The following is a 144,179-nucleotide window of genomic DNA, read 5'->3' on the forward strand; positions in this document are numbered from 1 at the left end:
AAACACATTAATCCTAAACAAAAATTAACATTACCTGCTAAATTTGGCCATTTAACGCTTGGTGATTAATTAAAATGTGATATTGTTTGAATTAGCTGCTAAATTTGGCCAAACATATTAATCCTAAACAAAAATAAAGATTAGCTGCTAAATTTGGCCATTTAACGCTTGGTGATTAATTAAAATAAGATATTGATAGAATTAGCTGCTAAATTTGGCCAAACACATTAATCCTAAACAAAAGTTGGCATTAGCTGCTAAATTTGGCCATTCAACACTTGATGTCTACTCAAACTATTCATAATTACTAAATTAAGATAAATCAATTGTACCAACTTGGGAGCATTGGTGAACTGTAAGAACCAGACTTCACATCACAAGGAGAAAGTCAACTGTGAGAGAAAGAATGATAATAACAAGTAGATAAATGTCTGCATCCTGTTACACAATTTAAAAAAGAGAAATATAGAGTGGGATTAGCTGCTAAATTTGGCCAAACACATTAATCCTAAACAAAATTAACATTAGCTGCTAAATTTGGCCATTCAACGCTTGATGTCTAATTAAATGAGATATTGTTAGAATTAGCAGCTAAATGTGGCCAAACATAATAATCCTAAACAAAATTAACATTAGCTGCTAAATTTTGCCAAACACTTTAATCCTAATCAAAAATTAACATTAGCTGCTAAATACCAAAATGTATTGTTCAGAAAATCCACGTTAACACATGTTCTAATAAAAAAGGTCAACATCAGTAACATTAGCTGCTAAATGTGGCCATTCAACGCTTGATGTCTAATTAAAATAAGATATTGTTACAATTAGCTGCTAAATTTGGCCAAACATATTAATCCTAAACAAAAATAAACATTAGCTGCTAAATTTGGCCATTTAACGCTTGATGTCTAATTAAATGAGATATTGTTAGCATTAGCTGCTAAATGTGGCCAAACATAATAATCCTAATCAAAAATTAACATTAGCTCCTAAATACCAAATTGTATTGTTCAGAAAATCAGCGTTAACACATGTTCTAATAAAAAAGGTCAACATCAGTAACATTAGCTGCTGAATTTGGCCATTTAACGCTTGATGTCTAATTAAATGAGATAATCTTAGCATTAGCTGCTAAATGTGGCCAAACATATTAATCCTAAACAAAAAATTAACATTAGCTGCTAAATTTGGCCATTTAACGCTTGATGTCTAATTAAATGAGATATTGTTAGCATTAGCTGCTAAATGTGGCCAATTAATGCTTAATGTCTAATTAAAATGTGATATTGTTTGAATTAGCTGCTAAATTTGGCCAAACATAATAATCCTAATCAAAAATTAACATTAGCTCCTACATACCAAATTGTATTGTTCAGAAAATCAGCGTTAACACATGTTCTAATAAATAAGGTCAACATCAGTAACATTAGCTGCTGAATTTGGCCATTTAACGCTTGATGTATAATTAAATGAGATAATCTTAGCATTAGCTGCTAAATGTGGCCAAACATAATAATCCTAAACAAAATTAACATTAGCTGCTAAATTTGGCCAAACACATTAATCCTAAACAAAAGTTGGCATTAGCTGCTAAATTTGGCCATTCAACACTTGATGTCTACTCAAACTATTCATAATTACTAAATTAAGATAAATCAATTATACCAACTTGGGAGCAATTGGTGAACTGTAAGAACCGGACTTCACATCACAAGGAGAAAGTCAACTGTGAGAGAAAGAATGATAATAACAAGTAGATAAATGTCTGCATCCTGTTACACAATTTAAAAAAGAGAAATATAGAGTGAGATTAGCTGCTAAATTTGGCCAAACACATTAATCCTAAACAAAATTAACATTAGCTGCTAAATGTGGCCATTTAACGCTTGATGTCTAATTAAATGAGATATTGTAAGAATTAGCTGCTAAATGTCGCCAAACAAAATAATCCTAAACAAAATTAACATTAGCTGCTAAATTTGGCCATTCAACGCTTGATGTCTAATTAAATGAGATATTGTTAGAATTAGCAGCTAAATGTGGCCAAACATAATAATCCTAAACAAAATTAACATTAGCTGCTAAATTTTGTCAAACACTTTAATCCTAATAAAAAATTAACATTATCTGCTAAATACCAAAATGTATTGTTCAGAAAATCAGCGTTAACACATGTTCTAATAAAAAAGGTCAACATCAGTAACATTAGCTGCTGAATTTGGCCATTTAACGCTTGATGTCTAATTAAATGAGATAATCTTAGCATTAGCTGCTAAATGTGGCCAAACACAGTAATCCTAAACAAAAATTTAGAAGTTTTTTGATGTGCTTTACCGTTGGGTGGTTTGTTGTAGGTGGAGTGTTTAGTGCTGCTACCTAACAGCTAGAGATGGTTGCGGGTTGATGCCCCAGCCGACCATGAACTCTGCATGGAGTTTTCATGTTCTTCCCGTGGTTGCCTGGGTTTCCTCCCAGAGTCCAAGGAAATGCATTTTAAATTAATTGGTGACTGAAGTTGCCTTTAGGTCTGAATGGTTGTCTGTCTTAAGGTCAGGACAGACATGTAGGGGAGACTGACTGGGCACCTGTCCAGGGTGGATCCCACCTCAGGCACTGTAACAACTGGAATAGACTGCGACACTACACAAGACAAGCAGTTACGCATAATGGTTTGTTGTATGCATTTGGTTAGATTTTTGTTATTGGTTTTAGTTTTGTTGTTAGTCATGTGCTTTTTGGTGTAGTCAAGTTGTTTTGGTCGGTTTAGAAAAAAAAAAATGTTTTTTTACATTTGTTCATATGTTGTTTCTTTTTGGTTAATTGGCTGTGCTGCTTTTGTTTTGGTAGTATTTTAGTTGGTCATTTTACTGTTTTTGGTGACGACATGAGTTTGTTTAGGTTGGTTTGTTGTTAGTTACCATTTTTGCTTTGGTTGGCTGTTTGTTTTAATCTTCATTTTGTTTGGTTTGTCATATTTAGATTGTTTATTAGTTTGTTATGATTTATTGTTTCTGGTTTATTTGTTTTTGGATCTATTGTTACCATTTTCACTTTTGTTTGGTAATTTCTTTGGTTTAACATATTGTGGCCTATGAGTTTCATGATGACCAATACTGAATAGGATGAGAAAACAAACAAACAAAAAAAAAAAAAGAAGAAAAAGAAAAAGATGAATATTGAATTAGCTGTAACTATAACTGTTATCACCCCCCTCCAAAAAAAAAAGTAATAGTAGCTACTAACCGTGGCCATTCAGTGCTTGATGTCTAACTAAATGAGATATTGTTAGCATTAGCTGCTAAATGTGGCCAAACATAATAATCCTAAACAAAAGTTGGTATTAGCTGCTAAATTTGGCCATTCAACTCTTGATGTCTACTCAAACTATTCATAATTACTAAATTAAGATAAATCAATTGTACCAACTTGGGAGCATTGGTGAACTGTAAGAACCAGACTTCACATCACAAGGAGAAAGTCAACTGTGAAAGAAAGAATGATAATAACAAGTAGATAAATGTCTGCATCCTGTTACACAATTTAAAAAAGAGAAATATAGAGTGAGATTAGCTGCTAAATTTGGCCAAACGCAATAATCCTAAACAAAAATTAACATTAGCTGCTAAATCTGGCCATTCAACGCTTGATGTCTAATTAAAATGAGATATTGTAAGAATTAGCTTCTAAATTTGGCAAAACATATTAATGCTAAACAAAATTAACATTAGCTGCTAAATTTTGCCAAACACTTTAATCCTAATCAAAAATTAATATTAGCTGCTAAATACCAAAATGTATTGTTCAGAAAATCAACGTTAACACATGTTCTAATAAAAAAGGTCAACATCAGTAACATTAGCTGCTAAATGTGGCCGTTTAACGCTTGATGTCTAATTCATTGAGATATTGTTAGCATTAGCTGCTAAATGTCGCCAAACAAAATAATCCTAAACAAAATTAACATTAGCTGCTAAATTTGGCCATTCAACGCTTGATGTCTAATTAAAATGTGATATTGTTTGAATTAGCTGCTAAATTTGGCCATTTAACGCTTGGTGATTAATTAAAATAAGATATTGATAGAATTAGCTGCTAAATTTGGCCATTCAACGCCTGATGTCTAATTAAATGAGATATTGTTAGAATTAGCAGCTAAATGTGGCCAAACATAATAATCCTAAACAAAATTAACATTAGCTGCTAAATTTTGCCAAACACTTTAATCCTAATCAAAAATTAACATTAGCTGCTAAATACCAAAATGTATTGTTCAGAAAATCAACATTAACACATGTTCTAATAAAAAAGGTCAACATCAGTAACATTAGCTGCTAAATTTGGCCATTTAACGCTTGATGTCTAATTAAACGAGATATTGTTAGCATTAGCTGCTAAATGTGGCCAAACATATTAATGCTCAACAAAATTAACATTAGCTGCTAAATGTGGCCAATTAATGCTTAATGTCTAATTAAAATGTGATATTGTTTGAATTAGCTGCTAAATTTGGCCAAACATAATAATCCTAATCAAAAATTAACATTAGCTCCTAAATACCAAATTGTATTGTTCAGAAAATCAGCGTTAACACATGTTCTAATAAAAAAGGTCAACATCAGTAACATTAGCTGCTGAATTTGGCCATTTAACGCTTGATGTCTAATTAAATGAGATAATCTTAGCATTAGCTGCTAAATGTGGCTAAACACATTAATCCTAAACAAAAATTTAAATAAAATACAAAGATTAGAAGTTTTTTGATGTGCTTTACCGTTGGGTGGTTTGTTGTAGGTGGAGTGTTTAGTGCTGCTACCTCACAGCTAGAGATGGTTGCGGGTTGATGCCCCAGCCGACCATGAACTCTGCATGGAGTTTTCATGTTCTTCCCGTGGTTGCCTGGGTTTCCTCCCAGAGTCCAAGGAAATGCATTTTAAATTAATTGGTGACTGAAGTTGCCTTTAGGTCTGAATGGTTGTCTGTCTTAAGGTCAGGACAGACATGTAGGGGAGACTGACTGGGCACCTGTCCAGGGTGGATCCCACCTCAGGCACTGTAACAACTGGAATAGACTGCGACACTACACAAGACAAGCAGTTACGCATAATGGTTTGTTGTATGCATTTGGTTAGATTTTTGTTATTGGTTTTAGTTTTGTTGTTAGTCATGTGCTTTTTGGTGTAGTCAAGTTGTTTTGGTCGGTTTAGAAAAAAAAAATGTTTTTTTACATTTGTTCATATGTTGTTTCTTTTTGGTTAATTGGCTGTGCTGCTTTTGTTTTGGTAGTATTTTAGTTGGTCATTTTACTGTTTTTGGTGATGACATGAGTTTGTTTTAACCTTCATTTTGTTTGGTCTGTCATATTTAGATTGTTTATTAGTTTGTTTTGATTTATTGTTCGTGGTTTATTTGTTTTTGATCTATTGTTACCATTTTCACTTGCGTTTACTGTTTGGTAATTTCTTTGGTTTAACATATTGTGGCCTATGAGTTTCATGATGACCAATATTGAATAGGATGAGAAAACAAACATGTAATAATTAAAAAAATGAATAGTGAATTAGCTGTAACTATGACTGCTTGAAGTTCTTGAAGTGTGTCAAAACAGCTCAGCCGTCCATCCTTCCATGCACTGCTGAGGAATGAACACGACATTAGTAATAATACATGGCAAATATTTTCATTTGCTGCCAGCTTTAGTCATCAAATGTTTAATTACACCTAAAAACAACAAATTGTGATAATGAGAAAATAACATATTCAACAATGTCAATACTTCTCAGTTTGGAAATTTCACATAAACTTTTAAAGTAAAATGTCCAAAAAAAAAAAAAAGTATGTGTTAGTGTTGCCTACTGAAGGGCTTGTGGTAGCAAGGTGAAAAAAAACATGGCAGCAACATAAATTCCATATCAAATGGTAATAGTGAATTTAATAATCTCACTAACATAAGCTGTTAAATATTTTTCATTAACACTCAAACAAACATTAACATAGAGTGACACAATTTCATTAGGTGTTAATTAAAAAAAAATTAAATATACATTTTTATTACCCTGTATAAACAAAAACACACATACGTATTTAAAGAAATAAAAGAATTTTTATGTTGGCATAGTACAATGAAAGTCAACTAACAGTTAAATTTGACCATTCAACATCTTATATGTACTTACAATAAAATCCGTAATACTAGCTTTTGTTTGAAAGTTGAACACTTTTAATAAGTTGAGTAAAATTGAAAGCACTACACAAACCTTTCCCAGTCTGAACCATCAACAAGCTCTCCACAAACAGCCTGTAGCCTGAACCATCCAGGAACAACTGCTTATATAGCCCCTTCAGTCCACTGACTAATCAGCCTGAGCTGAACCAAGCTTTGTGCAGGGGGACGGGCCTGTCTCACGTAAATAGATTAAGTGACCAGATGTACTTGTATCAGTAAACATTAATATTGCAAACATGAAAACAGCATAATTTTGCAAACAGATCCAAAAAATCACTATAAAGCAATCAAATATTTACTAACACAGAATATTAAACTCATGACAACCTCCCCACAGACATGGTATAACCGTGACATCATCAATGACATCGGCAGGAACAATAAAGGGGGATATGATTGGCTGCCTCCCTCTTTTTGAATTTCCCGGACAAATGGTGAGTATGAAGGACCATTTAACTTAATGATTATGAAATGTTGATGGCAAATGTAACTAATCTAACCACAAATAAAGTCTTTTCAGTGCTAAATATTAAGATGATTGGTATAAACCATGACATTTGCTGTGTAATTATACTGTATGTATATGACAGGTAGGCAATAAGATATTATTCAGAGTAGCTGGGGTTTTTGCTTTTTTGCACTAAAGGTAAATTCTACAGGAACACTACAAACTTTGGATTCTAACTTTTGGGCATCACATGGTCCTCACCTGGCTTGAACCTCTAGACTTTATTGTCAAGCTAGCATTAGCTGCATTCCAGTAGCTAAAGCCAGTAGCGTTGGCTAATATGTTTGATTTTCACAAAATGAATTGTAAAATGAAATAAAACTGTTGGTGTCATTAGCTGCTACAATGTGGAGCTAATACAAGGCAAAAGCCAAGTAATACAACTTAGAGTAACATTACTGGGGTGTTACAAACTATTTCTTTAACATAACATAAGCTAACACCAAACATTACAAGACTAGCATTATCTTCTGGCTTTCAGACTTCAGGATTAGCATGAAGCTTAGCTACAAGTCAGTGCTAGTTTCCAACATTAAAAGTGTAGCATTAGCTATTTCATTGAACTATAACATTAAATACATCAGCCGATATAAAACAAGATATTTTCTATTTCATTGTCCTTGTTTTGTTTGATTTTATTCAGTCATTGCACATTTTTCATCAACAGGGACTCAAACCACAGAAAGCAACCCCCCACAACATATTTCTGGCATTTCACATATTTAACTTTTTTGTTGAACATCCGTTTGTTTTTATGAATTGACAACCAAGAAATGTTTTTAAAATGATAGGTTTCATTTGTATTAACCTGTAGATAAGTGGTTTGTAAACAAGAAGTGATGTGGTTATAATTTAATGCTGCTTTTATTTGCCAACATTAAATGGCGATTGTTAATTTAATGTTAGTTGGCAGTTGGTTATCAAGCTAATCAATTTATAGAGTTGTCTCACTGCTAATACACAGAAATACTTTTCGTTTCCTGTGGGACTCAACCAGGAGGATGAGCGTCTCATGTTGTAACAGGTAAAGATCCTGATGACAAGGTTTGTTTGATTTTACTGCTACAAACCATTTTCCATCACATACAGTACTGTCAAACAGCATATCACATCCTTTCTCTGGTCTTTGGGACATTAATGCTAAGAATAGTAACCATACAGAATTACACTTAATATATCCTAATTTATAATCTATATATCAATGTAAATGACTGTCAGCGCCAACTACAGTATTTCAATAATTTTGACAAAAACGTGTAAAAATAGAACTTTGAAAATTGCTGGTTTTCTGAATTAGTTGGCAATAAATGTGATCTTATTTTTTGTGTCTTTAAAAACACAGCGATAATAAATGAGGCTGGTAATTGAGATTGAAATTGTTACTTCAGATAGATTAGATAGATTACACTACATTTCAGAGGGAAATATTGTATTTAGCATTTATTTTAAAGCTTTACTCACTAGTTACATTGTTTGCAGATTATTCTGGATGAAGCAGCTGTCAGTACATAAAAATATTATTAAATGAATTAACTCATTTGCTTGACGGAAAGCAAGTTGAAGTGCAGTAAAGTACCATCTCTGTTTGTGATGATCAAACAACCCAAACATGAATTGTGTCCAATCATTTTATCTGATTTAGTTTATTTCCATGTGCTGTAGAGCTTCCGTTGTTGCTAATGATAATTAAAATGTAAAAAAAATGTGATCTGTAATTTATTTACAAACCTTGGTGTTTTCTTCATCCTAATCTGGATGATGTAGGACAATCTAAATTCTCTAGAAGAAGATAGAAAAAGCTTTGTTGTAAACTGAGCTGGTGTGTGTGAGGAGTCGATGGTGTGATGCAATGTTGATATTGTAATGAGCTAGAAATACCAGGAGGTGGCGCTCGAGTTGGGTTTGTTTGGGGTGGTGGGAGTGCAGATCACAAACTCAGCATTCACCAGCCTAAAAATACACATTGCACTTATAATTCTGAAGTAAATGCTGTAAAATAGAGGAGGAGCTGTATCAGTTTGTGGGTCTGGAACATTTCTAAAGATGTCTACAGAGAGCTGGGAGTAGCTGAGGTGGTAATTAACGAAGTAGCCTACTTTTACTTACTGTACTTAATCAACTAAAAATGCTGATGTATTGTGGATGAAGCAACAAAAATGTTGAGGGGGGGGGCCAGAGGGTTTCTCTTCCATCAGAGCTTAGGACTGTGCTGGCTGCACCTGACCACTGGATGTCAGTGTGACGCTGTGGTTCATGTCTCTTATTTTCAAATATTAAGTACATTACTTCAGTATTTCTGTAGCCCAAGACACATTTTAGGTGTTGAATTTTGAAAAACCCTATTCAATAAATGTGTGATGTGGTGGAAATCATGACCTGCTCCACGGGTCTCCAGGCCATTCTAACTGATTTATATTGTCCGGTGGTTACGAGCATAGGAGTTGAAGCGCTCCAATGGGTCACCAGGTAAATGGGAGGGGTCATCACATCAATAATGAGGAAGGAGACAGAAGAAAAACATGTATTTTTCATATGTTTCTCTCACCTCTGCTTGCTGGGTGGTATAGTTCTTCTCTTTAACATAAGTACTATGTTTGAATGCAGAACTTTTACTTGTGTCAAACTGCTCTTGCATTGTAGTTATGGTACTTATGGTGCATTTCAGGCTTTAATGTCATTTAAATGTGGTTTGGATATCAAAAGTGAATTTTGTTAACATTTATGACTGAGGATATTAAAATAATTAAATATCAGAATGTACATTCACATGCTTCCTGTTTACAGCAGGTCTTTAATTTCTGCTTCAAACTGCACTGCTTTCATTTCCTAATGTGGACCTTTTATTGTATCCACATTCCGACCACCAGGTGACACTGCAGGGCAGTAAATGCAGGCCAATCTGAAAAAAAAAACATGTCAATCAATAATGAATTCATAAATCCTCCGGGGCCACTGTGCTCAGCGTAGTAACACCAACACCTTGCTGTGGGAGGCGGGCGAGGCGAACTTCAAGTTCAGGAAACGTTTGGAACCCTCGTCGTTGTTTAGACTGATGGACTTTGTAAAACGTAGCTCTGAATGATGATGAAAACCAAATTCACTTTGCTACGTCAATGACTTCTGTGGACCTTATGTCCACCCTATAGTCCGGGGGGAGGGGGCGGGGGCGTCGCAATCTCTGCAGGTCAACCTCAGCACGACATTGTGTGAGAGGAGCGGGTTGATGAGAAAGACCGCATGTTTGCCATAAGTGGCCATAATGAAATCACGTACAGGTGCGTGTACAATGCATTTTAGTACAGTAATCCAGTACTTGTACTTCATTACTCTCCACCACTTTTTGAAAATACTGTCCAGCCTGAAAGAAACCAGCGAATTCAGCGAGAAGACGCTGTTTAACCAGTTTCTGTTTCATTTGAAATATGAATCCCCCCGCCCCCCCCCCCCCACCACCACAAATGTCATAAATTAAGGTTATTTTGACTTAATTTTCTCTCTACCTCTTTTTTTCCCCCACTGTCTCTACCTGTGTCTTTCTCCTCCCCCCCTTTCTCTCTCGCTCTCTTTGCCCCCTCGCCCCCCCCCCCCCTCCCTCTCCTCAGCTCAGTCTCGCCGCTGCTGCTCAGACGGCAACAGCTCCGTCCGTATCAGCGTCTTTCAACGTGTCTCTGACGGTGTCTACCTGTCTCTCGGTCTCGGACTCTTCTACCGGTCTTCCCCCCCTCCCTCCATCCCTCCCTCCTCCCCCCTCTCGGTGCGGACATGCTCCCGGGGCTCCGGAGATGAGGCTCCGAAATGTCTCCTTCCTGACGGTCTTGTTGTTCGGGCTGTGCGGGCTGGTCTCCCTGTCCTGGTACACCGCCTTCAGCAGCTCCAGAGGTAAGAGCCGATCCCGCTGCGTCCCGGTGTGTCTGGATGTGTGCGTTCGCAAGGGGAGGCGCTCGGTTTGTCATGCTCTACACGCCGGGGTGAGGAGGGGGGCTCGTTTTGTTTTTGTTGCAGCCCCGCTTTGTGTTTTGGATGTTGCAGAAAAAAGACACATGACTGTGTAGACGTGCGGCTGCGGGCTTCGGATGCGCTGGAGGTCAAGGGAGCGTTCGGTTTGTGATGCATCACATGCCAACTACAATAAGAAGAGCAGGTACAAATGGTGGAAGGAAGAGGACTGGGTGTTGTTGCAGCTTCACTTTGTGTTGCAGAAAAAAACATGTGATGGGGGGGCGGGGGGTGCTTGGTTTGTGAACTGAGCGGGCAGGAGAATGAGGTAGAGGGTGGTGGGCTGATTCAGTTGCAAAGAAAATGTGTGAATGTAGAGGGAAAGCTTTGGTTCTGAGGTAATGAAGGGGGCACTTGATTTACGATGGCTTTACATGCCAGTCGAGGGGAGAGCGTCTATGGAGAAGTGAGAATAGGGGTTGACTGGATTTTTACTATAATACTCTAGCGTTGAGGTGTACAGGGGAGCACTTGTTTGGGATGGAACTCATTCCAGGAAAGAGCATAGAGGGTCTAGATGGAGAAGGTGTTGGAGGGCTGGCTGAGTTTGAAAACACAAGGATGGTGCAGGTGAGGGGAAGGTCGACTCTGAGGTAATGAAGGGAGAACTTCATTTGTGATGTATTGCCTAGATTTGTGCTGCTCAACTTGTGCTAGTTAAAAGAGAGACGCAAAAAATGTTTTTGCACAAAGAGACGATCCATTTAATCATGTAATGAAGGTGCGCTCGGTTGACGATGCATAAAAATCTAGATGGGGCAGGTGATGAAGTAAAAATTGAGCTGCATGGTGCTTAGAGGCTGCAGGCTTCAACTGCTCTAGAGGTAAAGGTTTGTTTCTTTACATGTTGAGAATGAATGGAAGTGGGGAGTAGAGGTGTCGGAAGCTCCAGTTGTGAGTGTGAGAGGAAGCAGCTAAGGTAGTGCAGGGTGGGGACGGGTAAACATGAGCTTTGCTAAAGCTACAAAAAGGAGCGCTTAGTTCGTGAGGTCATGTGGGGAATGCAGTAGTGCTAAGGAAGAGTGTGGACATCTCAAAATTCCCTTTTGAAAGTCTGAAGCTGCCCCAGAGGCAAATGGAGTCCTTGGTTTGTAGTGTCAAAGCAGAGGGGTGGTGTGGATGGGAGAGCAGAGTTAGTGCAACTTCCTCAGGGCAGGGCAGCACTTGGGTGGAGGGTGGGAAAGATTTGTGATTGAAAAGGAGTGCTTCATTTATGGTCCAATACAAACCAAGAGGGTGGATGCAGGTTTTTTCTTTTTTTAAACTTTGTTTTTAATTTACTTGTTTTTAATTAACTGTCAACTGTAAGGGAGCACTTGATTTATGGTGGTCTGGTTGGGAGTTTCGTCAGAATTGAGATGTTTACATGAAACTGTGATGCAGAAACTGTGTTGGGGTGTTTACACACAGGAGTGCTGCAGGCTCAGCTGTCAGCTGGCCCGGGAGCGCTTGGTTTGTGATTTCTAACAGCCTGGAGAGGAGGTGCGATTTAGTGGGCTAGATGAACAGGAGGTTTTTGACTTTAGTGGGGTTTTCTGGAGAATTTTTTTCCAGCTGCTTTTTCTCATAGGTTTGTGTTGCAGAAACAAATCAGTTAAAGGAGCGTTTGGTTTGTGATTTATCACACAGTGGGGGAGCGGGTTGCAGCAGCTGCTGTGGGACAGATGACGTCTGGAGCTTCACAGTGCTGTGCGTGGTGTGCTTGGGGCAGGCAGGTGGAGACTGAGCTGCTCCAGAGGAAAGGGAGTGCTTGCTTTGTGATATGTCGTGCCCGGCGAGAGGGGTGATGCAGCATGCGGCCAATTTTTGTTTTGCATATGCAGCAGAGAAATCAAATGCAGTGGTTTGGAGGCTCAGCAGGTTTTAATGGGAGATGCTTGGTCTTAAATACAATTCACGCCATTGGGGAGGAGTCATGTAAGAAGGCAATACTGTTTGATCTCCTTCTATGGACTCTTTCCTCTCCTCGATGTCCCGTCTCATGTAGAACATCTTTAGCGTGTTGTGCCGAGGATCATCTGTCGATCAGAGCATTTCAGACTGATTCAGGTTCAGTTTCTGCTGGAGTGGTGCATTTGAGTACAGTGTGATATACAGGAGAAAGTGCTTCTGTAATTGAAAGTTATTTTGGTGTTTTCACAGTGACTGTTTCACACGTTATGACCCTTTTGTGTGCAATCGGCACTAAACTCTGAACTGCTGAAGACACGGGGAGACAGATTTTATCTTTTGCTTCAATCTTTCATCACTTTCCCCTCACAGTTTATCCCCGTTCCAAGTTAAACCTTCAGAGGAAGTCAGTGATGTGTGTTTGTTCCATTTTTCAGTCTAAAGAGCAAATGATCAGCCCTCTTCATGAAACGAAAGGACTGTGGTCATGTTTAGCAGATCTCCAGAGAAGTCCTAACCTGTTTGAACATGCAGCTATGCAGCAGTGGGTACAGCTGGGACTTCATTTACACAAGTCTTCTAGTAATGCACAGATTTGCCTACAGCAGCTGTAGAAAATAATCACACCCCTCACAAGTTTTCAACTTTTATCTAAAATAAGCCAAAAATATAAAATGGGTAATTGCATGACAATTCACCCCCTTTAATTCAACTTGACTACATGTGTGACTTTAGAAAGTTAAATGGAGATCTGAGTGCAGCGTATGTGTTTAAAGGACAATAGTGTAAATACACCTGTAGTTTGTAGTTCAGTTACTGGTGAGTTTGTAACCTGGATGAAATCGAAATGTAAAGGTAACTGGCAAACGTATAAATCTTCATCAAGCAGGTCATCCTCAAAAACCGAGTGAATGGCCTCCCTCACTAGATGTCCTCTTGTACAAAGACACCTCTGACTCCTCTGGAGGAGTTAGAAGTTCCAGCAGCTGGTGTGGGAGACAGGAGACATAAGCTCCTCGTTGTCTTCAGTCAAACTTTGTGGGGAAGTGGCAATTAGAAAAAGGTTTGTCAGAAGGCATGTGGTGAGACTCTGAAGTCAAGTGGAAGAAGATTCTGAGGTCTGATGAGATGAATTGACCATCAGACTAGATGCTATAGCTGTTAGAGAAGCTGGGTGACAGTTGTATCTGTACGTAAACGTAAAAACAAAGACTCTCAGTACGTTCTGCAGCCTCTTCCCTGTTTATGGTGGTTTCACCTGGATGGACAGTGGAAATCACACTAAATCACATTTCTGTGTTTTATGTCTTGATGCTCACAGATGACTGACTGATGACTGTGAGAAGGAGACGATGGTGTTTTACCTTTAGCTTCCCTTCAGCTCACTGAAGCTCTGTTACAGACCACATTCTTTAATTTTACACCTCAATCTACTGTCTGCATACACATAAAACCTCTATATGGTTTTGCTGTTTTCTACATTTTAAATACAATAATCTTGTGCTACAACAGCAACACTTAGCAGCTGAGACTAGGAGCTGTCTTGTTCTTGGTGAAAGTCGGTGTCAAACGATAGAACTGGTTTTTAGTCCAACAGGTTTTCAGAGAGGAGCTTTGATCTAGTTCCTTTCCCAGAAACCTTTCGTTTGTGTGTTTGTTTGCTGAACGTTGGAGATGTAACGTTCTCCGAGAAGCATTTAGGCGATGTTGTCTTGCATTTCCACTTGAATGTGCTCTGTGATCAGTCAGACAGCAGAAAGGGAGGCGTGTTAACTGGGGTCTCAGTGTGTCAGTCAGGCAGGTTCAGACTCTCCCACTCACCCTGTATGTTCTTTTTTTTAATGTCTATTTAAGAAATAATACAATTTCTTTTATCAGAATAAACTTTAGGTTTTCTTCATTTTATCCCCTTTCTGATTCTTAAATGATCATAATTATATCATAATAATTTTGGACATGGGTGTTAATGTTAAGTAGGTTTTAACTGAGTTTTGTTTTTGTTGTTCATTTGGTAAATACTGTGAAACAGGTGATATTTTGGACCTATTGCTTTCTTGTATTCCTGAATAAGTAAAATGTTTCTCATTATGCATAAATTAATATGTATTTAATTTTTATTGCAAACGTCAGTTGTAGCAAAATTTCTAACTGACATTTGGTGATTACGGCTGCTTTAGCAGAAATCTTTAACTATCTGCAAAAATTACAGAAGCCAAATACATTTATCAACTGCAAAATACAAAGAGTACATTTATTGATTAGTAAATTGAGGCAAGTCAATTGACAGCTATTTTGACCAAAAAGTATTTTGGAGAGTTTGAATTGAGACACATAAAACAAGCTGTTCCTGTGTGTGAAAAGCAATGTCAGTTATAAGTGAATTAAGATTAAAATGAGAGGGTTGTTTACAGCACACTGCACCATATTTAAAATCAAACCCCAGGAGCTGTGTTCTGGAGGTTTCCTGAGTCATTTCACATTTTCCCAAACACCAGTTGCCTTACACATTCTCATAAAAATCTATTTCCTTCCTCGAAGCCAACATTCTCAATCCCCAGCGTCTCAACGTGAGAAAACGACATGCTAAGGTGCACGTAAAGCACCTTTTGAATAGTTGCAGCAGTTCGCTGTGAAATATGAATTGGTTGGATCACGATGCAGAGCTGCAGTTTGTGGTTTGACTCAAATAGTTTAACTGAACACAGGAAAGACTGGGGAACCACATCCTGCTCTGGACAACAGCGACAGTGTTCTGGTGCTGTATGTTTCTGAAGCTGTGACCTTAACAAAGCAGAAACAGGCAGAACATACAGATTCTAATCTTTGAAGCAAATAAAAAGAGAAAATACTTTCTCAGCAAGTTTACTGAAAGGAATGTGTGTGAGAAACTTCTATCAGAGGAGTCAAAACACTGTCTTCTACTTTTATCCATTTGGAAGAAAGCAACAGACTGATGGAATCAAAGAACTTTTTTCTTTATCAGGAATGTGAGCAATAAGCACAGCACAGGTTTAGCTGGATGGTGACACTGTTGTATAAGAAAATCTCATGTTCGTATAGCTGTCGCAGCTCTTCATAAACATGTGGTTAATTGTTTGATGAAAACTTCCCTGGAAGGGAAGTTAAAGAGTTGCCCTTAAATGCTGCGTCATGTCAAAAAATAAAATTCAGTTTTCTAATACAACCAGATGTTATCGTGATCAAATATCTATATTGTGGAAACTAGTTGATTTAGGATTAATAATTTACTGATGAGATACAGTAGTTGTTGAACTATAACAGACTCTTTGTGTTAATTTATTGAACTGGTAGTTTGATAAACTTAAATGTCTCATTTTGAAGAGTTAAAGCTGCATTGATCTTGCTAAATAGACGACATCACTTAATTTATTATATATTAAAGATTTATAACTCTAAAGCCTCCTGGAAAGAATATGCTGCTTTTATTTTTTTAAAACTATAAAACGTTGTGTGACTCAGAAATTCATGCATTTCAAGTTAAAATAACTTGTATTTAGAAGTTCTCACAATTAAAAACTAGAAAATGTAAGTTGAGACTAAAATGCAAAACTTATATTTATGTTGAATAAAATATATTAGTGGATTTCACAAACTTGTAGTATAATCTCTGGTGACTTAACAGAACTTGACAAGCTGATGCTTCCAATGCAGACAGGAAGAGAAAACAGTGTGAACCTGGTGGATCCTCCAGGAAGCACTGTAGCAGAATAAAACAACAGGAGAGAACAAACTAATAATAACAGCTTTTAAATGTATCATTCATTGTAATTGAGAGTAGACTCATCTAAAGAGTTATCATGATGATGACAAATCATACAAAAAAATACATTTGGATTCAGATTCTAGACAACAATTGTGTCTCCTAATAATAAGACTACATAGTTCTGTTTTTTTTTTTTTGTGAAAATCATGGGAATATGATCAGAGGCAATGTGTTTTTTAATGAGCAAAGCAATTTACAGTTGGGTGCAAACATTTGCATCCCGTTATTTTGAAATGCCAAAAAGAGAAAAACAAAGATTTTATTGAAATCAACATAATATTGAAAGTACATTCAGTTAGTACAAACGTTATTTCATCAGAAATTAAAGTTCTTTTTTTTTGTTTGTTTAATCAAGGTGGATGCAAACGTTCGTAACAGCGACAGAGTTAATGGAGGTTGTCTGAGTAGATGGTTTCTGCTTCCAGGGGGAAATGTTGTCTTATTGGTGGAGCTAGAGAGGAAGGTTCAGCAACGGCAACATCAGGAAACATTAACAGCTTTACATTTTCATGTAGTACTTAATGAGTACAATAGAATATGAGAAAGTACTACAAAGTAGCACAGAGAACTACACACCAGCTGCTCTCTCCACTGTGTTTAGACCCCAAACCAAAGGTTCAGATGAATCAAATGTGGCTGTGACTCATCCATCTTCCTGACATCACACACACACACACACACACACACACACACACACACACTGTCCCTGTGTTTCTTATGTTTGCCCATCATGCTCCTTTCCATCCTTTCCGGACGAAGGGGTATTTCTGCTGCAGAGCAGAGATTGATTTACACACCGATGGTTAACCAGCGTGTGTTTGTGTGTTGTAGCACTCAGGGTAAATTAGTTCAGTCAGTGGAGCTGCAGAAAGAAGGTGCGTTGATTTATTCATTCCTCTGTGACTGCGGTGGTGATGTCATGTCAACTGCAGTGAAGTCAGAGGTCAACACCTTTTAATCCAGCCCTGTGATTGGCTGTAGGTGAAATGGTTCTTTTGTGGTGGCCATGTTGGGCATCCTGGGGTCTGGGAAAACCACGATGAAAGCCCCGTTCAGCCTGTAGGCGAGTGACTTTAATCCCATTTGAAGCCACATCCTTGAATTGTAAAGTGGATCTCTGATGTTTTCCTCCTTGTGTTTTTATCAGCTCTGTGTGACAGTGGAGTAAAGAGGCCAAGAGCTGATCAAATGTGCTGCTGCACTGTCAGCTCCAGCACTGCTATTCTGTGTCGAGCCCTGTGTTTGTCTACACTGTCAGATTGTTCCTGTTAGAAGGAGCTGAATGAGCTGTTAGCAGCTCCTGTTTGCAGTGATACTGAAGCAAACTCAAAAATGTAGAGATGCTCAGACAATTTCTACAGCCTCTGTTTGTTTACGATGGACATCAGAGATATGAAGTACTCGGGAAGTGGAAACACTGAATCATAGCAGCTTGTTTCTAAGTTCAGATCTCGCTGATTGTGAGAGTTTTTAACTCTAATTCCCTTCAAACCTGAAGGGAATATTACCTTCCTGTCTGCTGAATGTCCGTCACAGATCCCATTGTGTGATGTCATGACTGAGGTTTCCGACCTCCCAGTGCAAAGTTTATCCTGAATGAACAGGCCTGAAAGGACTATTCTGCTGTTTTTCATCCAGTGTTTACGATGCAGTCGTAAAATTTAAAGTTACTATCTTAAATCTTACTCTGACTGTGTGTGTGTGTGTGTGTGTGTGTGTTTGTGTGTGTGCATCCACGAAGCTGCAGAGGCTCCCAAACACACACACGGATTGATTTACTACATGCCAACAGCAGACGGCTCATAGTGATTAGATGACGCATCGGCCTCTTTTAGGCTGGAAGTGAACATGCTTGGCCTTGTCCTCCTGTCACTCACTCACTCTCTCACACACTCACACACACACTCACACACACACACACACATCCTGCCTGGCATTGTTTAACTGTGATAACCTTGGTTTTACTTTCCTCTGTGCTGCTTTGCTTCTGTTGCACAGAACGGATCCATGAGGTCTGTTCTGTGGTTCTGTAACACTCTGTTGTAAACAGAGCTGTGTGTGTGTGTGTGTGTGTGTGTGCATGGCCTTCTGTCTGTTCTTTTGTTCAAATCATCATGATGAGGACAGTTTTGCTGGTCCGTGGAACTTTAATGTACAGTGTTAAAGCTTTGCTTTCCGGTCTTTCAAAGTGAGGTGCCTAAACGCAGAAGACAGTAGATCTTGGTCACTTGGCCGTGTTTTGTTTCTGCCAGAATATGACAAAGCTGTAAGAAATCGAGGATGTGCTGCCCTTGTTTTAACAATGTTCAGCTGAGACCCATATAAAACTTAAGCAGCTCAATCAAGTTTGTATTTAGAACAGATTCATGTTCTTCAGTATTGTTTTAAAACCTGCTAAAAATCCAAAACTAATCCGACTTAATTTTACAACCTTGTTTTGTTTAGACACTGTGTAAATTGTATATGAGAATACAATGCACTGACTTACAAATCAAATGTAAAACTTATACAAATCCAGCACTGATTGACTGATCCTCCACATACAACCACTGCACAACTCTGTAGTAAACTGACCTACAGTCCAGACCTGTCACCCACTAAAAACATTGGTGCACAGCTGCAAACCTCCAGAATATCAAGCACAAATGGGGAAAAACATTTCACTTTCAAAACTTAAGCAGTTGGTCATAGTTTCCAAACACTTGGACTGTAGCGTCCCAGCTTTTCTGACAGTTGGGTTGCAGCAATAATGTTAATGTTGGCGGTGAGGTTCAGATTAGAGATAAAACGACTGGTCCAGTCTTCAGCTGTGAATAGAACCAGGACTGTGGGCTCAGAAAGAGTCACGACACCTGATGAAACACTGTGTTGATGAGCAGTAAATACATTTATGTGTAAATGTGACAGAACTGATGCCTTTCTCCAAGTCTGAACGGTGCCCTGGCTGCAGGTTCAGTAGTATTTGGGTGTAATGCAGTACACACTGTAGTACTATTGGATTGTTGATGGTTTGGGAAACCAGAGATGAGAGAGGTGGAGAAGAGTATCGATCGGCATCTCTCGGTTTTCACTCATCTCTCTTTTCTCATTCTTTCCTTCACCTTCACTGACATTTGCTGTTGGTCAAGAAACAACCATCTTCTTTCCTGTCCTCTCCCTGTCCTTGTTGTGGCCTTTCTGTCTTTACTTTTGTCACCGCTCTCTCTTCCTTCCTCCTCAGTTTTACCGCTTTCTTTTATCTCTTGCTTCAAGTTTCTCCTCTTCCTCTTCTCTTGCCTTCATATTCTTTGTCACTGCAACTCCACCCAAATCTTTCGTTCATATTCCCTCTTGTGCTTTATTGTCTTGCGGGTTTTCTGACTTTTTAATTTTTCTCTTCCATCTTCATCCTTTTCTCATTGAGCTGCAATTGCCGATTAGCAGAAAATGAACTGACAGCTACTTCATGTAACTGAATAATAGTTGAGCAAACAGGCCAAACATGCTGTGCTTCTTTTAAACTTTGAATAGAACAAACTGAATATCTCTTTACTCTATTGTGTTAATTGATAAAAATACTGTTTAGTTGCAGTCTGTCTTCTGCGTTTTCTCTGATCTTGCCTGCTCCCCCCTTTCACCCTGTCTCCTCTCATTAACTTGCTCTTAGTCTTTTCTTTTCCTGGGCTCTGGGGTTTGTGCAGTAACAGGAGAGGATCTTTGTCAGTTTGGTCAATGTGAGGGGAAACTGAGAGCTCAGTTTGTGTTTCTGTGTGTGAGTGTGTAATGTGAGCTTCAGATTAACTGTGATCTGTGTTACAGAAGCTGCTGTTTGAGGTGTCACTCACACTGGTAATAGCTGTGGCCGACTGCGTGTTTGGTTTTGCATTTAATTCCTTCAGCTGTTGGCTGTGATCTAAATCAACATTTAACATTTGAATAACGTCCTGATCGAATGCTTTTGGCTCTGATCCAATCAGAGTCCTGTCGATGCTTAAAATTGACCCAAGTAATTCCACTCATACAACAGCTGAGCAAACTCCTCCATGAGCGTTACTGTACATCTGCTATAAGGCAGTTTCAGAGATGCTGTCTGGATCATTTCCAGCCCAGAGATGGACTGGTGATAAATGAAGTCAGCTTCTGCTTTGTCATCTTTGGCCTTGTCGGTGTCTGCCAAACGTTGGCTGCTTTGGTACATTCACACCAGTCAGCCATGAGAAGTCCTAATATGCTGCTTTAAGTACTGGTTGTGAGCAGGAGCTAAACTGAACGGGTCTGAACTCCATCTCCTTCACTTTTGGTTTCAAACATTGCAGCTTCAAGACTTTGTCTCACTATGATGAAACTAATTGTAGATTGTTACCTGCTCACACAGCAGCACAATCCATATGTGAGTCCCCAAAATGAGAGGTGCAATTTATGCCCCTGTAACAGCAGCCATAACTTCATTAACTCTTTAAATTCTCTGCAGTGACATTGTACATAGATTTAAAGCGACTGCGTTTAGTAGATTCCATTGTGTTGACTGGTTTATTACTAGTTTTTGCTTTTCTTGCTTAAATGTAGGGGTTGGGGAGATGTGCTGATGTAATTTATTACACAAATACTTCGATTTGGGTAACATGCACCACAAGTAGGAAGTAAGATGTCTAATGAGTCCACTGACGAGTGAGCACAAAACCTCAGCCATGATCATCTAAAGTATGGGAGTATTTGAAGCAGGGTTTTATTAGTTTTGCTGGTGAATTGCTGAATGTAAATTTCACCACATTCCTTTAAATTAAACAGAACAGTGCTTTAATCCTCATATCATTTTTATCCTGTAAAACACAAATCATACTTTGTCATATTTGTTTGCTTAAAGAGAAGATGATTGAATACAATATAGAAAATAAATGATTGATGAATTTAAATTCTTTTCAGTACATTAATTGTTATATTAATTGAAAAAAAAATCCATAGATTAAACAACCAAAAATGATCATTTGGTGCAGTCCTACCTAAATACAATTATAATAAGTAAAAGTTTAGGCACCATATCTGTACTCTACTAGCTTTAGTTATTTTTGGCTAAACAGCATCTGGTCTCTTAACAAACCTTCAGTTTGGATGAAGTATTTACATTGTCGATGTTGCATATAGCTGCTGTTTAACAGTAGCTCCTCTTCTCTTGATACTGCAAATCGTAAAACGTAACATCTGTCTTAAAGAACACAGCACGACCACATGAACAGAGTAGAAGCAAATAAGAATTTATATTTGATTCACTTTATTTTAGTCAATACTGTCTGTAGTCGGAAGAGTTTAAGTGACTGAAGCAGGTGGACACCAAAAGACAAAACATCTTAGCTCAAAATATGACCATTTAGTTTATCTGGCAGATTGTCGGTTTCACATTCACGTTCCCAAATTCCTGAAACACAGTTTTTGGGCATCACATGGGGAAAAAAAAAAAAAAGAAAACCAAAGTATCAGGCAGATTGTCTTTACTTTAACAACAGAACTTCTTTATCTCTGTTGTCTTGGACTGTGTAGACAGCACGAGGTTAAATCACCAGACCAAAACAGTGTGTGTGTGTGTGTGTGTGTGTGTGTGTGTGTGTGTGTGTGTCTCTGACATTGACTGCTCCCCTTGCATTAGGTTGGATAGCTTTAAACCCCCTAACTCCCCCTATTTATACCCCAAACCACACACTCTGCTGCAGGCTGTTGTCATGGTACGAGCTGTCACTGCTGTGGGTGGTTTTCAGCATCAAGCCAGCTCTTCCTGTGGGCGTGTGTGTGTTGTACTAAATCCATCTACAAACAAGTAAAGTAAATTTTTATCAAAGCCTCCTTCTCCTCCTCCAGGCGTAATTTATTCAGCTTTGCTCAAAACCCAGCAACAGTTTAAACATAGTCAGGTCTTTATCATTACCCTCAGGTCGAAAAAGGTTGATCGGGTTTTACAGGTAACATCAGTTTTAAAAGTTATCCCATGGAAGCAAAAGACAACACAACATAAAATATGAGTGCAGCAAAGTGCGTCTAAATGCGTAAACGATTTTCTTACAATTTCACTGTAAATTTGCACTTCAGCCAGCCATAAGGACCATCTGTTATCACTTACGTTCCCCTTTATAGGGTGAGATATGAACCATTTATATTATTTTACTTAATCAAAAATACTGCTCAGAGCCAGATCATCGTCTGTTTGCCCTGATCTCAGCAGCTCCTCGGTTCTTAACTTGTGGATTTAATGTCACAAATCTGCCATCGACAGCAGTCGGTATAGACATACTCTGATCAGTCATGACCTTATAACCACATGTGCAATTTAACACAATCAATACAGTGGCTCTGCCACAAATTCTACTTTTACAATGTTATAATTTCTTCCCAGACTGATGTGGCCAAAACCTTAGAACCAGCTCTTCTTATAATGCTCTCCAGTACGACTTCACCACAATCTTTGACCTCAATGAAAAACACAAATGGAGGAGCATTTGACAACAGGTTGGTAACATGACTGAGTCAGGTCATGTTACGTTCACCAATATTTGACAAACTGCGCCAAAAAATTGTTTGTGTGAAAAATTTCAGAAAAATGTTGCTCAACATAAAGTTATGAAGACTTTGAAGATTTCACCATCTACAGTATATAATATCGAAAGATTCAGAGAATCAGGAGGAATGAAAGGGACAAAACTGTATGAAAAACAGGCCTGAAATCACTGTATGGGTCTGTGAACACAGTTCACTGTGCAAATCACAAATGTAAGTTAAAGCTGTATCATGTAAAGAAAAAGCCACATGTGAACACGATTCAGAAACACTGCCGTGTTTTTTGGGCCAAAGCTCATTTAAAATGGTCTGAGGCAAAATGGAACTATTCTGTGTTCAGATGAATCAAAATTAGAAATTCTTTTTGGAAACTATGGACGCTGTGTCCTGTGGACTAAAGAGGACAGGGACCATCCAGCTTGTTGTCAGTGGAAAGTTGAAAAGCCTGAATCTCTGATGGTATGAGGTGCATTACTGTACCAATAAAATGGGACTTTAAACGTAACAGGAACATTATAGTTTTATCACTAGTTATGGGTTATGTTTTAAAGATGCCAAAGAATTTTAGTTTGGGTGACATCCCACGGTTACTGTTGCAGACGCACACACACTATTTTGTGTGTGTGTGTGTGCGTTTCCTGGAGAGTCCAAGATGTTGTGAAAGAAACTGATGAATATTTGATGTGAGCTCTGGGAGGTCGGGTTGCACTCAGACACACAAACAGGCTGAGGGAAACCATCTGAAGGACTTGCTTCAGTTTGTGTCCTTGTGTGTTTCCACATGGCTGTAGATGGTTTAAAGCTCAGGATGCCATCTCCTCACACTTTTTAGTCGAATCCAGCTCCATTTCTCCAGACTTACAAATGTAAATGACATCAGAGGTTTGCATTTACCAAACCTACTGTATTTATTTTATATTTTAACAGAAGTAACAGAGATTTCTTGATGGCCAGTGGCCAAAATTGTGGGCTGTCATGGAGGCGGAGACTGAACTTGGGACATCAGACTTCTGTTTAAAGTACAAGTGTGACCCCAACATTTGTTGCTCCGTTTTAACAAGTGGTGGTGTCGCCATAAGAGGGTAGGGACAAACCACCAACCAACCAATATCAGCGTTACGGTTGGATGATTTGTTGGAACATGATGAAAACCTTTTCCAATCCTAAATATTTTCAGTGTTTTTTTAAGCAGCAGAAAGCTTCACAAAGCTGAGAGCTCATCCTGGAGACAAAGCATCAAGTCAGGGATCAGTCCTGAAGTGGTTTGTCTGATGTCATACTGGTCATTTGAGCACCAAACTTGATCCAAGGGACACAGAACTTTTAATAAAACTGCAGCCCAAGTGGAGAGTGTTTGAAAAAGGACCACGATTCCAGAAACAAGCCTTAACAAAGAACCTGACAAAGGAGTCAGAGTTTCTCATCTCCTGAAGCCACTGTTTTGACAAATGGATACACAGATTGCAAAAATGCACTGAGGCTGGTGGTGACTCTTTAGAAAGTAGAAGATCAAAATGGTTTCTGAAGAAGAAAATGATTTCTGTTAAAACTAATGGAACTTTGGAACTGCCCTGATTAACATCCAGGTGTTGGCATGCAGACAACAGCACCACTCCGTTAGCTTGACTTTACAATCTACACCTGCTCAGACACAATCACAATATGTTAACTAATGTCACAGACCATACGAGAGAGAGAGACCCACACTGAGTTCTTGTGAGCAAACTGGGTCAGAGCTGTGATTGCAAAAGCAGCATTTGATCTTTGCACATAAGTGTCACAGACAATGTGAAGCAGCTCTTTAGAGATGAACGCACAGGACAACAAACCTCCCTGCAGATGTTTCCCTGATGTGCGAGGGTGTGATGGACTGTCAGCGCTGTGTTTTAGCGTGTTGATTTTGCAATCTTTTATTTCCAGCTGCTCTGTTCACCTGACAGAGTGTGTGTGTGTGTGTGTGTATGTGAGAGAGAGACCCTGAACTACAGATTAACTCTGTCACACACACACACACACACACACACACACACACACACACACACACACACACACACACACACACACACACACACACACACACACACACACACACACAGTGCTGTAACAGTCCGGATGAAAGTTTGTTTTGAGAAAATGTGCTGACACTTGGATATGTTGACTAAGCAGTGTGTGTGTGCGTGTGTGTGTGTGTGTGTGTACCAGTGGTATCAGGAGGACCACATGTGACCCACTGCCTTCAGCATGTGACTGTGTGATTTTATGTTTCTGGACATGACCTTTGACATCCTGTTTTTCACCCAGTTGGAGCTTTGCTGATTCACACACCTGATGAACACGAGACCAATTATCTTCATTTCCTTTTTCAGCAATGATTTCTCAAGTTATTATTTAACACTTTGGGCAGTAGCAGCTCTTTAAATTAGAGGATTTGGGATTTTTGAATGGGGTCAAATAAGGGTCAATGAGACTCTGAGTTTGTGGTGTATTTTAGCTTTATTTCAAAGTAAACCTTTTGGACCTGAAATTGAAGCATGGAAGGCCTTTCTAAAATTGATGTTCCTAAAATTGATGTTCTTAAAATCGATACTTAGTTGTTTTTGTTTTTTTTTCTTCCCCATCTGTAGAGAACATGGGATAGGAAGACTTGACCTGAGCAGGCCCACGCAAACAGTAAACCCAAATGATTATGATGATGTGTTCTTGACAGGATCTTCAGAACGAAGCTCCTTTAAACTGTTAAGTACAGGTCTCGCTCGGTCTCACGTTTAAAAAAAACAAACATACTAGATACACTTGGATTCGCTTGGGTTTTAGAAATATTGACACACACTTCTGGCTCTGGCACAGGAAAACTGCGGAGATAAGGAACCAGGCAAAATGCTGTAGAACAACATTTAAACCAAGCTTGAACTCCAATAACATGCTGAAATATCTAATAGCATCATTGAAAAATGTCATTTCCACATAAACAGAATCCTCCAGCAGCATTTATCGAAACTACAAAGAGGAGAGAAATAAGTGAAGACAGATGGAGAGAAAATCTAGCTCGACTATAAAAGGGGGAAACAGAAACAAGATAAGAACAGAAGAAACAAACTGGATCATATTCAGAGAGAGGAGGTGAAGAGGAGGAGGTGACGGGGAGTCTCTGCTACAGAATCCGATCAGCTTCCTCACACAGAGCGAACCATCTGTCGACCAGAAACCCTGTGTGTGTGTTGGAGATTCTCTTTCATTAGATTCGTTTTTTGTTTCCATCCAAATTTCAAGAACAGCAAAAAAAAAAAAACATTTATCATTTAGGTTTATTTAATTAAATTTTCCAGCTGAGGGAGCAATAAGGTGTAGTTTAAAAAAATAAAGAAACAAGTGGATAATAAAATGCAGAAAGCCTGATGAAAATCTGACATTTCTGTTCATGTGTTAATTTGAGTATAAATTTAAGTTAATGACTCCTCATGGCAACATTTGATTCACTGCCTGTTGTTTAATTCTTTGATCATTTTCCATCCTACTTTTCAGTATTTAGCTTTCGCTGAGTCATCAGCTTCTGCACCTGAAAAGTGTTAAGATATGTCAAGGTTTTTTTTTTTAAAGTCATATGACCACCACAAACATGGCAGCCTGTTAACACGCATGCCATGTCCAGCCAGACCCCCCCCACCCCCCAGTTCCACCTGTTTACTGTAGCTGCCCTAAAGAGCAACATGCCCACGATGCCAGTGTTACTGCTAATAGCCATTTGCAAACACACTTTTAAATGAATTAGTTTACAATCAGTTTCACGACTTCCAGCAGCTGCATGTGATAACAGTGACATTTCTTTATATAGGAAATCAATGAGCAATGCTGTATAACTTAATGCAGAATAAAATGACTTAGTTCACATTTGTAGTTCACAATTTAGAATTTAAATTTAAAGATTCAGTTTCAAACAATGAATCTTACAAGTTAATGAGTGTGAATGGAGACAATACACAGACATGAGTGAAATGGATTAAAAAAAAAACCTAAAGCTACAGTTTGGTAAATTGAAACCTTCAGACTCTCCTGTTTCATATTGTCACTTTTTTTTTTTTAGTCCATGTGAATTTTCTTTACTATGTGAAACATGAAAAATTTGGAGCATCACAGTTAAGTGTCTGAATACTTGAAAATTAGAGATTTGACCTTATTAACAGTCCTTTTACTTTTTGCACCCTGTCATTGTAGGTTATTAAGGATGGACACATGCCAGTTTTATACATCCAAATTAAAGTGTGTAAAAAGTGAAGAAAAATGAATCTAGTATTGTGTTCGATACCACATTAATCTCCACAGGTGGTTTAGACCTAAGACAATTGAGGACAGTATTAAAGCTGGAAAAAAAAACTCTGTTATTATCGTTATTAACAGTCATTCTCATGTCGGCAACAACCAGGGTTATATACAGTAATTAGAAAAGTACATGAAGTTCTATGTTTTCCAAAGTTTTTTTTACCTTCTTATTCCTGTGAAGACTCTACAGTGCATCTTGTCCACACTTTTCCATCCAGGATCTCATCCATCTTTTTTTTCTTTTCAGGAAACGTTGCTTCCTTAATTTAACACCGTTCACTGCCATATTTGTTTTGGCAGAACGTCTGAGAATTTTTCTTCCCACTGCATTAGTTTAACTGTAATGAGGATTTTACTGTCCAGCAACTCTTTCTAGAAGTATCACAGTTTAGTACTTGTATCTGTACCCGGTGGACTTCACTCGTAGATAACTGCCTAAAACATGTTGTCTCTCTTTGGCTGTTTTTAGTAAGATACTGCTTTTAGGACTAGACCTTCTTCTTCCAGCTTCCTCTTGGGAAGAAGAAGCTAAAGTGAGACAATGTGCAGATCTTCTTGTTCTTGTCAGCTGTCTTCTTCTTGGATGCAGCTGTTGCACATTCAGGTTTGCAGAGACTTTGTCTGTGATTGTGGTAAAGACAACGCAACAACATTAGCGGTCCAGGTTCCTTTAACTAAAACCTCCCTGCACAAAACAAGTAGACTGTCGCCCCCAGAAACATGCTTCAATGTGAGAGCAGGGAGAGAAGTGTTGCTCAATGAACGAAATTATTTTTGTCTCCTGTGCTGAAACAGCTTGGCTCAAAATAAATTAAAGAACATTTCCTGAGAATTTGGGTGTGCGACCTTCTACATGTTTTGTGCTTGAAATATGAGGTCACGGAAAATGGACTAACAAAGCAAAGCTGTTGTTAATAATTTCTGACTAAAATGAAAACATGATATTAAAATTATCCAGGTGGCTCCATAATAACACACACAATTGTCTTTCTATAGTTGTGAGGACACTTGATGACATAATCCATTTCAGCAAAATGCACAAACCCAATTGTAACTTCAACATCAAATCCCAAGTCTTAACCTTCAACCAGCTCTCTGAAGTTGGACCAGATGTCCTCACAAAGCTAGTATTGGACTAAAATATGTCCACACAGCTGAGAGGGCACATGTTGAACAGGCTCAGTAATGTCAGGTGTGTGTGTGTGTGTGTGTGTGTGTGAGAAATGTAAAGCCCGAGTAAAAAGCTCAGACTCAAAATGGACTTCCTTCCCCCTGTGCCATCTTTAATTTGTCCTTCCATCAGATAACTCTTCCTCTTTTTATTCTCTGTCCTTCTCCATAACCTCATCCCTCCATTTTTGTCTGCAATTACCCATCCCCTCTCAATCCCCCCCTCCTTTTTTATGCTGTTTCTATGGCAGCAGGGCCATAGGGGTAGAACAGCAGTTATTATTACTTAAATTATGTCACAGCAGTAGTGGGGGGTGGCATGGGGGGGGTAGCTGCTACTGCTGATGGAGATCATGATAAGTATGTGTGTCGAGGACAAACATCTTCTGTTGGTATGTGTGGGGGGGGGGGGGGCAATAATGTGTGCGCACACACTGCCTCTGAGCTCTGTGTGTTTTTCTGCATGGTCTCTATTTATAGCCAACATAGCGGAGACCCCAGAGGACTGTGCTGATGTTACACACACTCAGTCACAGTGAATGTCGGCTTTCTTCTGGCCTCAGGTTCAAACCAACCAAACTCTTCTTCCTGCTAAAATACAATTTTGTCAGTGCTCAGAGCCAAACGCACAGTCAATGTAATCATGTTCAAAAGTCGGATAAAAAATTACAATAAAACTTAATTTCAAATATAAGTTTTTGGGAATGACACTATTTGAGGGACCATTTCCTGAGAGACACCTCATCACGTAAGTTTCCATGCATTTAAAACTTGTTGGAGCAATCTGCGTTCTCTGGTAATCGGGAACCGATGTATACTGGCCCAAAAGGGGAGAACGTGCAGCTTCTAAATGTAAAAAAATCAGCGACTTATTTAGACCTCTAAATTTAAGACTTTGTTTTAAAAATGAGACGGCTAAAAACCAAATAAATGTTCCCTCCATCCTGTTGTGTCCTTTTTTAAATGTATTCGCATTAGTTTGGACTTTTTTACTGGTAACTTAAGCCTATGTAAAGACACTTGCTGAAGTCTTTTTTTTCCCATACAAGTGGAAACTCAATATGACCAGTGTTCCAGCAGGATAACACACCATGTCAAGCTAACAAGTTTCAAACTAGTTTCTTGAATGTGACCATGACATTTTATGGCCTAAACAGGTTAATACAGCTAGTTCAATTTAAATCACCTAACAGGTTAAGTGTAATAATAAGAGTGACGATGCTTATTTTTGTATCATAATTTCTAATGTATCGATACTCAAACAGACAAGAGGAGACATTTTCCAGCTTAAACTGAAAGGTGAAACATGTTAAACACAAATGCAGCGTGCAGCAGTAAAACCTGAAAAACACACACACACACACACACACACACACACACAGAGGATAAGGTGCTGCGGTTAATTGGTTGGTATTTCACTCTCCCTCCAGATGTGGCCCCTCGCTCTCTTAATGCTCTCTTTGTGTTGGAAAGCTGCTCAAGTCTTTTTCCACAAACGCTCATTCACAAGCTGCTACCTGACTCCACTCACCTCCGCCTCCCAGACGAGCAGAGGGTAGAGGTGGGGCGATGGCGTCTGGGCCACTGATTCAGTGTGGATACAGGATACTGAACGAAGCTCCAACCTGCCGTGCCAGCAGGTCTCAAACCATTATATCCTCCATCATCTCCACCGTCCTTTAAAGTTGCACATTTTCCAGTTTTAGTCCTATTACTTTATTATTATTTATTACTAGTTCATATTTTTAAATGTGTATTTTCACAGGAAACAAAAATTGACCCTGAAGACCTCAAGTTTCCATCCAGACGACTTCGCAGCTTCAAAAAATGTCTCATCCTCAGTAAAGCAAAAACACAAAATAAGCGTTTACTTTCCCAACAGTCACAATAGATAATTACAGGAACACACATTCTGTAAAACCCTGCACTGTGAGAAAATCTGTTTTCTTTCGATTAACTGTTCAACTCGTGGATAAAAGCAACAATAATTCAAACAAAGTTACTTTCTATAACTATAAAACATCTAACTAATTAATTATTTTTATTGTTAACTAATCAATTGATTGTTTGAGCTGCAGTAAACTGATCCTTTTGACAAGCAGGTCTCAGGATTTGAACCCAGCACTTCAGCTAAATCAAGCTCAGTCTGACTGCAATAAAACCTGTTGACAGGTGTCTGAATTAGTGTTTTTGTGACAGGACTGACCTGAAACACAGACTGTGGCAGCAAAATAATAATGAGCTTCATAAAAACCAAATGAACAGTAAACAAAAGTGATGTGACTAAAGGTGATGTGAGTAAAGGTGTCCTGACACCACAGGCTCATAGCACAAACCTGAACATGATTCACCAAAATATTAAAACAACTTGATGAACATGATAAAACCACACAAAAGAAAATCAGGTCAAACATTTATAGACCATAATCTTAACTGAGGCAGTCAAATAAATAAATAAAGGAAAAATAGAAGAAAACAATTTACATCGATCTGCAGACAAATAATGTCCAACCGTGTGTGTGTGTGTGTGTGTGTGTGTGTGTGTGTGTGTGTGTGTGTGTGTGTGTGTGTTTTCATTATGTGGTTCTGCTGCTCTGTCATTGAGGAAATGAAGTCATAGCGTGGCTCTGTCATTACATTCACTTTAAACACAGTTAAATCTGATTGGATTTGGGGAGGGGCTTGCGGCCAACATGGCTGCTTGGTACTAATTATAATTACAGTGCTGGCAGTGAGGTGGGTTCATCTTCATCCTCATCAGCTGATTCACTCTGACAGCGAAATCATCAGCAGCCAGATGAAACGAGTGCCCCGCTGAAGCTGATGAGATCACATTAGCAGAGGTTTATTGATCTCTGGGGTGAATCGGGTCCACCTGACCCCCTCCTCTGTTCATTGTGGGTTGATGCACTGTATTTGGTTCTTTGGTTCTGAGGTTTCCAACCTTTTAATGTCACTTCCAATAAAGTACAATAGCAAAATGTTCCTGCTGTATTCAGGTGTGCAGTGATAAAACTGTGCCTAAGTCCCAGATCCTGGAATCTCCTCAAACCTGTCTGAAAATCAAGGACTTCCAGTTCCTACTGGCATTTTTCTAAACTGTACTGACATCACACGCACACACACACACAGACACACACACACACAGGAGGATAATGTCTGGAAGCTCCTCTGGGACACCTGCAACACACTGACAATCCTATCAAACCTCTTGAAGTACTCTATAAATACCTGTACTTAAGGATCCCTAAAAGCCTCCTGTGACTCCAAGGGTTTTAAACATCCATTGAAAATCCTGAAACTTGCAGGTGAGCTGTCAGATTCCCTCTCTGACATGCTCACACTGAAGTCTGTAACCTCCCGTAGAACAGGTGGAACCTCCAGAACAAAATCTTAAACTTTTTCAACAACCTTAGAGATTTCTGGGAAAATCCAGAAACATAATTAAGGATCAGTGACGCCTCAGAGGAATCCAAGGACAGAGAAATCCCCTGAAAGACATTTGAAACTCGTACCTCCAAACTTAGACCTCCTAAAGAACCTTTTTTAAGATGCAGTAATGTCCACTATCCTCAAGGATTGATGGGAACTTTTTAAGGACGCCTGGAAACTTTTGGTGGGACACCAGTTCCAGAAGAATCTGTGGAGATTACTAAGAAAACAAATACTGTAAACATTTTTAAAAAGTGTAGTAAAGTACTGGCTCCCACAGATTTCTGTGGGAAGAGACTGATTGGCTGACAAAGATAACAATCTCCCGTTACCATGTCAACAGTCCAATGCCCTGTCCGTCAAGCGTCTGTTCCCACGGTAGCAAAAGCTCCTGTTTCCCCACAATGCAACCCCTCCCCACACCCCTAACCCCTCAACACACGCGCACACACACACACACTTTAAAGACCTGGTAAGTGTGTTTGTGTGTATGCGTGCAAACTCTTGTATTTCTTTGAGGACACCTTTCAGGTTTTAGATGTAAAGTGAGGACATTGTACTTCAAAGGTTTTTATACTCAGACGAACCAGCTGTATTGTTAGTTTTTGTTAGTTTAGAAGTACCTGTGTGTGTGTGTGTGTGTGTGTGTGTGTGTGTGTGTGTGTGTGTGTGTGTCGAATTGTGCGGTCAGTGGAAATGTTTTTGTTCCAAGGACGCGAAGAGTAAAAAAGACCAAACTAATGCTAATACCTTTAAAAAGGACACAACAGGATGGAAGGTGTTGAATGAACATTTATTTGGTTTTTAGCCATTTTTAGCTTTCAGCAACACTCAGAAATCTCTTTTAAAGTCGGACCACACACTGTTAAATTTGCCAAAAATTACATGAGCATTAAAATGGAAGCTCAGTTTCTGGGCCACAGAGGGGTGAGACCATAATTAGACAGTGTGGTGTTAAAGGATCTGACTGTCTGACATGTCCCGATCTAAAAAGACATCTGTCCCTTTTTGTAAGTTAAGACAGAAAATTCACTTATTTTAATGTGAAATTTGGTCAAACTATCTCAGACTGAGCTGTTGCTGCTGTTTGCTTATAACATCTGGATAGATCAGGCTGTTTGAGTGAGAGATATATGTACACACACACACACACACACACACACACACACAGCTCCAGGGGAGGGAAGAGACACACTGCAGCCTTGTTAAAGAGAAGTGATACTTAAGCTGAATAAGTGTGTGTGTGTGTGTGTGTGTGTGTGTGTGTGAGAGAGGGAACAGAGCACTCAGTGTAAAGTCCACTCACTCAGCCTGAAGGCCGCCAGCTTGTGTGCGCACACACACACACACACATGCGCATGCACAGTACAACATCTGTTTACCTTTTTTTCTGGAAAAGACCATGAGCAGAAATTCCAGGAAGAGCACTTCAGAGAATTTCCACGCAAAACTTGAATCAATGAAATCTATGTTGTCTCCAGTAAACAGAAAATACTGAGATGACTCAGTAAAATAAAAAGATCAAAATCATTTCCATCTGAATGCTTTACTGTATATGCACATTTTCTATGCACAAACCCTTGAAGGATTTTCCGCCTAATTTTCACCTGATTTAACACACCTGCATTTAATGCTTAAAGAAATAATGAAAGGCATTAAGTAATAAAAGCAGTGAGACTAAACATCACTGAACCTGAACCCACTGAACAGCTCAATCACTCATTTTATTTGCATCTATGTTAACACAGGACAGTGAGTACATTTATTGAAAAGAAAATCCTACTCAAATATACTTTTGTGCAGTGAAGCTTATAAAATACACATTGAAAACACTTTAATTTAAAGAACTAAGGTTTTACACATAATCAATAAATTGTGTCCTAGTTTTATGCTTATAACGGCTAAATATGAAGGTTAAAGGAAAGTGGCATTTCACAAACCTTCTACTTTACTACAAAGTCCAAACACAGACTCATTCATGTGCATATCAACAATAATTCAGTTTTTATTACTTAAAGATCCAGTTTAGATTTACAGGGATGTTTATATTTCTGCCTGGAAATAAGAATCACTGTGTTTTCTTTACCTTAGAATGAGCCTTTTATACCTAAACAGGAAGTGGAAGCCCAGAACAGCCGAACCAGAGCCGGTTTAATGTTTTCATGTAGAAGTAGTAGCTGATACAGAGACTGTTGCTCTGGTAGCTCGTCTCCACCGGCCTGCCCCCACTGCTCCACCTACTCAGCCCGTTCCCCCAGTTAAACACGTGTGTGTGCAATCAGTCAGAATAAAATAATGTAATAAAACAACTCCTAACCGCTTGTATTGGCATCAAAGCAGCCAGGGAATGTTGGCAAAGTGTTGGAAGCTGCTCTGATAATTATTGGTAGGTAAAGTAAATGTAGCCTGTGATAAATAGGAATCTAATGTGACCTCAGCATATTGTGGCAACAATATTTCACGCAATGGACACTGTTGTCTCTCACTGCCACTAAATAATGTTGTGTCACTTTATGTTTTATGAAAGTTACTGACTGTGATTTAATGTCAAGTTAAAGATTTACTGTGATGAAGCTCTTAAATGTAGGAAAACACGACCTTGGTTTCACACTGCTGCGCTGATCCACAGGTGGAGGTAACGACAATGCTACAAAGGTAAAACAGAAAAAAACAGCAGCTTGGAAACACAGGGGCAAAACTAATGGATTGAATAGCTTTAAAATTCAGCCATGCAAATGTATTAATAAGGAAAAAACCCATTTAATGTTTGTCAGAGCTCACTGAGACTCACTGTGGGCTTTTGTTCACTTACAAGTAAACTGCACAGGGAAACGTTTAAGTGTTCAGGCAGCTCGGACCTACATAATTCAAGCCCCTCAGAAGACAAGTCTCCTAGTGTCATTTTTTAAATTTAGTTTTTATTTAAGCAAAGCCTTCTACTATTTGAAGTGCTTCTGGGTTTCTGCTGCATCTTGCAAACCAAAGTAATGAACAACTATTGTGTGTCAGGGGCAACCACGCAAGTTGGGACTATGTTGGAAATAAGCGTTATTATGTCTCCATCTATATATCAGTGCTACATATGATACCGTACGCTCCATTCAGACAGCATTAACATCACAGTGGGAGGCGGGAGATAAAATCCTCCCTGTGGTCTGGTCAGCTGTAATTTAACCCACTCTTCAGGAGAGGATATGAAAGGGTCACCACACCCACAAATTCAGCAAGAAGCCAGATTTCTGGGATTTGTTTTTAATACCAACGATGATCTAAATGAGATTTGAATTGGAGCAGAAATTACTGAGGGAGGGTGGAAAAAAATGATCCACAGATACAGTGAAGATGGGGTTAAAGTCAGAGACTGGAGCAGGTGATAATAAAATCACATCCATACTCTTCATTTGTCCACAGACCTTAACAACACTCACTTTGATCAATAATCTTCTCAGTTTTTTTTTTTTTTTCAAAGACACAGTTTAAAAGTAGAAATTTGTGGTGTGTTTGTGTGTGTGTGTGTGTGGAATATTTTTACTGACAGGAAGTCGTGTTCTGTATCTGAGTGAAAATCCAATTACTGCCCTATCTTGGTAAAATATAACTCCAGTAATTAGACTATACCCAGTAATTAATAACACATGCAGTAATTACAATATGTCCAGTTACTGATGTGGCACTGGGAATCTGTTTCATTAGACTTTCTACAGTAATTAGATCATGTGTTTCTAATTAGAAGATGTTCATCTCTATTAGCATCAAAATATACTTAATGTATGAAGTCATTCCGCAGACCTGAATATGATAATTACCTTTTTAGAGAATAATTATTAGTGCGCTGATCTGTCTGAAAGTTGCAGTTGGTAAAGATTGTTTAACTGACTGTACATAGTGACAACATTAATTTAAATAATTTGAGAACAAAACAATATTTTTAAAAAATATTTTCTAGTAAAGCGCAAATAGCTGAAACTTCAAGTTCAGCACCTGAGAAAATACTTTTTACTATTCACATCATGACAGGAGAGTGGGGGGAGCATCACCGCAGCACATCGACCGCCTGGGTGCAGGGTCAAGAACAGGTCGATTGGTTTAGAGCCTCGACAAAACCACAAGATGTGACCTTTGACCACAGCTCTTTCTCTGCGTTTCCACTGTCGCTCTCTCCACCACAGAAAGACAAATGTGCGGATGCTTCTCCGACATGCTTTATTATCCTTCCCGAATGTCTGACTTGACATATATCGTGATTTGGTTTCTCCTGAGGTACTTTTGTTTCATGTCATGTTCTGCTTTAAGAGCTGCAGTCACTTTATATCCCAGCTTTTATCAGCATCAGCAGTATTTTACAGCAAATTGTAGAAGATATTTTCAAGCCTGGTTTCCAGAAAAGTTGAGACGCTGTGTAAAATGTAAATGAAGAGAATGATCTAAACATCTTTTTTTTATTATTATTATTCTACAGAGACAACATATTAAATATTTAAGCTAAAAGAACTTTGAATTTATAGCCGTAGCGCAGTGGGTATAGCAGTCGTCCACAGGCCACAGGGTCAGTAGTTCGACTCCCGGTCCCTCCTACATGTCAAGACATTAGTGGGTCAGGTGAGCACCTTGCTTGGCAGCTGCCGGTGTAATTGTGTGTTTGTGTGAATGAGAAGCAGCATTGTGATATGCTTTGGATAAATACAAAACTCAATGAATACACCATTTTTCTTTTTCATATTTGCTCATTTTGAATTTGCTGCCACCAATACAGCTTGAAAAAGTGGGGCAGGTGCACATTTACCGCTGAGGTTCTAACAACACTGCATATCACTCGGTGTCCCAACCTTTCTGGAAATAGAATTTGGAGTATTGGGAAGCCAAAACAATGGAATTCTGCTTGTATACTTATGCAATATGTCACTGTTACCCTGAGCAGAGCCCAGAGGTCTGTCTGTCTGTCTGTGCACACACCAGATTTGATATTTTGCCTGTGGCTTTGGAAAATGGACGCTCTCATTCACTCATCACCGTTCATTGTTTTCACCTGTTCCTCTGCCTATTTAGACCCAGCTGTCCCCACAGTTTCCTGCCAGATCCTCGTCGTCTTCCCCCTGATGAAACTCCCGGCCTCCTGGCTCTGCCTGATTCTTGTTTTTTGGACTCTGTGTCTATTTGGTCTGAGCTGGGGTCTGTTGTGTTCCCTATCTTGCTCTCTAACACACTCTGCTTGATTAATTGTTTAATCCTATGCACCTTCCCTTGTAGTGAGTCCCTTTTCCCATTGTCTCTCTGCCTGTTTTTTTTGTTAATGGTTAACATTTGCTGTTTTATTAGTTTTTTTTTTCATTATTTTTATCACCTTATTACTGGTCCCAGCTCACATTTAATTCCCATCTCATCTATTATTTTTCGTGCTTTAGTTATTTCGTATCTCTAGGGGCGACTGTAGCTCAGTTGGTAAAGGCAGTCGTCCACAGACCACAGGGTGAGGGGTTCGATCCCCGGCCCTTGGCTATATATGTCAAAGTGCCCCAGGGCAAGACACTGAACCCCCAACAGCCCATTCCCCTCCCCAGCTGTGCAGTGCCGGTCCAAGCCCGCTAGAATTTGGGGAGGGTTGTGTCATGAAGGGCATCCGGTGTAAAAACTGTGCCAAATCAACATGCGGACAATGATCCAATGTGGCGACACTGAACTCACGGGATAAGCTGAAAGGTTATTTCGTATCTCTAATCTCTGGTACCGTATTCTAGTCCTGTTTATTCACAATTTCTAGTCCCAGTTCACTAATGACACTAATTGTGTCACCAGTCCAGTTAGCTCATACCCAGTTGCCCCCAACCCCGTTCACCTAACTCCCACTAGTTATTGTACACGTGTCATATTTACCTGCTTAGTTCATCACCTGTGTCTGCGTTCACCTACCCTTTATAGTAGAGCAGTGTGCAGTGATGGTGTCTCCTGTTAAGTCTCGAGTCTCTTGGCCTCTGGTCTGTATTGGTGAATTTCTCATGTTTATTCTTGTATTCATATTAAAGGTACTTTCACTTTCACACTCTGTCTGTGGCAGCATTTTCTGTCTTAAAACAAAACTTGCACCGCTACTTCAAGTTCTTGACATTTGAATACTCATCAACTACAAATAACTAAAAGATGTGTGAGTAGGTGCTGTACATACAGAGATCCCACAGTAAGTACAGTAGACCTCTGGGGGAGCAAGAATTAGATTTGTATTTACTTGGTTATTTATTCCTGCGATTGCTGTTGTGCCTCTGCTCTACAAATATTAAATCAACACGAGTGAATGCATCAATTAAAACAGACATTACCATAAAGTAGCTGACTTTGAGTTTTTAAATGCATCCCACAGACAGCAGCTGAGTGCATCTGCTGACATGAATTATTTATTGAGTGTGTTAACATCAGTATTCACAGCAGCACATTTTGCAGAGTCTGCATTTTGCCTGCAGGTAACAAAAGAGGTCACATCAGTTTATATGTGTACATTACACAGGTGTTTCTTATTACAGGCATTATGAAAGTGTGTGCAGTAAGTTATGTTACAAGTTATAGCTGCAGCTTGGAAATTACAACATTTGAAAGTTGGGCTTAAATCTGCATGTGATTATTGAGGACTAAATGATCAACAGTGTGTGGGAGGTTATGGGATCTGTTAGAACCACAGCAGCAAACGAAACCAAACCTATTTACATAAAGATATGATCTGCTTCAAAATGTGATGTAGGTTCTTTATTTGTATTGTGTGGTCAGTTATTCATCTGATAACATCATTTCACACCTTCATGTGTGGTAGAGCGCTAACACTGTAGGTCTTTCATATATTAATCTCATATTTATTTTCTAAGAAAATCTAAGTGAGGAAGCAGAATATGGTTATAAATACTGTGTGGCAGTGTGGGGGAATATGGAAATATGCTGAAAACATGATCACTAAAAACAAAAGCGGTGACTCTAGTCACATTTGCATTTATGTGTTTATCACACGTTCACAGTGTATGTGATGCTGCTATAATTTGATATTCAAGCCACAGACACATCTGAGTCAGACTCAGCGTTCATATAAAGTAACATTTGATCATTCACTGATCAACCAAAACATTAATGAAGGGTGATAAGTCTACTCTCTATTATCATTGAGGCCATAGTGGGTAGTGGAGTTGCACTGGAGTTTCTTATAAGATCAGGTGGCTCTAATGTTTTGGCCACTATATTTAAAAGTAATGAGGATCGTACACTGATCAGCCACAACATTACACCAGCTGCCTAACATTGGATAAATCTACTGCCGAAATGGACCCTCTCAAGCGAGGGGCTCCACCAGACCTCTGAAGGTGTCTTCTATTAGCAGCAAATTGTTGTGAGCTGGAGCCTCCACGGTCCAGTACGGACGCTCACATGCTCGTTGTTGTATCTGTCAGTAGCTGGCAGGAGTCAGCATGGACACTCTGGTCTACAGTGTCACTGGCCCACACATGACCCTGTCCCTGGTTCTCCAGTTGACCAAGTTTCCTTGGACCCCTGGAGACCCACACACTTTGTCAAAGTTGCTCTGATCTTCACGCTGCCTATTGCATGTTGTGTTCTTCTTGTGACTTCTGGTGGTTTTAATGTTTGTGTGTGTGTGTGTGTGTGTGTGTGTGTGTGTGTGTCACTGTGGCTCACAGTGTCAACCCGGAGTAGTTTCTGTGCTGTGTGACTGAAAACAGGCCAGAGTCAAAGCTTAAAGCAGCTACTTTGTCAGCACTGTTAATGTCTGAGTGTGTCTGAATGTTAATGGCCATTAGTTTGCTTCAGGAGTAAATCCATCAGAACAGTTGATGCTCTGCTGTTTGCTCTACTGACGCTTTATCCATGATAACATTGTCTACACAGTTACAGATAAATGCTTGGATCAGCACAGCATTAAAATTCACAATAATACTTTGCAATGTAAATGTGAGGAAAATACGTGAAAATACATTTTAGCACAAAGAATAAGTCGAACATTAACATTTCAAACACTTCCCAAATCCTCCAATTTGAGTGTGAGCGAGCAACTAAATGGCCATTGTCGTCCCCTAAACCTACGAGCAGGCAAACACGTATGATATGATATGTGTAGGACAAAATTAGTCATTGTTCCAACTTCATTTAACCCAAACCACGACAGGCATCACACTCAAGCTGACTCCTTAGTTGCAGTGTGAAATTCTCCTTTAATCTGTTGGAAGTCATGTGGTCAGGTCTGCTCTGTAGCTCAGATACCATGAGCTCCGTAAACAGGAAGTATCCAGGCCTAATCATCAACCCCATGATGGCTCCCTTTGGCATTGTGGGTGGTGTAGTTGACCTCCATTCTGCAGCAGAGGCGGATGTTGCAGCCTGCAGGGCAGCAGGTGTTGGTAATGGCTAGCGAGCAGTCGGCCTTATAATGACGGGGAGAAACGCATAAACACAGACAGGACGTTTTGTTTTTTCTTCCAGATGGAACAGGGTGGAGGGTGGATGTGTGGGAACAGAGCGGTGGAGGAAATGTTGATGTGTGTGACCCATGGATGACTGAGGAGCTTCAGAACTCTTATAGACAGGAAACTATTATCATACAGACGGGAAGCTGCTCTCACAGGAAACTTATCAGCTGTCTGTAGCTTCACGTAGACTCTGCCGTCACTACCTATTTCTACTACTCTACTAAATATTACCTTTCTACTCTCCCACGATGTTTGGTTATAGTTGAAACAATGTACAGAATTAAATCTTTAATCATTAGTTAATTAACTGTGGCAGAAAATGTATTGAGACAATTGTAATTATTATTCTTTCTGATGTAGCAGCAAGTAAAATTTGTTTGACACTAAAGAATGTAGCTTTTTTTTTTTATCCCCAAATACTGTTGACATGACCTCAGTGTTTCGCACAGCGTGTCTTTCACTACTGTTACTACAACTGCTGCCACTGGCTTTTTAGAGCCTGCCAGCACATCTGCCATATTAGCATGTGTGCTAAAAACCAGAGCAGCGGTCTGAGCAGCTGAGAGGCAGCGAGGCGTTTAGGATCAGACAGGAAAACACAGAGCGACTCCCAGCTTCTGCCATTTGAAAAGATGAAACGTGCTGTGCACCGAGATTAAGGGCGGCAGACTGCAGGATCATGACTGACAGCGAGGCCAACCGCCTGTTAGCAAGCAGTGTGTCTGTCTGTCAGTGTGTCGGCCTCCTGCTGTCACGTGGGTACCACAGCAAGTGTGTGCATGTGTGTGTGAGAGAGAATGAATCAGCTTGACGGCAACCCCAAAAACTTGGCGATAATACACACACACACACACACACACACACACACACACACACACAGACAGACAAGGTGAGATGTCCTCCAGATCTGTGAAGTGTGTCCTTCTGCTGCTGCAGCCCTCGATAACACGCAAACACACACACACACACACACACACACCTCAGCTCTTTTATAACCTCACACCTTCAGTGTGTTCAGTGTGTGTGTGAGAATACAGACCCAGTGCTGGAGGACATGCTCTTATCTTCACCTGGGAGGTTTGACCTGTGAAGTTATGTATCCAAGGTTGATTTGACATGATGGTGGAAGTGGCTGCATGTGTATGAGCCAGATGTTGTCAGGCACGTATCTATTAATAAGGACCAGTAGGTGTTGGCTCCACATGCTCCACAGTGTTTTTAGGTTTAGCTACAAACAAAAGAAGGTTACAGTCATTTTTATCTTGAATTACAATAATAACGCTGACTAAAGTCAGTGAGCAGCAGTTTGAAACCGGAAACAAACTGGCTTCCATCCATCCTTCCATCCTAAGCAGTAACGTTCACTGATAATACCAACACTGGGAGGTGGTATAGTGACCTACCGGACCACACATGAGCACCACAATCGCCGATAACTCAACATTTGAAGGCATAACACTGGATTCCCCTGACCCAAAAAATCAGCATCAGACGCAATGGTTTTGCCTCACACAGCAAGTCAACAGCTGCAACCCCTCACCACATCCAAACCCAGTGTCGCATGGATGGAGAAGCAACGATGATACTGTTGCTCATTCTGGGAGTCGGAGCTGTGGAAACAACACTGCGTAGCAGTTGCAAGCTCATCTCTTATTATAATGTGATGTTAATAAGGGGAAACACTGAACAAACACAAAGGCGAAATGCACAATGATAATCCTCTAATTATAAACCGTCCTTGTCCTGTCACACAAAATGTTGTGTATTGTGGTTCTGAAGACACCACAGAATTATACTGAATTCTGATTTGACATATTGAAGAAGGGCATGTGTCTTTGTTTAAAAACTATCAGAAAGGAAGGAATCAGGAACCAGTGAACCCAATGAGTTCATGTGGTCTGACAGGAGGGTAGGAACAAAACTCTGCCAGAGTTTTGTTCCTACTGTCTCATTGTCTGTGTTCGTATCGAATGTGACAGCTGATATTGAGAGGAAGCAGCATGTGAAAATCCGTGAGCGCTGCCAAGCTGACCAGCTCACACTCTGTGTGTGTGTCTGGGTTTGGTCACGCACACACACACACACACACACTCAGACACTCAGACATCCAGCAGTATTGACTAAAGGCTCAAATAAACACAAATCCACTCCACATATTGACTGAAACAAGATCTCAGATGTTATGTGGACAGTTCTCTCACTCACTCTCACACACACACACACACACACACACGTACGGTGAAATCATGGTGTTAGATGATATTGTTTAGGTTTGGACCTTGGAGACTGTGTGTATATTGGACATATAGCGAGTGATATTATATACAATAACAGCAAACATGTAGCTACTACAGCTCATTTATCTTCTTCAAGGTAACAGATCACTGTTGTTTAGTCTGATAAATAAGGAGGATGAACTGGCTTTTAGTTTCACCTCGTTTATTTTTCTCTTTATTAGCCAAAAAATGCATATATTCATCTGTCGACCTCGGATGTTAAGGATTAAGTTCACACACTGGGACAGAGACGCCACTTTATTCTGGATGCAGAGAAAAAGGTGTTAGACTAAATGTAAATATACTTTTTTGTATTTTCTACTGTGCTGAACATTTATTTTGGAAAGGAAAAAAATTGCATTGCTGATCAATTCACACAAATAATTATAATTTTTTTCTTTCAAATTGAAACCAAACATATTCAGAGCTTTTGCTTGTGGCTCCAGATTGTGGTCAGGTTCTTCCTGTTTGCTGCCAGTCCATTAGTAGCAGATTGAACTGATGGGACACACACACACACACACACACACGTGTTCATAAAATAAACAGTGGTCTCAATAATTGTAAAAACTAAGAAGTGTGGGAGCACAAGGGCTCTGAGTTTACCGTCCCGTCAATCTGAGTAATTAGACAAGTAAGATCCTTGGTCAGAGAGGAAACAGCTTCCCCACAGAGATGGAAGAACCTGACAGAACCATGACCTGACGATGACGTGGAGCAAACCGGCAACAGTCTGACCTTCACTGGTCCAACCAAAGTCACAGAACATCTGTGGAGAGAGCTGAGGGTTTTCACAGACGCTTCCTGTGCAGTCAGATGGAGACTGACGGGATCAGTCAGGAAAAATGAGATGAAGTGCAGGTGGGAAACTAAACCAAGGAGACTAACAGCTGGATATCTATAAAAGGTCTCCCACAGAACTGAATTAAGGCTCTGATATTTTAGGTTTTTATTAATTTGCTAAATATTTTAGAAATAAGTTTTCACTTTGTCATTATGTCTTTTTTTCTATTTCAAAACAACAACACAGTAAAATGTAAAAATGAAAGTGAAGTCTTACACAATACGTCATTATTCAATGTGACCCTGGGTTCATGTTAGAATAATGGGGTCATGGATGCTTTCATTAGTGGCTAACACACGTTTTATAGATGAGTTTTTCTAATTTCACTCTTTAATTCATTGGTGAGATTCTTCAATCAGCTGTTTAACCACTTATCTACTGCAGCTGTGCTTCAGGGGACTTGGACCTAAATCCATTTACAGTATAACTCTTTATAAGATCTGCTGACGGCTGATGACTGATACGGGGCGGCTGTGGCTCAGTTGGTAAGGCAGTTCACAGGGTCAGTGGTTCGATCCCTGGTCCTGGCTACATGTCGATGTGTCCTTGGGCGAGACACTGAACCCCAAGCTGCTCCCGGTGGGTCAGGTGTGTGTGAATGGGTGAATGGGAATCAACATAACATAGTCAACATAAAATCTGGGCCGAATTTGACTTTGACGGTCCCCATGTCTCTGCTTTAGTCTGAGAGTGATGTCCTTCACCTTCACCTGCTGTGATTTGGCAGCTGTCCCTTCAGGTTTATCGACAGACGGTTCTTCCAACCACATGGCCAACATGAAGACGGAAAGTGTCACCTGCCTGCTGACTGGAAACATGTATTTTCCATAGCTGTGGTATGAAACTGGCCCTTCAGCAGTGTTTGTGACAGACACACCTGGCTGTAATCAGACGGAGACTTTTTCTTCCATCCTTCATCCTCCAGCTGTCTGTCTCTGTGATGAGGAGGAAAAGCAGAAAAGCTCTTTGTTTTTTCGTTCATTCAGCCTTGTTGGCTGACATGCTAATGCTCCTAACAGCTTTCTGCCCCATGTGTCTGCTTTTGTGTCTTTCTCTTGAGATTTTTTTTTTCTCAGTTTTCTTTCTGTTGTTTTGCAGTCGAGTTTCTTGGCCATCCTGCAGCTTCAGCCTGCTCTGTGTTTCAGTCCGTCTGGCTTGAATGCTAATGTTCCTACCAGTCCTTTGCTCTCATCTGTGTGAATTAATGGAGGAAAAGAATAGCGCTTTGTTTTGCTCTGTTCTTCTGTTCAAGCCTGAGCTCCAGTCTCACTGCTGTTTCTTTTCTCCTCCTGTTCTGCATCATTGTCGATGGGTTTTAGCTCTTATCTCACCGGCAGATATTTGCTGCTTTTCAGAACTGAAGATGAGATGCAGGATGTTGGCATCGGGTTGTATTTGCAGAAGGTTAACTAAGGACGGAGAGAGGGAGAGAGGGAGCATCTTCTCACTTCTTAAATCAGTGTGAACAGCAGAGGAGGAGTGTGGGAGTCATATGAGAAATCACAGGCGAGGTGTGAACCCTCACGGTTAAGTTTTAAACTTCTCTTTGCTAAAACTTCCCTCCATCAGAATCTCTTCATTAAGAGACGTCTAAAGACGTTTTGTTGCTGTTGGTGTTTTTTTTTTTATCCTCTGCCCCCAGACTCACCATCATTGGGTGCTGGCCCAGCTTTAGAATCCATATGTCTAACTGTCCTGTAACACACTAGTCTGCAGAGAACCTCGTAGCTTCCTGGCTAAGAAATTCTGCAAGTGTTGCATCGCTTTCAAAGCATTTCTGCTGTTTTATTTACGGTATCATCCCTTGGTTTTATCCACTCACACAGCTCTTCCTATACTGTTTCCGTGCATTCCTTTGTAGTCTCTCTAAGACAGAACTTCTGGTCTTCCCAGCCAGACTTTCCATATAACACAGCATCAACATCAACTTGGATCTTCAGTGATTCAGCTTTTCTCGATATGCCTTCTCATCTCGATTGCTGAAATGAAAATTGTACAGCAGAAAACAATTGAGATAGTATTGTCTTTCTGATCCAATGATGCCATAATGATTATATTTCATCTTGTTTCTCTAGTAGTGAGCTCATGTTGGATTCAGTCCTCATTCTCACAGTGCAGAGCTGATGAACATGTGCAACACATGGTGCTTGCTCCAGATTCCTTCCGATTTTGCCTGTTTGATTTTCTGGTTTGTTACTTTTTCCTATGAGAAACTCGATCAGTTAAGGCTACAGGACTTTCAGAGAGGCTAGTGTTTCTCTATATAAATGAACCTGGATGTGCACAGGCAGATGGATTTCAAACAGGTGACATTCATCATTGTTCATCATGTCAAGCTGTGCGTACGCAACTTTGATAAGAACCACGGTTTTTGTTCCGACACACACATTTCGTACACGTTCTACAAGCGGTTTGATGAATGAAGCCTCAGATGAAGCCAGTGACAGTTATTCTTCTCTTCACCACAGATTCTGATACTAGCAGCAGGATGATGTCATTATTTTGAGCCTCTGGTCTTGACTTGTCAAGTGTGTTCACACTTCTTACATGCTGTACCTGCCTGCCTCTGAGTGTGTGTGTGTGTGTGTGTGTGTGTGTGTGTGTGTGTGTGTGTGTGTGTGTGTGTGGGGAAGGAGATAATTGACTTTCTTTGACACGACCAGATTGAAAACCACACATTGTCCCTGCTGTATGCTCTCTCTCTCTCTCTCTCTCTCTCTCACACACACACACACACACACACACACACACACACTCAGTCTATCCAGAAGGCAGAAATCTTTTAGAAAAGCTGGTCTGAAGCTGCTGGGGAGGACTGCATACAAATTATAACAAATCAGCTGATGAAGCAAATGAACCTGTGGCAAAGATTCAGAAAATCTGTCTTTAATTTCAATTAAGGTGCAGTTTCAGTAAATGTGAGCTGCAGCTGCATTAGAGTCATGTTGACTCCCCTGATCACTGAAGTGGTGCCAGTCTTATAACAGACATTCCAACAGGATGACACTGATCCGCTCTCAGTTTTAAATGGAAGCGATGTAAACGAAGCAAAAGAGGCACAGAAATGTCTTAAAGCTTGTGTGAGACTCTTTGCTGCTCTACAACGACAACAGCACTGGGAGTCAGCAGCTCTGCCAGAGTTCAACCATCTCACCAAATGATTACACTCTGACAGGAGCAGCAGAAAATGATGCCTGGCCTCCACAGTCTGCCTGAGTCCACCTTTACAAACTAGAAATGTGAAATCAGGAATGTGTCCTGTCTTCAGGCTGAGCAGCTTCTGGAGCTGGTCGTTGATGCTGCTGCTGAAGATGTATTTCAGGCTAACTCACATTTTGTGTTGATGTTTTTGCGCATTTTCATTTCTTTTCCGTCAGATTTTGTCACTTCGTGGCCATTTTTGGCAGTTTTCACATGTCTTTACAGTAACTGGTCCTTTGGTTTTCTTAACTTCAAAAACCATCACACCCAGTAAATATAACTTCCATGTGAGATCAACTGTGAGAACTGTGGCGCAGGAAGGTAGAGTGGTCGTCCACCAATCTCACGGTTGTTGGTTTGATCCCCAGCTCCTTCGGTCATACGTTGAAGTGTCCTTGAGCGAGACACTGAACCCCAACTTAGTTGCTCCTGGTGAGTGTTGGCCAGCTGCATAGCAGCTCCCCCATTGTTGTGTGAGTGTGAATGTGGAGCAGTGTAAAGTGCTATATAAGTGCAGACCACTCACCATGTATGAATAAAGTGGATTGAATCTTGAAAACCTTTAGTTTCTGTGTTCTATTCCCTTTAACTTTATCATCTTAGAATATCTGAAATGAGCACCGTTAAGAATTTGTCTAATCTTGTGGTTCAAACCACATTTTTCTCCATATTTTTCTGCTCTGTAACATTTAGTCTGTACGTTTAGGAATCTGCAGCCCTTCTTACCTGTGTCTTGTTGTAATGCTGCACTGATTCGTGGCTCTTGAGTAGCTGTACTTTTTCACTGTGCATCCAGCAGTTACCTTCACTCCCTCTAACCACTGACAGTCTGACTCAGGTAGAACATCGTCCTTCATGTCCTCTTGTTGCACATTTTTACAGTTGTAGGCGTCACAGTGAGATTTAGAGGTTGTAGCTTCTCTATTTGGTTTTTGTCAGGAATGCAGATGTTAAACTTTCTCAATGAATGGCTGATAATGTGTGTGAGCTCCTGTAATCAGGTCTGTACAAACTGCTTTAATATCTTCTGAGAGCTGAAGTGCCGAAGACGATTATTGTCCATTTATCTCACTCTTTTTCTCTGATTAAATGCAGTCAGCCAGGGTGGGATGCTCATTAAGGCCTATCTTAGGGACTTTATTGGACAGTGCCACGTTGGTTAATCCATGAAGCTCAACTTCTTTGCATCTTTTTTCCTGCATTTGTTTGGTAAAACATTGAGAAATTGTTGTTAGCTGAACATACAGGGGGCTCAGTATCTTATCCAAGGACACTTAGAACTAAACCACCAGAAGCTCATGAACAATTGCTCTGATAACTGAGTGTGATTACAACATAGATTCATAGAGTGTTGGTCCAAACATCCATAACTACAGATGATAGCTGTGTGTCTGGGTTTAGTGTCAGTGACTGAACAGTTTATAAAGTGATTAATTGTAGTGTTACTGTGATGGTTGTGTTCGTCTCCTAACAGCACAAACTGTAAATCTTTGGTTTACACATGTGAGGATGCTTCTCTGCCGAGTTTGAAGTGGTTCATGATACTGTGAACTTTGCTGGCTGTTTATCATTTACTATGAACCTCTGCTGTGACACATCATGTGACTGATTGGCTGTTTCCATTTCACTTAATACATCTTCTCTGTTCTGTACAATTTCCACTTTCTAGTTGTAAAAAAGAAGTGATATTTCAGCTTTTCTCCCAGACTTCAAATTCTTTTTCATTCCACAAATTTAGATAAAGACAGGGAGGTGGACACTCTCTTTCTCAGTATCTTTTCCATTTTAGTCTGATGTGAGCCGCTCTGAAGCTCAGTATCACTCAAAGAGAAACTTTCAATCCAATTCAACTTTATTTATACAGACTTTATGTAGAATTCACAACAAAGTCATCTCAACGTACTTTACATAATAAAGACTATAAAGATTTATAGAGAGAACAATAGGCACCATAGGCAACAGTGGAGAGGAAAATCTCCCTTTAACGGAAGAAACCTCCAGCAGAACCAGGCTCAGGGTGGACAGACATCTGCCTTGACCGATTGGGTTGAGTGGAAAGTGAAGAGAGAAAAGAAAAAGAGCAACAAGACATCGTCCAGCTCGGTAGGACCAGTAGCTGCACACTGGAAAACACACAGCTCCAAAGCCGGGGACACCTGCAGAAAGGGACAGAGAGAGGGGGACAGAGAGACTCACCTGTTGGACAGCCATTTGCATCACTTTGGAAAAGCATCTGATGTTAGTTGTCACCTCACAAACTGTAGTTGTAGCAGCACGGTACAGTACAACATTTAAACATGTAGGACACAGATATGGTTGTTGTCATGACACAGATGTGCTGCAGAGCCTCTTTAATCACATCATCTTTATTTACGATTTCATTCACTTGATTTAAAGACACAATATTTAGTAATTATAATTATACAAATGTTGACATTTAAAAATGGCTCAGTTTGTTTGTATCAAATGGTAAAATTTTATTGATCTGTGATGATCTTCAGCTTCAACTCATTTACGTCCCAAAAACCACCTCCTTCCTTCTGTTAGCTGCAAAACCACAAGGCCATTAACTGTGAGTCATGCTGTGTGTGTGCGTGTGTGGATACTGGGTAATCTCATTACCTGCGTGGTCTCCACCCTCTGATTGGCAGCCATTATATTATTATACGGATACTCAGAGTGAGACATTACTGCAGTATGACTCAACCTGACTGGCCTCTCAGCTCTGCTCTGTGTCACAAACGTGTGTTAATGTGTGTGTAGTGGTATTAAATTGATGCAGGATTACAGTGAGTAAGTGCTGTTTATCCATACAGATATTGATCCGGGCCTGTGTGTGTGTCTGCACATGTTTACGTGTCTTTGCGTGGACACACTTTAGTTCAGAACAATGGGAGGACGCATTCTTGGCTTTTCAGGCTTTTTGAATGGATCTTTGCTTTGTGGGGACATTTTCTCATTGTTGGGATATTTTGGTATTGATATTTTCCCATCATCACAACTTCAGACATCTGTGTGCAAATTACTAGATAATACTAAAATAGCAGTTTCACCATTTCTTTGTGTTTTCAGATGATAGTTCAAATAGGGTCAGTTGTGATGCCACACACCGTGAAGTGAATCGTACCTTTCCAAAGCCCCTCAGCAGACCTCACCTGCTGTCATGATGTCTGTAACATGTGAAGCTTTATAGCTTATGATCTGCTGCTTGTGTTAATTTAAACCAGCTGTTCTTGGACAGACCAGGTCCTGACTCCTGCTGTGCACATCTCAGAAAGAGAATGTTGGCTGATTTGGGATGACAGAAACAGTCTCATCCTCCAGAAAGTGAGTTCAGTGTTTAACAGACTGACTGCAGCAGGAAGGAGATTATTTCATTAGAGCAGATAAATAACTGGGCAGGAACATCATTAAAAACTCATCAGTGAGCACAGTGTGTGTGTGTGTGTGTGTGTGTGTGTGTGTTTGCAGATGTGACTATTGTGCTGCATTAATGAAGGTTCACAGGAATAGTTGTTAGTGTTTTTGTGTTTGGCCATCAGGAAAATGTAGAAGCTTTTCCACCAGTTACCAAATTTCAGGAAAAAAACAACCAAGGAGCAATTACACTGAAGTTAACCTACATGTTTGATTCTGTTCACCAACATGACCGTTTGCTGCAGTAACACATAATATTATAAACTAATATAACAATAATATATTATAAACAATAAATGTAGTTTAAAATTTACATTTATTCTTTAAGATAATGTTATTTCAAGCCACTTGTCTGTGTGTTCTGAGCCACTAATATTTACAGGTGTGGGATGATGCATCATGCGTTGATGCCAAGCAGGGCTCCAATTTAACGTCCTACTGTAAAAACTGTACCTGGGAGACAAAGACAATTCACAGACACATTTAGCTGTTAAAGGTTAACTAGAGTAGGAAGACATCAATGTTTGTGTTCTGACATCATTGGATCATCATGAATTCTTCAAGACCCCACTGAGACTAGTGAATAAGAAAATAAACTTGTGGAGCAGCTTCTTCTGTCTGCTGCAGACAGATGCTCCCGGCTGAGCTCCGTCATCACTCAGAGACGGAGCAGACAGCACAGGTAAAGTCAAAGTTCCTCCTCAACACGACCGGACAACATCAGTTAAACGATCAGAAACATGCAGAAATTCACTCATGTCAGCTGTGGCCACACTTCCTCATCCAACTGAACTCCTGAGGGGATAATACAAAGGTTATTAGTTTAGTATGTAAATCGTTCACTCTACACTCTAGTTTAGAATTAATGAGTGGAACAAATAGACAAGAGATTTTTAATGTTTTAATGTTTCTATTGAATTTTGAAATATTGTGAATATTAACAAGGTGGTGTAGTGGTTTGAAGCTTGAAAGTCCCCAGTTCAAATCCACCAACCAACTGCGGCCTTTCTGTGTGGAGTTTGCATGTTCTGTCTGCGGTTGTGTTTGTTTCCTCCGGTTCCTCCCACAGTCCAAACACATGCATCTACATTAGATGTAGGTTTGAACGTGACTGTGTGTGTCTCTGGCCCTGTGACAGACTGGAGACCTGTCCAGGCTGGGCCCCACCTCTCGGCCTAAGACAGCTGAGACAGGGTCCAGCCCCCCGCAACCTTAATAAAGGACAAGTGTTTACAGACAATGGATGGATCTTATTAAATTATAAACTCCAACATACAAGCTGCATGTCTTGTATGTGCTACATGTGATCATTTGGACACTTTTTACTAAAATCCAACAGCACGCTGTTAAAGCCCTGCAGGATTCTACAGTCAGGCTGTGTGTGAACAGGGCTCTTTAATGATTAAATACTGCACGATAATGGCTGGACCCTATCAAAGTCTGAGTGAAGACCCTGTTTAAGGAAGGGTAGAATGGTTTACACAGGGAATTCAATACTGAAAACTGACAAAAACACTGAGCATGTGCTTGGAGCTACTTTTAATTTGAAATGTGAATTTCACTTTAAGAAAATGTTAAAACTGATTTTATAAAATACCCAAGAGGAAATAAGTGGAATCAGTTAATGAGACATTTTACTGCAAGTTTGACATGACATCAGTTTGGAAAACAGGAAGGACTCTTACTTAAATGCTTGGAATTACGTCTCAAGTATAAACATATTTCAAAATAAAAGCATGTTCTCTCTAAAGTTGCAGTAAATAAACATCATTGAGAATTTTCTGTATGTCGCAGCATCTAAATACTATTAATTTAAATAATTTAAACCTGCTCTGACTGATGACGCCGCAGAAAAGCCTCTTATTTTCTAAAATCTTACACTCGGTCAGATAAGCCGTCCTCGTGTTTTAGACCGAATGAAGAGAATGGAAATGGCTGCATGCGAATCTCTGACATTACTGCAGATTTATCTTCTCATTGCATTAACTCAGAGAGGGATGAGCGATGGCCGGATGATGTTTGCTGCAGCAGATGAAGGATTTGGCCTTTTTATGTTTTACTCAGATTATGTCTTTTTTTTTCTACCTGTTGATGACGACAAGCTGGTACAGTCCCAGATACACTCTGTGTGTGAGTTTGCCCTTAGAGTAATCCCGTCATCCCAAATCTGTCTGATAAATATTACGGCATTAACATGTGGTAGAAATGTTCTATAAAACTAATACTAAGTTTCAGTGAATCAGAGCAATGATCGTGTCCAACACTAACACTAGAGGAGATTTCTGTGCCTGTAACATGAAGTCACTGAATCACTGTAGCCAGAAGGTGAAACATGGTAAATAACATTTAATGTTTATAAAATCTCAACAATAATGAAATAAACATCAATAAATAAAAAGTATTAGTAGATATGTTTGCTGTAAGACAGACTCTCAAGCTGAACCGTATTAGCTGCAGCAGATCAATGATTCTTCACTAATGGAACTGCAGAGGTACGTGTTATGATGGACCCATGCTGAAAGATAACTGGGGCTACTTGGTGCCATCGTACGCTGGCATTTTTTTCCATTTGGGAACAATAAAGTTGTGAAGTCTTGTTAGGAACATTCTTAACCCCACGTTGTGGCTGTAAATCCCCACACAAGGCATCGTTGGTCTGGCTGGATCCAACTAGGATCAAGCAAATAGCAGTCACCACCTGACTCAGTGAGGAAAGTTAAGCTCTCCTCTTCATCTCCTCCTCTGCAGGAGATGTGGTGGACATCTACCAGAGGGAGTTCCTGGCATTGAGGGAGCGCCTCCACTCAGCAGAGCAGGAGAACCTGCGGCGCTCCAAAGAGCTGAACCTGGTCCTGGAGGAGATCAAGAGGGCCATCGCAGAGAAACAGGCACTGAGAGACATCAACCGCACCTGGAGCAGCCTCTCAGGTCAGACATGTGCTAAGGCTCTGCTTTAGAGCGCTGATGTCCACAATGTTTCTTCTCACTCACCTATTCACACACACTCCCACACCGTTTTGCCCTTAGACACTTTGACACAGGGAGGTGGGGGGACCAGGAGTCGAACCAACTACCCTGTGGTCCATAGATGACAGCATCCCTATATGTAATGAATACAGACTTACTCACGGTCAGGCTAAAATAATCCTATGCTCTCTAAGTCTTATTTAAAATCAAAGCAGAACAAGAAGCATGAGTTTCCTTGAGTTTGGCTGAATATTAAATAAGCTTTTTGTTCCACATTGTTTTTCAGATTTCCATTTGAAAAAGTGAAAATGAGCCAAAATCAATACAGAGCTTATGAGGGCATCAACAAAAAAGTTGTTTTTGTGCCTAAAACTGCAGAAATCACAAAGGTAATGAGAGGGAAATGTTGATCTCAAGCGGAAGAAGAGTTGTACATCATACTGTTCATCAGAGCAGCGACACTGATTAAATCCTGTACTGACACAGTTTAAGTTAGTGAAGCTCTGCCTGTTTACACTGCAGTCATCTCTAATAACTTGCTGCATAAATAATGTCCGTGTTAAAGAACCAAGAAACTCCTGCCTCCTCATCACCAGTCTAATCTAGATAACTCAAGTATCCTTGTATGAAGAATGAGATCCTAGTTTCTTCTGGTCTGACCTGGATTCGTTTTCTCTTTTCAGAGGAGACGAGGCTGAAGTTGTGGAATGTGAGCAGCAGTAAAAACATCCTGCAGCTTCCCTCCATCTTCCATCATCTTCCTCACTTGCTGAGCAGAGAGGACAGTCTGCAGCCTGCCGTGCACCTGGGACAGGGACGCACCGGAGGTAAAAAGTGGAAAATAATGTTTGACTATTCACGAACTGCAGTGTATAAATAAGAAAAAGGCCCATCGAGGCCCCAACCCACACACACACACACACACACACACACACACACACACACACACACACCCCTCCTGGCTCAGGATTCCTACCTGAAGCAGGAGCTCAGGCAAACTCACCGACTCTGGGCTTACAGCTCGCTGCAGCTCCCTGATACAACCGACATCCACTGGAGAATAAACAGCTATAATCAAGGTCACTGTGTGTGTGTGTGTGTGTGTGTGGGTTGAGTCTAATTTATTTATAAAGCATTTTATTCTACTCAGTAAAAAATTTTTTGACAGGCCTCCTTTGCACAGAGATAAATACACATAAACCACGTAGAACAAACACATCAGAAAACATTAGATATTTGTGTGTGTGAGTTCAGTCAAATGTATTTATGATGCACTTTGAGTAAAACAGGTTAGTGGGCCGGATGGAAAGTGCTTTATGTTGCTGCAGAGGACAGAGAGATAACAAGGAACCAAGGAAAAACACTGTGAGTGTGTGTGTGTGTGTGTGTGGCTGTGTCAAATCTGATGTGTATGTAAAACCTCTAAAACAAAAAAGCAGCAAATAGACTTTTTTCTTTCTGCAGTTTCAAAGAAAGGAAAAACGAGTTAAAGCAAGACAGATGCTTGTAAATGTACAGCTGTAACCCCACTGTGTGTGTGTCTTTGTATTTATGCTGCTTTTATCTTTCATCTCTTCCTGGTATTTTTATTCCTGGCTTGGTTTAGCCTCATTTGTGGAAGAAGTACAAGTATCAGTACTACAGTAGAAAATAACCGTTACAAGTAAAGGTCCAGTATTCAAAATGTTAATCAGGTACAAACATATAACTTATAAAATAAACTTACCAAAAGTAGTCAAAATACTTCCACGCAGAATAATGTGTTATTGATGCATTAATGTGTTGATCAGTGTATTTCTGCAGCTGGTAAAGTTGGATTTTAATTACTTTACTTTACCATTTATGACTTTAGCCATTGTGCAGTGTGAGCATCGTAATGTACTGGACAACAGATCAGCACCTAAATCTGCTGCACCTTAATATTCACACTCGCTGGTCTTCTTGTGTAGAGGTGCTGCTGCTTCGACATGCTTTGAACAGCACTGCAGAGATTTTCACTTTGAAATGGGTTTGAGTGAGACTCGCCCTACTGACCAATCAGAGAAGAGCAACAATTACTTCTTGATTAAAATAATTATTAGCTTCTTATTTGTTGCAATGTGCCTATTTGAACGGCGTGTGAAGAGAGAAGTTGGGCTGTTGCAGAGCAGGGAGATGAGCCACTGATTCAGAGCCTCACGTTAGCACAAGCTTAAGCTTAAGTTCCAAGTTTTAAATTGGCTGAATCAGTGGTCCATCTCCCTGCTCTGATTGGTCGAACACAGTTGATCAGATCACAGCCTCTGAAGGGAATAGCTCATAATATAATTTGTTAATAATTGTGTGTTATGTTTCCATTATTTTACAAAGCATCGTGCTTATTTATAATAACACAGCACTACAGTAAGACTTTCTCATTCATGGGGACTTTTCCCCGAGTGACCACAACAGAGGATGAGCATCCTGACAGCAAACCGTGTTCAGATAACTCCAGACAAGCCCGTACTTCAGTAGAGAAGAATCTCTCTTCTGTCATTGCATCAATCATTATTTTTAACTTCATCACTCGTGCACCTTTCTGCCGATTCTGCCTTCACTGAACGAGTCGCCACGCAGCTCCTGTTTCCGTGTGTGGTGTTTGTATCCACCACTGCTGCTGAAAACATACGACTGCTCACTTCCTGGAGCAGAACCTCTGCTTCACATCTGCTGAAGGTTCAGTGCTTCACTGTCTTTAGAGGCTCTGCGCTTTCTAAACCTTGTAATTTGTGTGAACAGCATTAACATGATTTCATCTTTTTTCTCATTATAAGAACAAAACTGCAGTCACCTTGTGAATCTGCTGTAGACTTTCTCAGGAACAAAGAGCAGTTTGAACGTGGTTCATCAAATTTGTCTCTTAGACGTTCACATTTGCATTTTTAATTTATCCTGTTGTCAGTCACTTCCACCCATCTACTGTATGGCCGTTTTATTTTTATGAATTTGTTTATGACCTACTTTGCAGATGAGAAAGTAAACATTTAGATTTAGAATATGTGGGAGATTTATCCAAACATTGGCTACTTTGTTCCAAAGTTTCCATTGACTCGAGAACCGGCTGTCATCTCAGCCACTGTCAGCCTGAGACCTGAGACGACCAGGTCAACAAGGTGCATGTAAATTTGCTGACCTTGCTGTAGGATGCATTTTGATATATGTTACAATTCCTTTTACGAGCGAAAATCTGGCATCAATGAAATATAAAGGGATCATGGTGCCAGAATGATGGTGCCAACCGCTGCTCCTTCACTGCTGGAAGGTCCCCTTTTGTTCCCCTGGTACTGCTTTGCTCCCGTATTCAGTTAGCTTAAGTGATGACTAAAGTGTTTATAGGTGTAATGCAAATTTGAGTATGAAACCATATTTGCAGTGTAAGGAATTTCAAGACTCAAACCTGAACAGTGAAGAAAATGTTAAAAAACATCTGGGTCACGTCCAGATATGAGCTGTGGAAACCTGATATTTCCCAAAACAGGGAGAATATCAAGTTGACAACGAGTCAGATGTAGAGATGTGTTTAAAATTGTGTGATAGTGTATCATCATTTATGGTTGTGTGTAAGTGAACTGCATTGTGACGCACACTCCCTGCTGCTTACAGGACAGATTTTTCAAAGAGAAAAGGCAAATTCAAGGTCAAGAAGCATTTGTAGCAAACCAATACCAGCACAGGGGGAACATGCAAACTCCCCACCGGCCATCGGGGACAACAGGGGACCTTCCAGCTGTGAAGCAGCAGCGCTTGGAGCTGTAATCATTCCGGCACCATGATCCCGTTATTTAGGCTACTTCTGTTATTCGATGTTTTAGGCTTGTTGTAATGCTGCAGATATTATTGCATTTAAGCACATTCTAATAAACCACTCATCATCACAATAATCCTCCAGATGAAAAAACATTGTAGGATTTGATGACTAGATCGATTTAATGAGGTCATTTGTTTGAATGTGAGACGTGGAGGTGGGACTTCATCAAGGATCAGCTCTGAGCCCCTTCTTTTTGCTCTGGTGATGGACAGACTGACAGATGAGGTTAGACAAGAATCTCCATGAACTATGATGTTTGCAGATGACATTGTGATTTGTAGTGAGAGCAGGGAGCAGGTGGAGGAAAATCTAGAGAGGTGGAGGTCTGCTCTGGAAAACAGAGGAATGAAGCCGCAGTAAGACAGAATACATGTGTGTCAACGAGAGGGACCCAGGTGGAACAGTGAGGTTACAGGGAGCAGAGGTGAAGAAGGTGCAGGACTTTAAGTACTTAGGGTCAACGGTTCAGAGCAATGGAGAGTGTGGAAAAGAGGTGAATGCAGGCAGGTTGGAACAGGTGGAGAAAAGTGTCAGGTGTGTTGTGTGATAAAAGAGTATCAGCAAGAATGAAAGGAAAGATGTTCAAGACGGTGGTGAGACCATAGATGTTGTTCGGCTTAGAGACAGTGGCACTGAAGAAAAGACAGGAGGCAGAGCTGGAGGTAGCAGAGCTTAAGATGTTGAGGTTCTCTTTGGGAGTCACGAGGATGGAAAGGATCAGGAATGAGGACATCAGAGGGACAGCTCATGTTAGATGTTTTAGATAAAGTCAGAGAGGCCAGATTGAGGTGGTTTGGACATGTTCAGAGGAGAAACTGTGAATATATCGGTAGAAGGATGCTGAGGTTGGAGCTGCCAGGCAGGAGGTCTAGAGGAAGAATGCATTCTACAGCAAAGCCAGCTGTACATTTAGACGCAGCTTGTGGACTGTGTCGTCTCAGGTCTCGGGCTGCCAGTAGCTGAGATGACCGTCGGTTGTCGAGTCAATAGAAACTTTGGAACAAAGTAGCCAATGTTTGGATTAATCGCCCACATATTCTAAAGTTAAATGTTTGTCATTGAAGATAAGAAAACAAAGGGAGTTTATAAATGTAATTGCAGTTCTAGGGTGACATTTTAGCAGCTTTAAGTCTGGCTTGAACTTCCTGCCTCATTAGGCCCAAACTCATCACTGCCCCTAGTGACAAACTTCCATTTTCTGCATTTGATTTGCAGTGTGTTTCATATTTGTTTGCGCTTCTGTATTTGTACGTGTTTTATCCTCCTCCACTCAAAGTGTGGAAAGACAACAGCGTTATGTTAAGTTACGTTTATACATTTTGTGGTGTTGCTTTAATTCCTTGATTCATCACATAAAAAGTCACATGACTTGTTACAACAAACAGGTTAGAAACAGGACTCGAATTCTGGTCCCTGTGAGAGACACGTGTCCATCCAAACCTCCTCCTGGGAAACTTTCCTGCGTCTAAATTCCAGGTTACAGTCACTACTGTCATTCATTTATGTTGGTTATCTGTGCATGTTGACGAACGACATTAACGCTTCTCGAATCCTGAATCTGTTCTTCAGTTGTTCTGTTTCTGACAAGTTAGTTTGTGACAGTTACAGCAGCAGCAGCTGTGTCCACACAGGATGTGAACAGTTGGAGGATCTGCTGGTTTTTGTAGGGAGCAGTGAGGTATAAACAACGTGTCAAATCAAGTCTCCTTATGTTTGCAGTATCTGCAAACTGGTAGTGTGAGCGAACGTGACTGGACCAACACAGTAACCGAATGTATGGATCAGGGGAAAGAAAGGATTTTTATGAATTTGCTATAAAACTTTACGATTTGGGATGTTTCCCTCCTGTTTCTCTGAACACAAACACATCTTCCTCTGTTATCTTTGGACTCTTTCTTCTGCAGCGTCTCCATCTGGACAGGTCTGGTTCTTTTAAAACACTGTTCCAGCTAAAGATGTAAATTCTTGATTTGTGTGTGTGTGTGTGTGTGTGTGTGTGTGTGTCTGCAGTGTCCATAGTTATGGGGGTTCCCAGTGTGAAGAGGGAGGTCCACTCCTACCTCACTGACACGCTCACATCCCTGATGTCGGAGCTCAGCGCCGCCGAGAAGGACGACTGCGTCATCGTCGTCCTAATCGCTGAGGTAAGTGTGTGTGGATAATTGCCTGTCAGTGTGTGTGTGTGTGTGTGTGTGTGTGTGTGTGTGTGTGTGTGTTGATGTGTGCTTACTTGCATGCTTTGTAAAAGGTCAACGGTTTAGCTAATGGGCCCAAACACACGCAGCGTTAATGTCACTGGCTCTGAGTTTAGCATGCGTGCTAATGCTGCACAGAGGTAACACAGTAATGTGTGTGTGTGTGTGTGTGTGTGTGAGCAGAAACTGTGGTGAAGGTCACATTTTGAACATCATTCTTGTGTCAGTTGTGCAGCTTTTCACCCAATAACTCTCTGAACCTTAATTTCAAACTGAGAACTCAAATTATATCTTCTAAGCTGTTTTTAAAAAGGCAGTTGATTCGTCCACTTTTATTTTTAGAGCTTCACTGTTTTGCTGTAACTAATTAACACACATCCACATCTGCTAGGAACTGGGTTTATTTACTAAAATGAAATCTAAGAATAAAATCTTCATTGTCATCATTGTGAATGGAGAACAAAGGGAGATAATAGTGAGTTGGTTAAGAACAGACTGGGAATTACTATATTCCTAAATTAGTGAGTAATGATAACTTCAGATGCTCGTGGAAAATGTGTTAACAGTCACTTTCTTCACGAGTCCATCTTTATTTTTGCCAAATGTGGATGTTTGTAAATGGTGTTCTCATTGATTATAATTTTTGATTTATTTTTTTCTGTGCATTGGTTTCACTGTTCTATAGTCTCATGCTTTTGTGTTATTGCCCTCAGTTGGTTTTCCTTTTTAAAAAATATTATTTATCATCGTCACTGTTTTGACTGTTTTTTTAAAGGTTATTGTCTCTGTTTTTTTCACCTTTCTTCAACTTTCAGGCGTCTGTAAAGCACTTTGAAAAGCATTAGTCTGTAGGAAAGGTGCTATAACAAAGTTCTGATTACTACGTTGTGCTACTGTGCAGCACAACTTAGTTACAACTCAATTAATATTCCTTACTGCATTTCCACATCCAAATTCTTTTCTTAATGTGCTATTTTTGGTGTGTTTAGTTTTTCCACATTTAGGCTGTACATCAGTTTCTGTTTTGTGATGAAACAGGGATGGCCTACACTTTGTTCTGTCCATAAACACATCTCACTTGCAGGGTGCAGCGGACCTGCAGCTTGCAGTGTAAGAGAATCCAAAATATCCATCATCTATCCCAAACTCGATTTCAGTCCAGAGAATGATCTAATCAGACCTCCTTCCAAACACTGACCTTTCACCTTGAGATTAAGATTAAAAGGTTTATTCCTGTGTTGTTGAGGATGGTACATCATGCTGAGTAGATACAAGCTGATGAATACAGCACAAAAAAACTAATTAACAAATAATCATGGGGCAGTGAGCAACAACACAGTAACTACTCTTAATATATAAAGTGAGAATAAGTAATGATAAGTAATGTGCCAGTTTCTGTGAAGCCACATTGGTAGTTACTACACAATGGTTATAACACAGTAATGAACCATGAAGTAATAAGGAAGTGGATCAAAACTGCATCTTGTCTGCGTTTCCTAGCAACTGAGGACGAAGAGTTAGATTATTTATCTTCTTACATTTTTGTATGTCATTTTGGAAAATGATATCACAACATCCACCATTTTCCAGAACCTTAACCAAAGAGCTTTTGTGGCTTAAACCACAGGAGTCTGTACGTAGGCCCACTGCCCACCCAGTCCACTTCAGCTTATCTCTGCTGTTGTTACTAAATGTGCAGGTTTATTCATTTAAATAGTCTCTGAATTTACTGCAAACCAGTCAGTGACTATATTTCCTCCTAACACCTGATTGCAGTTTAATTGTATGTATGTACATGTTCAAACACACAGCAATGAACTTCACTGAGTGACATGTTTGTTCATTGTCATTAACTCACTGTAGTTTATATCAAATCATTGTTGGAGACTACATGATTCTGGAGGAGCTGGAGTCAAAGTCATAGATTCTCCGCCAGGTCTTTAATTTTAATGACTTATCCAAAATGTCCCAGCTTGTAAAATTGAGCATAAACACATAAAACTGTTTATTTTATGGGTTATTAACTTCAGAAAGTGGTGAACTGAAAATGTTCTGCTGCCATTCTTGTGCAGCCAGTCACTTGTGATGAGGTTCTGATGATGTCATGTATCCTGTGTTAAAGTGTTAAACTAATTCTCCTTTGGGGATGATGAGGTTAAACGTTGGAGTTGAAGGTGCAGAAGTCTGTTTCACACGCGTCTGGACTGAGGAGTTTGCAGATCAACTCAGAGATCGAAAACCTGACCAAGGATTCAGAGTTGGACCAGTCAAGGTTTTGTGGACTACAGAAGTGCAGATCAGTCCAGCAGTGTTTCTGCCAAAGTCATTTCCATTCCTCCCGTTTTTCGGCTTCCTTGCTCTCCCGCTCTGTTTTGCTGTTTGTTTTCATTTGTATTTCCATTTGTCATGTTGATATCTGTTTTTCCTTTTCCTCCAGGCTCATATTCGGCAATATTTCCAACCCCCTAAGGGACTTTAGTTTTTATCTCACAGACACAGTTTTCAATTTCCTCTCTGTTGTTGTTTTTCTTGCTGCTAGATTCACACCGAACCTCAGCTCGGTTCCTCTGTCACTGAATGTCCTGATGTGTTTGTGGACTGAACAGCAACATCGTCACGTGGCTTCTCAGCAGGGTTTGTTTTTGCCCATGAACAACAGAGCAGCAAAGGCCTGTAAAGCTTGTAAAGTGGAGAGATGTGTAGCATGAATACTACATGACTGAAGTGTGTTGTGCAGAAAGACTGGTGACATCAAACAGCATGAGAACGGAGCCCCCTGCAGCTCCACACGTGCCCCTTATTCACATTAATCCGTATCTGATTTATAGGCCAAGTGTGTGTTAATACTCACAAGGAATTTGCTTGGACCTTTTAGTTACAGGCCAGTGATCAGTTTAGTTTGTTACCTGAATATGAGCTGTGTCACTCTTTTCTGTGAAAAATACAAAAAGTTCTGAGATGCTAAAAAACAGAGACCTTGTATAGTTGTGCTGCAGCTTCTTTTTGAATCTCTGCTGTGGTTTGGAGTTCAGAGCTTTATTTCAGCTGTGTTAAAGCAGCTTTTAGGTAGAACACGTTAGAACGGTGGTAAATGTTCAGTGCTCTCTGATGAGTGAATGATCAGCTGAATCTGCCTCCTCCTTTACAGAGCTTCAATCGTGAGGCCACAACTTTACTGTTTTCACTCGCTCTTGCAGCAAAGCCTGCAGCTGTTTCCAGAAAAACAACTGTCCACTGCCACCTGACAGTCACAGCTAAAAATTCTGCTGTAAAAAAGTGTAGAAAAGACTAAAGTGTAAATGTGACTGAGAGGCAGTTGCAGGCTCTTCGCAGTTACAGAAGATTTACTCCACACAAGCACAAGGTCATTTTTTTATTTTTTATGAAAAATAATTCTGTGAACCGGGAAACTAGACGCTTTTTACCATTTTTCCAGCAGTGTGGGTCCAGGTGCTTTGTCTCACAGGAGCTGAATGTAGATGAGACATGTTCATTCATACACAATTTAGAAATGGCAATAAAGTGGATCCAGTCAGAGTTAATCATTGCGTCAAAGCTGCTTCTTTTCTGATTGAAGAGCTTGGGAACATTTCTTTGTGGACCCACATGACCTGCAGCTCAAACATGCATGTTGGCACTGGTTGTGGAGAATCAGAAAATCCTTGTGGATTGAGTGTTTTGGAGGTTTCAGTTCTGCCAGACGCCACAAGATCATCATCATCCTGCAGCTTTTTACTCAAAGAGCCACTTCAGTGCGAGGCAGAGACGACTTCTTTAAATGTTGAGTGCTGCTTCAGAGGCTTTTCCACTCCACAGAACTCACTTGGGAATAATTGAAAATGATTTTGTTTTTATTTGGTATTAAAATGTAAAGATGTGTGTGACATCAGCAGCTTTCTCGGTAAATACCGTCCTCCTCAGCCGAGAGTCTCTGAGCTGCGTCTGCTCCTCATTAACACTGAGCTCTGTGGTAAAGCTCCACCCGGCTGGCACCTCCAGGATGCAAAAACAAACCACAGACTGCAGCGCCGCCCAGCTGCTCGAGGCATGTGACCTCACAGCGACCCCAGGGCCAGATGATTGCCTCCCACGGGGAGCCCATCTACACCCCGATTGGTCAAATGGAGGGAGGCTGAACTTCCCGATTGCACAAGTTGTTGATGCTAGTGTGTGTGTGTGTGTCTGTGTGTGTGTGTGGGGGGGGGAAATCCTAAAAACATTCAGATGATCTCAGTTGATCACATGTGCAGTGATTTATAATAATTGTGTGTGTGTCTTCAGGCTGACCAGCAGTATGCCAGCAGTGTAGCAGACAACCTGAAGCGCCTGTAAGTCCACTTGCACGATGGGATGCTGTTTCTATGGGAACAGACACTTCCCGTGTGTGTGTGTGTGTCAAATGTTAATGCATGATTCATTTATCTCACACACACTCCCTTCGTACCCTCCTAGCCTCACACCTTATTACCTTCCCTTTTCCTTCCTTATACCTACGTCCTTTTCTTTCCTAACTCCTAAGTCTTTTTTACTTCCTTACAGCTCTTGTGTTTCCTTCCCTTCCTTAGTTTCCTTAGTTTTCCCTTATCCTGCTCTGCAACTCACTTTTCCATCTCCCTCCCTTCCTTACTTCCTCTACATTTCTTCTCTCTGTTATCCTGCTTTGCTTTCCTTTCTCCTTCTCCTTTTCTTTACGTCTATTGATTTCATCCAATTCACTTCCTTGTCTACATCCTTTCTCTCTTAGATTTTATTCTTCCTGTTCCCTTCTTCATCTTTCCTTCACTTTGATGTTAATGTTCTCTTTGTTTTTGTCTTTCTTGTTTCCTTTTCTTTATTCCTTATTCTTGGTTACTTCTCTTTGCTCCCTTTCTCCTCCTTCCTTGTCAGTTCTTCTTTTTCGTCTTAGTTTTCTTTTTCTGTACATGATGATGATTGTGATTCACACGATTTTACCTTTTTCTCTCTCATTCAGTTTTCCTGCAGAGATTCAGTCGGGCCTGTTGGAGGTCGTCTCCCCGTCTGTCCACTTCTACCCCGACTTCTCCCGACTCCGAGAGTCCTTTGGAGATCCAAAAGAGAGAGTCAGGTCTGTGTGTGTGAGTGTGTTTACACAAGATTTAACACTCAGTCTGGAATTGTGTATTAATACCAACACAAAGTCAGTAAAGTGCAGTCGTCTCCGCTGCTGGATGTAACATGAGCTTCAGTTACACAGAACCAGTTTACATCCACTTCTATTTACACCATTATTTTCACTGATGTTTGCGTAAAAGCCTGTTTGCAGCTACTTTTCTGACAGTTGCTGAGTCTATATGTCTGTAAAATTGAATCTTTATAATGTCCCATTGTCTGCTGGTGCTGCAGGTCCCCTACATCCATCAGACACACAATCAGAGGTATTAAACAGCTCCGGTGTTTAATTTTTATGTCCTGACTTTCAACAGAGACCAAATTGAAACAGTTTTGAAATGGTCCATATGGTCGTGATACCAAAGATGGGCACACGAGGAGGTGAAATATACTGAAGGACCATATGAGCAGGCCTGAGACTCACAGCGTGTGAATACTGGCTCGTGATGGTTGAGGCTCAGAGTAATATTACACCAACCAGTACATACCAGCTACAATCAATCAAGCAATTAAAACCACTTTACAAGCTGAATAATGTAATTCAGAGTGTTTTAGTTAAAAGTTGATTAAAAAGATGAACCAGCGCAGACAATTAAAGTTCAAAACAGTCAAAACAGTGATAATAGCGGCCACTAAACTAGAGTATTTAAAATAAAATAATTAAAATACTATTGATAATAATGATGATGGTAAACTAATGCAAACAAAAGACTAAAGATAACATTTATTAAAAACAATAATTAATGAAAAATGACACAATAAAACAAATTAAGTTTCGATACAAATCTCAGTGAAACAAATAAAAGCAGTGATGAATAAAATATAAAAGTGCCAGGAGAATGAAATAAGGTAAATAAAAGTAAATGAATGGCTTAATACAAATCCAGTCTTAAAAGGTTTGAAGTTTGCTTATAAAAACCTAAAGATTTTCCGTCGTTCTGAGACCCTCGGACTGCTCCTGCGGTTCAGAGCATAAACACTGAAAGCTGCCTCACAGAAGGTTTTTATCCTCCACTAAAGGATCAAATGGCATCAACTGGCCTGTGTTCTGTGATGCCCAAACAAAATACACAAGAAGCTTTGTTGGTGACGGGATTGACGTAAATGTTAATGCATTTGTTTAGTGACTGCGATTAAAACTGTTTCTGAGTCTAAAATTCGGTTCTTTCTCCCCAGTTTAATAAGCTGCAGCATTGACTTCACTGTCAGCCGGAACCTAAACTCAGGCTTTGTTTGTTATTTTACTGCCAAGTTTGCAAGAGAGAAATAATTACAATTGATTTGATTTTTAAACGAGAGAAAAAAGTGATTTTGGTGCTTCATAACAAAGCTTTAGCTCGCTAGTTAGCAAGTGTGCTGACATAAGTATTTTACACTGACACACTGTATGTTGCGAAAAGTAAGATGTAACGTGGAGAACAATGGAGGTTTTGAAGTTGAGGGCACCATCTTGTGAGGTGGTTACAACAGAGCTTTTCAGAATTTGACACAAAACCACAACACAGTAACTCACCAACAGAAAAGTGGAGCATCCTCACAAGATGGAGCATTGACCAAGAAACAACTTGGACACATACTGAACACAGCAGACTGATATTGTAATAGTCTTCTTAGTGTCTGTCAGCCATTATAGCTGTCGTTAAACATCCATGATAGAGGCTCTGAGGGAGCTGGACCTGTTACACTGGCCTGTGCAAAGCCTGTGACCTTCAAGTTCATTTTTCTGGGGTTTGTTTCCAGGTGTGTTATGCTCATTATCTTTGTCTGGGGTAGTATTTGTGCTGCACTTGGTGTCTGACCTCAGTCTTATGGTTGTATGCTAAACGGAAAACCAGTTTTTGTGAGCTGCAAAAAGCAGAGTGCTGTACTCTCTGCTCCCGGTTTGTTGCGGAAGAAAGCAATATGTGTACTTGGATGATGTTTCCATATTTATCTGCAGGTTGACAAAACTGAGCAGATGGTCCATGGAAGCTCAGAGGGACACAGTATTAACCCACCAAAGTCTTATTATTTAATACACTGGATACAATTCAGAAGGAGACAAAGGAGTAAACTAATCTGTGTGTGATACTGTGTCCCAGACTTTTTTGGAGCTTTCAAACACATGTCAGTTGAAAACTAGCTTGGTGATACAGTAATACACCTCATAACATGGGAACATGTTAAGAACAGAACACGCAGTCAGACTCTAAAGAATCGGTCCCATCAACAGCTTTTTAAGCTGCAGGGGACATTTTCTGAGGGTCTCTCTCAGTGACTCAGACTCAGCTGATGTGTCCTTATTTAAACTCAAATCTGGTGGCACGCTGCCCTTTATTCACAATAAACTATAAAAATTGACTCGTAGCGTTTTTGTTGCATCTCTATCTGCAGCTCATCACAATTACAAACTGAGGACAAACACTGGCACAATGCTTTCCTGATTCTACCTGCAACCACAAAACCAAGTCTTAATCCTCCAGCAGGCCTTTGATCGAGTGTGTCCCAGACCAAATTTCTAATGAGTTTTTTCTTAAATTACAATTTGTCCACACAACCTTACAAAGAGACACACACACAAACACACACCAGTTTGACATGAAGAGACTGTGTGCACATATTGCTACGGAGTCCTGTGAAAAGAACAAGAAAAGGTGAGACATTAATTCTCGTTATCCTCTCAGACCCCTGCCTCCCTCTCGTCTTCCACCTGCTTCCTGACGCACCATCTGTATTTCAACAACAGTTCCTATAAAAGCTCCAGAGTCTCAGCAGAGCATGAAGACACAGCGTCTGAAAGAGAGTGTGCACAAGCCACAGAATGACGCAGCTGCACAGCAGGTTTCCGGGGAAAGGTTTTCAACTGGTTTTGTGGTTCTTTGGAGGATGAAAATAACTGCACAGATAAAGACGAGGAGACGGAGGTGTTGCTTCACTTTAGCACTGTGACAAAAAAATCTGAAATGAACTTTAGTGAACACAACACACAGTGTCGGTGCTTAAACAAAACCAAGAATGTGCATCATGAAGCAGGTGAAAACCAGTTTGATGTTTTCTACGGTCTAACAATCCAATTGTGAATTGGCCTTTGGCACAAATGTGACTACTACAAATTCAAAGTGAAATGGAAAAGAGACCAGATTATGGAAGAATTAATCGTTATGAGATTATTGCTCACAATGAGCACTGTCTCCACCTTTGTGGAATCTCATCTGTAGCACGACCTGAACTGCCAAATGCATCTGACCGAGCATTGATTGTGAGGGGTTTTCTCTCTGCTGCAGGTTAAAGTTCATTTCCTGTCGACTTCGATGAAGACAAACTAAAAGCAGCGGCTGCCTGCATGGAAAGAAATCAATCTTAAATCACTTTACAGAAATGTCAAGCGCGTGTGATTTGTGGTAAAAGATGCTTAAATATGCAGAACGTGTCTTCTCCTTAAACCCTTCAGTGCCATCAGACGTTCGGAGAACAGAGCGCTGGCAGATGTTAGCAGTGATTTGTCCTTTTTAACACTGTTTGTATGCAAACGGGAGCATCCATCAGCACCACCCACCCCTCAGCTCTCTGTGGAAAACCCCATTTAAGATTTTCTCTCTGGACTCCATTTTCCTCCAGAAGCTCTGATGTTCTCCCGATGGCAGGTGGAGGACAGGAAAATTAGTCTCGAGGTTGTGGGCTCGCATACTTACTGAATCAGTCAGACCGAGCAGCTCAACACTGTGCAGCTGTGCATCAGGAGGCAGGGCAGTTCTCCATCAATCCCATGGTCAGCGGTTTGATTCCCAGCTTTGCCTGACACATTTGCTCTCATCTCAGCGCGACTTGTCAGCCCAAACGTAGCAGTTGGTCCTCGTCTGAGCAGGGTTCTTTGGTGTGTCATGGCCCTGAGAGCTGATGTCGTTTGTGTCTCTGAGATAAGTGAGATAACGACCAAACTGACGATAACTGAGAAAAGGACGTGTGCCTCTGGGAACATACTGTGTTTTTGGTCATTTTCAGCCTATTTGTGGTCATTTTTACATTTTCTTTGTGGTCATTTGATGTTTGGGGACATGTTTGTGAGGGTTTGTGCTCGTTTTAGACTTCTAACACCTGTTGCCCCACACGCCCATTTTAAACAGCGTTTTTTTTTTTATATTTACTGTTTGTTTACCTTCCGTCTTTAGCCAAGACGGGCAGCAACACAATACACTAGTTCCCAACATACAATAACAAAAACTTTCAAACATCAAGTACATAACTTTAAAACAAGTAAACCAGCAGTTGATAATTAGACTCAAATCATAAAACCATAACCATAGCTTTGTTTTCAACTGATTCCACGAAGAAGGTGCAGCAAAGCTGAAAGCTTTCTTTTCTGTTTGGTTCTAACTCTCGGGACAAACGACAAAAACACTGAGACCTGAGACCACGAACTCCTGAACTCTTCTGTACTGAGGGAGTAGACCTACAATGGCCTAGTAGATCAAAATATGCCAGTGGTTCAATCTGTGTGGAGACAGATCATCCAACTCCTTCATACAACAGACAATGACGTGTGAGAACGTTTGAACTTTTTAGTCAAAAAACAGTATCCAGCACATGTAGGCTCTGGGATATAGGACGTATTTACATCACCATAGTCTAACACAGACAGAAATGTAGCAGCAACTAGTCTCTTTTTAGCTTTAAAAGAAAGACCAGACTTAATTTTAAAATAAAAACTTTGTTTGATTTTTTACTTTTTCCGAGCTTCATACATTTAAATTCCAAGGTATTTATATTTAAAAACACATCCAATCTTTGTTTCCTCCAAAGTGATATTAGAAGGCACATTCTCTGATTTTGATTTTGTGATTGTGATTTTTGTGAAGTTTTAAATCATAAACCTTTTTTCTGAACAGAGTTAAAAGCCTGTTGTAGTTGAGAAAGTCCCTGGTCTGCTGTTGTTCCAATGCAGTATATAACAGCGTCATCAGCATAGAAATGAATTGTTGCCTTCGACACTGTCTGTTGATGTTGCTGCTGTAAATAATGAACAAAAGTGGACCTAGAACTGATCAATAACAATAATAATAATATACTGAGAAAACATGACTAAACAAAACAAACCAAGAAAGTGACATAAAATGAATACTGACATTTGCAAAATCAACAAAGATAGAGGCATGAAGAGAAGACACATAATAATACACTTAATTTTGTAGCTGTTTTGAGATCAGTTTGATAAAATCACCACAAAGAGGCAAAACAACAACCAAAAAGAGACAAAGAATGACCAAAATTCATACATTTACATTTGTTGTAATATAATTTGTTGTAATATAATTTTAGAATTGATATTAAATGTTTTTAAATGTATCTTCATTTATGTTTTGTCTTTGTTTAGTTTTGGTTTTGCAGTAAAATAGTTGTCGTGGGTGTGAACACGTCCTTTACAGACTGTGGATTGTGAAGTGATTTAGAGGTTGTAGTGACCTGACAGTCACACAGAGTTCTACTCCTGCTGCCTAATGTTTCTTTGATGTAAACAGCTGTTGGGTGGAGAAGCAGCTGATTTCTCCACCTTAAACCGTTGTGAGGAGAAAGTGTTTGTGAGACAAAGCTGCTGCTGTGTGAATTTTACTATTTGCTGTGAAAAAAAATCCCCTGGATTTTCTCCTGGATTGTGTTTACACTTCAGAAGGTTTGTATAGTTGTTCACTGACTTTGGTAAAAAGGAAAAGCTTTAAGCTGTATGAGTGTTTAGCACCGTTTTCTCTTTTAAGGGACAAAGAAATGAAAGAAACCATTAAGAGGGGGCTTGTCTGCAGGGCTCAAGTAGTCAGACCTCATGTGTTCATCACATGCTACATAAAGCTCTGAAAAAAGCTTTTTCTGCTTCTTCCTTTGGGGTCAAAGGTCATGATGGAGGTTTAGCTACCATGTCTCACCGAAGGCTAAGTCGCTTCTTTTTATGTCACAGGGAATTTAGTTTGACGATTTGGTGATTGCGTGTGTTTTTTACTTGGTAGGCAAATGGTCCGGGATTTTTCAAGCTGGTCCTAACAGAAATATTTATGGATGGAAAACAGGCTGTTGTTCGTTAAAAGGTTTCCTGCTTTCCACTCTTCGAACTGCATGTTTACACTATAGTTGTGTTCGGGTAGAAAAAACCTTAAATGACCAACAGCCTATTCAATAAGAAAGTTTCTATTTAGACCAGGTTCAAACATCTTAAACGTTTCCTTCAGACCAGTCGAATGAATTTTCCTTCAGAAAATGACAAGTGTGTGTTTAAGGACGGGGTTGAGACTTTTTAAAAACTGAAACTATTTGCATTTTATTCCTGCCACTAATGCTCTAAAGTCACTTCCTTCATGTTTGCATCACGTCTTTGAGCTGCTGGATGCCAGAAATTCCTCTCAGGATTATTAGAGTATCTACAGTGGTGTTCAAAGGTTTGTGAACCTTTTCTGCATAAATGTGTCAAAGTATCCACCTGTGAGCTGAAGCTCAACAGAAAGTGGATCGTGCAGCAATACGACAACACCAAACACACAAGTGGTTCCACCAACAAACAACTAAAATGGATGTTGTGGAGCAGCTGAGTCAAAGTCCTGACTTTAATCCTGTAGAAATACTGTGGGAGGAGCTGAAGCTGCTCTGAATGGGCTAAAATCCTGCAAGCTGATGTGTAAGACTGATAAACAAATACAGGAAATGTTTTTGTTGAGGTCACAGCTACAGAAGGTTCACAATCTTTTGCCAGATGTAGATATTTACCATTCAATCATTTTCAACACTAAACACATGACAAAAAGTGTATTTTGTGACACAACTATTAGCCTCTAACGCACAAAACAAACCTGACTGAGATGAGCTGTTAGAAATTAGAGGCTAAACAATATGGAAGAAATATAAAATATAGAAAACTGATGATGCAACAGTTGCTGTCTCATAACATTTCATTTTTTTCTCTTATTGCATTGAAAATCAAATAAGAACAGTTGATTTACAGATGCATGAATCATTTACTGAACTACCTCAAAGATCAGAGGTTCCCGGTTTTTTCAGTTCTGCAGCTTCTGTCTGCTGCTGCTCTAAATATCGAACTGTGTGTGCGTTTGCTGTGTTGTCGAGCTGCTCTGCGTCTGTACACACTCTGATTCAATTCACAGCTGATTGCTTTGTGCTGTTTCAGGGACCAACTGAAATTTATGAACTGCCGGCGTTTTTCCATCACTCAGGCTGAAGGTATCGATGGAAACCTGTGGTGTTAAAACTTTAAGCCTGAAGAGCTTTATGTGAGACAAACCAATGGGATGTTTTTTATGCAAAAGTTTGCACACCCCTTAATAAATTCATTCAAAATTAACTTTAATATGTTTCTAAGGAAGCTGCTTGTTATCAACTATCCAACATGACTTTGTGAAGGTAGTGGCTGTGTTTAAATTCATACATGAACATTATACATTGTTTTCCAGGAGGATCCAGGAGCCTCCTGCTGCCTTCAGAACAACCAAACACCAAAAGCTGCCAGGTCAACTTTATCTAAATCCAACTCGCATGTGTCAGCCACAAAGTTGCACAACCGCTCAAGGCAGATGGCTGCACATCTTTATAGTATTGATGTTATTCTGTAAAGTGCCTTGAGTGGACTTTGTTGTGAATTGCTGCTATATTAATACAGTTGAATTGCATTTCTCAAACAAATAAAAGCCAATGTTTTTTTTTAAGACTCGTGCAAGAGTAAAGAAAGCAAACACTACGCTTAAGCAACTTCTTTATTTCTGACTCAATTTGTTTGAAAAAAATCATGGTTTTCAGTAATTTGGAGTAATTTTAAAAAAAATCTTCACAAGTCACATTTAAATTGCAGAAGCAACATGTCACCCAGCAACTACACAACAACAGTTTGGCCAACAAGTCGCCTCAGATGGATTTTTTTTTCTATTGCAAACCGTAGCTCACCTTTGCTTTCATTCTGACTCAGAATAAATGTGGGAAATGATTTGAATGAATCATGTTTATTCTGAGCAACACTTGTCCCACTATCGGCTGTTTAAGGTGGTTTTTCATTTTTTGCCAAACCTCTACTCGGAGGCGGTTAAACACAGCAGGTTAAAGAAACCTTCAAGTGGTTGCTCTAATTTAAGGGTTTGGTAGAAAAAACTGAATGAACAGTGTGAGAATTACAACATCATTATTCAGAGGCTCAGGTGTGTTTTTCACTCATTCACAGGGTTGGAGTTGTACAGTGAGTGAATGAGAGACAAACTTGCAGCTTTGGATGAAAGAATGATAGTGTGATTAGTAAAATATGGAAAAAGAAGAAGCTGTGGCAGAAGATTTCACAGCTGCTGACTGAAGTGATAGAAGTTGTGGAGGAGACGCTGCTGAAGGACAAAATGACTCCTGATCATTAATTGATGCTGCAGCTCTGTGATTGGCTGAACAGCTGCAGATGTTCTTACTGTAATCAGGGTTTAGTCTGTCATTACTGGTTACATGGGAGGATCAACACACATACAGCCTTCACAGCATGTGTGTGTGGCTGTCTATACATTTACTCTACGTGTGTGTGTGTTTTCTCATGGCTCATTGAATCTTTTGTCCCTGACGGCATTTTTCTGATTATCCACTGAACAGCCTGTTATTATAGCTCACTGTGTGTGTGTGTGTGTGTGTGTGTGTGTGTGTGTAGTTGACAAAGTGCACACAGTGACATTGTGGAGACGACTTCCTTTTGAGGACAAAAAGCAAGTGTTTTGGGGGAAAACATGTTGGAAACAATTAAATAACATAGTTTCTCTGTCCTCTTCCTCTTCCTCAGGTGGAGGACAAAGCAGAACCTGGACTACTGTTTCCTGATGATGTATGCTCAGTCCAAGGGAACGTACTATGTCCAGGTGGGACAGAAAATCATGTTATCTTTAAATGAACTGACCTGTAAACCTTGTTTGTTTCTTCTGGTCTTTCCATTTGAGTCTCTTATACCTTAAGTAGACCAGTAAGGACATTAGTGGAGACATCAGATCATTTCATTGGGTTTCAAAAAGTAAAAGAGCTGAGTATCAGTGTAGCAGTGGTAAGAGATGCTGTGCTTTTAAAAACAGACTCTGATGGTATCAAGAGACACAAATGACAAGAACAGAGAGGCAACATGCAACTACAAAGAACCCACACGCAGAGACCCCCCCCCCCAATGACCCCAAAACACACAAATGACCACCCAGAGGCACCCAGAGAGACACATTTTGCTGATGGCAAATCCACAACAAAGAGACAACAAGTAGCTTCAAAGAGACACAACGTGCCCAAAGAGACACATTATGACCTCAAACTAAAAAAGAAATTGTGGAAAAATCTAAATGACGATAAAAAAGCCAAAGTGACTTGAAACAGATACAAACGAAGCTGCTGCATCGTTTGTAGTTGGTCTATACAAGAGGAGATTGTCTCAGTGTGTGTGACAGTTGTCACCACGAATGGAATAACTCAACAAGGTGGTGATGGTACAAATTACACACAGTGACACCAGAAGCCTCAGGACACGGCCGCATGTGGGAGCCAGCTGATGTCACTGTACCGAGTTAATAAAGCAGGACGGCCATTAAAAGAAATGCACCTCTGACGTTTTTGTGCTGGTGTGTGGAGCTGATGAAACTGTTGCACTGTGGGTGGACTGACTGAGCCTCTGTGGCTTTGTCACACAGTCTTTATCCCCGTTAAGGTGGAAATTAAGAATAAGCAAATGGAAGAAAAGTGCACCTGGTGTGTTGTACTTTCTGGAAAAGAGCCCAGACACAACATATTTATTAATGGCTGATTGTCTTTGGAAAGGAAAAACGTGTCTCAGGCACTGACAGATTTTCTTTGTACATGTAAAGATCAAGCATCCTGAATAAAATGTCCGTCAAGTCCAGCCTTAGCTGTGAACCATAGGTTCCTACTGAACCTACAAAGACTTAAACTGAACGCAGGTGTGTCCAGCACATACTTCACCCTGCTTTACTAAACGTGGGGCTTCATCTTTCCATCGTCTGTTTGAAGAAGGCTGATTTCTAAAATTGAGGTAGGGGATTAGGGAAACCTGGTCTCCCCAGGTAGATTTCTGTTGGAAAACGCTGATTTCTTTGTCATGTGGACGTGTAACCATGTTTATAGTCGGCTTTCTCCAAATGAGCATGTGTGTAACATAAGGCTGCAGACAGAAACATTATTCAAAGGAGAGATCATGAAGTCATTTTTAAAACAAAGTCTGCCTAAAGCCTGACAGAAATGTTAATCAGCACTTTCCCCTGTGGATGTTTTTAAATTCACACAGTTTGTGCTGTGGATCAGCCGTGTTCTCTCTGTCTTCTCCTGTGCTGTCACTCTGCAGCAGCATGAACACAGATACGAAAAAAGAAAGAAAAGTCAGGAAGCAGCGTTTTCTGTCATTATCTGTGAGCCAGGCTTCCAGAATATGTCAGAGGTGGAGGACAGACCCTGGTTAATCTGCAGCTGCATGAATATGTGGATTTCCAGTGAGCAGGTTTCTTAAGAGCATGTAAACACTGTTCCCTGATTAGGGGACAAAGTGTCCTGGTTCTGCACTCGTTCCTCTTCAGGGTCCGTGTGAGTGAAGCTCCTCTTAGAGCTCCATCACACTGGACGTGGTTCAGTTTCGCAGTAATGTTTTCGTGCCTTTAAGCTGCAGCTTTGAAATGCTGACATTTCCACATTTTTCACGTTGTCGCCTCATTGAAAAATGAGACCTTTTCCTAATAGTCAGCAAATGATGTAATCATACATACATGTAAATAATCATCATAGTAATATTACTAGTAATCATAATAATAATGTCACTTCATAAAATAATTAATATGAATAAAAGCAACGAATATCACAAAGCACTAGCACCAACCCAGGGCAGCCGCAGTGAGTTTAATGGGTATTAGCAGGTGTCATTACTCCCAGTAGGTGCATATCATTGACTGTCCTCCCACCAGAGCTGAGCTGCAGACCCTGACCACTTGGCACCTTCCTGGAGACCAGTTCCATCTGCATCAGTTTTCCAGTGTTCCCACATTTGCTTACGGTTGTACAGTTCCACCTCATTTTTCTTTAACTTGCATCTGGGGTCATCAGACAGCAGCAGGGTCCAAATGTGTGTAAATCTGAAAAAAGATCTGTAAAATCTGTAAAAGTTAATGCATAGTGAGATGATCAACTCACAAACATGCTCGTGGCTCCAACCAGGTCGAGGCGAGTTCTGCTCACATAAAGTAACATGAAGCCCAAACCTCAGTACTGTAAATCTACAAATACTACCCCACATACAAGTACCCTATAGAAGTAGTTAGAGTTGCAATAATACTTACTTGGAGTCAGGAACTAAGTATAGATCCTGTATCATAGCTTAGGTTCTTATAGAGGAAACATCTGAGGTTTGTAACAGGAAGATGAATAAACACAGGATGAATTTTGGTGCTAAAAACAAAAAAGTGACTTTGATTTCCCAAAATGAGGGTCTTCTCTGTGTGAGTGAGCAGCATGCTCGCTGCTTCCTGACAGACACTGTGGCCAGTGATTTTCACAGCTGGGACTTTAAGTGATTTGTGATGAGGAGTGGGTTTTTCCTCACAGTGGGATCTTCTGCGATCTATGTCTTTGTCCTTGAACTTGGCCAGAGCGGAACCGGGTTCATTTTCTGGCTGTTTTCCAGTGATGGAGCAATCTCGGTGTCATCATCTCTGCTGGCGGTGGCAGAGCTTCGGCTGCTCCCACACCGAGCGTTTTGACAGAATAACAGAGCCAGACGAATTGTTTTGACACCTAAACTCATTCTGAACTTTGCAGACTTTTCTCACTGTGCAGTCACTGGAGGGGAGGAGGTGGAGGAGGTAATTACTCCATGTCGACTCCCCTGGGACGCAAGAGGAGGGTGAATACGTCTGTTACGAGTCTGTCTTCAATGGCTCAATAACCACAGCATCTTCTGCAGGTTTGTGAGCTGCCATTAGCTCAGAAATACTGAGGCCCAGGAAATGTCCACCTTTGATAAAGCAATTTCTATCCAAAAACTCATCTTGTAAACGTGATCCGTCTTTGTCACCGAGCAGAACGATCCTCCAGAATATAAAAAAACGAAATAACTCAATAATCAAAGACTTATCGCCTCTGCAGGAGCTGCAGCTGTGACAAAATGCAACAGTGCATAAAAAGTAGCAGCAGCAAAAAAGTTTACCCATCAGTCTGAAAGGGATCGTACACAGTTAGTGCATGTAGACATAAACAGGGAGAAAGTTGGAGCTCAAACTACCACCTAGTGTTCGTAGTGGTAGAGCAAATCTCTCTGCAGCTGGACTCTGGACTTTGTGACTCCATCTCCCCAAACACTGATGTTCCACGAGGCGGTTTTCTGAGCCCCCTTCTGGACTCTGTTGTTACGCACAACTGAGTTGGTTTTTATGCATCAAACTCCACAGTCAAGTCTGTAAGACAAAGGTGTTAGGCCTCATCAGACACAACAGCGAGGCAGCAGCAGGAATGAGGCTCAGCAGCTGGTATCATGGGCGTGTGGATAATGACCTACTGTGAACACCAGACCACCAAGGAGCCACATGACAACCACTGGGCTGCTAAGGAGCATGTGTCAAACTTCTCAGCCTCCACATCTCCAATAGTCTCTTCTTCATGTCCTGCTTTAGATTCTACTTGGAATCTGATACATTTAGTATTTAGTAACTAATGTTTTATCTCTGCTTAGAACAGTGCTGTATGACTAAAGTTATTACAATAATTATAATAATAACATAGACTGTACGACTAAACATTGTTACAAGAAACTGAAGCCTTGTATACAGGGCATCATTCCCCAGAGCCTGGTTTGGCTTTTAGATGAAACCACATTACATTTAGTCATTCAGACACCTTTACCCAAAGTAAATTACAAGTGAGGTACAGGGCTGGTCTCCAAAAGATTCTGAGGAGAAAACATTAAAGCAAAGTGCTATGAGGAGAAATGTTTTTCATTAGATGCAAGGTTACTTCATTTTTTTGATTATTGTCATGTCAGTTTTCCTCCTGTCTCTTGGAGGGTTGGCTGCTATTCGAGAGACAAGTAAGAACACAGCAGATAATTCTGTCATTGTCTGTCTTGCAGTTAGAGGACGACATAGTCGCTCGTCCCAACTACTTCACCACCATGAAGAACTTTGCGTTGCAGCAGCCGTCGGAGGAGTGGATGATCCTGGAGTTTTCTCAGCTCGGCTTCATCGGTGAGTCACTGCTGCAGCGCCATCAGCATTTACCACCATGATAACAACAACAACAGTAATAATGATCCTCATTATCATAATGAGCCGAGAGGCCGAGCGGCTCCAGACAGCTGCATCCCATCATGGAGGATCACTGTTACACTGCCGCTTAGGAAACCGTGAATAAGCTTGTTGATTTATTTGGTGATTGTCTCTCTGCACTGAAACATGCTGGTAAAGTGGACAGAAATCTTGAAGCACAGGTTCACTGCTCGTTTGTCTCCACTATCTGAGGGGCCACAAAATTCAAATTTAATTTTACGTGTTGTCATGAGGTTCAGTTGAGCATTTTCTTCAGGTGTGAGATATGTCGGTAACAGGTCAAACCTTATTCAACTCCAAAGACATTTGTGAGCCGACTGTGATGCCAAATTAAATCCAGGGCATTAATTAAAGCGACGGCCTGTGTCAGCTGGTTTCTGGGGGTTTCTGTCAGGACTCACCACTGACCATGTGGAACGAAGACTGTGCTCGTCTAGAACAGCAGGCTGATCTGAAGTCAGGGTCCAGTGTTTCAGGCATTTACAGAGAGAGACAGAAATGAGACAGTTCTCAGGTTGATAATCATTAAAGTGTTTATATTCTTTTTCACACACACAAAAGTACACGGTATCATTTTCATCCCATGAGGCTTTGCAGCTCTACTTTCCTCTAATAGGTCCCTGAGTGCTCAGCCCGTCACTACTGAAGTCAGGAACAAACGTATCAAACGCACCTCATCGTCCCTCCAGAGGCTTAAAAAGCTCAACAACAAGCAAAGCTGCTTCTCGGGTCCAACAGTCAAAACTCAGACCACTGTCCCTGAATCTTAGATGCTACGATGAATTTTTATGTACTTTATTTTATCAATTTGCGATATGCAATTCTGAATTATGTAAAAATAAAAATGATTTTCCTGCTACAGAGGAGCTTAAGAGCCATACGTTGCTAATCCTGAGATGCTGGTCTAACGTCAAATGATAACATGAATGTTTTGCTGGTTTCGGGCTGCTGATACAAAGCACCTGTAAAGCCTGAGTGACGAATGTAGAAAAGGCAGAAAAATACTGGCACAAGTCTGTGCTCGGTGGGACGGAACTAATTAGCGACCAACTTTACCTGAGTTTTTAAAGAGGGGAATTAAAATGAATGGAATTAAGTTCACATTGAAGTTGTCAGGTTTCATCATATAAAACAGCTTTCAAACCGAGTGTTTTCCAGTGAATTGGGATCACGAGCCTGTGCAGTTTCAGCTGACAGTGACTTGCTCTCCGCTCACGGCGTCACTTCCTCCATCAAAAGAAATTAAACATTTTAAGTGTGAATTATTGATTTCACTAACTGCAGTGGAGAAAACAATCAATTATGTCATTATGTGCGTTCTAATCTCCCTGCTGCTGAAGCCCTCAGGGACGGCCGCTGCTCACAAAAGAAACCAGAGCGATTTATTATTATTAGAGGCTTAACTGAGGCGTCGCATTTTTGTAATCCCTTAAATTCAGTTTTTAAAGATTAAATGTGGAGCAGAACATGTTAAACGTGGGCAAGATGAGCAGTAGAGAAGTGAAGGACGAAAGACGTGTGACGCTGACGAAACGGTTGCATTTTGGTTCGTCTGACAGTGACGATAATGGAGGAGTGTGTGTCGCTCTCTGCCTTCATCACAGACTCTTTGTTCTCTTTTAACAAAAGAAACAGCGTCCGACAGCAGGAGGTGACGAAGAGATTCCATCATCGTCCAGCTCCGCTGTAGCAGTACACATCAACTAAATGTGCTGATAATAATAAAATAATAATGTAGGTGAATGTGGAAACAATGCTTCACTTTCACTGTGTGATTACAAAACATTTTGAATCAAGACAAACTTGCAGAAGCACAGTGGCACAGAAACAATTGAGAACCTGCCTAAGAAACATGGCATTTTTAGGACCTCATCATAACCACAGTAATTTGGGGACAGATGTTGGTAATTCATACCCATACGTCTGTTCTGCAGACATTTGGAACACAAAACAGATACAAAGAGACAAAGTAGCTGTTAAACAAGTACTCGCATGACCAAAGAAATTAAACTGATCATGCACTAAAGCTTCTCTAGAGACTTGTCCAAAAGAGCAATAGCAGCAGGAACAAAACTGTCAATGTAGCGTTTGGTGTTGGACCTCGGGGAGTCTTCACTACAGACTGAGCTGGCTGTCCCTGAAACTGTCTGGTATGTAATGACTGTAGACTCAGACTCCGATCCCCAATTAACTGATTAGACCATTTGTTAACCTGATTCAGTGTCTTTCTTTCAAGAGCAGCTTTCCAAACCAAGACACAAGTGAAAAGGTTAAAACAGATTCAATAAAAGCACAATCAAAAAAGTAACTGTGCTCCACAGACAGAGGAGACGCTGGTGTCCTTTCCTGCATCCTCCTCCCTTGCACATCTTCGGTAGTTTGTCTCTGTGTACTTATACACCAAGTATACACCAAAAAAACCCAACTCAATTTGTTATTTAACTGCTAGAGCTGTTGCACTATCGTGAATATGAAGCTTCTTACACTGAGCAACGTTCTACTTCCTATCATCTGACGTCACGGGTTCATGAGCTAAATTACTAGCTGGGACAAAGACCATTTCACACAACGTAACGTTACTTTCAGTTGGAGATCTTTGGTGTTGAGTGAAACACTGAATACCCATAAGTGTCTGGGGGTTTGTTCCTATGTTGGAGGGCTCAGGGAAAATACGCCACAGACTGTCATAGTTAAGTCTCCTAAAACCTGAAATGATCCATACTTTACCTGTAACAGTTTATGCTGTTTAGGGTCACACTGGGTCTCCAGTCTGTCTCAGGACCAGGGTCTTTAAAAAGTGGGTTCTAACAAGTGAACAGGAGCAATAACGTCATCACACAGAACATGGAGACTCTTCTCCCCCCTCATCCACATTCACGTCCTCTGTGTCCATACTGCAGCACCTGTTACGATCCGCAGTGTGCAGACGATTATAGACGTGAACAAAACATGTTGGTATGTTTATTTTCTGCAACATCCCAAAGCCAGTGGAAAAATCATTTTGTGAGCCAACGTGATGCAAAAGATTTTCCAGTAAAAAAGCAAACACTGTGAAATTAATATTAAAACAAAGCCGGGGGTTAATGTGATAATGTTGGATTATAAAAATACTCAGTAACAAGCATCATCATAGTCTGCCAGGCCTCAAAACTAGCGTTGTCCCAGTGCTGAAACCAGACACTGGGCCTGATCCTGCCTTTGTCTTCTTGTACTCGTACCCAAAAAAACTTCTGAGATACCGCGTCCGACACCACGTTAACCTCTGCAGGTAGGTGGAGGTGGAAAGATCATTGATGAGGACAAAAGTAAAGCTGAATTCAAACTCTGCTGTGCTAAATAAAGTCTGAAGATCCAGTTACTAAGAGTCATACTCAGGTTTCTCAAGATTATTTTAAAAATCTTAAATATTTGTGTCTGACATCAACTAGAACGTTACCTGAAGTTATTTTACCTTCGTATTCCCGTGGAGACTCTACAGTCCATGTTGTCCACACTTCTGCATCCAGGACCTCATCCTAAATCTGCGCTTTGTTAGTCTTTTTTGCCTTTTTTTGTCTTTTTGGTTTACTAGAAGCAAAACAGTTTACAGACAGAGTCAAGGAAAAGTGGTATCAGGACATCACTGTTCTAAACCAAGTCACAGAATGGACTGTTCTTACAACATTGAATCATGGTTTATTAAATATGTAATTTATGGCAAAAGTTTTTACTTGCAAGGAATAATTAAGATGCCTCAAAGTGAATTACTTGTATTTTCGCATATATATATATTTTTTTAGATTAGCTTGTAAAACTCTTTCACATTAAAGAGTATAATCTGTAGATTTAGAGTTAATACTTCTGATAAAGCAAAGACTGGACTAAACATCTAATTGGTCTCTGCATAAGAGCATCGCCTCTCACGTCATGTAGCCTTCATCTCCTTTTCTCTCTCTCCCCATGACTGAGGAGAGGTACCACACAGCTTCTGTGTCTCGTTTATAACATGGTTATAACCCTCCTTCCTCTCCTGCTTCACTTCCCTTTTCACATTTTGTAGGTTGGAAACAGACGTTTCGATGGTTGCTCACACATGAAGCTGGATCTGAAAAGAGAGTCGATCGATGCACAGCTCAGATGAGCAGACAGAGTCGCTGCAGCTCAATGATCTTTCTCTTCACTTGTCTATTTTCTGAATGAATCTGAATTTAAAAATATCCCTTCTGTTATAATATTCAGATGTTGTTCGTGCGATGCTTTGGCAGCGTGAAGCCTGTCGGGTGCCAGTCGGGCTTGTTTGAAATGGAGAGAGGTACAGAAATGAACAGGGAGGGAGCTGGAGGTGAATTCATGCAGTCTCCCATCACACATAACCGTTGTTTGTGTCTTTATTCTGTTGGGTTTTCTCCATCCCAGTTGCCTGAGCATCAAAAGTGCATCCTTTCTTCCTCCTCCTCCTCCCTCTGGTCATTGTTGCTGACCTTATGAATCCTCTCCGACCCAGAGTCGCCTGCGAGCAGCGGCTGCTTTAATAAATTCATCAGGGTGAAGCTGACTCACTGAATTAAATCCGACGGAGGAGAGCGCGCCGGCGCTGCAGGGCTGCTCCCTCAATTCAACTGTTTGAATTTGGATTTTACATTTGCCAAGTTTAGCTTCGGTCCAGCCTCGTTGCGTCTGCGTGGGGAGAGGGTTTATTCTGTTTCCGGCCCTCCAGAGGCTGAAATGTCCAGACGAATCAGGGTGGACCGGAGGAGGGCAGGAGCAGAGCTCAGCTCTCAGTTGGCCTTTTTATTTGCCTTCTTTATTCTTTCAGTGCAGAGAGAAAACGGTCTGTTCAGTGTTTGACCTTTAATTCCCTGAGACGTTTCCCTCTTGTGCTGATACAAGACGAGACAACAGAGACATGAAGCCAGAGATATTACAGGCATCTGAAAGTAAAAATCTGGTTCATTTTCTCACAGACTGTTATGTCACTGAAAGTCCTGGGTGGAGTGAAACTGTGGTTACGAGGTATTTAACCCATCGACCTGTAGAAAGGGAGAAGGCGACTCCGACTCCCACTGTGCATTTCATTTCTGAGGGGCAGCATTTAATGGTCAGGTAACTGTTAAATCCCAGTGTCAAGTCAGAAGATTTAAATAATCGATTTACTAAAACCATGCAGTGTCTCTGCCTGCACAGCCTGCACGTCCCACTGCATTTTTTATTGTTTTTCTGTTTGTATATACATTTTTATCTGTTTGTGCTGCCGCTGTTTTCTCTCAGCAAATGCGATCATGATATATTCAGCACGGCAGGTCCACAATGATCAAAACATCCCTGCAGGTAGTGTGTGTGTGTGTGTGTGTGTGTGTGTGTGTGTGTGTGTGTGTGTCTGTGTGTGTCACACGTGTCTTCAGGCCTGACGAAACATTCTGGAGATTCAAACTGATCAATTTAATTCTGGATGTGGCTCATGCACCAATCACATCTGTTAATCACACTTTTCTCTTTGGGTTGAGAAAAATGTGTGACATATTATTTATCTTTCACCAGTTGTGTTTGCAAACTCATAAGAAACATTTGTAAAGAGACGTTTTACTGCTTGTTGTTGTGCTTGGTGCTACTGCTGCTGTAAAAGCAGATGTACACAGACTGACTGTATGATATGATGCCATTACTATCCCATAATCAGTTCTGATTCTCTTATTAATGGCTGATCAGTTTTCTGCCTTAAAGGCCTTATATAGATGAAATATTTCCACTATCTCAGCTGCTCTTTATTTCTGTCCCAGTGCAGCTCTGTTCTGACGCCACATCAATAAAAACTGCATCAATATTTTCTAGTTACTTATTTCAGGACCACTGCTAAACTATAAGCATTTTTGTCTGCTTAATTCTTAAAGCAGTACTTTTTTTTTTACTCTTTTTGTGGATGCTCACACACTGAGTGGGCCAATTAGCCTTATGTAGAACAGATGGACAGGTGGTATTCATTAAGTGCAAATGAGCTGTTTACGACAGGTAAATTACTTTAATTTAGTTGAATTTGGAAGGTAAACAGAGATTTAAGACTCTGGTTCCTGCATGAGGTCTAATGTGTTATATATACTGCATGGACTGTGTAGAAGTACTTTGTACATTAAACAAACTAAAAAAACAGAGACAGCAGAAACACCTGTGTTTATGATTCAAATTCCTCACGCGTCATTTTCTCGGCTGCTCTGGAATTTGAACCTGCAGCCTTTCACTAATTAGTGTTTTTCTGTTTTCAAGTAGCTGACATGACTTTACAGTTGAGTGTTTTCCTGAGCAATCTGATAATCTCAGCAAAATCAAAACAGCTTAATCCACCCAACACTGAAAAGTAACTGGATTGCAGTGTTCTGTCTGACTAAAACTAATTAAACTCGTCTTCCTTTACAGGTAAGATGTTTAAGTCCTTGGACCTGTCGCTCATCGTGGAATTCATGCTGATGTTCTACAAAGACAAGCCCATCGACTGGCTGCTGGACCACATCATGTGGGTCAAGGTGTGCAATCCTGAGAAGGATGCGGTGAGTAGCTCCTTGCACCAACAGAAAAATAATCTGCAGACACAGATGGGAACGATACCAAACAATTTAGTAGCCTACAGCAGTAGTTGCTGTAGTTTGAAATGTGCACTGATAGTTGTGTAACTGCAAAAGAGAAGCATGTTTGAGGTTTATTGTCATAGTGTTTTGACAGACAGCTGCTAGCCAATCAGAAATTCGTTTTTTCCTTGGTGTAATACTTTTTCTTTCATTATCAGTGCCCCTTAAATGTCATTACATCAGATTAGATTCAACTTCATTGTCAATACACATGTTATGGTGCAAGGCAACAAAATACAATTAGAATCTAACCAAAAGTGCAAAATAATTGTGTACATGTTGCTAAAGCTATGATATAAGATGGGTATGAATTATGGTATTATGTACTGTAAATTATGAATTTACAGTAGTGTGTTATGAGCAACCGTTAGGGCTAGTGAAATGCTATTTACAGTGTGTATATATATATTTATATATGATAGTATTTTATGAGCAGTGCAATGTAAGTAAAATTAATCAGTTGACTAGACTTGTAGAAAGCTGCATCGTAAAGCTGCATCGAAAAGAAAACTAAGACATAAAAAGTCAACACAGAAGACAAGTGGCGACTACCACAACTGGCTGAGAGAGAGGATTTACAGTACTTGGGCTTATCATTGTATACACATCTTGGGGGCCTGGTGGCTCAGTGGTAGAGCACTGGGTTGGGAAGCAGAAGGCAGTGGGTTCGAATTCCAGGACAGCCCGGACAAAAAAATAGGAGGGTTGCGGCAGGAAGGGCTTTCGGCGTAAAAGAAAACACATGACAAATCAACGTGCGGAACATGTTCCCCTGAAGGGACAAGCCGAAAGCCCCTGATGACTCATAGTTGTTCTTATAGTTGTCTATGGCTCAATAAGCAAAAGACATGGGGACACCTGTGGAATTTGCATTGGTGCTGATGTGCGAACGAGCCCAAAGAGTTTTATTTCTGTTGATGTGCACAACCAACACTCCTAATTAATAATGCAAGGCTACAGTGATACGCATACATACGAGTTTTTAAATGCTGGTGTAGCAGATTGTGGGTGTACTACCACAGAGAACTCCTTCATGTGTGACATGTGTTTTTAAGTAAACTAACATTTCATTTGCAGTAGCAGGACAAATGCTACAATGTTTTATTTGGAAGATGATCCAAATGGAGAAAATGGCACCAAACTGAACTCTGGTAGAACTTATACCTTTGCTGCACCCATTTTTATATAATATGTATAATTGTAAGAATCGTAGAATCTCTGCTTTCTGTTTGCTCACAATTGGCTATTATAACTGTTGGATGTATCATTCAGTCTTCATGCCCCCTAGTGGTTGGAAATCACTTAATGCTACTTCATAGTTGGATGTTAATGAATGTAACTGTGTTCGTCCTCCTTAGTGGCAGTAAAATAAGTTTCTGTCTCTAGTTACTTCCAACCTGTAAACAATTGAACGCGTTGTCCGTAATCATTATATTATTGGTCTTGCAGATGGAGTGAGCACTACTTTGTGTTGTTCACTGACAGATTTAAAGAGATTATACATCAGTAATCTTACCTGTTTGTATCTCCATCCTTCTCCATCCCTCAGAAACACTGCGACAGGCAGAAAGCCAACCTGAGGATTCGGTTTAAACCTTCTCTTTTCCAACATGTTGGCACCCACTCCTCTCTGGCTGGAAAAATACAGAAACTCAAGGTAATGGATGAGTGTGTGTGTGTGTGTGTGTGTGAGCAGCTGTACTGGCACCAAGGATTGTATAGTGTTACATTCCGTCTCGTGTGGACATCTGTTGCCTACCTGAGTGTGGCTGACAGAGTTTGTTTTTCAAACAAAATAATTTTTATTTCTAGGCCCTAGCGCAGCAATCGTTGGGAAAGTTTAGTTTAAAGAGTTTAAAACGCGACAAGGGTTGGTCGAAGTTCAGTCCGGCATCTCTCAAGGGATGGAGATTGAAAGCCTCTGCAGTTGTGGGCTCAAAGCAGCATTTAGACACAAACTGCATGATCTCACAGCAGGTGCAACTTTGGTTCCTGCCAGCAGCTCAGCGCTGAATGCCTCAGTTTAATGCCTCTGATTACTGTGTTAAGAGCGATGGATATTAGCCCCTCTGACTGGCGCTGCAATCTGATCCAATCAATTGGATATTGATCTGGCTGTCCCAGACCAGCGGCTCCTTGATGTACAGATTGAACCAGAGAACCAGGCTGCATGGGGCCAAGAATAGATGGAGGCTAAACTCAGCTATTACCCTCCAACCTGAAATGCTCAACATGGTTTAGTAATAAAATCAGTGCTGAGTTTCAAAAACATCTAACTTAAGTTTAAAGAAGCAAAGTAGAAACTTGTAGAAAGGGAGAGTTAACTCAAAAGATTTGTTCAAATGTCAGAGAAACTGTGGAAAAGTCTAAATAATCCACCAGCATCAGCCACCCACAAAAAAGGATTCCAAAGTGGAGGTCAGCTGTCATTTATCAAGTGGTGCCGTTCTCCGTGCAACTCAAAACAAATATGCATCTCCCCAAAAAACAGTGAGATCATGGTTCTGTTGGTTGTCTTATGGTAGTGTCTGAACCCAAACGATTAGTCAGTGAGGACAGCAAGCAAAGCTGGCAGTGAAACCAGTATGTGTAAAAGGCAGTCGGCAGTCAACAATTTACATTACCTTCTTCAGAGTGTTGTCATCTTGCAGACAACAAAAACGTTCAGCACAACACAAATCCTGTTTAAATCCACTGAAGAAAAATCCACTCATTTGTATTTAACATCCAGGATAAGGACTTTGGGAAACAAACCCTCCATAAGGGTCATGCCAACCCGCTGGCGGAGGTGACGACCAGCCTAAAGACCTATCAGCATTTCACCCTGGAGAAAGCCTACCTGGGGGAGGACTTCTTCTGGGCCTTCACCCCTGTAGCTGGGGACTTCATACGGATACGATTCTTCACACCTGTCCGTATTGAGAGGTTGGTACTGGGGAGTTGCTGGGTATGAGGTTACAGGATGTGGGGTGTACCAGTATGTACCAGAGTAGTAACAGTTCTTGCGGTTGAGTAAAAGAGATTAGTAGATTGAAGGTGCTATTAAAGGTCCCAGAGAACACAATACAGGAGATTGCAGGGTACTTGGAAGGGGCTGGAAAGTTACAAAGTCTTGGAGATACCAGTATAATTAGATGTGAAGGTAATTGCAGCACAACAGGGTGTTACAGGGTACTGAGGGGTAAAGGTGGGTTACACTTCTCAGTGGCATCAAAGTTCCCTGGTGATCAGGTAGCTGTCAGAGAGTATTAGAGTAGACAGGGTCTGTGGAGCAAAGGATGTTAAAAGTTCTCCAGAGTTTTGGCTACTACTAAAGATGTGAGGGTAAGTATTAGAGAAGATACTTGACCATAATAGGGTACTTGGTTAATCACAGAAGAAATATTCACGGGGTTAAGTAGTTTCTGCAGTATCAGGGGTAATAAATTGTCCAGGGTGTGAGGGGTACCAACGATGCTGACTCTCTACAGGGGACTTGACTTGGGTGTCAACCCGTGATAACACAACATTACACGGGGACAATAGAAAGGAAAGGAAGCATTATATGGTGTCAGGGTCCTAAACACTTATGTTTAGTTTGGGATAGTGGACACTAGGTGTTTCTTGATGGGAATAAAACCAAAGCATACAGGGGTTTTGTGAGAGAATGTGCTTTGAGATACTGGGCCTCACAGGTATTAGGTATGAAAAGTTGTAAGATGTGAGGGACACAGAAGATTCCAAATCATTATAGGGAACTAGAAGGTACCGTTTAATGGGTACCAGAGGATACCCAGACTTGATGAAGTACCTGATGGTGCCAGAAGAGCTAGGATGGAGTGTCTCACTAAAGGACACACCTGGAGCATGGCCAGGAGAACTTGAGCATCATGATTTCTCTGGGCCACCAGACTGTACAAGTCGTTACAGAGTCTCAGTTTTACCTGTAGCTACTTGAGGTTTTGAGATATAAAGTGTTTCAATAAGTACCAAAGAGTATTGCAGTAAATGACGTGGGTGGGTGGGTGGACATCACAGGGTCTCAAAAGCAGACGAGTGTTTGTGTTTTTTTTTTCCAGTTTTATGTTTTGTAGTTTGTTTGTTTGTTTGTTGCTACTGCTGCCACTGCTAAAGGTAAATACTACTACTGAATCATTAATGACCGAGCATTGTCTGTCTTTCAGGTATTTCTTTCGAAGTGGAAATATTGAACATCCAGGAGACAAACTTTTCAACACATCAGTGGAGGTTCTGCCATTTGATGTGAGTCTATTAATCCAGCAATTATTGAACAAGTATCAGTCACAGTAACGTTTTTTTTTTCATTGTTTTGTCCAGCTTTTTGATAAGTCATACAAACATTGTAAGTGTTATTACCACTACAAATGAGCGGCATCTCTTTAATAACAAGTTTTATTTAGAAAGCCTCTGTTTCAAAGGACCATACGTCATAACTTTTTCAACATCCTCACCTTACACCACTGGGAACAGGATCAGTTTGTGGTCCTTGGGAATGGAGGCAGAGTGATGGATCACTGCCTCGTCCTCTTCTGGGGCCAACTGTAAGACTAAGGCTGATTAAGACTGAGTGTCACAGCAGGACAGAGAAAGATAGTAAGAGGAAGAGAAGCTCCTGTTGAGATCAACCCCAGTGGAGGAGTGAGAGAGGGGGAGATAAAAAGAGATGAAAAATCCACCAACACAAAGGAAGCTGCACACACAGAGGGATGGGGGGGGGATCTAGAGGATGGAGGCAGTTTCCAGGGTAACACTGGCCAGGAGGAGAGGGAGGATGGAGATAATAGTATGGGCTTTTTGGGAAAGGTGGATGTAGAAGAGAAACATGACAAACAACTCAACAAAAGCACAAAACTCGACTAAATCTGACTCAGAAACAGGAAAGAAATTAAAAGGTAGAGTTTTAAAAGCAGAGTTTGAAGAAAAATGTACAAAATCTAGTGTAAAAAAAGATGTAGTTGATACAATGAATGAAATGATACAGTGTTAGCAGAGTGTCCTATATGTGGGTTTACAGATTTATTTATGGATGCTTTTTTTGGATTTTTGCATAAATGTTAAGATTTAATTTGATACAGAGCCGCGATTATGGATATAAGTTTTATTTTTATCTTATCAACTACTAGACACAGGAATGTGCACACAGACTGGATTATTAATTAATTAGTAATTTAAACATGAATACATCACTGGCTATTAAGAAACGTCTATTTTTCATAACTTCATAAACTGGGGAAATTTTAAATAACGAGTGCTTAAAAGAAGGAACTTTGAACTTAACCCTAGTTATTTTGGGCATAATTCAAAAAAATGGAACAACATTATAGTGTCACCTTCCTTTTTCAAAAGTCACAAAGAGCTTCACATCATATTCCATCCAATATTAGTAAAACCTGTGTTTTCATTAGAAAAATCATGTTGGACGTATTTTTCTTATGCGTGTTCATTATATGTTATATGATCTTATAGGCATGTCAAGGATTGATCCCCTAATTTTTATTATTATTTGAATTAATAAAAATATATTGACCAATTGTGCAGAAGATCTGCACATGAGGTGTGACTGTGAGAAACTGTGCTACAATTCATCGTATCCAGCTGGTGCTTCTTAATATTTAATGAGATGGAGTTGGAAGAGGAGAAAGTGTCAGTGTGGCTTCTGTGCTCACGGGCAGTTATGTTGATGAAGACAGCAGCATCAGGTCCTTGTCTGGTTGCTGTCTGCTTTAGCTGCAGAAGTTGTCTGACACTCAGGTTAACCCCAGCTAGTGTCTTTGAACGTCCAGGAGTGTCAGACAGCAGATATAATGCAAATATAAAACCCACAAATGATGTGTTTTATGTGGCTGCCTCTGTCCGACTATACAGTAGAAATTACATAACATATAAACTGCACATGCAAAACTTTATTTTCATTGGAAACCAATATGAAACCTGCATCTATATATGTGTTGTGCCTCAGTGCGCCACAAGCAGGAATCCAAGTTAACGATGTCCCATTGTCCCGGGGACAGTAAAAATTGCACCTGGGACACAAAGATTTGCGATCTGGGACAATAAAGAATAAAAAGCTCAAAGTTTTTGTTCATTCGTTGTTAGTCATAAATCTCCATGTTCTGGGATCATTGAGTATAAATTCTTCAAGACCCCACTGAGATCAGCGAATACGAAAATAAACTCGTGGAGCAGCTTCTTCTCTCTGAGTCTGAGTGAAGACGGAGCTCAGCCAAGTGTCTCTGCAGCAGCAGGGAGGGACACAGCTCAGGTAAAGTCAAAGCTCCTCCACCGGACAACATCAGTGCTCGTTCGGGTACCGGATTAAAAACGTTCAGTAAATTAAGAATCGTTAAGAGGAAATGATCAAATCACTCGTTAAATGAAAAGCTGCAGAAAATCGATGGTTTGAGCTGTGACGTCATGTTCTCATCGCTAACTGCTACTAACACGAAAAAGCACCAGTAAAAACTGTCCTAGTTTTCATTTGGGGAATAAAGTCTGCATCTTTGGTGTTTTCCAGAATATTCAGGCAGAGAAAGAGGCCTTGACAGAAGGCAGGGAGAAAACACCAAAGTACCACCGGACAGAAGACGGGTTCATCAGAATAGGTGAGACACCAAAGGTTCCCTCTCTACATCAAGACACCTGAAAGAAACTGCTCCCTGTGAGTCTGTCAGCGACTTTTCTAAAAGCAAAGAAACCTTTTCTATTTTTTTGTTCATGTATTAAGAATCAATGTTCTTTGGTTTGTGACAGTGAATTTCCTCTTTTAAAGACACAGGTTTTGTGCAGATATTTTAACAGATTCCTGCTTATAACAGATGTTGAACAAGACAGACGGGAGACAACGTCCCCCAGATTTTCTTTCTTCTGTAACAACCACACACACATATAGGAGGGTGTGACTGGTGCTTTTGACCAGTTTGACTTGACAGTGAATAATCATGTTCCTCTGATTCTCTTCTTGTAGCCTTCACATAAAAGCTCACTGACACTGTTTACATCTACAGCTCAGACTCCAGCTCAGAATTGAAAGATTACTAGTGAGCAGCAGCAGCTTCCTCGTCCACCATTGTTGTTCACTGTTCTGCTGATGGCCGACTCATGAACACTGCAGGAGAGATTTTACTTTGTTGTAACCTTCGATAAACAGATACATCCCAGCGAACTTGAATGCAGAAGAAGAGGAGCGAGGAGAGCGAGCCCGATCCGACATCATAAATTACCAGCAGCTCTTTATCCCCTTCATCAATTTTTCAGAAGAGTCGGCCGATCGATCCGCTCTGCTCTCCTTCACTCTATTAATTTCAGCCTCCACATGTCCTGCATCTGCACAGAACGGTTCAGCGTCCGAGAAAATAAGATCAGCCATGGAAAGGATGGAGGTATAGTTCACTGACCACATGACAAGTGCATCTTATCGTCTGTCATCAGTGAAGGAAGTAGCAGCGTGACGTTCTTACATCATCACTAAGAGCTGAAAGTAGGTCAGAAAAAAAGCCCTGAAAAAGCAGGTGAAGACAGGTGAGGAAAGACGAGATGTGTGGATGCTTTTCCTGCTCCGCCCACCAGCCGTTTTATGATTTACATATGTTTTTGGCACATCTCCACCTCTTTGGTTACAAACACAGCAGTACCAGGTTTGCATAAAGTCGTCTCCTACAGTGGACGACACACAAAGTACAACAGCCTCATTCTGTTGTGCATATGTGTAAATGCCCCCCACTGTGTGTTTGGCCAGGCCACCCTACATTCCACTGTATCTGGCTGCGTGTTCTTCGTTTTATTACATTACATTTCCTGCACATTTGGTTTCCTGCTGTACCCTGTGAGGTACCAGTGTGTACAATAACACCAACCAGGTTCTATCTTCTGATAATACAAGGATACAAGGACCTTTACTCACATTTCTTACTGCATATGATGACATGACTTTAAGATTCTCTGGGGCTTGAAGTTGTTTTTAACGAAACCAGCATCTCTGGCTGCAACATGTAGAAGCCGAACGCTGTTCACACACCAGCAAAACCCCGTGAGAAGATGAGATTTTGGTGCACAGCCCATCATGAAAACTGTTGCTTCATTAACTTCCTGCAGTGGAAAAAGGATTGATGAGCTGTTTGTGGATTTGACAGAATCACATATTTTGTCCGTGTGGCTTCACTTAGTGAAGTGCTGTACTTAAGCACTTTGGGTTTCATCTTTTTATGTCTACTCCTTTATATTAATTTGACTCTGTTACTGTCCAACCAAACATATCAAGTTTTCAAAAAAGTTTGAAGCTGTTTTGAATTAAACTCCTAAAAGGGATTAGAGCTGAACATTTTCAGTTAATGCCTCAGGTGATTGACAGAAAATGAATATCAGCAACGTTGATTTGGCATCTGTTTTTACACCGGATGCCCTTCCTGCCCCAACCCTCCCATTTTATCCGGGCTCAGGACCAGCACCTGCCCTTGGTGGCTGGGTGGGGCCAGCACTGAGACACCGGGCCCCTGATTATTACAGTGTTTAATTCAGTTCACCTGTTCAACTGTTTGACAGAGAGAGACTGTTTTTTTGTCTCTAGTCCCTGAACATATGTTACAAAGTCCAACCAAAAGTGTTAAAGAATATATGATTATATACCTTATTTAAAAGAAGATTTCAACATAAACAACATTATGTTTGAAACACTGTTTATCTACAGTTTATGAATCTCAAACTCAAAACCTACAGTTTTATGAGATACTGAAATAAACACACAACAACAGCACAGATGCCATAAAACACAATAAAATAAGTCCAGTGACAGGTGACAAAGGCCTGTGATTCCACGTGGGGGGGCTGCGTTTGCTGTTTTCTTCACTTCTCATTGCTGCCATAGTTGTGCATCAGTAGGTTCACATCACGGACACGATCCTCTGTGACACCTTGCTCCACACCCTCTTCACTGCAGCTGAACTCTGGGTCTTGACGTCCACAGACGCCCCACCAGAGCTCAGCTCTGTCACAGCACTGGTGCTGTGACACTGTTGTCACGATCACTGCAGCTTTCAGACTCTGTCTCTGGCTCCTTTTCTTCTTCTATCTGTGGCCATCACACAGCAGCCGCATCAAACTGTGTGTTTCTGATGTGCGACATAGAGGCAGTGAAAGCTTGATGCATGTGACACAGCAGCATCGGTGGACTAATCATTAACTCTTGTGCATGAAATATAGATTAACTATTAACTGAAATACTTTGAAAACAGGTAACCTGCTGTTTTCTCAGCGTTATCAAGGTGCTGCAACATTTTTATTTTCAGCAAAAGTCAAAATATTGTTTCCTCGGCAGTTATACAACCATGTTTTCTGGAGTTTGGACCTGATCACCACAGCAGGTTGTCAGTTTTCATAAATATCAAGCCTGACACTTAGTCTAACAATGGAAACATTGTACATATGTGGGATTGATTCAATTCAACTTTATTGATTTAGCACCAATTCACAACAAAGTCATCTCAGGCCACCTTACAGAATAAAGTCGTGACTATATAGATATGAAGAGAAAACCCAACAAATCCCCCTCGAGAAGCACTGGAGAGGAAAAACTTCCTTTAAAGCAACTCAAAATTGTCGGCCACAGCTTGTCACGTTATTGGGGGATGTTATATTATCGCCATGTGGAGCTTCGCAGAGGCGAACGTCCTTCCCTCAAATTTGTCAACACGCTTCTGTGGGGCACCAACAAGGTCACGGCTGGTACCAGATAACGCCACAGTAAGTTACACATTGCAAGATAACAGATACCCTCTGACTTTTACTTTCTTCACTTTCTGTCACTGTGTGATCTCTGTTTTTAAGAAGAGCTCTCAGAGAGCAGGACGTCACTGGATACTGAATCAGAGCCATAACACCCACAATAATCACAGATAAAACCCAGTGATGAACAATAACACACACACACCCCAGACGCTGCTCTTTGTTGGGATTATGTTCCTAGTCCTACCTGCAAGCATCACAGCCAGCATGATAATCCCAGTAAATAAATCCTCTGAGGGATTATCGCTGTGTCGAGATGGGGTCACACCAGACTACACAAGGGACACCAACAGGAAACCAGGCCGCGTCTGATGGAGACAAATGCAACCAACATAACTAAACACTGCAGGAAATCATCATAGAACAGCAGCGATCAGTTAATGCACAAAAGTAATTCATCGTAATAACATTTATTAATGCACCCAAAGCATTAGTTTCACAATCTTCCATCTACAAATGAATATGATATTAACCACCAACAGATCCCTCTCAACCAAACACTGAATGTTTTAAGGAAGGTTTCATGCTTGGGTCACATTGCTTTAATGGAGAAATCAAGGCATTTACAGGTGCTGGTCAAATAATTAGAACATCTTCACAAAGTTGATGTATTTCACTAATTCCATTCAAGAAGTGAAACTTGTATAATATATACATTCTTTCCACAAAGGCTGATATATTTCAAATGTTTATTTCTTTTAAATTTGATGATTATAACTGACAACTAATGAAAACCCCAAATTCAGTATCTCAGAAAATTAGAATATTACTTAAGACCAATGCAAAGAAAGGATTTTTCAAAACTCTAATCAGCTAATTAACTCAAAACACCTGCAAAGGCCTTTAAATGGTCTCTCAGTCTAGTTGTGTAGGCTACACAATCATGGGGACTGCTGATTTGACAGTTGTCCAAAAGACGACCATTGACACCTTCCACAAGGAGGACAGGACACAAAAGGTCATTGCAAAAGCGGCTGGCTGTTCACAGAGCTCTGTGTCCAAGCACAGAGGAGAAGGGAAGGAAAAGATGTGGCAGAAAAAAGTGTAAAAGCAATAGTGATAACTGCACCCTGGAGAGAATTGTGAATGACATCCATTCAACAATGTGGGGGAGATTCACAAAGAGTCGACTGCAGCTGGAGTCAGTGCTTCAAGAACCACTACACACAGACGTATGCAAGACCTGGGTTTCAGCTGTCGCAGTCCTTGTGTCAAGCCACTCCTGAACAACAGACAGTGTCAGAAGCATCTCGCCTGCACTAAAGACAAAAAGGACTGGACTGCTGCTGAGTGGTCCAAAGTTATGTTCTCTGATGAAAGTAAACTTTGCATTTCCTTTGGAAATCAGGGTCCCAGAGTCTGGAGGAAGAGAGGAGAGACACAGAATCCACGTTGCTTGAGGTCCAATGTAAAGTTTCCAAGGTCAGTGATGGTTTGGTGCCATGTCATCTGTTGATGATACTCCACTGTATTTACTGAGGTCCAAGGTCAACGCAGCTGTATACCAGGACGTTTGAGAGCAGTTCATGCTTCCTGCTGCTGACCATCTTTATGGAGATGCAGATTTCATTTTCCAGCAGGACTTGGCACCTGCACACGGTGCCAAATCTACCAGTACCTGGTTTAAGGACCATGGTATCCCAGTTCTTGATTGGTCAGCAAACTCGCCTGACCTTAACCCCATAGAAATTCTATGGGGCATTGTGAAGAGGAAGATGCGATATGACAAACCCAACAATGCAGAAGAGCTGAAGGCCACTATCAGAGCAACCTGGGCTCTAATAACACCTGAGCAGTGCCACAGACTGATCGACTCCATAACACACTGCTGCAGTAACACAGGCAAAAGAAGCCCAACTAAGTACTGAGTGCTGTACATGCTCATAATTTTCATGTTGATACTTTTCAGTCGGCCAAGATTTCTAAAAATCCTTTCCTTGCGTTGGTCTTAAGTAATATTCTAATTTTCTGAAATACTGAATTTGGGGTTTTCAGTAGTTGTCAGTTATAATCATCAAAATTAAAAGAAATAAACCCTTGAAATATATCAGTCTGTGTGGAATGAATGTAAACATTATACAAGTTTCACTTCTTGAGTGAAATTAGTGAAATACATCAACTTTTTGAAGATATATTCTAATTATTTGACCAGCACCTGCGTGTGTTTTTTCTTCTGATAGCATTTCTGCTGCTCAGCACTTCGGTCCTCCTTTGTTTTAATTTTGCTTCATAACTCTCTATAATTGTCAGTAGGTAACAGGTCCAGACTGCAGGCAGCTAAATTGCTTCCGGTTTAGCATGGAGGATGTAGCGTCCATGATTTCCAAGAATAATAATGTGTACGAAAGCACTTGGCCTTTGATAGATTGTAAAAAATGTATATTATTTTTTTATTCTGAAACTCGTCTTAGAAAGTAAAGTATTTGGACTAAGTCAGATGAAAGAGGGGAAAAAAGTAAAACCCCAACTGTACAAACACGCAGATCCATTGCTTTTCATGCTCAGCTTTTATTTCTTTTTAAATGTCAAACACTGTCACTTTACTGATCCTCATGCAGGAACGTTCCAGAATGGCATCGCAGAGGGGGAGGTGGACCCTACATTCGGACCCCTGGAGGCCATGCGTCTCACAGTGATGACCGACTCTCCAGTGTGGGTGATCCTCAGTGAGGTGAGTCCATATAAGACTGATCCAACAACCAAATCATTAAAGACTCATCTCTCCTGCATCAGAAAATCTTTTCCTTTTTAATAAAACTCGGATGAATTAATACCATTTTGAATGCATGTTAATTGGTGTAAATATTTTGTAGAAACTACATTATTATGATATGTAAATATATTTGAACGGTTTTGGTAACAGGCTGACAGATTGTGTAGGTCTAGTCATGGATGGAAACTCAAATGGCCTAAAGGTCACAGCAGAGCTTCTGTACGAAATAAGATTTTGTTTTTCTCAATTAAATCTTATTGAGCTCAGTTAAAAAACACAAAACAATCCAATACTGCCGACCAACCAGAAACAAAAACAGACACCCCCAGTTTTGAGGGCTGGCCGTCTTCAACGTGTTATGGTTCATGGTTCATGCTGGATTCTGTGGTGTTTCCTCCATCAGATCTTCATTAAGAAAGCAGAGTGAAGGCCACCCCCACCCCCCACCCTCGCCCCCGCCCCAGCGACACCTCAGCTGCTTCAAGCTGGGAGCCGAGCTGAACTGAGGCCGCCGTCCTGTTCCAGTCCTGATCGGCAGATCCCCATCGTGGTGCCACAGTGCCACCATGTGGCTGGACCTCACCGCTGCAGAAACTTTGCTGTAACTAACCCAGAAGAATCTGTACATACAGTGAGGTAAATGTTTGAAACACTGGTCGTCCCGAGGCCGAGGAGAAGGAGAAGTACGTACTCAGTGGCCTCTTTATGTTTGCGGACAGTCGGTCCCGACCTTTCTACCGACACAGTCCCACTTGTAGACCCCCACAGTTTCCATGTATGCGCATATATGCATAGAAATGTACACTCTGTCACATGAATGCCCTCTCTGTGTGTTGGTGTGTGTCTGTGACTGCTGCTCAGTTTGCCTTACTTCAGACAGGAAGGGCCTCTGATCATCAGACTGGGACTCTTGACCTTGATCAGAAGATGGCTCCGTCTATGAGAAAGGGGCCACTGGTCATTACAAAGGGTTCCTGATCATCCAAAAGGGCCCCAATAACCAGAAAAGAGCATCTGAAAATCAGACAGACTTATCATCCAAAAGGGACCTTTGATCATCAGAAAACGGGCCCCTGAATGTTACCCTGATCACCCAAAAGGGCCCCTGAAAATGTAGCGACCCAGAATCCTTTGCTGCGACTTCTCCTCATCATTGTGTAAAACTACTGACAATGAAACTAGTGTTTTTTTGTTTTGTTATTTTTTTTGTTTCTTTGCTGTAACTGAGGCCTTGTTCCTGACACAGTACTACTTTACAGTACTCTGTACTGCTTTAAAGTACTCTGTCCTCTATACTGCTCTTTACTAGTACTCAGATGTGCTCTACAGTACTCTAGTGTATGTTACTTGGATGTACTATTCAGTACCCAAATTTACTTTATGGTACTTAAATGTATTTTACAGTACTGTACTCTAATGTACGTTACAGCACTCAAAAGTACTGTCGTGTATTTTAAAGTATGATGGTATATGTGCCAGTACTCTAAAGTACTTAAGTCTACATTACCAAACTCTAATGTACTGTCCAGTACTTTGATGTACTTTAAATTGTAAATGATCTGCACTTAGTGCTTTTCTACCTTGTCAATACCCAAAGCGCTTTACACTGTACTTTACAGTACATTGATGTTTTTAACCATACTTTAATGCACTGTATAGTATTGTAATGTACTCTGATGTACTCTGCAGTACCCTAATGTACTTGACATTGCTCTGATGAACTCTAGAGTACTATTATATGTAGGCTATTGTACTGTACCCTAATGTACCATCCAATAGTCTAATGTACTTTACAGTATGTTGATGTATATTTTAGTACTCTAAAGTACTTGACTTTACTTTATTGTACTCTAACGCACTTACTATTCAGATGTACTTTGCAGTACAAAAATATGTTATAGTACTATAAAATACTCTAAGATGTAATTTGCAGAACTGTCTTGCACTCTCCAGTACTTTACATTGCTGTATATTACTCTAATGTATAGAGAGTATAGAGTAGTGCAGTTTGCTCTGATGTACTTTGCAGTACCCTATTGTACTTCACTGTTGTCCAGTGTACTCAACAGTTCTATAGTTCCCTCTGCTGTAATGTAGTTTTGCAGATTTATATATTTGCTTTTTTCTCTCATTGACAGATTTTATGAGAAATAGTAAAAGTTTAAAAATCTTCCTGAGGTTTACTTTTTATTTCTCTTTACATATTCTGTCTTTTTCCTTTTGTGACACAGGGAACAGTTTTGGTAAAGTTTTCCCTCAATTTACTCAACTGCATATTTTGTTTCTGAATATTCAGTGCAGTAAAACCATTTGCATTTACTCTCCTCCTCCACACTCTCACTGTGGACCAACTGGTTTTAACCGAATCGGGTTTTGGACTGAAATACAGGATGTGGATCAGGATTGGGCTATTACACACAATGCTCAGGGCCCACATTATCCCCAGAGGGCCCCTGGGGCAGAAATGAACAGCCTGTCAACATCAGGTATAACACAGACGCCAGGTTAAGGCTTAATTTGTGCATTTTGCTAAAACATTTTTATAGATGGGGCCCCCTCAGGCAAATACACCATTGTCCCCCATAGTTATAAAAGCATAGATGCTGCTTGTGAGATGTGACTGTCCTGCTGCCATACTGATACAGAGATCTGGCCTGTTTGAACAGTAAATCCCCAGAGGTTTTGGTGGTGTTCAACGATCTAATGAAACAAATGGAAAACTAAGCCACATGGAATATTATTTCACTGGCAAGTTATCTAAAAATTTTTTACAAGGACGGTGCAGAGAGGGGCAGCTATATTGTAACTATAAAACCTGGAACGGTTCAGCTACAGTGCTGGTAACACTATAGCTGAAGATGTGTTTTTGTCTGATTATTTAAATAATTTAGCGTAGAAACTAGGGACCAGAGCTGCAAATCTGAGTTTTGCTCTTTGCCCTTTACACAGCATCAGTTGCTTAGTTGTCTCAATGTTTAGTTGTATTGTTCCGGAAACATCACCATACGATGCCACGCTGCCAATACCCAGTGTAATATTTTCCATATCTTCTACTGACACAGGATAAATTCATTTTCATTAGGTTACAGAAATAAAGGAGCTGCAATACGTCAAACTGCTGGATAAACAAATGTGAATATGTGAGTTTCGATAATTTTTCTTACAGACAAACCTCCTGTCACTATACCGATACATACAATAAGAGGCACTGAATCCCTGTACCAACATGGCGGCTGCTGTAATTAGCAACAACTCCTTCAGTATCTGAGTGTATATGATGTTTTTGTGGCCTAAATATTTTTACACTTTAGCTATAATCTGCATTTCCCATTACAACCAGTCAAAGGTCCACTTACCAGCTTTTTGTGAGCTTTCAGCTGGATCAAGCAGGATGAAAGTGGGTGAGGGGGTGTCACTGAGCAAGGCCTCCTGACTGTTTCCTCTAAAGTATGCAATCGTTTTTATAAACTACAAGTCTTTCTTCAGTAGATAAAATTGTACAAATGATTAATTAACGGGAACAAACTAAATGGTAACAACAACAAATAGTATTTTGCTGGAAAATGTTATCAAATGTCTTTTCTTCCATTAACATCCAGCTCACCTCTGTGCAAACTGGACATCACTCATTAGTTCATACAGGGGTTCATATGGAAAACATACTGAGCAGAAGCCGACATTTTCAAATCTGAGGCCAAACTACAAGCTTCAGGAATCATGCTGAGTTTGGTTCTTCTTTGTAAGATGCACTGGAATGCATTATTATACTCGTGTGTTTGTCTTTTGTATCCTTTAGATGAAGTCTATTTAAATGATCTCTATCCAATCTGTGAATTGTATTAAAGACAGAGGTTTAAATGAAATGTTGGTGTGTGAGGTTTGTTTTGATTTGCTAATGTTTGAGGTGGAAGGATTTGAGTCTGTGGGCTTTACAGATGATGAAGAGTGAGACGGCTAATTGAGTATTTATCTACTTTGGTACTTCCTCCATCTTTCTCTACCACTGATAAAAATTATTATTTTCATTTTCCTCATCAATAAACCAGTTAGGGGTGGGGCGACGCGTGGACGTAATTGAATTCAAAAATATGTCGATGTACACATGGTGCGTCAATACGTACGACTCCAAGTTAACGGTGTCCCATTGTCCCGGGGACAGTAAAAATTTCACCTGGGACACAAAGATTTGGGATCTGGGACAATAAAGAAAAAAGCTCAAAGTTGTTCATTCCTTGTTAGTCATTTTAGATGTTAAAGGTAACGAAGACATAAATCTTTATGTTCTGGCATCATTGAATAGAAATTCTTCAAGACCCCACTGAGATTAGCGAAACTCGTGGAGCAGCTTCTTCTCTCGGAGTCTGAGTCAGGACACAGCTCAGGTAAAGTCAAAGTTCCTCCTTAACTCCACCGGACAACATCAGTGCTCGTTCGGTTACCGGATTAAAAAAGATCCGCAGATTAGCGATCAATAGGAGGAAGTGATCAAAACACAGAAGATCGATCATTTGAGCTGTGCCCACAGTTCCTCATCCACCGTCATGTGTTCATCCCTAACCGCTACACACACGTTAGTTTACATCCATCTAAAGCTGGAAGATGCCGCTGATGCATCACCGCAAGTAAGAAGTAAGATGACCGTTTCCAGTGAGTCCACTGATGAGTAGAAGCACAGACCAAACAACATGGTGCTAATTGTTTGACTTATTTAGCTGTTGAATTGCTAAATGTAGATTTAGTAACATTCATTTAACTTGAATGGAACCAGTCAGTAAAACACAGATCAGCAGTTCAGACTAGTTTTTGTCTGGTGAATAAAGTCCTGCAGTGCAAACGTTTTCATATTTGTTGAGAAGGTGGTTGAATATAATATCGAAATGTAAATGCCTGATGATTGAGCAGCTTACTCACCAGGTGTGTCGTTGAGCGAGAGGGTCATGGGTCAAAGCCAGAGAAAGAATTTCATTGGAACATGTATGTGCAATATGTACATGTGCTCAATGAGGACAAAGGTTGTTGTTGAAAATAAACACACTTTATGTTAATCTCTTTGTAAAGTTCAAAAACCAAAGGTATAAACTAAAAATGTGCAGTACATTCACCAAAGCAAAATAAGCATCTTGTAATTAGAAGGTAATTAAGATCCTGATCATGTAGTGATGTAGCTCCACAACGTTAATGGTGCAATACTTCAGAACTTGCCTGGAAATCATCAGGTTTTTACGTTTTCTTCAATATCAAATCAGTTCATTGACAGTTATCTCTGCACAAAGTAAAACAAGGCAAACTGGAATAGTTTATAGTGTATTCGGCAAACTTAATTTTCCGATACATGGACGTGTTTAGAAGTTCTGAAGCCTTCACCTTCTTGCCTCAGACTGTAACACTTGGATCTGCAGAATGAGCCTCGTGTTTTAGCCTACATTTGTTTATATTCTGGAAAACTAAGTATTGAATGTACTGAGAACTTTCTCCGAGTTACTGTGGCAGCGAAGGCATCTGAAAACGTGATTATCTTTCTATTCGTCTATCGTGCGTTATCTTGTACTATCTCATTATTTTGAGATATGTGAATATTATGTGTTTCATATGTAGCATTTAACTGATACAATAATAAATATATTATCTTAAAAAATTACCGCAACCTACGCATAATCTTGTATTAAAATAAAAGTTTTAATCTCAGTCTGCAGCCCCACAGTATTAACTTTACTACAGCCAATCAGCACTCACTTCCCCTTATAGCTCGGCCAACCAACGCTGTCCACGAGGTTCAGTTTCAGGGGGAGGACACAGCCGTGCCTACTCAGATTTCCCACCGACCAATCGGCGCTTGACAGTTGAACGGAAACGTTAAGAATTCGCTCTCGGTGACCAATCAGCGACACGACACCGCGGTTTCTGCTGTCCAGTATCCCACGTGATCGTTCTCAGTCATTCCCAGGCGGTCAGATCGGAGAACCGGAGGTAAGAGAAGACACCGATAAATGTCACTTTTTACAGGGCAACACAGCCACAGATGACTGTTTTTCGGGGAATGTGGGTGTTTATGGTGCTCGGGCTTCAGCTATCTTGATATCGTCAGGTTGTAGCTGCTAAAAACGAGCCTCCATGTTTCCTGCATGCTGTTAGCATTGGGCTGAGTGCCTCACTCAAGCTAATTAAGCATAGGTGAACGCAGCTAGCTGCTTAGCCCGCTGTGTTGCTCTTGATTAACGTTTAATTAACCCAGTCCCTAAGCGTGAGACGTTTCCAGTTTACGCCATCTATTTAGACGAGTAAAAGTCCGTTTGCGTCTCATACAACAAAAGCGGACAACTGAGTCGTTTCATAATAGCTCCGTAGCTAAGCTAAGCTAGCTTTGGTAATCGAGGTTGTAACTGAGGACGGCTGACTTATTTCCGAGTACCATGAAAAATCACTGTTAAATGAGCTGATGAAAAGCACCGTTTGCTGCTGGTGTGTCAGGACACGGCTTTGAAAAAATGAATGAGTGTGTGCTAGTGGGCAGTTAACATGCTAATCTCATTAGTCTGGCAGCCATAAACCAGTTTTGCAATCAAGTATAACTTGGAGGCAAAAGATGACTTAAAATTGCACAATAAATGGTAAAATATACTAATACATCCTGCTTAATTTTGTGGACATGCAGGTTAAAAGCGGAAGAACATATTAAGTTAATTTATTTTAAAGTAGTAGCACCACACTGATAATACTCAGGTCCTGTATTCAAAGGCTTTGCTAAATTGAAAGAATGAAGTATTATCTTTATGAATGGAACTACACGTTTCCATCCTCAGTCTGCATTAATTTTTGCTCAAACAGTGATGTCATCAATCACTTTTTTGTAAACAATTAGTGCCAAACTAGTTAATTTAATATATGCAGCTCTATATACTGTCAAAGAAAGTTGTCTTAAAAATATAAATAAATAACATTATATATATATATATATATATATATAAAATGTGTGTGTGTGTATATATATATATATATATATATATATATATGTGTGTATATATATATATACATATATATATAATGTGTGTGTGTGTATATATATATAATGTGCATAAAATGGAGAAACTCAAGTATCTTTATTTTAAATAAAAGTACAGTATTTGTGTAAATGCCTATTCGGTACATTCCAGCATTGGTGGTTGTATCGATGTGTCAGTGAGTTACTTAAGGAATTAATCCTATAATGGGAGAAAAATATTGAAAATGATCATTTCCAAGGTGACCTCTTGAAGTCTTGTCCTTTCAGTCAGAAATATTATTCAATTCACTGAAACAAAGAAATGTAGAAAATCTTGCAAAAGCTTGTTGCATTCAATGTATCATTTAAGCAGTATGGGGATCTATAGTTTAGTATTTAAATAATGTAAGGTTCCCAGACCACGGGGGCCTGGTGGCTCAGTGGTAGAGCATTGGGTTGGGATGCAGAAGGCAGCGGGTTTGAATCCAACCCCACCAGGTCTGGCCCCACCCAGCCAACCTTGGTGCCGTTGGGAATCCCGGAGGGAAAGAAAATGGCCGGGTTGCATCTGGCGTAAAAACTTTTCATGTCGACTCAACGTGCGGAACATACTGTGTCGACCCCTGAAGGGACGAGCCAAAAGCTGTTGAATTAATATAGTTCCCAGACCCCTACATTTTGGATACATTTTGTTTCTCTTTATTTTTCAGCCTAACCTCAAGCATAAGACCAGCGTGTTTTGATGGCTAAGAAGAACTGAGTTGTGTAATTAATTATTTGTGAAAGGTGAAAGGTCCCCACTATGATTTTCCAAAGCAGAGTTTGAACTGGATAGTTTGTATAACAAGCAGTCCCAAACTCCAAGTCTATAATATGTCACCAAAAAAAGGCAAATCATAAGGAGGAGCTGTAAGCTACAAGTGTTTGGAAGTTTTGCTTGAAAAGCACTAAAACAATGAATTGGCACGTCCTAGGTGTTTGCAAGCCTGGATCCAGGGTACACAAACCCTCCAAGGTTTTCCATTTCCATTTGTAAAAGACAGGAGAAACAGCAGCAAATCCTCACATCAGACACACTGGAAGCTGTTGAATTGTCATTAATGAATTATCCCTCAATTGTAATTGATTGTTTAGTCTTAATGAGTGTGTTTCTGTGTTTACTAAAAATGGTCATTTACATAAAGGTTATTTAAAAAAAAAAAACTGTAGTTAAAGTTGGAACCAGGTTTATGTGTTAGAAAACCAGCTGTCATTAGTCCACATGCATTTTATGGGGAATCTAGGCCTTCAAGTGAAGCCTGCTCAGCCCAACAGGTTCAACCTGCTAGCTTTTCCCAGAATGCAGGGCGTTGTTCTTCCCAACTGTTATTCCTGTAAACAACTGCAATTCTACAACTTCCTTCTACAGTTTTCTGAATGGGATAAAATGAGTAAACATCAAATAACCCTGCAGCGCTGTGAACAAATATTGTACACCTCCTAATCACCCAAATATTTCAAACTAAATGCTAATATAAAACAAAGGAAAAATGGGGGAAACAAACACGATCGAGTTTGAGATCATTTTATTTATTTACTCCCTGTGTCACCCATGTGGAAGTCTTTTCATGTGGGTGACAATACACCTATTGAAAAGATTAGGTTCTCGGTGATGGATCCCAATTAATTAGGTGAATCAAAAGCCCCCACTAACACATCCCATCTGCAGGTTTAATGATTGGTCGCCCAAAATATCAAACTTTCACCGGATATTATTATAAAGACTGTAAAATGTTGGAAGTTACTCTGTAAAATATTTATTTGTGCATAAAATATTCAACTATGTGTCTGTTTGAGTCAGTAGAAAAAGTAATTTAAATCAGATTTTATATTTTCTGATGTGATAAACATTAAAGTGTTGCATATTTGTAAGTTGTGATAAATGAACAGATATGCGACATGTTTATGTAGTTAGAAAGCAGTCAGTGTTTATATTTGTCATTTCACACAGGGAGAAAGTTCCCTGTGGTTTATTTTTGGTTAAACAATAACCTGCTGTCCTGTCTGCTTGGTGATGGGTTAATTAAAGCATGCTGGTTAAAGGCTGAATGGGCTGTTTAATACAGCAAAGCTGATCCTAGTCCTATTTGCCTCATGTCATCTGACCTTTAACACAAGAAGATGCACAATTACCTGTTTGTGTGATTAACTACAGCAAGGGACAGATAAACTAACTCTTTTTTGACAAGTTAACACCAAAAAAAAAAAAAAAATTATATATTGTTTATTTAAACAAAAATCAAATAGTTTTAAAATTTTTAACACTACAAAACTAATTTTGAATGAACAATATCCACTTAATTAAAAACACCACTTTAATATTTTGACCTGTGGAGATGTTTTTGTTTTTTGTAAAAATTAGCATAATGGGAAGTAGTTATATTAGAAATTTTAAGAGTAACAAACTGATCAAGTAGCAAACTTTAGGTAGTTTTGGACTGTAGAGCTTCATCTACAGACAAACGTAATTATCAGTTAATCTCCTTATTACTCACTGGATTAGCTGAATAAACGAATGTTCTATAAGATTTTTTATATACTTAAATACAAAACAGAACAAAATCTAGTGTATGCCAGCAACTTACTACAAAACCTAATGCTTTCATATGCTTCTGTTAATAATTTCATTTGTATTTTAGTATATAATCTAATTTACTGCTAAAATGTGCATTTTTAAAGAAGAGTAATATTTTCCCCATCTCAGCCACTGTTAACATGTCCATTGTTGCTCTGAGGCTAATTCCATGTGGTCAGGTTGCTGTGATGCTAAGCTAACAGCTATCATTGCTGGTGGTCACTCATCACTATCTGTCACTATGCAGGCTTTCTAATCCTGCTGCAGGTTAATCTGATTAGCCAGGCAATCTGCTGTGTAGAAACACGTAGCTGGTTAAATGGATTCATTGGAGCCAACTGGTAAAAACTTAAATTTTAATCCAATTAAATTAAATGTAGATATAATCATAGGTATCTGTAGTGCAGCCAATTTTCTAAGTGTGTTATCAGCATATGTTGTGTATTGAATGCTGAAATGGATAGTTTGAAGGATGATTGGCCAACGTGAGCTGAGTCATTATTGGAATCAATTCAGAAATATGGTTTTATGTTAATTAAATCTGCTATTTAGGCCAGTTAGAGGAAATGATTTCATTCATGCGAAAAGGTTCTCTGCATTCTCTAGTTCCAGCTTTTAGAATTCAAGAATTTGACCATTTAATACCAAATTATTGAATGAATATAGTTTTAAATGTTTACAGAAAGCTTGTGCATTTAATTAGGATGTTAACAGTAAATATTTCATAGAGCGCCTTGAATTCTACATTTAGAAAATTCTCATCATTTACCCTTCTTAAATTTAGATATATAATATAGGTATAAAATAACAAAGCAGAGTTGCTTTCTCAGACAAAGTAGCTTTGTGGCAAAATAATTTTGTGGCAGTAATTACATTTGATGTGGAGTAAAGCTATTATCTATTGATCTGGGAATTATTGTTTTGTTTAATCACTTAGAGATTTGTTAGTAACATATTGGAAAATCTTCCCCAGGACAACCTTTCGAATGTCTTTGTTTTGTTAGGCCAATAGTCCAAAACTAAAAGACATTCAGTTTTCTTTATTGTAGGACATTAAAGGCAATAATTCCTTCTGTTTAATATGCTGAAACAACAAACATATGAACATTATTGCTAAGAAATATACAGCTCCAGAGACTTTATTTTAAATGGGAAGGTCCCAAAGTAAGGTAGCGCTTTTAGAAAGAAAAGATTTAATGTGACCTGTGATTTTATTGAATGGAAACTTGGCAATATGGTTGTATTTGTTTATACAATGTGTACTTTGTATAAAGCAGCAAAAGACATCAGTCTTGATTAAACACAGGTATTGAATACTGAGATGAATTTATATTTATGGCAGTGCTGCTTTTTGACGCAATTATTTGCCCAGGGACACTTTGACTTGGAGCCAGGACGACCAGGAGTCAAACCACTGAGACTGTGTCACTTGGACGACTGAGCTACAGCCACATTAAAAGAGAAAACCCTTAAGTCTTTAGTCTCATCACTCTCATCACTTTTCACTCATTCTATTAACTGTAGTCTGAAACTTTTCTCATATCATCAAATTATAAGCAAATAGAAAAGTATTTGTTGTCATCAGAGGTGAAATTGTCATGTAAACACAAGATGTTCATGTGTTTCCACTGGTCTTTAAATGTGAACACAATGTGTGTTTTGGTGAAACATGCAACCTGTAGTCTCCACAGACTCTGCAGAGCTTATGTGCAGAGTAAATTGCCTGTGTGTGTGTGTGTGTTGTGGGGTGCTGCAGTAATCCCTCGGGGTGTAATCTCATTAAGGTTAACAGAGTTATGTTTGCATGTCCTGTGGGTGCTGGTTGGTCACTGTGGTGACAGATGGATGTCAGGGACACACGAGTTAACAACCTGCCTTTATAATGGGGGTCGTATCTGTGCCTGTCACTGTTACATCAACTGCAACTATAGCTGTTTTGTAAAAAAAAATTACATCGGGGTAGTTTGTTGACTTCAGCGCATATTTCCAATACAACATTTAAGCTACGGTGTCAAAACATGATTCACATTGCATGATTAATAAGAAGCAAAAGATTTTTCATCATTATTTCAAATGAAATGGGTTATTTTTGTAATTTTATAGAATTCATAATCTAATATGTTGACTGCAGAATACCTGAAGCCTCTTTCCTCTCCTCTGTGTGCAGAATATGGATCAGAGGGTTGGGTTGTTCATCCTTCTGGCAACGGGCCTCCTCTGCCTCAGTTTGTCGTCCGTCTCTCGGGCTGAAGACACACAGGGTGACGAAGATGTGGATGTAGAGGACGAGCTGGATTTAAGTTTACCTGGAGTCGATGAAGAAGAGGACGATCTTGATGTGGACGCACAGGAAAATATTCCACCTAAAACTGCACCAACGCCTAAGGTGAGGCCACAAGGAGCTCACAACTGATCAGTCATTGGTATCAGTTTTGTGCAGCAGGTAATGATTCAGAGACAGATTAAGACCAATGCAAACCATGAGAAAAGAAATTGATGTAAAATAATAAAACATTTTAGCCAGATATAAGATATAAGCCAGCCAGAAAAGCCAGTAATTCATGAATGCAGTGACATAGACGTAAAAGACCCAGCAAAGTCCTGTGACTGCAGGTCAGTAGATCACCAGGTCAAATTCCTAAGTCAGCCACAATGAAAACCAAAAAACACTCAACTTGTTTAATTGTTCTCAGAATAACTGAAGAGCAATAGGATTTCTCCTCCAGCCCAGACTGACTTATTCAGACTGTAACATGAAACAAATATAAAGAGCACATCAGAGGATAATTTAGTTCTTGGACTTCTGAGAAGCATTTACGATTATTTGTTTCCATTGGTGTAAACTTGTGTCTTGTCTTATACAATTTGCAGTATAGCAATGTCAAGAGTGTGTGTTCCTATAAAACATTATCCTGCTTTAGAAATCCGAACAATTTCAATGTCACATCTTGTAACTTGTCTTCACCACATTATCCCAGGCTTGTGTGGACATCTGACTCTGCCGATGTAAAGTCACAAACATCCAAAAAGTAAAGTTTGAAAGCAGTGTTTTCTGTTACTATACAGTTAAAAATATGTTAAGCAGGCTTTCGAAGTCAGTCTGGGGTGGAGGAGAAATCAGATTGCTCTTCTGGGCCATGTGTAGGCACATTTCTAGTAACCAGGTAACTTAAGTGCATGTAAACTCTTTCCCAATTAAGGGAAAGCTGATTTCTTCAAGTAACCTGGTTACTGAAGTGTGTGTAACCGCAGTCAACACATTTAGTTTTATACATGTACAACATGAATTTGATCATTGTTTCATCAACAGAAAATAAATTCACTGCAAAAGCTTCACCAAACCAGGACTTTGTCTGCTGCTTTTTTCCAAACCTTCTCCACATTAAATAAATTGTATTACTTCCTTCCATCTCTTTGTGTCCAGGTGAGCTACAAAGCTCCAGAGCCAATGGGAGAACACTTCTTTGCTGAGTCTTTTGATCGTGGCACATTTGATGGGTGAGCACAAGTTCATGGCTAGAAGTTTTTTGTTTTGTTTTTTTCTTTAAATTATGATTTCATGATTGATGATGATGCCGACGTCATGACTTGACTTTGATTGGTAACTGAACTGTTTGTTGCTTTCAGTTGGGTTCTGTCCAACGCCAAGAAGGAAGATGCTGATGAAGAGATTGCAAAGTACGATGGTAGGTACAGGTCAACCACTGTCATCCACACAGTTATTTGTAGACAACTGAAACTCATTGATATATCAGAGATTTAATCAGCCTTTTTATAGAAACTGTATTTGCGTATTGAGTCTACATTTGTTTGACTGCCCTTTTAAATCTGTCAGTAGTTGTTATTCAAATGTTGTGCTGTTAATGGTTCATTTAAGTGTAGAAACAAAAGTAATTTACAGTGCTTTTTCCAACAAAAGTGTAAGATTAAAAAAAGAAAAAAACACCAATGTAAACCTGATGTTTTTGCTTCTCAATGTTCAGAAAATTGCCCTGTTGTTGTTGTTCTGCTACAGGTAACAGAATACAGTGCAATGCTGTAGGATTGTTCTTCAACCTAACAGTATCATGGGTTTTATCATTTTAGTTGGATATTTCAGAAAGGACTTTTGTCTGTGGTGTCAGATGTTACTTAAATGAAGCCCTTGTGAAGCATTTAATAAGCGACTAGTTTGGGCGCAGTGTTTCATTAATCTAAGAATTTATTCCAAATGGAACCAGATGCTGGGCTCTATCCCTTCAGAAAGTACAAATGATGGACCTAGTCTATGTACAGTAACTGCAGGCCTTTACGCTGCTGAGTCCAGCTTAGATTTATGGTCACCGAGCCCCACAAGATAATAGATTATTTTTTGAAGTTGGCAGGTAAATTATGGTATTGTTATTAACAGGGAAATGGTCGGTGGAAGAGATGAAGGACAGTAAGCTCCCTGGTGATAAAGGTCTGGTCCTGAAGTCTAAAGCTAAACATCACGCCATCTCAGCCCAGCTGCTTCGGCCTTTCATCTTTGACACCAAACCCCTGATCATCCAGTAAGAACAAACGCCAACAAACTTTTCTTACAGACTGTTACATGTCCGGCCTTCTCATTCTTCTCATCTCTGTGTCTTCATATTTTCTCAGGTATGAGGTGAACTTCCAATCAGGCATTGACTGTGGTGGAGCCTACGTCAAGCTTCTGACCCAGACTCCTGAACTGAACCTGGTTAGTCTGACTCTCTGATCACTATATTTCTGTCAGAACAACAATTTCCAATTGGAAGACAATACACAGGTACACAGGTATTGATCCTGAATCCAGCACTAAATTTCATAATTTATCTGAGTTTATTTATTGTTTGCATCAAAGATGCTCTGTATAGAAGTTTTTAACTGGCAGCTGATGTTAGATCAGACACTCTGCATTGGAACTAAAGAAAAAGTCAATGCTAAATAGAGTGATACATCTCTCTTCATTAAGGCTCTTTGTTTTACACACAGCTGCCTCATGCTGAAGCCTGTTTCTCCACCTGCTTGTAGAGACCGCACACACCTGAAAGTTTCTGTTAGGCCTGTCATCAGTTTAAGGTCCTGCTATTGAATTCATGTTGGAGAAAGCTGATCAGACCTACTGTTGGACAATTCAACAAGAAACAAAGATTAGTGCCGGAGAAAAAAAAAGAGAACCTACAAATGTTCTTTGAAAAAGTGTCAGATCCCTGGTCAGAACTCACTGTCTGAGCAGCGAATTCACCTTAATCAAGTGGAGTTGCTGACAGCATTCTTAACAGGTCTCGTGTAAAATCCAGTCAGTCTCTCCCCGTATGAGAATGCGTCTCACTGACAATCTCCCACTGCATGCTACATACGTCCAATTCTGGACAATGTTTTTGGGCCTTATTCTCCAGACATTGTAAAACTGATAAAGAGAATTAAGGCTATCTCTGTTTTTGCATATGTTTGTTTGCTACATTATGAATAATACCATCTCTGCTAACATGACTCATGTTTTGTTTAGGATCAGTTTGTGGATAAAACTCCATACACTATTATGTTTGGACCTGACAAATGTGGAGAAGATTACAAACTGCACTTCATCTTTAGACACAAAAACCCCAAAACTGGAGAGTACGAAGAGAAACACGCCAAGAAACCTGATGCCGACCTGAGGACTTACTTTACCGACAAGAAGACACACCTGTACACACTTGGTAAAACACACACCTGTACACCCTGAGTAAGAAGACACACTCATTAATGAAAGACTAGGTGTGTAACTTCTCTGTCATTACCACTTTCCCAGTGCTAAACCCTGACAACACCTTTGAGGTGATGGTGGATCAGACAGTGGTGAACAGCGGCAGCCTGCTGTCAGACATGACCCCTCCTGTGAATCCCCCTGCTGAGATTGAAGATCCTGATGACCACAAGCCTGACGACTGGGACGAAAGGCCCAAGATTCAGGACCCTGATGCCGTCAAGCCTGAAGACTGGTCAGTACACAGTACTAGCTTTGATGAAAGTCCAGTATGTGAGAGCTGCTACTTCACTGTTTTTTACAAAGTATATTTTACAAAATAAAACATCGACTTGGGGTTTCCGCAGCCAATATATTATAAGAAGTCTTTGCTTCATTTGCTGGTGTAAGCAGCTCCTACAAATATGTATTTATATTTGAATGACTTGATGTGCAGGGACGAGGATGCTCCTGCTCAGATTCCAGATGAAGGTGCAGTGAAACCAGATGGCTGGTTGGACGATGAGCCCGAGTACATCGGAGATCCTGATGCTGTCAAACCTGAAGACTGGTACATGCACACACACAATCACACATGTATTATAATTTAGAAATTACTAATTCTCAGCAGAGATCTTCACTATTCGTGCAGGAAAGCTGTGGTAGATTCCTTTCTCAAGAACTTAAATGTAAAAAAAAATTACTAGTGTTAAATCTGCTGTTTGTCTGTCCGTCAGGGATGAGGATATGGATGGTGAGTGGGAGGCTCCCCAGGTTCCCAACCCCGCCTGTGAAACCGCTCCAGGCTGTGGAGTGTGGAAACGTCCAATGATCGACAACCCCAACTACAAGGGCAAGTGGAAACCCCCCATGATTGACAACCCCAACTACCAGGTACGTTTATCAACCTTTCTCACACTTACGTTGATGAGGTGTAGCTCTGTTTAGAGAGGCTTATGTATTTTTCCTCCTTGTGCTAATGGTACAAAAATGAAGACATTTGAACACATCTATAACAAAGGCAGCATGCAGGAGAGAATCGGCTGCTTGTTTAAATAAAGAATACTGAGCTTAGACTCTTGGTGTTTTCAGGGCATCTGGAGGCCAAGGAAGATCTCCAACCCAGCGTACTTTGAGGATCTGCACCCATTTAGAATGACTCCATTCAGTGCTGTGGGGCTTGAGCTTTGGTCCATGACCTCTGACATCTTCTTTGACAACTTCTTTATCACCAATGACCGCAACACTGCAGAACGTTGGGCAAATGATGGCTGGGGGCTGAAGAAGACGGCAGAGGGCGCAGCTGATGTGAGTTCAGGTCTCAGTGTTACTAGACCATATCTGAAAGGATTCTGAAGATTTCTGCTTCAAATTAGCCCTTTACTGAGCAGAGGTGCAGCTGTCTGTCAAACCTCTTTTTCAATAGACCGATACCCTTCATGTGGGTTAAAAAAAAAAAAAACTTGACCAGATGTTGGCCATATGTAGGAGAGCTAAACAACTGAAATTTTGACCCCTCCCCAAAAGGCATCAAATTTTGTGACAAAAAAGCCCAAGTTTAATTTTCACAAAAACAAAGTTAAAACAAGTGCAAAACTAGCCCCTTTTCAATTCCATCCACCGGCTGTAGCCTTTCTGTGGAGTTTGCAAATTCTGCCCTCCCACACTCCAAAAACATGGATGTTGGGTTAACTGGTGACTCCAAATTGCACCTAGGTGTAAATTTGAGTGTGAATGGTTGTCTCTCTGTGTTGGCCCTGAGACAGACTGGAGACCTGTCCAGGGTGGACCCCACCTCTTACACTATGACAGACTCCACGGTTCTGAAGGAGATAAGCAGTTACAGATGATAGATGGAAAATTTGCCGTGAAACAAGACTTTCAAACTGACAAATGTAGTTTTTTGTTATACAAAATTTGTCATTTTTACACACTAAGTTTTAATATTGACAAAAGCTGAAATATTAGAATATTAACAAATGAAATTTATTTTTGTTTTGACTAAAATACTATCAAATTTGTTAAAAGTGTTTCAATAAGTGACAAACACACTTTCTTTCCAAAAACGTGTAAAGAACTAAATTAAACATTTACAATGTTAATATATAAACAGATGTTTTTAATGAAATATAAATATTATCCAAAAATAGACTGAATCGTGTCACTTTGCTACTTATCCAAGCAGCTTCTTCAGTCTTCAAATAACCAAACCTGGATGACATACATGTAAAAATAATGCTTATTTATTAATACATTTTCCCATGTTTTTGTGTTGTTGCAGCCTGGTCTGGCAGCTCAGATGCTGAGCGCTGCAGAGGAGCGCCCGTGGCTCTGGGTGGTCTACGTCCTCACTGTGGCTTTACCAGTTGTCCTGATCATTGTCTTCTGCTGCACTGGAAAGGTATTGGGGGCTCAAACTCAAGGCAGCTAACTTATCGCACTGTGAGGGAAATGCTACGAGAGGGGTTTCTCTCCATGACAGTGTCTGGATGACTCTTCATGCAGCCCTTTGTCAGTGCTGATGTCTTGTGTGTGTGTGACTGTCCACAGACGTCATCGGGGTCAGCTCAGGGTCAGTTGAGTCTCACCAGCTTACAAGAAGATTTTAGTGAACCTTGGTGCCCAAACCTCCCCGCTGCAGCCTCCTCAGGCCTGGTGAATGTTACAGTTAAAGCTGCTTGAGTAGCTTCATGTGTTCTTCAAACGTTCTTGCTTTGTGTTGTGGTGCTGCTGGTGCCGTATCTGCATCTGTTGTTGTTGTGATGTAGTGCAGATGCTAAGTGTGAAGCTGCATTGTGGGCTTCTTGGCGTTAGACAGGAATGCATTGATGCTGATAACCATATTGGGTCTGACAATATCTCTAATACAAAAGCACTAGTACCTCTTCATGAGAATTTAGACAACCTCCACCACCTAAAGCAAACTCAGGAGAAATATTTGGAGATATTTATTTGAAGTGATGACAGCTAAATAAAGTCAACTATAACAAAATGCGGCAGCAATAGACAGAGTACCAGGCGGCTATCAAACGGCAGTTAGAGAAGCAGAACACAAACTTGCCAAAATGTGTTTTCTTCACTCTCCCTGTGGTGAACAGCCAGCATATATAGATCTATATAGATGGAGAGAGAGAGAGATAGATATAGAGCCCCCTGAACTACACTTTATTTCATCACAATCAGATAATCAATCAAGATGATGGGAGGAATAAAAACTCACTGCATTTTGTCATTGTTTTTATGATAAACTATAATAAAATAATAGACTGTACTGATGTTAGTACTTGGTGTCAGTAAGTATTCATCCTCATCACTTGTACTTGATCTGGGGGAAAAGTGGTTTCAGTGCATTCCTAGGATGAAGTATTGTAATAGTGTTCCAGCTGTGGGAAAATGACTATTAAAGATGCCATATTATAGATAATATGGGGGGGGGGGGTACTACTGAAATTGTTTTGAATGCTTTTATTTCAAAGTGGCTATGTTTCTTATAATGGGCCTTCTAAACAGTACTACTTCTTCCGCTCCTTTTTTTTATTTATTTATCCCCCCCCCCTCTTCCATAAGTTCAGGGTCGCCACAGCGAATCAATAGTCCGCATGTTGATTTTGCACAGTCTTTATGCCGGATGCCCTTCCTGACACAACCCTCCCTAGTTTCTACCAGTTTCTTGTGACTGGCACTTCATGGCTCAGTGGGGGTTCACTGTCTTGCCCAGTGATTGACATGTGATTGGGTAGAGCGGGCTGCGACCCTCCAACCCTATGGTCATGGGTGGCCACTCTACCAACTGAGCCAGTTTTCGCCCCGCTGTGCATGTTAAACTTTTTTTTTTTTTTTACTTTAGCTGTCGCAGTTTGAATGCAGAGAGAGTGACTGAACACAGAAATGATCATGATTAACTTTAAGTCATTTAAGTCGACATTAAGTCTGCTTGTAAAATAGCAGCTTTTGTCCAGGTGGTGGTCTGTTGTTATTAAAGAGATGATAAAGCCCCCCCCCATTCCAGTTTTCTTTTTGTTGGTTTGACGCTGCATTAGGTGCATCTACTGTGAAAGGTCATGAGCTGCTCAGTAAAGTCGAAATAAACTCAGTCATCCTGTTTGTTTTGCAGAAAAAGAGCCCAGCCACAGCGGCACAATACAAGAAGACAGATGAACCTCAGCCTGATGTGAAGGAGGAGGAGGAAGAAGAGGAGGAGGAGGAGGAGGAGAAAGCTGAGGAGGCAGAGAAGAGCAGCACAGGTAGAATTCACTGAAGCGTCGTCTCCTCTGAGAGTCTGTGTGGTTTCCTGTCACTGCTTAATTTAATCCTTTTGCCTTCAGCTGCAGAAGAGAAGAGTAATGGAGAGGAAAGTCCAGCAGAAAAAGAGGAAGACAAGGAGCCTGACGAGGTGAAGAAATGACATTATTCGTATTTGGACTTGTGTTCTGTAGTTTTAAATACGGGAGTGAATCTTTCATTAATTCATGTAACCATCAATAATTGATTAGTAAATGATTGATTAAGATTCATGAGACTGAAACTGACCAGCCAAGAATTGGTAGCAAACACAGCCTCTTGACAATTACTAATGTAGCCACAAATTAAAGGTCAGGGCATATGAACGTGTTTTAAGATTAGCTTTCAAAACCTCTGCAGAGTCAGACTGTCTGCTCTCAGCAGGGAGGTTCACTAGACTGAAGGGGAAAGTTAAAGACCCCGTAGTCAGCTGACTTCTGACAGGAAGCTGCTCTCTGAGGGCTAAAATAAAGGAACCTTGGTAATGTATGTAATGTCCTATTCCTATTGGGGTTCTGCTCGTCACAGATGTCAGTGCAGATCCAGCGGGGATCTCTGCTGTTGACACGAAGCCTCAGAGGTCTGAAGCTTAACTGGTCGATAACGTTATGCTGCAGTGAGCACAGACCCGATGATGAATGCTCAGCTGCTCATGGTTATTCTCTCATGTGATTGCAGCCTTAAAATGAGTGAACATTTGAATGAGGAGTCACAGTAATTTGTTTAAAGCTTAATAACTTATCACCAGAAATGTGCAGTAAGCAATGAGCCATGTTTGGCATCATTTCTTTTCCTAAGTTCAAGAACTGCAAATATTTTAATCAGCACTGGTTGATTGAATGGAAGCTCTGTAAATTAATAAACCAATGCTTCACACTTCTCTCATCTCCTCTGCAGAAGTTGGAGGATGATGTTCTGCGGCGATCTCCCAGAAGTAGGAAGGTCAGAAAGGACTGATATCTCTGAATGGGGAACCCCGACCTCAACACCTCCTCTCCTCCCTCCCCATCTGAAATATCCCCCCCCCCACCTTCTCTTCTACTCCTCTGCTTCAAGGCAACGAAGCCTAAATGGTTCCTGTGGAAGCAGTGGAGCCAACAGGAAATATATGGAAGCCTGATGATGAAGATGATGATGATGATGATGATGTTTCGAGTACAGGACTGAGAGTGTGATTAAAAGATTTTTTTTGTTAATGAAAGAGATTAACTAAAAGTACCCTTTTCATTCCTTACAACACCTGAGCAGACTCGAACCCACAGAACCACCGTTGCCCACTCATCACCCAGCACCATCACACTCTAGCCATCAGCTGCCTAATCTCCTGACAGATAGAAATGACACCCACTAGTTAGTCTGCAGTCTGAGGTAGCCCACCATTACCCTGCATGGGCTACTAACCTACCATCTGCCAGGTTATTAGACCATCACCTGTTATGATTGCAACTGCAAATGCTCTGGATATTAGCCCTCAATATCTTGCTAAATATAGCTAATAGTGTGGAGTTTAGGTAGCACAAACCCACCAACAGGTAAAAAAGTAAAGCCACAAATCTTGATAATAAGGCTTTTAAAGGGCCTCTAAATTACTAAATGCTCACTATTAGACAACCAACTGCTTTGGTAGGGGAATAATTTACAGGTAGTCTTGTTAAGCAGCCTGCCAACTAGTCTTGTACGTTTATCTTGATTGCTGTCAAACTCTTCCTTAGTTGACCTGTATAATTGCCCTCTAAGAGTTAATATCCTGACAGCCTGATAATAACTGTCAGTAGTCACTAACTAGCCAACAGGCTGAAGTAACTCTCATCCTGCTTGGACTACAGTTGGCTTAATTCACCTGCTGTCAGGGTTTCAGAGACTCACAGAAGTTAGTTTTAACAACCGGTTGTGAATTGGCCTGTAAACACCAACATTAACTTGCCAACAGCTGGCTACTAACAGTTGGCTCATTGGTTCACTTCGGCTTAAATTTACTCAGAATTGTCATTGAAGGCTCTGAACTGATAATTAAAATGATTAACAAAGAAACACTCCAGATAATAAGAATTAGTTACTGACCTTTCTTTATTTCCATTAGTGTCATGGTTGTTCTGCAGCAGTTGGCCCTGATTCCAACACTGCTATTTTTTTTTCTTTCAACTAGTTTACTCAGTGTCTCTGTGTCTTATTGTCCTGATGGCAGCAAGAGAAGGGTCCGAGTCGGGTGTTTTCTGCTCCCCCTCATTTATCTATGTGAGATTTCAGTCCTGACAGATGTGACAGCAGCTCATTTCACTAGTTACTGGCAGAGATTTTTCTACCAGTGTTTTCAGCTTGTAAACTTTTTTTTTTTTCCTGTAAAGAAACTGCTCTAATGTTTGCTTGGATGGAAACTGTCAGCAGGTGGACAAGTTTCTAATCCCCTCCCCCTTTCATAAAAGAAAAGGGCACTAATGGTGAAAAACTCAAGTGCTTAACATTTGCATCTGTCCACCTGCTGAACTACTCAATCTCCATCAAACCTCCACCCACCTGATCACCTCCTGTGTGAATCCATGTTGGACTTTACTCCATGTTTAGAAGAGATGGCATTTGAATGGGAGAGTCCACTGGAGTTTGATAAATATGGAAACTCCAGCTCCACTTGCTAGTTATTTTCCAGAGCTTTCGGTCACGTGAGGTTGTCAGCAGGTTCAAGTTTGTTCCATTGGAATCACATGAGCTGAGGGAAATAGTATCTTCAGTGTAAAATAAAGTCGCACCCTTCAGTGATTTTATGACAACTGAGCAAATTTTATCTACTGAGGAAGAAGAGATAAGGCTGAAAGTACTATTAAAAGACTAGTAAGTGGACCTTGGGTGCACTGAAAATTAAATCTTGTTAAAAAAAATGTCAAATCACATAAGGAACATTGGCATCTGTGCTAGAGCTGAAACAATAAATTGATCCACTGAATACTTTCAGTTATTTTACAAGCATGAAATAATTCAGCCTCCTAATGATGGGTTTTCGTGGTTTTCATAAATCATACGTCACCCTTAACTGAATGCTTTATAAGTTGTTAACCTTTTGGTTGAACCAAACAAAACAATTGAAGAAATCATACTGTGCTTAATCTGTAGATTAATTGATAAAGAACTAATCATTAGTTGCTGCTTGAGCTGTCACTGTCAATCAGAACTACAAGTAAACAATTATAATTTAAACAAAGGGTTTTTGCCATCATCTGCTGCCAACTGATGAGTATATGTTGCACCTCCACAAGTCAGAACTTTAATGTCAGGCTGAGAAATGGCAAACAAAAATTCACACAGAACGTGGAATAGCTGTATTTCTGTATGGCAAGTTTATTGTAATGATCGGTCCAACATAAAGCTCTAGAGCCACTTAATCAGTATATCAGCATGAAATAAATGCAGCCATTATATCTAAGTGTTTATAATGCACTACGAACAGCTAGAACTACAACGCCTTGCAGAATTTATTGACCAATATTCAAGAAAATTGGTAATCAGTAAGGAAAATATTTTTTAGTTGTGTCCTTGGTATAAACACAAAGTGACTATTTTAAGATATTACAGCTGTAATGGTGTTTATAGCAGAAAGTACTGGACAATCAGCCATTTCTGAGATGTTGATGCAAAGCTTAGAATCGCTAAATGGTGAGATTTAAGCTGATTTCCTGACTTTTTATTCTTCCAGCTTCGATATCAGGACTTCCTTTTTTCTCCATTAGTGATGAAACTTTCACACGGAGTCTATACAAGAGCAGCACAAGAAAAATTATTGCGTGAACTGTGAAAATGCAAATACATTCATAACGTAATGGTGTTCTTATTACGTAATCATGTAAGAGTTGCACTGAAGAAAAAATGGTTCCAACCTTTTAAAATCAAAGTGGGAAAGGAAACATAACTACAAAAGTCCACACTTGTATTCATGAGGTGACTGTCATATGTGTTTTAGTCATTTCTTTACTTCCAGACACTAGACACCTGCTGTTAAACATCTTGTTTGTATTGTCTGTAGGTTGAAGTCAGGTCAGGAGAAATCCTACGTGGTGGGCATTCAAAACAAATCAAAAGCCAGAAATGACAAGTTCTAAGAATTATTCCTCTGGTTGTTGGTGAGTTCATATATGGGGTTTCGAGGTGAACTGGAGGTCCCTGCTTCCATGTCCAGGTCACCCTTTCTTCTCTCTTCTCTAAGCCACAGTAGTTAAGTTTTGGCTGTGAACTCTGTTGCTTTTAATCTTTTTTTGTCCCTAGCTGTAAATTTAGTGGAGTTTAGGATGAATTGCCTCTAGCAGCAGCAGCATTACATTCCCATCAATGAGTTAAGTTTCAGCCACATTTTTCTTCCTCTCCCCTTTCTCTCTGTTTTCCTCTGGTCGTATCTGGCTGAAGCTGCCTAGCTAACTGCCTAACTGTAGACGGAACACTGTATTTGCTGCTGAAATTTTACATGACTCTGTAACTCTTTACTTTTTTATTATTTTGTCGACTTTGTGTTAAACTGAACATTCGGCCCAGCCTGTTTCATAAACGAGATGCAGAGAGACGGAGCTGCTAACACAGCTTTGAATAGAAATACTGTGATGATGGAGCCTGATTTGTGTGTGGACATGTGTTTTGTTTTGACTAATAAAAAGGCCAAATGGAATCAGACTGCAGACTTATCATTCATTTTTCTCACTGCATTTTATTGAACTACAATTTTAATTTACTGTAGTATTTTAGTTTTTGTTTTTACTTTCATTGAGGTGTAGATTGTTAAAATATAAACTAATGCAATACTGATGTGAAATAAATGAATGACATTTATTTCAATTAGTTGTACTGAACATAAAACACAACCCTAATACCAAACTAGTAGTAACAGAAAACGTATTCTTGCTTTAGATTAATATAACTAATAGATTTATGTTAAAAATTGTTAAAATTGTTTTTTTTAATTTTGTCTTATAAATGTATTTAGTGTGCTGCAGATTTTTTATTCTCAGTAAAACTATTTAATAAATTTGCTCCTACAAGTACAGTGTAGAACAGGGCATTTACATTAGTCCTTATCCTGGTGTTTTGAAAACTATACGATTCTCTAAAACTTTATTTAGAGCTAGTGGATTTTGGGCTAATGATAACTTAACCTTGCATGTGTTAATGCCTTCATGCTAGCAACAGTTGTAGGGAACATCTTCAAATTTTGAGAAAATATCCACTTGGATTCAAAAATGAGCTGATTAGATTTTGTGGGTCAAAGGTCATGGATACTTTTTTAAAGACATTTTCTCCACTGTATGCAAAAGTTGTTGGAACTTATTTCCACTTCTAAAAAGAGATTTGTCACATGTAGAAAATATCAATATTAGTGTCTTAATAAACATTACCTATATAGTTTACATTTAACTTAAAAGTAGTTGACCTGACTTTCAGGAACCCTGCAAGTCACCCTCAGAAGCTGCGAATCCATGTATTTTAGTGTATACACATTCCTTCCTGCTTTGAGAGTGGCTATTCAACAAGTCATGAGCAATTTTACAATTTCATTATTTTCTAATTCCATTTTCTGGTGTTCACATATTTAATTCATTTTACAATATTGGTTGATAATTTTGCATGTGTGTAGCCTTTAATAATTGCTACTAACTAAAGGGTCAGTTACTGAATACACTACATCACAGTAACTAGTCAGGAGTCAGGTTTTTAAAGTGGCTCTTTTGTTGAATTTGTAGAGGAATTAAACCCAACAAGACCTGGAACAGTTTAAATTTCTTGCTAAAAAAAGAGGAATACATTAAACAAATGTGGACTAGACTTGAAGATTCATGTTAGTGACAGCATCAAGTCAGGGATTAAAATGTTTTTGATGACCAGAGACATAACTTTCTTGATAGAGTATGTGTTTATACAGTAGCCTACATTTTACTTAGTTTACTTTACTTTACATAGTACTTCAACTTCAGTAACAAATTTGTTGTGTAATTTCTTATGTTATTGTAGTATATTGATATTTGTACTTTTACTTGGGATTTGTTCCTCTAAAAGTATTAATGTAATACAGATATTTGACTTTAGAAAATAAATCATAACTGTGAAATAAAAAGGCTACTTTTTAGTGCGTGTGAGCTATGATTCCAGGATCTGATTGGCCTACATTTCTGCAGTCAAATTTGTCGTTAGTTCTGTCGTTTTTTATTGGGTGTCTGTGCTGTCAATCACCACTGGGACAGGGGCAGGACCATTTTTCCTGACGCTGATGGAAAAAAAAGAGAAAGTTTCCAAGATGGCGGCGGAGACCTACCTGTCCACTGGAAAACAATAGAGGGACACAGTTAGCTCGGTCTCGTTGACGATTATCTCCTTTAAAACGGCGCACAACCCGGCTTAGAGTCGGCTGTCGGGGAGATAATTCGTGCTGGTACTTCGGGAGAAGTAAATATAGAGAAGGATGCTTTATTTAAACATTTTAGGCTAGCCACCTAGCTAGCTATCTTTAACGCTACCCAAAACATAGCGTTAGCAGGTAGCGGCTAACGGCTACGAGGAGGCGGAGGATCAGCTGTTTGCCAGACAGATGCGGTAGAAGGAGAGGGCAGCTACACTTTCACAGTAAGTTAAGTTAATCCCTAACATTAACCATGATTTTCTGGAAACGTGTGGCGGTTTAATTGTTGTGCATGAAGCCGCGGTGTTGGATAAAACAATATGTTTATTAGCTGCCAAGTTTGTAAAGAAGCCGAGCGCTAGCCAGCTAACGTTAGCTCATACTAGCTAACTAAGTAAGCTAAATCCCTAATACTTGAACAAGATAGTTTGATGCAAGTTGAATCCCCGTTACGATGCTCTCAGTGTAATACTGGCATTAACAAATACATAGAAGTGAAGCTAAAGCTAAAGCTGGAGCCAGCTAACTTTAAAACAGCCTGATGGTAACAGCGGCTCAGGTAATCTGTAAGGAATAGTCGAAGCTCCAACTTTGATTTGGAGTGGAGGAATGTGCTAACTTAACTTAGCCCTGCAGGAGTTAGACAGCTCGGTGTCTCATTGATTGAAACTGAAATGTAGCATAAATGTTTAGAATGGATTTGCTTAAAAAGCTGCGAGTTTTGGTTTGGAATAAATGAAAGGCTTTCTGCTTTTATTTTGGAGTTAAATTTAGACTGTTTGTGGCTCTAATAAGACTCCAGTAGTTTTGTTTTACACAGCAAGTTAAATCAGCTGTTGGACATTAAAAGGTGTAAAGCAAACATCTGGGTTACAGTCAGTAATCTCGGGAGGCTGAATGGTATTACACCCCAAAACCTTAATTTTCCTCTCCGGCAGTGATTGCCACTGTGACTGAAGGCCATTAGCAAGACAAAGGTCGCCTCCATGGAGCCAGCACAGGAGTCTTTGTAAAGAGTGAGGGGGGTGTATAGACGCCCAGAGTGAAAAAGAGCCAAATTCAGCATTTTATGGACGAAACCTGAGCCGGGAGTTTACTACAAGTCTTTATTGATGATGGCGGATTTTGTTACACCGCGACACAGCGCGGTGATGGAGAGGCTCCGCCGGAGGATCGAGCTGTTCCGGCAGCATCATAACAGCTGTGAGACCCGCTACGACAACGCGACGCTGGAGCGACTGGAGCTGGAGAGGCAGCAGACCTTCGCCCTGCACCAGCGCTGCCTGCAGGCCAAAGCCAAGAGGTCCAGCAAGCACCGGCAGCCCCAGCCCAGCAATGACCAGGCCAGCCAGAGAGCGCCGGGCAACGGTGGCGGCAGCGCGGAGCTCGGCGAAAGTGGAGGAACGGCGACAGAGCAGAGTCGGAACAGCACCCTAATAGCGGTAAGTGACGAGTGGACACAGGCTGTACGTAGACAAACACACTCCAGGTTAAAAAGATCTGAAACAGTCCACATATTCTCCATGACCAATAAAAGGTCTTGATACACTTTCCAGTGTTTCCTGTGGATCAAGAAGTTTAGCGTGGGGAAAGTACAGGGAGTGACAGAACCCAGTGAGGTGGTCAGTGCCTCAGGCTCTGTGTTTTGCTTCTTGCCAATTAATTTTTCGGGGCTTGTCTTAGTTAAAGTCATCATTCTTTCAAAAGAATGTATTAGTTAAAGTAAATGTTGTGGAGAATTAGAGGATCTGCTGTAGCTGTTGCATCTACATCCTGCTTCTTAAATATGGTGACCGATGGTTGGCCAGGATTCACGCCACCTAATGAGTTCTCTTCATCTCATACTTGTTAACATACATAACATTGTTAAGTGACTTATTATCCTCTGAATCTTCATATCTTTAGGGGAAATTGCAGGCGCAGGGGACACCTTTTAGAAAACGATTATGAGAAATACAGACTATTATGAAAATCACTAAGTTAATGTTTGTCAAAGTAACATCAAATCCACTGAATTTGTTATGTTGGTATCATTCCGGGTTTTAAAAAGATGAGTAGACAGAAGGGAGGAGAGATGTTCTGGCTTTGTGATACCATTTTGAGATGAACTGCAAGTATCTCATCCTGTCACACTTGTAAAACATTGTTTAGCTATTCAGGTCAAAATCATTGGCATTTTAAAATGATAGCGTGTTGTCAGATTTTTTTTTCACCTTCAAAATGCATAGTTTCTGTTAGTAGCTAGCTCTGAGTGGGAGCTCTGTTCGTCAGAACACTGTCACCCATGTGTGCTGCCTCTGCAGGGGTTTCTAATTTGCCCAAACCTTTTCCATTTACCTCCATTGTTAGTTGTTGTCTGTGCACATGTGGTGAAATGACGACAAATTTCACAGAGTTTACAAGTTGGTGTAGCCCTCTCTTCTGCTAAAGGAACTTTGGTGGAACACTTGACGAGTAACCTGGAACTTCATATAATCTGGATATAATCTTGTTCTGCTTTATCTTTCCACTGTGTTATGTAAAGCAAGGATTGGATGGGGGTGCGAGTTGTAATCTGTTGTTTAGCTCACAGAGAAATTTTTAAGACTTCATGTAGAGAAATATTTGCCAGTCCCGCAGAAATGGACCCCCCCCCCAAAATGAACCATGTGGATGCACACACAGGCTTGAGTCATCCAGTGGGTGGTGCATTTTTGTGGGGCTTTGTGTGATTCTTGTCAGCTTGTAAAAGGTGAATAAACCGTAAAACACATTGTACAGACCAAAGTTATTGCTATGTTGTTGTGTTTGTAGCACCACCTCCTGAGGGATGCCAAAATTAAGCTCCCAGATCTTGTCTCCAAAGCCTGGGAGGACAATGGAAACAAAAGCAGAGCCCAGGACAACAAGTACAAGTTCAATTATGGGTCATTAACTTCCATTGTGGAGAAGACCCAAGTGTAAACAAGCCTTATTAAGTGGCAGCCTGAATATTTTCTGAAGTGGCTCAGTTAAAGCTGATCACACTGGTTGAAGCTACTGGTCACTGCTGTCCTTCAGCTTGTTTAGTCTGCATGAAAGCGAAACACTGGTCAAACCACTGCTCTGTGTCCGTGTGCATCCTCTGTGATTGACAGAGGAAGTGTTGTTTTGTGGCTGCTCTTGTTAACTCACGTGACCTTCGTGTTTCCCATCAGGGCCCGTCTGTGCGGCTGCTTATGGTTGCTTTAACACGCACACAAACTGGCTGGATTCTACTCCTTTATCCTCTGCAAGTGTCTTTGACTAAGGCACCAGTCCTGAATCAGCTCCAAACCCTGACCTTTGACCACCTTCCCAGTTTTTATTTGTATTTTTTTTGGAGCTTATTAACAGAAAAATGTATAACTACCTCAACTTTTAAAGGTTTTTTGGGCTTTTTTCTATCATAAGATTTTATCAGTTTAACTTTCTGATTTGTATGTTTAGACACTATAAGCTGTTAAGGACTTGAATTAAGTTTTTGTTACTAGACTTTTTTGTACAGGCTTAACACTGTCTCAGAAAATAATACATTAGAGCAACAAAATATGCATTAACTTATATTTCGCTTCAAAGAACCACATTTAAATATTTTGTTTAATTGAGGTCTTCTAAGTATTGAGATTACCAGGATATATGATAATAAATCTGGAAAATTTTATGAAAGGTCAAATATGGCATCTTTTTGCACATTGTTGCTCACATAATTATTTGTATTCAATATATTTGCACATTATTCCTCTGTTTATTGTTTGATAGTTTCAGGTCTGCAAAACTACTATATAGCAATGTATTAATTTACGGGAAACTTGAAAATAATCTTGAAAACACAGGTACTTCTGTTAGCAGAAACTCAGCTGTTAGAAAATCAAGGAGTGGAGTGTAACAGAGGCCAAAGTCCATCTGATATCTGAGCAGGGTGAGACTCCTGATGGGATTTATCTGCTTTTAAACTGCAAATCGCGACGTCAAACAAGCTGCAGGTCTGGATCAGAACCATCCACCTGATTGAAACGTTCTAACTTGCCAAATGATTCCTGTTCTGTATTCTCATACATTTCTGGGGCAATAACTGATGGTCCACCAAAAGCTTTTAGAAGGTTGTGACAATAACCATTGTTGTCCCAACACTCTCTGTTGTCTATTGAGGAGGTTTGTTATCTTTTAGAATAATCTAGTCTCGACTTGAATGTGTGGCTTGAGCTAGATTGTTTAATTAGAATTTCTGTGAATGTAAAAGATGTGAAATTGTAGTCTAAAACTATTCAGGTTATTTCCTCTGCTGACACTGAGAGGCACAACATCAGTTCTGTGAATTTAAAACAGGTATGTGTGCTGTCGCTGTTTAAGAAACCTGCACATGCGTTGGCTTTATTAATCAGCAGGCTGGAGTAAAGGTGGTTGCAGCAAGTGAAGACAAATGAATAATGAAAAGTAAAGAAAAGTCATGTTCCTATAGTGAAAATGAAATGTCAGGCCTCTCAGCTCTCTTCCGCTCAGTTTGTGCACAGGGTTGACATTAAAAGAAACTAACACTGCCTTCATTGACACTGTAGTGTTAGCTTCGTGCTGCAATGTGCTGCTTCGTTGCTGTGTTCAGGGACAGTACAGACTGCAGGTCCACTGAGTTAGCATTCAGAGCCTACTATGCAGATACGATTGGAAGTCTTTTTTTTTATAATTCCTGTTATGTTTGCAATAAAGTAAAACAGGCTTGATAGTGATTTTTGTCTTATTCAATACTGGGGAACAGCATATAGTTTTATTAAATCAATTTTTGAATTATATTTTGTCTTTAAAAATGTGAGATTGAATTTTTGGCCTTATTGCCCAGCGCTGTAACAGTGAAAAGACAGTGCTAACTACTTACTTTGTGGTATTTGACAAGTCACTCTTCTCGATTATAATGTTGTATTTGTCCTCTCTGTTCACCATCTGCTCCAAGACAGTGGTCCCTGCTGTGTTCCCTGTTAGCTGGTAGCAGTAGCTTTAGCTGCTACTGTTAGCAGACTGTAACAACGGGTGTGTTTGTTTTTAAGTCCTGTTTAGCATGAGTTGTTGGCAGATGAATAGTTGCTCCGTGTTACCAAGATTCAAGGGTCCTAACATGGAGATGCAATGTTTCAAAATCAAGCTCTTCTGTAGTTTGTAAAGGAGTAGAAGGTTGGAGCCCAGGATGAGCCCAGGCTTCTCGTGCAGTTTAGTCATGGGAAATAAGAACCACCCAAGTTTTCATCTTTTATCAAGCAGCAAAGAAGTTGCAGCACAGTGAGTTAATTTGCCTTATTTTACATCACGCATCACATCACTCGTTACTTAATGTGTCTGTTATTGAGATTCAGAGAATCTTACAATTTCCAAAGGGAAACTGTTTAGCATTGATACAGCTGCTCAATGTATCTCGGGATTAAAAGGTTTGTTAAAATCTTCTCTTAAAATCTCTTCAAAATCTTTTTGCGTGGGTTCAGCAGCAGCTAAACTATATTCAATAGAAATTTGGACAAATTGTTGTCATTTGAGAGACTTATTTATTTTTTATTTTTTATTTATCTAAAGTCACTTAGTCTAGCATCTGGTTTTATTAATTAAAATGAGGGAAGTACCTTGTCATCATAATGCTGTAGTACTTAACGACATCACAAGCCGGAGCTTCCAGAATGATGATAGAGAAACTGAACATGACTTGGACCTTACAAAGTGACAGCTGAGTGTCCATACGGTTGGGTTTCCATGTTTGGCCCTATTCTAGTTCTTGTAATTGCACTCACTCATTTTTTTGTTGTTTATTTTCATTTTTTCATGTCCAGCCAAATACAGCAAACAAAGGAGTGCTTCTTGCTGCTATCAGAGGTCTGCATGTTGTTTCCTTTTGCGCATACACTTGCTTGAAGGTAGGTTAGATAGAAGCACAGATATACAGTATACATGTATTCCATCCTGTGTATTTGAGGCTTACAGGCAGTGTGTTAAGCTTTTCTCAGCAAGGACAGACTGACAAACACACTAGAGTCTTGAGAGGTGACTCAGTGTGAACAGAAACCCCCGACCGCCCCCTCACAGCTGACTCATCACTCTGCTGGTGCTGAAAACTGTCAGGAAACACCTCGCTCCCTCTGCTCAACGTTGACAGTGTTGCTGCTGGACGAGGTAGTACTAAATCGCCCCCGCACTGTAAATCGGATGTAGACAACTGACAATCACACAGGCTGAGAGACTCACACATTCCTATCATTTGTGGACTTGCAGTAAGCTACAACCAGCAGGGCAAAAAGATTAACAGTAGAGCATCCTCATGTTTTACTTGTTGTTTAATGGCCATCATTGCTGTTGCTGGTTAAAATGTTAGGATTCTGTGTGAATTACTGCATTCTCTGAAAGAGCTTTGGTTATTAGGTTCAAATGTGCAGAATTGGCAAAAAAAAGACATTATTTAGTCATTGTGCCCTAATTGATAGTAATGACAATTCTAGTAAAACACTTGGTGATACAAATGTAAGTGATCATATTTTTTATTTGTGTATTTGTGAATTACAAGATGAAACCTTCTACTTAATAGAAGTAAAATCCTGAAGATCAATTAAAGGCAGATTTTAGCAGTTGTCACACTGGAAAAATATGATGCAAATTCCCCCTTAAAGATGAAGATTTTCACAAAATCAATTCACAGTAATGATGCATGTGATAATGTGCCGCAGTGCATCTGAGTATGCACACAATTTGCATAGTGACACAAATACAATAAACTTGCCTTAAAATGTGGGCAAAGAGCAACAGAAACCAACATATAGAGCATGTGCTACACTACTTTTTCATATCCACTAACATGAACGATATCTGTGGTACTGGCCAGTAATAATAATGTAATAGTAGTAAAATGTTTAGAGATACCACAAGGATTTAAGTGCTTGAAACACAGTAGGCATGCAGAAAGAATTCAGTCACACTATGATAACCTGCTATAAACATACTGGATATTTTGAATTTTTGTGGCAAAGCAAGATCCACGAATTCCAGGATGAGTCATTCTGAAGATTTCACAGATTGACTAGGATGTTAAATATGCAGACTGAGTTGTTTTAGCCAAAACAAAGGCTTTCAGTATGTTTTAACCTGCCTTAGATTTTTCTTTTTTTCTTTTTCCACCAGAATGTTATGCTGTTTGTTATTTAGTGTGACAAATCACTGCTGAGGTCAAAGATCAGTTAGTCTTAAACTTCACAGTTTTGTTTTCACGCCTTCCACACAGAATAAATTGTGTAATTATAGATACATTTTTACAATTGGTCTGTTAATCCCACAAACTCATCACAACTCTAGCCTGTGTGTGCCTGTGTTAAATGAGAGTGAATAGCCAAACTCAGTGCTGAATATTATTGTAAATGCCAGGTGCTGCTGAACATATGATGGTTGCGTCTAGATCTCTGGAGTAAGTGGAGCGTGAGGTGGAATACTGGGGGCTTCCGTGTTTCCATCCATTATCTTTCGCTCTGTCCGTCTATCCACTCTCGAGCACTGGTTGTCATTTAGGGCTGCTGGGCAACAGACCCAGTTGCATGAATGAGACTCCTGACAGGTCAGTAAGCGTCTGCAGAAATTTGTTTTACTGTACCAAGGCTTAAGTATTAACAGTATTATCAGTAGGGCCAGCAAATTGTGTAGCAACAATCGTAGTAGTCGTAGTTGTATTGCAAGTTGTAGAAATTGTAGTAGCAGCAAGGATTTTATTGTAACAGTATTAGAAGTGGCAAGAGTTTTACTAGGAGCAGTAGTATTAATAGTAGCAAGAGTTTAATAGTAAAGTAAGAAATGTGTGTGTTCATTCGTTATATCACCAGTAGTAGCACTTGGTGATAGTATAAGTTATAGTATTAACAGCAGTATAAAAACAGTAATAGCAGAATCAGTTGTAGTAGAAACGGTTACAGTAGTTTCTATAATAGAAATTGTATGTGTTTAGTAGTAATTAAACTAGTAAATGTAGCAATAGTGTTATAAGTTGTATGTAGTAAGTAATATTACAAGTGAGTACTAGGAGCTTGACTTGCCAGAGTTGTAGTAGTCATAGTTGTGTAGCAGTTGTATGTGTTCTTTCAGTCCCATCAATGGTACTGTTGCATTAATGTCAGAATCAGCAGTGTTACTGGTATCAGATGACAGCACTAACGTTTTATCTGTGAGGTGAATAGACTCGGATACCCAGAATGACTGTGATATGGTCAGCACAAAACCCCCACCCTCTTCCGCTATTGTAACCATGACAATCAGTAGGAGGAGTCAGACTTGTATTTCAGGTTTATAGAGCAGAGTGAGTCACCAGTTTCCTTTTCCTCAGAGACAAAGTACTCTGTCTCTGTCTCTCTTTGTCTTTCACTGTCTAGCCATCCTACTCCCCCCCCCCCCATATCTACTACTACTACATTGGCTGTAAAATTATGACAAGCAAAAGCTAATTTCAACTGTGGGGGGAGTGAAGCAGAGGTTATTTAAGGTGTAATCTGTTGTGGAACAAGTATTCAGGTCTTTGTGTTAAATAAAACCACTATCAGTTTCCACATACACCAGTACAGTTAAACTTCTGTAATCAATTAATATGTTGATCAATTTATTGTGGCAGCTGGTTACTTTATATACTGCTAAGCATTTTCTTTTCTTTCCTTTCAGCTGTTCCCTTTCAGGGGTCTCCACAGTGAATCATGTGTCTCCATCTAACTCTGTCCTCTGCATCCTCTTCTCTCACACCAACTAACTTCATGTCCTCCCTCACTACATCCATAAATCTCCTCTTTGCTCTTCCTCTAGACCTCCTGCCTGGCATCTCCAACCTCAGCATCCTTCTACCGATATATTCACAGTTTCTCCTCTGAACTTGTCCAAACCACCTCAATCTGGCCTCTCTGACTTTATCTAAAACATCTAACATGAGCTGTCCCTCTGATGTCCTCATTCCTGATCCTGTCCATCCTCGTGACTCCCAAAGAGAACCTCAACATCTTAAGCTCTGCTACCTCCAGCTCTGCCTCCTGTCTTTTCTTCAGTGCCACTGTCTCTAAGCCGAACAACATCTATGGTCTCACCACCGTCTTGAACATCTTTCCTTTCATTCTTGCTGATAATCTCTTATAACACAACACACCTGACACTTTTCTCCACCCATTCCAACCTGCCTGCACTCGCCTCTTCACATCTTTTCCACACTCTCCGTTGCTCTGAAACGTTGACCCTAAGTACTTAAAGTCCTGCACCTTCTTCACCTCTGCTCCCTGTAACCTCACTGTTCCCCCTGGGTCCCTCTCATTGACACACATGTATTTTGTCAATCTGAAATGTAGTACTATAGCATTAAAAAAACAAAATGCAAATAGTTTTAGTAGTAGTATCTTAAAAATCTACATAAGAGCAACACTTCAGTATATCTGCTCGGTTACTTTCCACCACAGGTGCCTGTGCTTTTCAGAAGTCTGGTATGTTTTGGTTAAGAATGTGAAGGCTTCAGTTTTTCAGAAAGCCGCTGTAATCACTCTGCCACATCCTTCTCTTAAAGCGTCTGCACACCCACTGGTCTCTCGTCTCATCTCACTCACTAGACTTCTGTTCTAGAATAGAAATGAAATTGAAACACTGCTACTATACATCGTCTGTTTTAAAGCTGAAAAAGAAAAAATTAAGAGTTCTTAGTATTTGGCCAACTGATCCTGCTGGTCTAAACAACTTGCCAGGATTTACAAGCTGCTGGTCCCAATGTGTTGCTGACAGTTTGGCACCAGTCAGGCTCATCAGAAAATTCTCAGCATATTTTAGGGGAAGATGTCACCTCTGCTATTCATTTTTTTTTCTCTACCACTGATGTCTTTCTCTCAGGGCGGCTTTATTTTTCTTGAATAAAAACCCACTGTAGGAATGCTCTTACTGACTTTTTAAGCCAGATACTGTCAATGTTTAACCTTTTAATAATGAATTTGTTAATGTGAGGGTCTTCAACCATTAAAGTCTTTTAGATCAGCAGGATGTTATGTTATCTCATAGTTTCTAGCCATTTACCATTTTCAATTAGTTTATTGCTAAAAGTGAGCTGTAGTTTGTGTCAGCCCCTCTGCCAAGCAAAGAGATGAACACAACAAAAGAATGTTGGAAGAATACGCAGAAGAAGCATAAGCAAAGCTAGACAAATCAACGAAACGTAGACATGCAACTAGCTGAGAAAAGAGAAAATGTGTACATACTGAGGTTAACGGGTTTAGATAAATGCAGTAGCATTTCACACCAATCAGTTGTAATATTAACATTGATGGTCTTAATAATTTTAGAGGACAAGGGTCAGCATTGTCATTCTGAGCAGTTGGCAGAGTCACAGCAAAATGTGATCCACTGTGTACAGAGGTGGCAGAAGTACAAAAATACTCAGCTCTACTTCAAATCTTTTACTCGAGTAAAAGTACTAAGAAAACTGTATCTGAAGCAATACTGATTTAAGATAATCATGACAAAAGAAGTATCAATGGTCGCTCTTTCTAAAGGTGAAGCTGATTTTAACCACTTTTTGTCCTGTCAGGTGTTAACCCCAGATTGTTCCATCAGCATTTATTAGGTGATCATATTTTAATAAAAACATTTAATATAATGCTTTTATGGTAAAACCACCAGGTGGTGTTAATGTTGCAAATGATTGGTGTGTGCAGTTGTGGATTCATGCATCATGTGTATATATTGTGTATATACAGCCTCCTTTTATTTTATTTGTCAAGTAGTTTAGTGTATGTGTGTGTGGTATTTAATGATGCCGTACAGTACAAGAGCTGCAGCCGGTGAGTGTTTGGCATTTTGCCTTTAAACATTTACTTTTCTCAGTATTTGTGGATTAGTTTTCTGTTGACTGACTTCAGTGCCAACATAATATACAGTGTCATGTTCTGCAATTGTTGTGGGAATTTGGGCTTTTACAAACTCCCTGTATTTACTACTTTTAGGCCAAAGTAAATAAAGGAGTAATTCTACACGTACATTGTATTCATGTTGGAAAATAAAAGTATAACCGGCCTTTAAGTTGTGGACTATATATTGGAAGAGCTACACTAATGAATAAAACAAAGAAAAAACAGCTTTTTTGTGATTGGGCTCAGAAACTCTGTATTAAACTTGTAGCTGCCTATATTTACCTGCTGGGACTTCTGCAGCTGATATTTGAAAACCATCTAATGAAACCATGTGAGGATCAGCTGATGTGCTTTGGGTCGAGGAGTGCAGAAAGATCAAATGTGGTGGGTTGCGTGGCAAGCAGAGTGGACAGATCAGATCTGTTGACGCTCTAAGGAAGATCTTTGTTATGTGTGTTATGTAAGCCTGCCAGCAGCTGATTGTATTAAAGCTGGGCAGCTTTTTATTCAAACTGCTGCTGGCTGCAATTTCCACAAGTCAGCTGCAGCTCCCCCTGCAGCTGCAAACAACCACTGCACATGCTGAAATAGAAAAGCTGTCATAATTCCGCAGCTGCCTTTGTTACTCAGCTCTCCCAATTAACCTCAGTTCCACATGTAAATACCTAAATCAAGGCGTTGTGAATCAGTTGGAAGCAGCAGTTGGAATAATGGGTTTAAGTAGTTTTGCAAAAATGCCAAACGCCACAGTTTCAAGCTTTGAAGATGATAATTTGTTGGTTTGTATGACAGTACACTATGGCCATACACAAAACAATAAATTAAATTAAGTATAATAAACTAGTTGGTTCTGACAATAACATTTAATGTAAGCCCTGCAAACTCTATAATATTGAACCCATATATTTAAATTTTTAGCAACAGCAATATACAGCTGTTAGTGAGTGACATGTTTTATAGCCCTCTATGTTCACTGACAGTTAAAGAATGAATTTAAATGTATTATATTTCTGTGCTCTGCAGTAGAATTGGGGTTTTATTTGGAGTGTTAGTACTTTATAATGTATAGGTATCATTGTTAAAATGGTTTTGTTTTATTCCTTCAGTTGCAGGAGACGGTGAAGAGGAAGTTGGAGAGTGCTGGTTCTCCACTGGACAGAGATCAGGTCAATGGTTTCACTGACAGTTTCCCCCCCAACAAGAAGGCCTGTCTGGACAATGGCACCACCAACGGCTCCCCATTAGACTCCAAACTAGGGACCAGTGACTTGCTAAACTCTAACGGGACCCATGGACCTGCTGGGGACTCTATGGATGTTGGCGCAGAGCCAGGTTCAGATTTCCACCGGAAGGAGATGAAGCAGGAGCCCGACGACATGATGCCCATCATGCCACCATCAGGAGGCAGCAACAGCCTATTCCCTGACCTCAACCTGAATGATCAGGAGTGGACAGAGCTGATGGAGGAGCTGAACTGTTCTGTGGCCTACGAGGACATCCAGGACATCCTCAATGATGGCTTTGAGGATCGCAAAGACCCTCTGGAGCTGGCATCGACCCCAGGTGGTGGGGGGGCAGTGGGAGGTGGAGCAGCAGGTGGTGGCGGAGCCCAGTCATCACAGGGCCTACTTCTTCCAGATCTATCCAGCGTTAAAGCAGAGTTCTCACCAGCTTCGGCAGCCTTCGAGCAGGACTCGTGCACCGGCTCCCCTCATGTCAGGTCCACTTCCTCGGGACCTCCTCCTCACCCTACGAACTCCGGGCCTCCTCCTCATCCCACCAACTCACCTGTCACCTCCTCCTCTGCCTCCTCCCCAGCTCTGCCGCCATCGCAGCCAGCTCCTCCCCCACGGCAGCTTCAACCTCCCCCAAACCACATTCTCCCTCCAGGCCCCCAGGTGCCAAAAGACTTATCCCCTGCCCAGCAGCTCCAACAATTGGCCGCCCAGCAGCAAAGAGCCCAGCACCTCCATGGCCAGATGCATCACAAACAGCAACAGCCGGGGGCCAAGTTCCACAACCAAGGACCCCACCCCCACCCTCCACCTTGGCCCCAGATGGCAAACACATCTCAGGGCCCACTAGGGGGTGCATTTGTTATGGACAAGTCCACGAGCCCCTCTCCGTACCCACAGGACTACAACCCTAATGCCCAAAAGCAGTTGCTGATGCCTGGTCAGCCCAACAAGGGCTCTCCCAAGGCAGGGGCCGGCAGCTACATGCCAGGGCCTGGTGGGCACCCCAACATGATGAGTCACCCCACTCCAGGGCTGCCTCTCAGCCATCCACCAGCAGCTGGAGCTCAGGCCCCAGGGTCTATGCTGAGCTACAACAACACAAAACCCCTGTCTCACTTTGAGGCAGGGCCTGGGCCGCCGCGGCCCACCAACACCCAGAGCCAGAATAAGACGGCCCTGCTGACACTGCTCAAACAGCAGCAGCAGATCAGACAAAAGAACAACATGAACTTTCGCCAGCACATACCACACGCACAGGTAAGAAACACGTTACATAAAATAACAGCCTCAAGGTCAGTTCCCTTGCTCAACTCTACTTAAACAGCAGCTCAACTAATGTTTATTTTATATTATTGTGATTTCAGAGCTGTTTATTCAAAAATATTAGCAGCAGAGTTACTTGGGGTTCTATAATATGAGGCATAAAGATTGTGTTGTAAGCTAGTGTTGGTAACATAACAAGGGTATCTAGAGAAATTACCATTAGCCATTTAAAAACCTACTCTAAATGGGGGGTGGCCAGAGGATTCAGGTGAACTAAACATTAAACCCTAACCAACAAAAAAGGACTAGAGCCAACATGAGGTTTACTGTGGACTTGTGTTCAGTTGATGTACACTCAACTAGGTCTCTGCAATTAGGCCAAATTGTAATTTTGGATTCAGGCATACTGCATCTTTGCTGTCTGTGTATGTCAATATGTATGTTTGTTGGAGCTATATTTTATAATTTGTACAATGTTGCTTCCACAGATGGTTAAACAATCATGATTTTTAACTGGGTGATGGAGCAATTTAAAAGTGAATTAATCTTATTTTCACCAGGTTAATCCACTCTATTAGTTCTATTTATGGTCACACACTGTAAGTCTGCGTGGACTAAGAATTACGATAGTTTAAGCCTTTTTTTCCCTCACTTTTTATATCCATACAGTGTTGATACAAGATGCAAGGTGATCTTAAATTGAGTTGACCAGTGTATTACCTTGTAAAATGAAGGCTTTGCGTTTCTGCTTGAGCAGGTTGAACTGAACTGTAGCATCTGTGCTAACAATGATACAGCAATAACAGGACTAGTCATAGATTTCTGCTCTGCTTTCATAACAAGGTCAACAGCACATTCCTGCACTGTAACACACTCTGATATTGCTTCAGTCCTCTGATCTCAGTAAACAAAGAACATCTGGGGTCTTTCAACCTGTTCAGGACTGAATGCTAATCACACAAATCAGAGTCGCTACCTTTCATATGTATTTGCTGAATAAATTTGAGGCATTGAATAAATAAACTCACAAGGATACAGTGGAGTAATAAAGTTCAGCTGTCTGAACTGTGACCATGGCTGGTTCAGACTCCTGTGCCAAAAACTATTGTATCAGTGGAAAGAAATGTAAGTTGTCTTAAGGTTTTTGGATCAAGAGAAGACCTCTAAAAGACACTTTATTCCTCTCTGTTGTTGCTGTAGTTGTCTTGGTGTGTGAACCTGCTGCTCAGAGCAGGAAAAATTGTGCAAACATTTGCAGCAATCAGAGCTTAAATTAAAACACTGTCAGTGTGTTAGTGCAGAAAAATGTCCATGAGATGGATGCAGCTGTGCAGTTTGTACTATCCAACGACAGAGAGCAACCATATGACCTCATTTCATTCTGGAGAAAGCTTTAAAGGCACAACATTGTTTTCCAAAGAAAGACTTGCTTTAAAAGTCCTTCCAGAGTAAGTTCTTACCAAAACGACTAAGTTGTGTTTCACACATGCAGCACACAGCGGGAGATTGTGATTGAGTCTGAAGTGTTCTCTCAGTAGAGACTGTAGCTTGATTTCAGGGAGGTCTCGATGTGTACAGGCGGCGAGACCTGTGGAAAACATTGTTTTGAGCCGAGCATCTTAAAGATGTAAAAAGACTCAAAGAAACACGTCTTTCACTAGCTTTGAATCCTCCCAACAATTCTGCAGCCTGCTTTATTCATGCACAGGATCACCCTTATAATCCAGACTTTGTACTACGGGGCTCACAGAATAAAGTCAGGATAAAAAGCCAATACATATCTCAGGAACGTTTATAGCAAGAACAATCTGCTTGTGTTCATTGGCTGATGACTATTAAGAAATTGTCATCCAGTAAAACATTTAAAATACAGGAAGTTTCAGTTCAAATATAGTCCTTGAAGGTGAAGAATCTTAGTGAGGTAGATAAAGAAGAAGAACAGCAGCCTTTATTGTCATTATTACGTATTAGTCGAAATTTACGCTCACTTAAAGATGTGAAGTTGTTGGTTGCAAATGCTGGTTTTAAAATGAAGCAATAGCAGATATATTCAGTTGACGTTCAAGTAAGCAAAATGTTGGAAGTGTTCAAATGTTCTTTGACTTCTAAACGCTGACAGCAGCTAAACGTCAGTTAAAGTCTAGGTACATTTTTATTTTTTATGATGATGGAGCTTCAGCTACGTCATCCTCTGTCGAGTGAGCACACTAATAGTGGAACTTGTGGCCTGGTGGTGGTGCTAGAAGAAAGGTTGGAAAGTCTGTAATATCATGAGGGGTCATCTTGTGTGCACCACAGTGGACGTCAGATAAAGACCAGCACAGATCAGTGTGAGGCTCTGTGGTGCTAAATGGAGGTGAAGTCAGGCTGCAGCAGGGCGGCCTTTTGTTCAGCTGCTCTGCTTCAGACCAGCCTGGGCCCCCACACTCCTAACATCCACAGACTGTGTGTCTGGGTCAAGCAGCTGGTTGCTAAGGCTTACACAGGGAGAGGGGGGGTAAAGGGAGGCAATGACAAAGCAGCCTTTCATATTCTCTCTGTCTGTATTTAAATATAGCTGCTCCTGCCAGTGTTTTTCCTCTCAGCCGACTGAACGCTCAGTTCTCTTTTTCTTGCACTTTATTAATAATAATTATCACAACTGTTGGTTGCTGATCCTCTTACTAAAATTTCTTTACAGTACCTCTTATTTTTTTTTTTACAGCTATACATCTCATAACCACCTGTTTTCTTTGAGCGCCACCATTAGGTCACCATTGAACATCACGTTTATTTTCACCAAATGAAGGATAAGAGCTTCTAATGAATCTTGTCAGTAAGGAATTCTGCAGCCTCTAGAGCAACCTAGAGGATCAGAAAATGTAGTTGTGGTGTTTTACTGTGCATGAAGTCTCTTGTCTCTCTCTGTGTTTGACAAAGGGTGCGGAGGACTTTCATTAACCTATTACCTTAACCTCAACCAACACCACTGAAAACATAACCGGCACTTTTAAACCCCAGTAGTCCTGATCTTAACACTTTGACCATGTCACTAAGTGCAGAAATGTGTTTCTGCAAAGACAATTGAGACAATATTCTGACTTTATATTTACTGTAGCTCAGTTGGTAAAGGCAGTTGTCCAGGAACCACAGGGTCAGTGGTTCGATCCCCAGCCCTGGCTATATGTTGTGTCTCTGGGGCAAGACACTGAACCCCTAACAGCCCATTCCCCTCCCCAGCTGTGCAGTGCTGGTCCAAGCCTGGTAGAAATATGGGAGAGTTGTGTCAGGAAGAGCATCAAGGGTAAAAACGGTGCCAAATCAACATGCGGACAATGATCTGCTGTGGCGACACTGAATTCACGGGATAAGCCGAAAGGACAAAAAAAATAAATACAAAAATATTTACTGCTTTGTGAATTTTGGTTTATAACGTAAGAATATAAAAATATTTAAACTAATTTCTTCTTCTAATAATGGATGTTGACAAGAGTATCACTAAAACACTGTGCAAATGAGGAAAATATATTAGGAAAAGTGAATTAATATCTCTTAATACATTTCTTAACAGGACCAGAACTCCTACCCAGCTCCTCCACATGGCCCAGGTCCCGCCAACACTATGGTATCTGCACCGGGAAACGGCACCATGACAGCCCAACCCGGGGCCAACCCCATGGTAGGTAACCATGGTAATGCAGCATACCTGAGCAGCCAGGTGGCGCTGAAACAACAGCAGCAGCAGCAGCATCAGCATCAGCATCAGCAGCAGATGCTGGAGCAGCAGAAACAGCAGCAGCATTACCTACAGAGACAGCAGCTCATGGCCGAACAGGTATGTTGACCTTTCAAAATAATTTAATATAATAATAATTATAATTATAATAATAATTATCATAATAATAATTAATAACAATAAAAAGAAGAGTTCACTCTTGAGACATGGTTTTAACAGTTTCCCCACTGTAAGTGAATGAAGGTGACGTTGGGGACCAGAACGAGTGTGAAGTTTTGTTGACATTTTGTTTGTATATATTTGCCGTTATCGGGTTGTGGAGACATTAACCAGCCAATAATCTTAACTAAACCCCCAATCATCTTACTACCTGTTAAAAGTTACATCTGCATATTCCTGAGCTGCACGTCATGGTGGAAATCGGAATTATAATTATTTATGGGTCATGTTGTACTTTACACAAAACCACTTGAACCTTGAAAAAAGGCTAAAAACCAATACAGTGGAGTTTTCTGTCTAATAAAGGATGGTGTCACATCTAACGTGCATCAGTGCTCACAGTACAACATAAACCTGTACTGTGTTAGTGAGCAAAGACCTCTGCATTGGCTAAAGTACGTACCTACCAAGTCATGGCTACAAGCGATGTGCACACAGCTGCAGGGGAAAAGACACAAAGCCCTTATTAGGAAGCAAGATCTTCACAACTTTTTAATAATGATGTGAAACATTTAACAAACATTTGTAACTAATAGTTCCCAATTGACGTTTCTTGAGAAAATCTCAGAGGTTATTTACCAGATTAAATGTCTTATGAGATGTGTGTTTGTCTGTCCATCCAGGAGAAGCAGCGGCAGCAGCAGGACCAGCAGCTTCAGAGACACCTGACCCGCCCTCCCCCTCAGTACCAGGACCAGCCAGGTCAATCAGCCAATCCGAACCCTTTTCCACAGCAACAAGTCAACCAGTTTACAGGTATGACAACAGGATTTACTCTTGCAGTCGACCAATCCCGGAGCTGATGTGTGGTAAAAGACATATTACAGTTGTATTTGTTGAACCTCAGAAGGAGCCTCTGCTGTTTGACGGCATGAATTTCACGACATTCAAGACAAATATTTTTCTGTCTCTATGTAAATGATGCTCACCACTGATTTGAATAGAAAATATGTGTAGCCGTAGTCTGTTTGTGCTTAGCTCACATCAACTGCTGTTCAATGTTACCTTCATATCTGCTACAGTAATCCATCATCTCTTTTTAATAATACAGTAGTAATACACTTATCACTTACAGCTTCGACTTATATTTAGTCAGAAGCATTGGTCACGATTTCAGACCGATGCTTCATGACTTATTGATGTCATGTTTTGCAATTTTCCCCTCAAGGCTGTGCCTCTACTGCTGTAGTTTGTGCTCTCACACATTTCTTGTGATCAACCTTAAACCCCCCCGTCTTGCATAAAACATAGGAATATACCCCAATAGAAATAGACACAAATAAATAATAAGCTTTTCAGATTTTGAGATAAATGGTTTTGACAGTAACCTATCAAAACATATTGAGCATGAGTTCAGTGAAAATTACAAAGAGAGTTTATATTTAGTTTGAATAAATATATGACAACACACCAAGAACAGCTACAGGAAGAGAAGATGACATTACTGGACGTAAATGTTCAAAACATCCAACCTATTATTAATAGTCCACTGTTTGGTCTAACTGCTGCTGTTTCTTCACAGCTTCCTCTCAGCCACTGGGCAGCGTCGGCCCTATGGGAGGCCCCACTCCTGGGACGCAGCGTATGTTCCCTCAGAACCAAGCAATGATGGGTATGAACATGGGTCAGGCTGGGGGTCCGACAGGTGGTGTAGCTCCACCCACAGTGGCAAATCAGGCTGATATCAGTCTGCCGCCCTGTGGGGGCAGAGCAGGTGGGGCCGGTGTAGATGTCCAGCAGGTCCTCTACAACAACATGAACCTTCACTCAAATCACCCACCCCAGCAGGCCGGCCTGCAGCGCCAGCCTCTGGGCCCCATGAGTGCCTCTTACAGGCATAACCTCATGGCCCAGCAGCAGCAGCACCTGAAGGCGCAGCCCAACGCTGCCTTGCTCAAACAGCAGCAGCTGGCTGCCGCTGCCGCCCGCATGCCAGGCATGGGAGCCAACCTGCCCGGCTCAATGCCCGGCAGCATGCAGGGTGCACAGAGCACAGCCTGGCAGCAGCAGCTCACCAACCAGCCCCCCTCCAGTACTGCTGGACTTCAACCCAACGCCTTCAACAACCCCCCCAATGCCTTCCACCTGCAGCAACAGCCTCGTATTTCCAAGATGCAACCGGGCGCTGCACCCTTTGGTGCAAACCCAGGCGGGCGTCCAATGGGAGGTCTGAACCCTGGGCAGCAGATGATGCAGACAAATATGGCTGCTGCTCAGCCGAGGGCGCCACCCAACCCTCAAAGCCTGGGCCAGCCAATGGCCAATCAGCAGCAGACTCAACAACAAGCCAATCCTGGTCAGGCAGTCCTTGCTGACTTGGTGGCATTCGGACAGCCACAGGGTAACGGCCGCCAAGGACTGCAGTGTAATCAAGGATTCCAAGTGAGCAGGACTGCTAGTCAGCAGCAGCAGGTATCGTTTGGTTACAACATGGCTTCAGGGAGCTTTGCCGAAGAGAGCGAGCTGGTGGATTCCCTGCTTAAAGGACAGAACGCCCAGGAGTGGATGGCCGACCTGGACGAGCTCCTCGCCAGCCATCATTAGTTATTGCACCTGCAGCACCTGAACCCTGGGAGGCTGCACTGCTGAACCTGCTGACAGCGTTCTGCCGCAGCCATGTTGGAAAAAAGTATTTCTGTTTTCAGGCCAACTGCAACTTATCTGTTGATAGAGATCCAGATAGGAGGTTGGTGTATTAGCAATAGCCACACCGCTAATGATAAGAGTCAGTCTGCAGGTATCAGTTTACTGTCTTTGAGTTCTGCCCTCAACGCCTCCCTGGTTGTAAGCTCATGAAATGACACTACATCAAGTTCTTTTCTATCTCTGTAGATTATAATCAATCTATAAGCCAGCTGCCAAATCCATTGCAATGCAATGAAGGAACATGGGGAAGTTTGGTATTCTGCTGGTTAGAGACACGTTTAAAAAAAATTAAAAAAAGAAAAAAAAACAGGCTAAAGATTAGTTCTCAGACTTGAACTCTGGAGGTCGAAAATAAATTAAAATCCGCTCACCCACTGTTAACTAATAAAACCAGCTCAGTCACAGAGGAGGAGGGAGCTGACATTTCATCCTCTTACATGAGGAAAACGCCACCAGATTCTGTTCAGAAATCTGTCAATTGAATGATCTATTGCTCATTGCATAACTCCACACTTGATAGAACAGGACCCTTTATCTAATTTATCACGGTCTTCTGGTAAGTTGGGTGTGTATTATATATTTCCCACTTAGTAGGATTCTTCTGTTTACATTACCCATTTGCTGCCTTCCAAAATAGCTCAGTGTTTGATGGAAGACAATGGCAAAAGTACCAGGTAACCAGTTCCCAATATACTGTGTGTTGAACAGTTGACACTATTCATGTTGGTGCACTATGTAAGAAGAATAAGTTAAATTAACAAAAATATATCATGAAAGCGATGTCAGCTTTTGGTCCATAACATGACACAATGAGGTTTTCCTTCACGCTGATGGACAAATCCTTTAAATCCACGAGTGATAGCTACCTCTTGTTGTAAGGTGTAACTTCAGAATGCAATCAAAGGAATTTTCTTCTGCACATCACCAACACTACAGTCACAAATCCTGCAGGTGAAACTTGGAACCAGAAGCGGTGGCTCCTTTTCACTGTGAAGTCGCCGCAGACTGAAAATGTTAGTTCGTAGATCTGCTGTAGATCTCGGGGTGTTTGATTTGTTCTAATTACTGAATGAAAGTTAAAAGAATTATATTTATGTACTGTAGCACATGTAAGCTGAGCTTTTTGGTTCTGTTCTATCTTGTGTGTACATTTGTAAATGAGCAACAGGTCTGAGCTGTAGCAGGAAGTTACACACTGCAGTGTTTTTTGAAGACTGGAGACTGAACCGAGAAGTCAAACTACTACTGAACTGGCGGCTTGTTGCCAAACCACTGTTCCTACCCCCCAGCCCCCTTTTACAAGTTGATTCTTTTACTGCGAGAACTCAATGTTTTCTTATTTCTTCAGTAGAGATGAAGCAGAATCGCTCCACAAAGGACCAGGCGTGTTTTTTCGTTTTCAGATTACTGGTGCATTTTCTTCCAACGCATCCTACTGGGGTTTGTAAAATCTCAGAGTAAGATTTAGCTCCTTTCTACAGAGCTTTTAGGATCATATTACAGAGAAGAAATATTCAGTGGCCACGAGGTACCGAGGTGTGGGAATCAGTATTAATGGTTCATAGTCATAGAAAAGCATCAGTTATGGCCCTGTCACACCTTTGTTTGGAACATTGCAGCTTTCACACAGAACCAATTGTGACCATAGAAGTTCTTTTGATATTCTGACTGCTTTGAGAAGTTAAGCTTTATCTTGGACAAAACTTAAATACAATAAACATCTCCTCCATTTGTCACAATAGCA

At 40.4% G+C, this 144,179-nt stretch overlaps 3 protein-coding genes across 7 annotated transcripts in view; all 3 read left to right on the plus strand.

Moving 5' to 3' along the window:
- Positions 1-10,329: 10,329 nt before the first annotated feature.
- Positions 10,330-98,699, plus strand: mgat4b (alpha-1,3-mannosyl-glycoprotein 4-beta-N-acetylglucosaminyltransferase B). Of its 4 annotated transcripts, XR_010915378.1 has the most exons (16): positions 10,371-10,610; positions 52,782-52,961; positions 53,684-53,827; positions 58,837-58,970; positions 63,303-63,349; positions 63,994-64,107; positions 72,928-73,003; positions 77,245-77,359; positions 83,828-83,958; positions 85,586-85,693; positions 86,768-86,961; positions 88,200-88,278; positions 90,551-90,638; positions 96,372-96,484; positions 96,930-97,162; positions 97,193-98,699. XR_010915378.1 is itself a non-coding variant. In XM_067518612.1 (15 exons), exons 1-15 carry the CDS (start codon positions 10,514-10,516, stop codon positions 96,951-96,953), a joined length of 1,644 nt encoding a protein of 547 aa, XP_067374713.1. In that variant the 5' UTR covers positions 10,330-10,513; the 3' UTR covers positions 96,954-98,699. The 4 variants fall into 4 exon arrangements, 3 of the variants coding, with proteins under 3 accessions (XP_067374713.1, XP_067374712.1, XP_067374711.1); XM_067518612.1 differs by having other exon boundaries at positions 10,330-10,610; positions 96,930-98,699; XM_067518610.1 differs by lacking the exon at positions 10,371-10,610 and adding an exon at positions 10,668-10,872 and having other exon boundaries at positions 96,930-98,699.
- Positions 98,700-102,357: 3,658 nt separating this feature from the next.
- canx (calnexin) lies at positions 102,358-120,766 on the plus strand. Its single transcript, XM_067518101.1, has 15 exons — positions 102,358-102,493; positions 108,287-108,505; positions 109,544-109,617; positions 109,747-109,805; positions 110,510-110,651; positions 110,743-110,824; positions 111,617-111,809; positions 111,902-112,091; positions 112,293-112,406; positions 112,573-112,729; positions 112,928-113,143; positions 114,117-114,236; positions 115,950-116,079; positions 116,161-116,228; positions 117,014-120,766. The coding sequence occupies exons 2-15, from the start codon at positions 108,290-108,292 to the stop codon at positions 117,071-117,073; spliced, it is 1,821 nt and encodes a 606-aa protein (XP_067374202.1). The 5' UTR covers positions 102,358-102,493; positions 108,287-108,289; the 3' UTR covers positions 117,074-120,766.
- Positions 120,767-122,364: 1,598 nt separating this feature from the next.
- Positions 122,365-144,179, plus strand: part of maml1 (mastermind-like transcriptional coactivator 1) — a 24,481-nt gene continuing 2,666 nt past the window's right edge. Inside the window, exons 1-6 of one of the 2 annotated variants that reach the window (XM_067518419.1) lie at positions 122,365-122,707; positions 123,422-123,925; positions 134,461-135,849; positions 139,406-139,669; positions 140,413-140,545; positions 141,312-144,179. The exon at positions 141,312-144,179 is cut by the window's right edge and continues 2,666 nt beyond it. In XM_067518419.1, coding sequence (XP_067374520.1) covers positions 123,596-123,925; positions 134,461-135,849; positions 139,406-139,669; positions 140,413-140,545; positions 141,312-142,333 — 3,138 coding nt within the window. In that variant the 5' untranslated portion in view covers positions 122,365-122,707; positions 123,422-123,595 and the 3' untranslated portion in view covers positions 142,334-144,179. The remainder of the gene's footprint in view (positions 122,708-123,421; positions 123,926-134,460; positions 135,850-139,405; positions 139,670-140,412; positions 140,546-141,311) is intronic. The other variant, XM_067518420.1, reaches the window with a different exon arrangement.

This window comes from Channa argus, chromosome 10, assembly GCF_033026475.1.
Source record: "Channa argus isolate prfri chromosome 10, Channa argus male v1.0, whole genome shotgun sequence".
Lineage (NCBI taxonomy): Eukaryota > Metazoa > Chordata > Actinopteri > Anabantiformes > Channidae > Channa > Channa argus.

What these genes read in the sequence shown, in the direction of transcription:
- mgat4b (XM_067518612.1), top strand. Translation starts at nt 10,514, where the DNA reads ATGAGGCTCCGAAATGTCTCCTTCCTGACGGTCTTGTTGTTCGGGCTG. An exon ending in GCAGACAACCTGAAGCGCCT is followed by an intron (nt 63,350 to 63,993) that starts GTAAGTCCACTT and finishes TCTCTCATTCAG; the next exon opens with TTTTCCTGCAGAGATTCAGT. An exon ending in TTCTCAGCTCGGCTTCATCG is followed by an intron (nt 77,360 to 83,827) that starts GTGAGTCACTGC and finishes CTTCCTTTACAG; the next exon opens with GTAAGATGTTTAAGTCCTTG.
- canx (XM_067518101.1), top strand. Translation starts at nt 108,290, where the DNA reads ATGGATCAGAGGGTTGGGTTGTTCATCCTTCTGGCAACGGGCCTCCTC. An exon ending in GATCGTGGCACATTTGATGG is followed by an intron (nt 109,618 to 109,746) that starts GTGAGCACAAGT and finishes TGTTGCTTTCAG; the next exon opens with TTGGGTTCTGTCCAACGCCA. An exon ending in GGCAGAGAAGAGCAGCACAG is followed by an intron (nt 116,080 to 116,160) that starts GTAGAATTCACT and finishes TTTTGCCTTCAG; the next exon opens with CTGCAGAAGAGAAGAGTAAT.